The sequence below is a fragment of the Furipterus horrens genome, unplaced genomic scaffold, assembly GCF_987537825.1.
Source record: "Furipterus horrens unplaced genomic scaffold, mFurHor1.1.pri manual_scaffold_3, whole genome shotgun sequence".
Lineage (NCBI taxonomy): Eukaryota > Metazoa > Chordata > Mammalia > Chiroptera > Furipteridae > Furipterus > Furipterus horrens.
In genome coordinates this window covers 90094534-90238712 of record NW_028327173.1, presented here as the reverse complement: position 1 = coordinate 90238712, position 144179 = coordinate 90094534, and the positions used below count along the sequence as shown (strand labels likewise).

Sequence of the window (144179 nt, the reverse complement as noted above, 5' to 3'; positions counted from 1 at the left end):
TCTAAGTATTCTCAAAAATAGCCAACCATTAACATTCTTGGCTGATTTGGTGACTTTTATCAGCCAAATATATACTGCACTCTAGGTGGGAGAGTAGGCCTTGATTGAGATTTATTGAAAATCAGTTTTTAAAACAAATGATCCTTATTTTATCTGATGCTGGACCAGCAGGTGAGAAACTGAAGGACTGTCATTGGTAACCTAACAGCCCGTGGGTGCCCAGAAGTTCCCCGTGACCTGAGCTTCCCAAAGCCTGTTGTGTTCTGTGGCTATCCAGACTGCCAGGATGTCAAGGGATTAGAAGAAACAATTGCAATTAACTTAGCCTAAGCACATTGTTTTTAACAAATGCTTTCATCCGTATACATGGGAACCCTATTGTTCTGATAACCCCAGAATTTCTGAAAGAAGACTACCTTGGGCCAGGTAACAGCAACTGCCACTCCTGTGAGTTTCAGGTGTTCTTTGAAGACCTTTCCCTTCAAGTATCACTGCTTTCCCCATGCCGTGCCTGCTGCTTCTGAACCACCCAGATCCTTGCTTATTCTTAGCACAGCTGAGATAGACTGGTAAAAATTATTTTTAATTGTAATACCATGATTATATATGTATATATTTAAATATATGAGTATATTCAAATTATAATATAAATGTATCAATAATAATGTATAATAACTCATTAACATTATAATGTAATAATAATATAAATATATATTTATATAAAAAGAATGTACAATTAGTAGAGAAATCATTCGGCTTCACACAAAGAAAAAGAGAATAAAATGATGGTTATCAGTAGCTGGGGTGGGGGAGAAATGGAATATATTGGCCAAAAGGTACAAACTTCCGGTTACAAGACTAACAAGTTCTGGGGATCTAATGTACAGTATAGTACCACATAAATAAAACCACATTATCTGCTTTTTTTTTTCATGCTCTGTTAATTCTACAGTATTTCTAATCAGTAATAATGTAACAGGGCAGGGGCCTTCCACCAAAGTTCCCACAACCCATGGTTTTGGGGATGAGGGAAGAAGATAATACAGCTTTTATGGTACTTTACATATCTATGGCAGGCTGCTAGCTAACATAATAGCTGCACTACTACCCAAGTAAAAGGTCAATAAAAGGGTGGATGATATGGTATGGTTTGAGGTACTTTGCATATCAATAACAAGGTAAAAGACCCAGCTTTTCCTGAAAGGAAGCTGTGCTGGGTACAGCTAAGGATACTTTTCATAACAATGAGATATGGGGCTCTGGGTAAGCATTTAAAATAAGGGGGAGCCATAAGGAAGGGGGCCATGATGTTTGAAAGAATGAAGAAGGGCCCCGGCATCCACCATGAAGTCTGATGTAAAAGAAGGGAACATGGAGTTGGAAAGAATGAAAGAAGGGGGTCCGCCATTGAGCTCTGGTGTGGAAGAAGGGGCCATGCCATTTGAAAGGATGAAGAAGGGCCCTGCTGTCTGCCATGAGAAGAAGCATGATGAAAGGAGCATGATGGATCAGCAGGTTGTAGCAGCCATGTGAGAAGCAGCAGCTATGCAGTTTGTAGTCAGGATTCAACCGTGCAGCCTGGGCTAGTAAGAAAGCAGGCATGCCACTGTTTTGTTTGTGACAGTTCTAGGTGACTCTGAAGCCAGCAAGGATTCTGTCTTGTAGACCCAGACTCTATCTGGACCCTTGGAACTCAGGACATGAGGGAAGGACACTCTTTTAGGGCTTGTGCCTTTCCTAGACTTCACCATGATGCACTATAACATGGCACATGCTTTCCTGGACTATTATACAGAGACTGAGGACAATGCACCCCAGATCATGAAGGAGAGAGCTGACAGATAAGGGATGGGGAACTATTGGGCTTAGTTTTGGCTTAGAGCCTTTTGGGGAGCAAAGGAAGTGCTGGGTCTCATGGGAGAACAGGGCTCTGAGCAGGAGTGCTCACAGCACCCCCAAGGCTGGAATATTGTAAATAAAGACCTATTTTTCTCAACATTAATTGTTGGGTCTTACACCAATGTGCCACGTGAGTGGGCCCCACTTTGCTCGGTAATAATAATAAGGACCATTTTCTTAATAGAATTATGCACCCAAGATTTATATTATTGAGAAGGGTCTCAGACATTCCCAGTTTTTACATATAAAAAAAGACTCATAGAAGTTACAGTACTTGCCCAAAGCCCCAGCTAGTTAAAGAACTAGAATAACATCCTGAGTCTGCTGTTCGACCTGTACATTTTATAGTAAATGACAGTATCTCTTAATGCCATACAGCTAACACTTAGTTTTGGAGGGGCTTGACTCCCCCAGTTAAGAGTTCTCTACAACCCCACCTCCAGGACCCAAAGCTAAGCTTCTCTTGCTCACATCTGGTGCCACCCCCCATCCTACGTTCACCAGCCCCAACTGGCCTATAAATCAAAAAATGTCACAATCTCCACCCTCAGGCACAGGGTGAGGACAGGATCCAGGATCAGCTCCAGGGATGATAGGAGACTGGCATCACAGTGGGCTCTTAGAGCGTACAGGAACCGTGGAGGAAGGAGACCCTCCACGCTCAGATAAGGCAGACTTCAGGTCCCACTGCCTCTGAGAAGAGCTCTACTTTCTGATGCTCCAAAGGCCAAGTCAGCCCCGAAATTCCATCCTAGTGCTGTCACAGAAACAGACTGATGACTGAGAGAAGAAACTGCAGTCCCTCCTCCATTCCTAGATACTGCAGAATGACTAAAGCAGGCTTAAACCAGCCTGAGCAAGGGTGGTATGATTACTCCCCTTCAAAAATTACTCTCCATTATTGGCATTCTTAGATTTTCAGTTTCTTTAAGATAAGTAAATCTGCTTTTGATAAGAGATACATTTCAAAGTTTCAAAATCCAACAGAGGGAATACATTCATGCAAACTTTCACTGGAGTGTGACTGCCATCCAATTATGAGTTTTGGCTTGCATTTCATTTTAAAGTCAGAAAGAAGTAACAACAAGGGCACTGAGTACATTAAGTGCACCTCAAAATTATACCCTGAGCGGATCACAGCAACAGTGATGTGCTTGTATTTCATTTCTAATCTCTTGCCACTGCTTGTGATGGAGATGTTAATGAGAGTCAACTAGGCTGTGGGAGGAGAGGCAGGAAATGTATACCAACTCTAAATTGACTAGTAACATATTGAATTGCCTAATAATCAAGAATAACCACGAGTTCTCATGAATTACGGCCTTCTTTCCTGGAAGACCAAAGAATAAAGACATGAAAGTAAAACTTAATATTAAAATAATTTTTAAATTGACTTATCTAAATGTGCATTTTTTAAAAACACAAACATACCATCTAAGTCTTTCATCAAAAAATATCTCTGCTCAGTATATAACCCTTCCTCTCTAAGGAATAAAGAAAATAATTATTTTTCCAGAAAATTCTTTCTTCATCTTCCCCAACCCCTAGTCAAAGAATTGTCTCAAAACTCAGAATTTTTTAAGAATCCTGAGGAAGGATGAAATTATGTAAAAATCTGATCATTTTAAGCCAATGACTCAGGGCAGACATTCTGAAGAAATTGGACTAGACCAGTTCATCAGGATCACCTGGGACTTTGTGACAATAAGATTCTGGGGGCTTATTTACATAAATGTGCTATGTTCCTATTTGGAGCACTCAGTTTGATCTGTAATATATCTAAAACATTAAAAAACAAATGCCCTTAAAGTTATACATAGTTCATTTAATTAAAACTAAGTTTGTTTTTTCTTATCTCTGCATTATTTCTACAAAACAGTAAATTTGTCCTGGCTGGTGGCTAAGTTGGTTGGAGCGTCATCTCATACACCAAAAGGTTTCAGGTTCCGATTCCCAGTTAGTGCACATGTGTAGGTTCGATCCTCAGACCATGCATGTGTGGGAGGTAACAGATCAATGTTTCTCTCTCACATCTCTCTCTCTCTTGCAAATCAATGAAACATATCCACATTTCCTCAGATGAGGATTAAGAAAAAAATATAGCAAATTTATAACACTTGGTCATCCTTAAATGGAAAGACAATGAATAAAAACATGTACTAAGTATCTATAATTTTGCTAAACTCTGCATCAAAAGGAAAATTCATAGTATTGACTATGTTGGCCTTTATCTCCTGAAAGAATTGCTTGTTTCATTGCCAAAAAAAAATTTTAAGATTGTTAATACATGAAAAATGTGATTGTTTTACAATGCTAATATTGGAAGTGGAATTAAAAGAGCAAAGACAGGACAATTTGTCTCCCTTTTTATGTGTTCATATTCTCTAATGTAAACAAATAGCTTCTTGAATAAAACTATTAGGTTATGAGTCATAAGGACAGAGGGGCTACATGATTTGGAGGACCTTGTGCAAAATGGAAACATCAGATCCCTTGTTCAAAAAGCAGGAAAGCAAAAATGATTTTTCCTTTTTTCCACAATCTCTCTTTTGACCTGTCATGGAGATTGTTTTTAGTGTTACACTCCTTCATGCATGAGCGTGGTCACAGGTCAAGTGTCAACCCCCACAAGAGTCCCCAGTACAGGTTCCTTTGCTAATGTTTGGGAAGTGGTACCAAATCACACAGGCCCAGTTCTCAGGGACCAGGACCCAAAGATGATACTGGCTTTCCTGTGCAGTAACACAGGAGATCACAACACAATGACCAAAGGTCATTCATAAAGTATTTACTAACAACCCACGATAGTGTTACTGAACTAAAAGGGTCCATTTGCCTGTACTCATTAAAGCCCAATAAGATACTAACAGGAGCTTGCAGCAAAAAAGGTAAGAATTAGTTTTGGGGAAGTGATCCATGTGGAAGACAGGTATGCTAATACTCAAACACCTGACTTTCTGATGACTTCCTGGGGATGAGTTATATAGGGGAAAAAGGCTAGGGAGTTAGGGTCATGTCTCTGTTCATTGGTCTGGACTACCATAGGGACTGGGCAATTAGTGCGTCTGGTCCTTATGTCAGTCGTAGCATCCTTTTGTCTGGTTTCAAAGCTTTCCTGAACCTGGAGCTGAAACACAACTGAAACCTAGATGCCATCTCTAGTTGGAAACTGTCTGTGGTCAACAGACCTGAGGCTTTATTCCTAAGATTATTTTATGTGAATCAGGGCCTCATTGCTCTGAGGGCTTAATGATTAAGGGCGTGGATGTACAAGAAAGAAGGAAGCAGGTGAGTCATAGAGATGGATGAGGTAGGTCAGTTTGAATCAAAAGGAAAGAAAGGAGAAAAGATCATATTAAAGAAATGAAATTTCTGTGCAGTTACAATAGGATCAGAGCTATGCTTATGCCAGCCAGACCCCTCCAGGCCCTTGTAGGGAATTCTGGTTCTACCTGGAGATCTAGAACATGAAAATACATAAGTAGAAAGTCGGTAGTTCTACACCCCAATTTTCTTATCAATTAAGTGGAGATAATATATTGCTGTGCACCTCACTTTTGCATCTCCTATGAGGTATGCTTACCCCTGTGCAGGTGATGATGCATTTTAGAGGGAAGGATCATGACTCTCTTGTGGAGGCAAATGCTGGGGGCTGAGGCAAAGGGTGTATGATGGGACAGGTCACAACAGGCAGTGGAAGATGAGCATAGCCAGGTAGTGGGGTCAAGGTCCCAGAAGGAGATGGGCAGCTCCCACAGCCCCTCTCCTGGGGTTGTGGTATCTTATCCCTACAGGGAGACCAAGTCCAGGGGCAGAATTGTCTTGAAAATAGATAGTCCTGAGCAGTGGGTAGGTCCTGTCACATCATGCAGTCCTGGTGATAGTGTGGTAGGTATGCTTAGCACTTCCTCTGGGACCTTCAGCAACACCGTGCAGGGAAGACTGACAGATTCATGTACACACCTGTGTTTGCCTTTGTCCTTTGGAGAGTATTGTAGGTCTTCTCCCAAGTGGACCATAAATCTGAACTTCCCAGCTGTTCTAATCTCATTGTCCATGTTATATCCACAACACCCTGGTTGCCCATGCTCTTCTTGAACACATACTGTCCCAACTCAGTTTCAGCTGTTGTGGAACATTTTTAACCATGAGAAAGACCTTCTTTTGTTTGAGCCATACTCTGACTCGCTTCTAGGAATCTACTCAAAGAAAGACATCAGATTGTGTAAAATAGAAGCAGCCAAGGGTTTTCATAGGGAACTGTAATAATCATTTTCTGTTGTTCAAGCAGGACCTAAATGCCCCTTGAACAGATGCTGTGGAGGGATCCCTACATTAAACAGCTGTAGGGGAGAAAAAATAGTTTTCCTCTACCCTTCTAAGTTCTTCTGCCTGGTCTAATAGTCAAATTGACGTGAGATAGATTAACAAGAAAAAATTACCAAATTTAATATGTATGAACGTATTAATATGAGACCTGAGGACAAAATGAGCACTGAAGACTTACATGCCATAATGAGCTAAGGAGAAGGTAGAGAAGAATAGTGTGTTGGGACTTCAAAGAGCAGGAAGGCAATTCACATAGAGATGAAAAAGCAGATGTTTCCTGGGCCATCTTTAACAATGGGACACAGAGGTGGATTTGCTAGGTCCCTTCCTGTCCAGCACATTAGTTCATACTAAACTATAGGTATCTAGAATGATAACTCCCTTCCTGGAGCAGAGTCTCTATCTAAATTCTTTCAGGAAGTTAGATGAAGGTCAAAGCATTTTGTCTTGTTTTGTTAGTCTTTTGCTTCTTGAAAATAGCCAGCTTAAAATAATCAATACCCCAAAAATGCATGTTTGGCGGCAGCAAACTCTGCTTCTCCTCAAGGACAATGCACTGAACCTCAAAATATCTCCCTTATATGTTGTCAATATGGAGATGCTTCAGGCCTCACTTTCCATCTTCTCTACCTCATTTATTTCTCCTCCCCTGAGGAATAGCCAACAGCTCCATGGTGGGGCATAATGGTCACATGCTTCTGGAGGTGTCTAAGGCTACCCCTTCTGGCTACACTGGGGGAGACAATAGGGGGGGGGGAATGGACTCCATATGCCTGCACTCACGTAGTCCACTCATGAAATGCCCAGTCAAGCCACCCCTAGTTCATTCCTCCAACAGTCACCAAACTTGCAGTTGTGGCCAAAGGGTCCACTACATGAGTAGCAGCAGCGGTGGCAACAGTCTGTGCAGCTGGTCCTATGAGCACAGCCTCCCCCAAGCCTGCAAGGCCAGGAGGCAAAGGCAGTCAGGACAAAAGTGCATCCCCCTACCCCCCCCCCCTGCTAAAGAAGAGGCAAACAGCAGGCCAGGAGTGGCCAACAGGTCCTCAGGGTCTCACCATGGTGAAGGCAGGTGCTGCAGCATGGCTCTGGGGGCACACAGAATCCCCCACAGATGGCAGTGTGGGTGTGGCTCTTACAGAGGCAGAGACACCAGCCAGACTACTGTGGAAACAGCTGACGGTCCAGAAGCAGGAGCCTTGTCTCATCCTTGTAGAGAGTCAGCAACAGGAGAAAACCGGGTAGAAGTCGGGGCACAGGCCTCAAAAGGGAAGAACAGGGAGAAAACAGAGTCCCTCACCACAGAGCACGGGCCCTTCTTCCAGCTGCCTCCACCAGAGGGGACAGAAAGACAACGGTTGAGCAGCCAGGGGACAGACAGACAGCTGGGCTCCTGTCCTCACAGATACCTGGAAAGAGGCTGGCCCTTCCCTGTCAGGAGAGCAGACACCACCCATCCAGGTTCTGCCAGTGACAGACAGCAGGCCACTCTGCCTTGAGGACGGTCACAGACAGCCCGGCACAGTGCAGTGCAGTCATAGCCACCACAGGCTCAAGGGGCAGCCCTTTGCCCAAGGCCTTGGGGGAGCATGGGCAGCCAGAGGCTGAGGTTCCTGCTGCAGCTGCTGTGACATCCAGCCTGGAGATGGTAACCTTGGACCCTGCTGAACAGGAGCCAGAGCAGGAAGCTATAGGTGGGATTCCATGTACCACTGCCCAGTAGTGACCTCACAGTGAATTCTGTGATGTCACCATAGCACAAATTCCCACCCTCCAAAGGTGCTCCCACCTCCCACCCGCACCTGAGATCCAGTGTGGGGTCCCACCCTGGCCTCAGTTCTCCCAATGGCACCTCACCTTCTTCACATCTCCCTGCTTTCCCCCTATGGGCCCCTGAATGTGCTCAGTCCAGGTCATGGGCTATGCAGGGCAGGATTCCTGTCCTCTCTGGACATTCAGGGATTGAAGAGGGATGCTCTGATTGAGGGCAAATGGAATCAGAAAGTCTGTCTTGTGACTTTGTGATTCCAGAGGTGCAGCTCTGGAGAAATGCTCCCACATATTCCAGGCGACAGTGGGGAATATTCTAAGAGAGTTGTCTGTAGCTGCAAACACCAGGAGCACCCAAACGTCCCTGAATAGGAGGACAGAGAAGGTGTGGAGGAGCACACAGTGGGACAAAGAACCAGAGTGAAAGGAGGAGCAGAGACACGGGGGCAAGGCAGCACGTCCCATACTGTTGAGTGCACGAGCAAGTGACAAGAAACACAGAGGACAAAGACAAGACCAGGCATGTGTATGAGAGCACATGTTTGGTGCAACGATAGAGAAAGGCAGGCATGAAAAACCCAGGAGTCATGAGTGTGGATATCCACAGGGTGGGGAGGTGGGGGGCGTGATCCAACATAGTTGATGTTTGACAAAAACCTGTTTAAGTCTGAAAAAAGTCCCTTCCTATAAGATTAAAAAGTACAAGTGACAAAATTATGAGATAATACTGTGCAATGTTGTTATGAGAAATATAAATAATACACATGAGTGCTTGGTACAAATCAGTGCCTTATAATGATGCTAATACTATTATTGTTATCATTATTAATGTAATGGTTTGTTTACTCAAAGGGCTTACAATCTAGGAAAAAAACATAAAAATACCCATTAAGTGTTCAATGAGATAATAGAGGTGGTGTTTTAAGGTTTCAGTGAAAAGTGAGAGTTGGAGTTACCAGGGAAGTCTTTGGAATAGCACTTAAAGAATGAGCATGATTTAGTTAAAAGGAAAGACAAATTTAAGTCAAGAAGAAATGAATACAATGTATTTGCAGAAAAGTTAAGAGTCCAGATGCTTATAGCAGAAAACTAAGAAGAAATGACGTTCATAAGGTACTTTTCAAATGAAAATATAAAATGAACTAATTGAGACGATGAATTTATTGTTATTCCCCCTGACAAATAACGTTTACCAGAAACACGCAGGATAAGCAAATATTCAGGTGACCGTGTAACCCACACAAATTTTCCAGATAGTAAGACAGAGTACACAGGAAACATACCTAGGTTTACAGCCTACATCCCCACGGACAACCTGGTGACCTTCCCTAACTCAAGACACCAATACAAAATGCCTCCATTAATAAGAAGCACTTAAGAAAGAGTAGCTACCATGCTTCAAGTCTAAGATGCATCATCATAAGATGCATGCTATAGTCTGAATATTTGTGCTCCTCCCTGCCCCCCCCCAATTCATATGTTGAAATTAACCCCAATGTGATGGAATTAGAAACTGGACCTTTGGAGGGTGATTAGGTCATGAGAGTGGAGCCTCATAATAGGATTAGTGCCCTTAGAGACCCCAGAGAGCTCCCCCACGCTTTCCACCATGTGAGGGCACTGCAAGAAGACCGCTGTCTGTCCATGGACCAGGAAGTAGGCTCTCACTAGATGAATCTGCTAGTGCTTTGATACTGAACTTGTCAGCATGCAGAAGTATGAAAAATAAATATTTCTTGTTTAAACCACCCAGTATATGATACTCTGTTACCGCAGCCTGAATGGGCTAAGACAGTGTATGTTAATTGAAGGATTAGGGACTTACAAAATTATTTCAAGGGCTGGAGGGGTGGGCCCTAGCTGGGTTTTCAAAAATAACTCTCAGAGCAGCACCCCAGAACTGGCCCACCAAGAGAACTGCCACCTCTGCCCTAAACAGGAGCTGAGGAATCAAGTCACTGCTGAGTGACAAAGACCCAGAGACACATGGCTTAGCAAAGATCCAATGATAAGTCACTAACTCTGGGGCTACAGGGACAAATGCCCTCGGCTCAAAGAGGACCAGAAAATCTCCCCAAGAACCCCGCCCACGAACTGCATACCCTGCTTCCTGCCTGGGGTGCCTGCTCAAGCTGCTGCAGAAAAACCCTTTCAACCTGCTTACCAGCAGCAGCAGCAAAGGCAGAAGCAAGGTTCCCCATCTCACTTCTGCCTCCCAGACCGCCCACCAGTTCGTCTGACTGGCTCTCCCACCACCTTGCCACAAACCCATGTTGTGATGGAACCCAGAAATGCGGCTATTGGCCTCCAACGTCTAAGTCTAGAAAAGCAAATGAGCAGGAGGGTAGGATGAGTGCCTATCCACCACACTCAGCCCAGGGAGCTAAGCATAAAAACCTAGACCTGTGCTTGTCACCTATGAAGTGCTCAATACAGTTCCAGCTGGAAGATCAACATGAAAAATGGTACACATTTTCCGGCTTAACTTAGGAGAGTATCAAAGAAAAGGGGAAGGCTAACCGTTTCCTTTTTCCTGGGTGACTTTTGTCCCCAAACAGGAACATCTCCTGCCATTACATATACAACAGTACAGATGATTTCTTTTGAAGTAGCTGATTTGCAAAGCAGCTGAGACAGTGAAATTCCTCAATGAAGCAGGCAAAAGAAAGTCCTCTTCAACAAAGACAGCTGCCTTTTATGGATCTTGTAGCAGATTCCTTGCAAAACTAATTTTTTCCTGAAAGTACAAAGTTCCTTCTTAATGATTAATGAAGCCAACAAAACCCTAGACATTTCAGGAATTTTCTGAAGTGTTTTACACCTTGCTTTTCATGAACAATTTTAAGACTCATATTTGTTTCTTCAAGAGAATGATTCATCTAACCAATAGCTGCCCTGCTCACCTCCATATTCAAGGTGGACAGCCACCCGCCCTCCTGTTACATGTCATCTGGGATATGTGTGGGAAGCACAGGGATGATGCGGCACATCTGTGCTCTGGTCCTCAAGTCACCCCTTTGCATGATGCTGAGCCAATTATTCTCTCCTCAGGCCTCAATTTCCTGGCCTCTAAAATGGGGACTGAGAGGGGAAGATGGTGGAGGAGTGAGGAGAGGCTGCGTTTTCAGGCTCCCGAGACCCATCTGCAGTTTGGGCTAATTGCAGACAGAACATCTCAGTGAGCAGCTGGACACTGGCAGGAGTCGAGCCTTGGCACTGCTGGATTAGAGAAAATCCATCTGGGAACAACCTGTTTAGTGAGGATAGCAGAGGAAAAGGGGACGAAATGGGATTCCTGACTGGGGCGGCTGCCCGAGCTGCGGCTGGAAGCACACAAAGGATTTTTGGCGACCACAGGCTACCCCGGAGAGGAGTCGGGAGAAGAGCGGATCTCTGCCCGCTGGCAGAGACGGGACTCGACCAAGTAGCATTGGCGCTGAAGGACAGGAGACAGCGTGCTCCCAGGCAAGTGAGAACATAATTCTCCTTTATATTTTTCTCTAGTGGACGGTGGAGAGGGAAGAAAAGTTTGGGGGTGGTAGGCTGTTCTTGAGGAGCACAGGCGGAGAGGCGCGCTCATCCACTCCCCAACCCTACCCTTGGGTCCCGGGGGCACGCATAGGGAAGTGCCCTCATTCACTGGCCCAGGTGCGCGGGGCGTGAGTCCAGGTGTCCCTCGGACACTCCCCAACGGACATAAGATCAGTGCCCCAACGGGCACAGGGAGGGCCCACTGAACACGCAGAGGACCGTGCGCAGATACCCCTAGCCAGCTGCTGTGGGCGCCGGGCCCGGCCCCAGGCCGGAAAGCAGACCACTAGCTCAGGCTCTGTTCGTGCCCACCCAGACGGGTGAGGGAAGGCGGGCGGCTGCGGCGCCGGAACAGCAGGCGGCAGCGACTCACAGACGCTCACTTCCACTGAGCACAAGTGTCCGGGGCCCCGCCCTAAGAGGCGAGAGACCAACTCTCGGAGCTCGGCTCAGCAGGACTAAGGGCACGGGCATGCGAGCGCAAAAACACCTCAGCCCGGGGACAATAGGCGCCAACCGTGGGGCAAACTCTCGGGCCGCCACGCCCGTGCAGGGGCTCACGCGCAAGGACACCTCAGCTGGCTCCAGCGGGCAGCAAGGGAGTGCGCCATGCCGGCAACCGCGGGCGCGCACCATTGCAGCAACCTCGGGCGCACACCAGTGCTGCAAGAAACAAGAACCTCTGACCTGCCACACTAGACCAGCTGTGGACGCAGAAGAAGAAGGCAACACACCAAGGCTAAAACGGAGTAAAAACGTCGCTTTTTTTTTTTTCAATTTTTTTCTCTCTTTCTTCTTTCTTTCTTTCTTCTTTATTCTTTCTCTTCTTTATTCTTTTCTTTCTTCTCTTTTCTTGGGTTTTTTTTGGGGGGGGTTGTGGTTTTTTTTTTCAATTTTTTCTCTCTCTTCTTTCTTCTTTCTTCTTTTCTTTCTTTCTTTCTTCTCTTTTCTTGGGTTTTTTTTGGGGGGGTTTCCTCCCCTTCCATAAAGAACAACAAACTTTATCTCTAACGTGTTGCCCATAACCTCTCCTTCTCACCCTTTCTCTTTAATCATTGTTTATTTGTTTGTGTGTCTAGTTTAGCCCCCCTATCACTCTAAATAATAGAATATAACTACTATATAAACCCAATACAATACAATCCCACTTTCTTACTATATTATGCATTTTTCCATCCTTTTCTTCTATTTTTATTAACATACAATGTAAATATTACCTACTGGCTTGCACAGTCTCAACTATTATTAATCTATCACCCCCTCTATCAAAAATTATATTTTTCCTCTCCAAAAACATCTCTTATCTATTCTTCTTATAGTATAAATGCTCTAATCTCTTTACATTTATATTAATACGGGCTCGTTGGCTGACGATAGCGGGATAGAGAGTGGGGGATACTTTTTGAGGGTGTGGGTCTCCTGCCTGGGCTGTGTGTTTATGTTTTTAACAGCATATCCACAAAATAACTCAAGACAAAGTGGATAGAGTGACTCTCAACCAACTAGCCAGAAGGAAGATCCTACCAAAGAACATCTGAAATATAACCAAACAGCATAAACAAAGGACATAAAGGGTAACTCAAGAACATCAGGCTCAGGATATCAAAGAGACTGCACCACTGAAACCCCCAGATCTCCGATAAAGAATCTCACACCACAAAGAAGGGAAGTCAAAGCAGACCACCCCCCCCCAAAAAAACAAACAAATAAATAAATAAATAAATAAAAACAAAAAGAATCCAACATGGTAAGATGCAAAAATAACCCCTCAATGAAGAGAAAAGAGGAATCCTCAGAAAGATAGATGAAATATACATAGCCCAAATGTCAGACATGGAATTCAAAACAATGGTGGTAAAGAAGCTCAATATACTCGACATCCTTAAAATCAACTATGACAACCTCCAAGGAAGTTACCAGCAGCTCCAAGAAAATTACAGGGAACTTGCAGAGATCTACACCAGCATAAAAAAAGACATAGAAACTGTTAACAAGAACCAGGAAGAACTTAAGAATGCAATCTCTGAACTGAAAAACACAGTAGAATCAGTCAAAAGCAGACTAAACGAAGCAGAGGATTGGATTAGTGAGTTAGAAGATAATGTAGAGAAAAACTCCCAGACAATACAGCAAAATGAAAAAAGATTGAAAAAATATGAACAAGATATAATGGAATTACAGGATAGCATGATAAGCAATAATATCAGGATCATAGGAATTAGAGAGGGAGAAGAAAAGGAGCATGGAATTGAAAAACTGATAGGAGAAATAGTGACAGAAAATTTTCCGAACCTGATGAGAGAATAAGTTATACAAGTTCAGGAAGCACAGAGAGTTCCAATGAAGAGGAACCCCAAGGCACATCATAATTAAAATGGCAACATTTCAAGACAAAGAGAATCCTAAAAGCAGCAAGAGAAAAACAGCAAATAACATACAAGGGAGCTCTGATAAGGCTATCAACTGATTTCTCAACAGAAACATTACAAGCCAGAAGGGAATGGTCAAAAATATTTCAAGCAATGAAAAACAAAGGCCTACAACCAAGAATACTCTACCCAGCAAGGCTCTCGTTCATAATAGAAGGTGAAATAAGGAGTTTCTCAGACAAAGGAAGACTGAAAGAATACATCTCCACCAAACCAGCATTGCAAGAGATGCTAAAGGGAGTGTTCTAAGAAAAAAGAAGAAAAGAACAAGAGAGGAGAGGAACAGAGGTACAAAGGGCAATGAATAAATACACGTCAATAATAACCTTAAATGTAAATGGATTAAATGCTCCAATTAAAAGACATAGGGTAACAGAATGGATAGGAAAACAGGACCCACATATTTGCTGTCTATGAGAAACACACCTGAAAACAAAAGATTTACACAGACTGAAAGTAAAGGGATATGAAAAATATTCCAAGCAAATAGACCGGAAAAAAAAGCCGGGGTAGCAGTCCTCATATCAGACAAAACAGATTTCAAAGCAAGGGCAATAAAAAGAGACAAAGAAGGACATTTCATAATACTTAAAGGAACAATCCATCAAGAAGATATGACTTTGATAAACATATATGCACCCAACATAGGAGCACCCAAATACATAAAGCAAATACTAGAAGACCACAAAAAGGATATCAACAACAACACACTCATAGTAGGGGACTTCAACACTCCATTATCAACAACAGACAGATCATCAAAGCAAAGAAACACCAAGGATATACAGGCATTGAACAACACACTAAACCACATGGATCTAACTGATATATATAGAACTTTCCACCCCAAAGAAGCAAAATATACATTCTTTTCAAATGCACATGGGACATTTTCAAAGATAGACCACATGATAGGACACAAAACAAGCCTCAGCAAAATCAAGAAAATTGAAATCATATCAAGCATCTTTTCAGATCACAATGCCTTGAAACTAGAAATCAACCTCACAGAAAAAAATCAAAGACACCCAAAATCATGGAGATTGAATAACATGCTATTAAATAATGAATGGGTTAACAATGACATCAAAGAAGAAATCAAGAAATTTCTAGAAACTAATGATAATGAGCACACAACAGCCCAAAACCTGTGGGACACAGCAAAAGCAGTCCTGAGAGGGAAGTTCATAGCAATACAGGCATATCTGAAAAGGATAGAAGAATCTCAAATAAAAAACCTAACCATAAAGCTATAAGAACGAGAACAACAACAACAAACAAAGCCTAGGGCAAGAAGAAGGGACAAAGTCATCAAGATCAGAGCAGAACTAAATGACATAGAGACTAAACAAACAATCCAAAAGATCAACAAAACTAGGAACTGGTTCTTCGAAAAAATAAAATCGACAAGCCTCTAGCCAGTCTGATCAAGAAAAAAAAGAGAGAAGACTCAAATAAACAAAATCAGAAATGAAAGAGGAGAAATCACGACTGATACCTCAGAAATACAAATGATAGTTAGAAATTACTACAGACAACTGTATGACAAAAAATTTGACAATCTAGAAGAAATGGACAAATTTCTAGAAACATACAACCTTCCAAAACTGAATCAAGAAGAAGTAGAAAGTCTCAACAGACCAATAACAAAGAAGGAAATTGAAACAGTAATCCAAAATCTCCCGGAACACAAAAGCCCTGGACCAGATGACTTCACAGGTGAATTCTACAAAACATTCAGGGAAGAACTAACTCCTATCCTCCTCAAACTGTTCCAAAAAATCCAAAAAGAGGGGAAACTCCCAAACTCTTTCTATGAAGCCGGTATTATTCTAATCCCCAAACCAGGTCAAGACACAACAAAGAAAGAAAACTACAGGCCAATATCACTGATGAACATAGATGCTAAAATCCTCAATAAAATATTGGCAAACAGGATCCAGCAATACATCAAAAAGATCATACATCATGATCAAGTGGGCTTCATTCCAGGGATGCAAGGATGGTTTAATATTCACAAATCAATAAATATAATACATCACCTAAACAAAATAAAAGACAAAAATCACATGCTCATATCTATAGATGCAGAAAAAGCATTTGATAAAGTACAACACCCATTTATTATGAAAACACACAGCAAAATGGGAATAGAGGGAGCATAACTTAACATAATTAAGGCTGTATATGAGAAGCCTGAAGCCAACATCATACTCAATGGACAAAAACTGAAAGCATTCCCCCTGAACTCAGGAACTAGACAAGGTTGTCCACTCTCTCCACTCCTTTTCAACATAGTGTTGGAATTTCTAGCCACAGCAATCAGACAAGAAAAAGAAATAAAAGGCATCCAAATTGGGAAAGAGGAAGTAAAACTTTCATTATATGCAGATGACATGATAGTATACCTAGAAAATCCTATAAACTCCACTAAAAGACTACTCGATATAATAAGTGAATTTGGCAAAATCGCAGGGTACAAAATAAATATACAGAAACCTAAGGCATATCTGTACACCAACAATAAAATAACAGAGACAGAGACAAAAAAGAAAATATCATTTACTATAGCAACAAGAAAAATAAACTACCTAGGAGTAAACTTAACCAAAGAGATAAAAGACCTGTACTCTGAAAATTACATAACATTGAAGAAAGAAATTAAGGAAGATACAAATAAATGGAAGCAAATACCATGTTCTTGGATGGGAAGAATCAACATCATCAAAATGGCCATACTATCCAAAGCAATTTACAGATTCAATGCAATCCCTATTAAAATCATCGGCAGCCGTCCGTCTCGAGAGACGATGGTGTAGCTTCTTAAGAGTCTATCTGCACCGCCGAGAATGGCTGTGCAGTCCGACTCGGGAGTGACACGGTATCTGTCTCCTCCCGTGTTGAATCGACATCTTGCGATGACGCTGGAGTGTCCTCTCCAGTGGAGCTGAAGCTACAGAGCCTGGGCAGGGTGATATGGAGGGTCTGCTGTTGCCCATGCAGCAACCCCCCCCTCTCTTCGCAGCTGAAGGATCCAAGGGAAAGACGGAGTCAATACAGCTTGGCTTCAGGTGCGCCGCAGGAGTTGCCGGTGTTGACTACAACGTCAAACCGCCTTAGGGACTCCGGCTCCGGATTTTCTGTTGGGGTTTACTCCCTTAGCCTTTCCCCTGAAGAGGTATGCCGCAAGGCAGCGGAGGTTTTTTGGAATCAGAGTTTTCCTTCTCTGATGTGCCCTGACTGGAAGATCGAACCAGCGACACTTAGCTCGCAGGCCGACGCTCAATCCACTGAGCCAAACCAGCCAGGGTAACCCTATTAAAATACCAATGGCATATTTCACAGACCTAGAACAAATACTCCATAAATTCATATGGAACCAAAAAAGATCCCAAATAGCAAAAGCAATCTTGAGACAGAAGAACACAGCAGGAGGAATCACAACACCAGACATCAAACAATACTACAAAGCCACTGTGATCAAAACAGTCTGGTACTGGCATAAGAACAGACATATAGATCAGTGGAACAGAATAGAGAGTCCAGAAATAAACCCAGGCCTCTATGGTCATCTAATATTTGATAAAGGAGGAAGGAACATAAAATGGAGTAAGAAGAGCCTCTTCAACAAATGGTGCTGGGAGAACTGGATAGGGACCTGCAAAAAAATGAAACTAGACCACCAACTTATACCACACACTAGAATAAACTGAAGGTGGATCAAAGACTTAAATGTAAGCCATGACACCATAAAAGTCCTAGAGGAAAACATGGGCAAGAAAATATCAGATATCTCACGTAACAATTTCTTCACAGATACATCTCCTAAAGCAAGAGAAATAAAGGAAAAAATAAATAAATGGGATTACATCAAACTAAAGAGTTTCTGCTCAGCAAAAGAAAACATCAGCAAGATGAAAAGGAAACCAACCATATGGGAAAACATATTTGCCAATGACATCACAGACAGGGGACTGATTTCCAAAATATATAAAGAGCTGATACGACTCAACATCAAGAAAACAAACAACCCAATTAAAAAATGGGCAAAGGACCTGAACAAACACTTCTCCGAAGAGGACATACAGAAGATCCATAGACACATGAAAAAATGCTCAACATCATTAGCCATCAATAAAAACCACAATGAGATACCATTTTACACCAGTCAGAATGGCCATCATCAACAAATCGACAAACAGCAAGTGCTGGCGAGGATGTGGAGAAACGGGAACCCTACTGCACTGTTGGTGGGAATGCAGACTGATGCAGCCACTATGGAGAACAGTATGGAATTACCTCAAAAGATTAAAAATGGAACTGCCTTTTGAACCAGCAACTCCACTACTAGGATTATACCCGAAGAATCTTGAAACACCAATTCAAAAGAACTTATGCACCCCTATGTTCATTGCAGCACTGTTTACAATAGCTAAGTGCTGGAAACAACCTAATTGCCCATCTGTAGATGAGTGGATCAAAAAACTGTGGTACATTTACACAATGGAATACTATGTAGCATATGTAGAAAGAAGGAACTCCTGCCATTTGCAACAACATGGATGGAACTAGAGAGAATTATGCTTAGTGAAATAAGCCAGGCAAAGAAAGAAAAATACCATATGATATCACCTAATACAGGAAACTAAAGAGCAACACAAACAAACGAACTAAATAGAACAAAGAGCAGAATAGCAGTCAATAGGGGGGAGGGGAGGAGAGAAGGGGGATAAGTAAGGGAAGGGTTTAGTCTAAGAACCCGTATAAATGACTCATGGACATGGACAATGGGGAGGGATATGATTGCGGGAGAGGGGGTGGGTTGGGTGGGGGAGAGAAATTGGGGGGAAAGGGGACAACTGTAATTGAAAAACCAAAAATAAAAAAAATAAATAAATAAAAACAAAAATAAATAAAATGGGGACTAAGCCTATTTTTCTACCAACCGTTCATGGATCATAAAACACAGATGTAGGCTGTGCACATTTTAAAGCACTAAGCTGGTTTGCCTTGTCCTCCCCACCCCCAACTGCAACACAGTAGTCTAAATCCTTGCTATCGCTTAAGTATATTTTTTTGTAAAATACTATTGCTACTGCTTTTTTTTCACCCCAATACAAAAATTGCCTATTACAGATGGAAACACCACATTGCCCACTTTATTTCTTACCTAAAAACATAATATAACTACTGGGTTCAGCACCTATGCCCCAGGCCCTGGCAACAAGGTTCTGTAATTAAGAGCTGGGTCTTGGTGTCAGGATTGGATTTGAAATCCCTGCAACTAGTTGTGAGATCTCCTATGATCTGCCCAATCTCTCCAAGCCTCAATTTGTTCATCTTCATAATGAGCGTTCACAAGGATGGAACCTCCCATAGAGTGAAGAGAGGGTAGTAGTAACACTTGCCGTGGTGTGCCACCCAGATCTCCCCTTAAGGAAGGAGGTGCTTTACCCCAGCAATGACAGCTTCCATCTGAGATGATCCCCCAAATTGCCCTATGTCAAAGGGAGGCCCCCCCAAGGTTACAGCCCATTCAGTAACAGTCCATTAGGTAGAGAGTGAAGCTTGTATTCAAGGCCGGTTGATGTAGGAGTATAAAGGCCTGCCCCACACTTGCCTCAACTGGGGACATCTCTGAAGGATCATCTCAGTGCCAGAATTTGTACCCACTCTGGGATCAGATAAGGCCTCTGTTCTGACTGCATTGTACATAGTTTAATTCTCTCTCTGGTCTGTTGTGCTGCCTTTCCCATCCCACAGGTGCAGATCTTGAGAGCATTTCCCAATGAACTTCCTGCATCAAATCTCAGCTCAGAGACTGTTCACAGGCAACCTGACTTAAGATGTGTATGCAAAGTTCCTCGTGAATAAAGGGAAGCTACCAGATGTCATCATGTCTTAGCGGCATCAATCACAAGAGTCCATTATTTAATGTAGCACTAAGAAAGAGACAGCACTAAGAAGTCTAAAGAGAGGCGCTCAAATAGAGCTGGAACACCAACCAAAGGGCTCCTCCTCACAGGCCAAGACACTCACACCTAGGGGAGTGGCAGAAGCAAGCACAAATTCTTCTGGAAAAACTCAACTTCTATACTTACCAGTACTGATCGTAATCTGTTCAGATTTTAGAGATCTTAAAATAAGAAAGAAAGGTATGTATGTTAGAATCAGTGAAGTAGGGCATTATTCTGTTCACAACAACATGAGTCTGGCCAGCTGTCACTCTGCAGTGGTGGTAAATTTCATTGTCACCTGTGTAGTTCACCATAGTCAAAATCGACCACAGAAAATGGCCAGGTTTCCTATGAACCCCAAAGCTAGTATCTCCAAAGTAGATATCACTGTGATAAAAACATAACCCACTCTGGCTATAAATAACATATTCTTGTATGACCAGCAACGGTAAGGAAGAACCTGGAGAAGAAATTGGGAGAGCTGATCTCCAGTCTATTTCTACTTGTAACTAGCTATTTGAGCTAAGATAACCCACTTAACGTCCCTGAGCTCATTTTTCTCATACCCTCTCAGTGATGAGAGGATAGAAAAAAGCTTTCCTTCTTGCTCAAGTATTATATTAGATGAGTTAAATACATATTATCTATCATCCTCATCCTCATTATTAAACACATTTATTCAACACATAGTACATGTTTTAGTTTCTGTCCTTACATAGACAAGTAAAACAAAATCCCTGACCTCACAGAGCTTACATTCTAGTGGGTTCTAGTGTCATTACTGTAAGCCAGTTCTTTGTGTAGCAGGATTTGCCATACTGCTCACAGCTATGATGCCCAGAGAGGGCTCATTTCCAAATAAGAAAGGCTTTGAACACAGGAGTACAAAAAGTGGAGTATGATAATCGCCTGTTTACACACATATTATTTTAAAATGTGTGTGAATCAACTGCACACACGAAAACCATTTATTTTCTTGAAGACCATGTGAGGAAGGTAGGAATATGGAAGAGGTGGAGGCATCTGGGTATATGGCTTTGAGCGTGGAACTTCTCTAATCAGCTGCATCCAGCCCACCTTCATTAACAGGGGCACCTCATCCCAAGGTCCTTCCCGACCCCTGAGCCCCTTTCCCTGGGCAAGTCCCCTTAGATCATAACCTACTTTGACTCTGGACTGAAGCAAAGCAAGGGATGACTTTCAGATGATTGCAACAGGAAAGCAGTAAGTGCAGTGGTTAGGAGCAGAGGTTCCATAGGCAGATCCTTTTTGGTTTCAGATCCCTTTCCTGAGACTTAGCAGCTGTACAGTCCTGGGAAAATTACTGGAACTCTGCTTTCTCATCTGTAAAATGAAACAGTAGCTCCTACCACACAGGTCTGGTGGGAATAAGTGAAATATTGCATGTTAGGTGCATTGTACTCAGAACAAGTGCCCAATGAGTGACAGTCATTACTACTTGTAGCTATTGGTATTGTTACCACCACCACCACCAGTCTAGCTGGGCCACAGTCCCTACAGGAAGGGAAGGGTGGGCGTGGCCAGGTGAGTGCCCTGGAAGCAGTCATTCCCTTCATCAGAGAGTCCAGCTCACCAATCACTCCCAATGCAAAAGGCCCAGTGCTCTGAAATTTAGACTTGCTTCTCCATTTTGATGTTTAAATGGTAATTTTGTTTAAAAAATAGTTTGGAGACAGAAAAGCATGGAAAGTTATCCCATTCATGTTTATACATTACCCAGAAGCCTCTCATCTCCCATAATCTTTTTAAAATCCCAAATCTTAATTCTTCCCATTGAACAAAGCCACTTTTACTAATAATCTTTTTTTTTAAAATAGACTTCATTTTTTTAGAACAGTTTTAGGTTGACAGCTAAACTAAGCAAAGGTATGGAGAGTTTCCACATAGCCCCTGCCCACACACACACAGCCTCCTCACTGCCAACATCCTCCTTAATAATCTTTTATATTTAGCACCTCCAATAAAAGGAACTATCTAAAAGCACAGACTCTTTTTTTCATAAACCTCACAGAATAACTTGCCTTCTGTATACAGTCACATTTCAACTTGGCAAAAAATTATGGGAAATGTATCTCTTCTTGATAAAAAACCATTATTCCACAAAGGTATAATATTGCCTCCTGGGCTTCAAATTTAACTTTTCCTCCAAAGAAATTAAATAAATTATCCACACCTACAAAAATGCTCTTTGGGAGGTAGGGTTGTTGCTGTTTGTTTTTCACATGGGCTGTCTACAATCCTCTCTTTTTACTGGGAGAAAACTCTGTTCTTTCCTTCTGCCTCAACAGGACTCAGCATCTGTCTCAGCTGCTGACCCTTCTTTTTTGCTGCCTTCAGTGTTCTTTTCTTTCTGCTTTTTGGGGGTTATTATCAGAACTACTAGGTTTGAGACTTCATCTCCAATAGACTCAAAACCCATGACCCTCTGGGCTATGCCCACAAATGTTCTTTATATGGAATACCCAAACTTTCTATATTTAGTCTCTCTATTTATCCTTACTCTCAACTTTCCAGTAGAATATCACTGAACCACACCTGGTTCCTAATCACACACTGCCATACATTTTTTTCAGAAACTTATATGGACTTGTTAGGTAGACTGGGAATCTCCTGGAGGGGAGAGGCTATCATATTCTTTTTTTTTTCACTGCTGAGGTATAATTTACATACAACAAAATTCACCAATTTAAGTATATGATTTGATGTTTTAATAAATGTATTCAGTCATGTAATCAACACCCCCCAAATGATACAGAACATTTTCATCATTCCAAAAAGCTTCTTCATGCTACTTTGCAGGCCTCTTCCCCTACCCCCAACCCCTAGCTACCATTGGTCTTCTTTTCATCACTATAGTTTTACCTTTTCTAGAATTTTATATAAGTGTAATCATATAGTATATAATCTTTTATGTGTGACTTCTTTCACTTACCATGCTTTTGAGATTCACCCACATTGTTGCATGCTTCAGTAGCTCATTTCTTTTATGGCTGAGTAGTAGTCTGTTGCATGAATAGATTATTTGTCTATCTTTTAACCAACTGATGAACATTTGAGTTGTTTCCAGTTTGCGGTTACTATGAATAAAGCTGCTCAGAATATTTGTGGACAAATCTTAGTGTAAACATGTTTTCTTTAATCTTTAGTAATATAGGAACAATCTAGGAGTAATTAGGAGAAAAATTGTTGGATTGTACAAGTGTATGTTTAACTTAAAAAAAAAGAAAATTCTGGGACTTCCGGCCAAGATGGAGGCATAGACAGACATGCTGTGTCTCTCCCCACAACTAAGAAGGAATACAACTACCTCAAAACTAGAAACAACTAGAAGTTCCAGAAAATCAAACTGCATGGTAGTCCAGCAAACAAAGAAATACAGAAGAAATACTCATCCAGACAGGTAGGAGGGGCACAGCTGAGGCAGAGAGGACGCAGTGTGGTGGTGGCAGAGTGGCGGCAGCAGCAGTGGCAGCGGCAGGCCAGCAGAAAGCGCAGTCACATGTTTATAAAAGTCGGGACAGACACCTGGGGAGCGTTCCCAGCCTCTCAACAAACCTTGCAGCTCACAGTCCGAGCACTAGGGAGGGTCAAGCCTCATTGCTTCTAACTGTGCAGAACAGTGGGGGTTGGAGCGGAGGCAGAAACTGCCGATATCCCAGCAGAGTCTGCTTGTTTAAAGGGCTCCCACGGTCTTAGAACATTCGCAGAGCCACCTACTCTGGGAACAATGGCCAGGGCAGCAGCTAGAGGGGCGCCAGTCCGGTGCAGAAGTGGGAGAGGTGCCTGGAAAAGGGGCGAGTGCTGAGCAAGTGGCACTTTTCCCTCTCAGACCCCTTCCCCACACACAGCATCACACGTGGTGAAATGGGTGGCCCTGTACTGATGAATCCCCAAGGCTCCGCCCCTTACAACGGAACAGAAGCGACAGCTCTACCTGGAATGTGGAGGCAAAAAAACACAGGAGCCTGTTAGAATGAGGAGACAGAGAAGTATGGCCCAAAAGGGGGAACGGATCAAGGTTCCAGTGGGAGAACTAAGCGAGGAGGAGATAGCCAACCTAACAGATGCAGAATTCAAAACACTGGTGATAAAGATGCTCACAGGCTTGACAGATATGCTTGAGTAAGGCAGACACATAAGAGAAGACGTGAAGGCTATGCTAAGTGAAACAAAGGAAAATCCACACAAAACCAATGGTGAAAGGAAGGAAACCGGGATTCAAATCAATGATTTGGAACATAAAGAAGAAAAAAACAGTCAACCAGTGCAGAATGAGGAAGCAAGAATTGAAAAAAATGAGAAAAACTTCTCAGATTTTGTGAAGGAGATAGACATAAAGGTCTGGGAAGCATGGAGGGTCCTGTGCAAGCTGGACCCAGCGGGGACCACACCAGGACACATCGTGATTGAGATACCAAAGATAAAAGATAAAGAGAGAGTCCTGGGGGCAGCAAGAGAGAGGCGGAGAGTTGCCTACAAGGGGGTGCCTATAGGACTATCAGCTGATTTCTCAGAGGACACTTTGCAGGCAGGAAGGGAATGGCAAGCAGCATTCGATGTGATGAAAGGCAACCTACAACCAGGATTACTCTATCCAGCGACGCTATCATTTGGAATGGAAGGGCAGATGAAGTGCTTCCCAGACAAGGTAAAGCTAAAGAAGTTCATCATCACCAAACCATTATTAGATGAAATGTCAAAGGGACTTACTTAAGAAAAAGAAGATCAAAACTATGAACATTAAAATGACAACAAACTCACAACTATCAACAACTGAATCCAAAATACAAAAACAAAATCTAACTAAGCAAACCAGAATAGGAACAGAATCATAGGTATGGGGATCATTTGGGGTTTATCAGCTGGGAAGAAGAAGGGGGAGAAATGGGGAAATGGTGCAGGGATTAAGAAGCATAATCGATTGGTACAAAATAGACAGGGGGAAGTTATGAATAATATAGGAAAGGGTGAATCCAAAGAACTGATATACACGACCCATGGACATGAACTAAGGGGGTTGGGATTGCTGGAGGGAAGGAGGTTACTGGGCAGAGGGGAGCAAAGGGGAAAAAAATTGGAACTGTTGTAACAACATAATCAATAAAATATATTTTTAAAAAAGAAAACTGGGGAACATTTTTCTAAAATGGTTATACAATTAAACAGCCCTGTCATAAATAAATGAGACTTTGGTATTATACCTTTTAATTTCAACCATCTTAAGTTGTGTGGTGTTCTTTCATTGTGGTTTAATTTGATGTTGAGCATCTTTTCATGTGCTAATTTACCACTCATATATCTTCTTTTGTGAAGTGTCTACCCAAACCTTTTGTCCATTTGGGGGAGGTATTTGTTTCAAGCATTCTTTACATATTCAGGATACAAGTCCTTTGTGTGTAATATGCTTTGTGAATACTCACTCCAACTTTCTGGCTTGCCCTTTAATTTTCTTAACAGTGTTTTTTGACAAGAAAAATTTTAATTTGAATGAAATTCAACTTAGTGATCCAATTCTTTTGCAGTTTATGTTTTATGTGTCATATTCAAGAAATGTTTTCTTTTAAGATTTTATTTATTTTTAGAGAGAGGGAAAGGAAGGAAGAAGAAGAGAAACATCCATCAGTAGATTTCAACCCAGAAATCAGACCGGTGAACTTTTGCTTTGTGGAATGACACCCAACCAACTGAGCCACATCAGTCAGGGCCCTAGTTAAGAAATTTTTGTGACTTCCAGCCAAGATGGAGGCCTAGAAAGACACGCTGCGTCACCCTCCACAACTACGAAAGACTACAACTACTTCAAAACTAGAGACAACCAGAAGTTCCAGAAAATCAAGCTGCATTGAGGTCCAACAAACAAAGATATAAAGAAGAAATACTCATCCAGACAGGTAAGAGGGGCAGAGCCAGGGCGGAAAGGACACGGTTTGGTGGCAGCAGCAGTGGCAGTGGCAGCAGCAAGCTGGCAGAAAGCGCAGTTACATGTTTTAAAAGGTCAAGAGGGACACATGGGGAGCATTCCCAGCTCATGACCAGACCGCACAGCTCTCAGTCCCAGCGCCAAGGAAAATCAAGCCTCATTGCTTTTGACTGTGCAAACCATTGAGGGTTGGGTTGAAGGAAGAAACTGTCAGTCTCTCAGCAGAGTCTGCTTGTTTAAAGGGCCCTCATGACCCTGGAACATCCTCAGACCCACCCACTCTGGAAACAACGGCCAGAGCAACAGCTAGAGAGACCAATAGTCCCATAGGAAGTGGGAGAAGTGCCTGGAAAAGGGACAAGTGTTGAGCAAGTGGCATTGTTCTCTCTCGGACCCCTCCCCCACATGCAGTGCCACAACCTGGTGAAATGGGTCGCTGTACTGATGAACACCTAAGTCTCCACCCCTTACAATGTAACAGGTGTGACAGCTCTACCTAAGACACAGAGGCAAACAAATACAGGAGCCTGTCAAGATAAAGAGACAGGAAAGTATGGCCAAAGAGAGGGAATTGATCAAGTTTTCAGTGGGAGAACTAAGTGATGAGGAGATAGCCAACCTAACAAATGCAGAATTCAAAACACTGGTGATAAAAATGCTCACAGGCTAGTCAGATATGCTTAAGTATGGCAAACACATAAGGGAAGACGTGAAGACTATGCTAAATGAAATGAAGGAAAATCTACACAAAACCATTGGTGAAGGGAAGGAAACAGGTTCAAATCAATGATTTGGAACATAAGGAAGAAATAAACAGTCAACCAGTACAGAATGAGAAAACAATAATTGAAAAAAAATGAGAGGCTTAGGGACCTCTGGTACAACTTTAAACATGTCAACATCCGAACCATAGGGGTGCCAGAAGAAGAGGAAGAGCAAGAAATTGATAGCTTATGTGAAAAAATAATGAAGAAAAACTTCCCAAGTTTGGGGAAGGAAATAGACATATAAGTCAAGGAAGCACAGGGAGTCCCAAACAAGCTAGACCCAAGGAGGACCACACCAAGATACATCATCATCAAAATGCCAAAGGTTCAAGATAAAGAGAGAATCTTAAAAGCAGCAAGAGAAAAGCAGAGAGTTGCCTACAAAGAAGTGCATATAAGACTGTCAGCTGATTTCTCAAAAGAAACTGCAGGCAAGAAGGGACTGGCAAAAAGTATTCAAAGTGATGAAAAGAAAAGACCCACAACCAAGATTATTCTATCCTGAGAAGCTATCATTTAGAATGGAAAGGCAGATAAAGTGCTTCTCAGACAAAGTAAAGCTAAAGGAGTTCATCATCACCAAGCCATTATTATATAAAATGTTAAAGAGACTTATTTAAGAAAAAGAAGATAAAAACTATGAACATTAAAATGACAACAAACTCACAACTACCAACAACTGAATCCAAAATATAAAAACAAAATCCAACTAAGCAAACCAGAATAGGAACAGAATCATAGGTATGGGGATCATTTGAAGCATTATCAGCTGGGAGGGGGAAGGGGGAGAAATGGGAAAATGGTGCAGGGACTAAGAAGCATAAATTGTTTGGTACAAAATAGACAGGGGGAAGTTAAGAATAATATAGGAAAGGGTGAATCCAAAGAACTGATATACACGACCCATGGACATGAAATAAGGGGGCTGAAATTGCTGAAGGGAAGGGGGTACTAGGTGAAGGGAAGCAAAGGGAAAAAAAATTGGAACTACTGTAACAACATAATTAGTAAAGTATACTTAAGAAGAAGAAAAAGAAAAAGAAATCTTTGCCTAACCCAAGGTCTCAAAGAATTTATGCTATGTTTTTTTCTAGAAAACTTACATGTTAGCTCTTAGATTTTTTTTTTTTTTTTTTTTTTTTTTTTTTAGCTCTTAGATTTAAAGTAATGTTTCAGTTCGGTCTGATGTTTGTGTATTGTGTGAGGTAAAACTTAAGATTCATTTTATTCCATACATCCTGTTTTTACAGCCCTTTTTATTGAAAGTATTATTCTTTTCTCATTAAATTACCTTGGCAGTTTATCAAAAATCAATTGATACTATATCTGTGTACATCTTTCTGGATTTGTTCTTTCATTCTACTTATGTCTATCTTCATGCCAGCCCCGCTCTGTCTTGGCGAGTGTAACTTCATAATAAATCTTGAAATCAGATAGTATAAGTCTTTCAACTTTGTCATTTTTTCCTCTATAAAATGTTCTCTTTTAGATCCACGGCATTTCCGTATAAAATTTTTAATCAGTCTGTCAAGTTCTATGAGAGAGAGAAAGAAAGCAAGAAAGACTGCTGTCATGCTACAAAATGGATGAACTTTGAGGACGTTATGCTGAGTGAAAGAAGCCAAACACAGAAGGGCTCACCCTTATGTGGGGTACCTACAGCAGTCAAATTTATAGAGACAGAATACTTGGTGATTTCTTGGGGCTGGGGAAGTGGGAATAGATAGTTATTGTTTAATGGATAAAGTTTCATTTTCATAAAATAAAAAGTTCTGGAAGTGCATGGTGGTGATAGTTTCACAGCAATGTGAATGTACTTAATGCTACTGAACTGTACACTTAAAATTATTAAAATGGAAAATTTTGTTATGTATATTTTTCACAATAAAAAATGTATTTGTATTTTTACAAATGTATTTTTTTAAGCCAGTTGATTTTTTCTTTTTTTAATTTTTAAAGATTTTTAGAGAGAGCAGAAGGGGGGAAGAAAGAGAGGGAGAGAAACATCAATGTGTGAGAGTAATATCAATTCAATTCAATTGCCTCTTGCATGCCCAAATCTGGGGACCTGACCTGCAACCCAGGCATATGCCCTGACTGGGAATCAAACTGGTCACCTTTTGGTTTGTAGGTCAGTGCTCAATCTGCTAAGACATTCCAGCCAAGACTCTGCTGGGTCTTTATTGCAACTATATTGAATCTGTTGTTTAATCTAGAGAGAATGGTACCTTTAAAATATTGTATTCTGGTCCTGGCTGGTGTGGCTCAGTGGACTGAACACCAGTCTGTGAACCAAAAGGTCATCAGTTCAATTCCTAGTAAGGGTACATGCCTGGGTTGCAGGCTGGGTTTTCAGTGAGGGCATGCAAGAGTCAATCAATCAATATTTCTCTCTCTTTCTTTGTCCCTCCCTTCCCCTCTCTAAAAATAAATAAATAACAATCTTTAAAAATATTGTCTTCTGATTGTAAGTATAGTATATTTCTTCATTTATTTAAGTCTCCTTTATTTTCTCTCAACAAGATTTAGATTTAAGTGCACAGGTCTTACACATACTTTGTTTACTTGATCACTATGTATTTTATGCTTTTTGATGCTATTTCCAATTTATACTTCTAGCATATAAAAATTATAATAGATTTTTTTGTATTAACTATGTCTCCTGTGATCTTGCTAAACTTTAATTTGGTCTAAAAGCTTTTTTTATTTCTTTACATTTCTCAGGACTTTCTACATAGATGATTATGTCACTTGTAAATAGAGACAGTATTACTTAATCCTTTCCAGTCTGTATGTCTTTTATTTCTTTTTACTGAATTAATACACCACCTAGGACCTCAGTACAATGCTGGGTAGAAGTGACAAGAGCAGACATTGTTGCCTTGCTCCCAATCATGGGAAGAAGTTTAATCTTTCACCAGCCTTAGCTCTAGGATTTTTGTACATATTCCTTATGAAGTTGAGATTTCCTTCCATTTCCAGTTTGCTAAGAATGGTTTTGTTTGTTTGTTTTAACCATGAATAGGTATTAAATTTTATCACAAGCCTTTCTACATCTGTGCAGAATCATGTGATTTTTCTTTAGTCTGTCAAAATGGTGAGTTACATTGATTGAGTTTCAATGTTATACAAACCTTATGTTCCTGCAATAAGACTCACTTGGTCATAAGATTTTATTTTATTTTTTTCAAATGTATTCCTAGAACCATTTGTTTGCAAAAAGTTGCCATGTTTTTGTTTATAAGATATGTTGGCCTGTAGTTTTCTTGTAATGTCTGCCTCGTTTTTGTATCAAGGTAATGACAGCTAGGAAACTTTATTTCATTACCTAGGTTTGTAAAGAATTGATATATTTGTTCCTTAAAAGTTTGGTCGAATTTTCCAGTAAAGTCGTTTGGAACTAAAGTTTTCTTCATGGGAAAGTTATAAACTATCAATTCAATACACTGAATAGGTATACCATTATTTCAAGTCATCTCTTTCTTTCTTAGGTAATTTGGGCATTTCAAGGAATTTTGAAATTTTGTCTAAGTTCTTGAATTTATTGACATAATATTATTTATAACATTCCATTTTTATCATTTTAAAATCTGTGGAATCTATACTAACATCTCCATGTTTATTCTTTTTTTTAATTGATACAGAAAACTATTTTTATTAAAGAAGTGAGTTTTACAGTTAATTTCAAATATTGAGAGTATTTTAAGTCTTTGCTTAATATTAGGAATAATTTCAATATTGTTTTTATTTATTTATTTATTTTGTATATTTTCTTGATTATGTTGTTACAATAGTTCCAATTTTTTTCCCCCTTTGCTTCCCTCCTCCCAATACCCGCCTTCCTCCAGAAATCCCACACCCCTTAGTTCATGTCCATGGGTTGTGCATACAAGTTCTTTGGCTTCACCATCTCCTATATTCTTCTTTTTTTTAATTAATTAATTTTTTATAACAGTAGAAAATAACAATCACCCCCTCTCAGACTTAAGAATCTTTATAATCTTATAAAGGACAATGGGTGAAGGTCTAGTGCTCCTCTAGCTGCTTCAAGCTGGACATGGTCATTGTCCTACCTTCCATTGGGTCCACAAATCCCTAATAAGAGTTGGGGTGTAGAGGGGAGGGTGGCCTTCCCACATGGGGAAGGATCTTGCAGACTCCAGGTCAGTTGTCTGTTCCCGGGCAATGACATGCTCGGTTCAACAAGCTGACATCCTTGTTGTATTCTGGGGGCAACAGATTTGGCAACAGTGCTTGCTAAAAGGCATCATTCAATCCATAACCACTAGATGACAAAAGGCAGGGATTAATTTTTCAATGTCCCATATTAGGAGAAAAAGAAAAGGCTCTTTGGAGGAAAGTGTACAAGGCACGTCACATCTGTCCAAAACCCTTTTGTCCACTATATTTAGTTTGTGCTGAGGGGAATATCTTAGGTATCCCTCTTCTCAGACATCTGGGCCCTTTCTGTCCAAGCCTTTAGAATAAAAAAGAGAAACCAGTTTTAAAGTGAAGCCCACAAACCACCCCATGCTTCACCAACCCAGCCACTTAGTTCAGCCAAACTGTTGAGTCTCAGGAGGCAGCAATGCAGACAGTATTGAGTGAGGCCTATACATATGGACAATCACCTAGGTAATTAGATCATAGGCTTATGCCTTATGAAAACAGAATACAAATGTTAATTTACACAACATAACCCGCAAACCAGTCTCTAGATCTGCAAGACTCTCTTATTGGAAAGACATCCAGTTGCAAGGCATTTGACATTCTTCTTGCCTGTAAATTAAGCATCTTTGATGATCTCACAGACCTAGTTTAACTTTCAAGTGAAATCAAACTTTAAATGCAAATAAACTTTAAAGACAATTAGCTGTACTACTTTATAGTCTACCACTGAGCATTGTGGTTTTCCTTGAATCACAATTTTTCTTCTTAAGATTACCCTCCATGTCATTAAAGGGACTGCATTAAGTCCAGTTTTAATTTATCCTGTTCGTTTGCATAAACACAACAAGAACAGGAAATGATCACATATGATCTTAGGTCTGCTTTGCTGGAACTTACATAAGGAACTTTTAGGGTGACCTTCAGTCCACCCTTCAGGGCACAGAAGCTGAGCCATGTACCTGCCATTCAGCTTTGCCTGTAAACACCTGTCTTTTCCAAGTCCTTCAGGTTTTCCATTGTGCCTTAAGGTCTCTTCCCCTTTTTACCCCCTTCTCTCCCTCCCGCCTTCCCCCTTGTCACTGTTAGTCTACTCCTTCTTTACATACCTGATAGCATATGCCAAATTCTGGAGGGATCAGATAGGGAGAAAAGTATACAGTGTAAAGAAAAATCTTTGTCCTAATATTCACTAAAACTGCATTCCCATACTTTACACTTTCTTTTGTTCACTGTCCTACACGTAACATTTTTTGTTTTTGATTTTCTTTGGGGGGTGGGGGGGTTTGCAGTCTCATTTATTTATTTATTTTGCTTTCAATTATTTTCCCAGTAAAAATTTTTGTTTCTTTGTTTTGCTATTATAACTGTCCCACTTTTCCCCCATTGCTCCCCCCTCTGTCCTCCCCTTCCCCCACAATCACCACTCATTGTTTATGTCCATGGGTCATTTATATGTGTTCTTTGACTAGACCATTCCCCTTCTTAACCCCTTCTCTACCTCCCCCCTCGTCACTGTTAGTCTACTCTTTGTTTACATACTTGATAGCATATGTTATTTTTCTTTCGCTGCCTGGCTTATTTCGCTAAACATAATTCTCTCTAGTTCTATCCATGTTATTGCAAATGGTAGGAGTTCCTTCTTTCTTTCTGCTACATAGTACTCCATTGTGTAAATGGACCACAGTTTTTTGATCCACTCATCTACAGATGGGCACTTAGGTTGTTTCCAGCCCTTGGCTACTGTAAATAGTGCTGCTATGAACATAGGGGTGCATAGGTTCTTTGGCATTGGCGTTTCAGGATTCTTCAGATATAATCCTAGCAATGGAATTGCTGGTTCAAAAGGCAGTTCCATTTTTAGTTTTTTGAGGAAATTCCATATTGTTTTCCATAATGGCTTCACCAGTCTGCATTCCCACCAGCAGTGCACCAGGGTCCCCTTTTCTCCACATCCTCACCATAACATGTTGTTTGTTGATTTGTTGATAAGGGCCATTCTGACTGGTGTGAAGTGGTATCTAACTGTGGTTTTTATTTGCATCCCTCTGATGGCTAGTGATGTTAAGCATTCTTTCATATGTCTATGGACCCTCTGTATGTCCTCTTTGGAGAAGTGTCTGTTCAGGTCCTTTATCCATTTTTTAATTGGGTTGTCTGTCTTCTTGGTGTTGAGTTATATAAGTTCTTTATATATTTTGGAAATCAATCCCTTGTCTGAGGTATCATTGGCAAATATATTTTCCCATATGGTTGGTTTCCTTTTCATCTTGCTGATGTTTTCTTTTGCTGAGTAGAAACTCCTTAGTTTGATGTAGTCCTGTTTGTTTATGCATTCCTTTATTTCCCTTGCCTTAGGATATCTCCTAAGGATACCAGTGAAAATATTGCTACATGGGATATCCAAAATTTTCCTGCCTATATTTTCCTCTAGGATTTTTATGGTACCATGGCTTACATTTTAAGTCTTTGATCCACCTTGAGTTTATTCTGGTGTATGGTGTAAGTTGGTGATCTAGTTTCATTGTTTTGCATGTCCCTGTCCAGTTCTCCCAGCACCATTTGTTGAAGAGGCTCTTTTCACTCCATTTGATGTTCCTTCCCCCTTTGTCAAATATTAGTTGACCATATAGACCTGGGTTTATTTCTGGGCTCTCTATTCTGTTCCATTGATCTATGTCTGTTCTTATGCCAGTACCAGACTGTTTTGATTACCATGGACTTGTCGTATAGTTTCATGTCTGATATTGTGATTCCTCCTATTGTGTTCTTCCTCAAGATTGCTCTGGCTATTCGGGCTCTTTTTTGGTTCCTATATAAATTTTTGAAGTATTTGTTCTAGGTCTGTAAAATATGTCATTGGTATTTTAATAAGGATTGCATTGAATCTATAAATTGCTTTGGGTAGTATGAACAATTTAATGATGTTGATTCTTCCCATCCATGAATATGGTATATGCTTCCATTTATTTGTATCTTCCTTAATTTCTTTCTTCAATGTTATATAGTTTTCTGAGTACAGGTCTTTTACCTCCTTGGTTAATTAATCCCTATGTACTTTATTTTTCTTGTTGCTATGGTAAATGGGATTTTTCTTTCAGTTTCTATCTGTGAGATTTTATTGTTGGTGTACAGAAATGTCTTCAATTTCTGAATATTGACTTTGTACCCTGCTAGTTTGCCAAATTCACTTAATAGGTCGAGTAGTTTTTTCGTGGGGTCTACAAGGTTTTCTGTGTACACTATCATGTCATCTGCAAATAACGACAGTTTTACTTCCTCTTTTCCAATTTGGATGCCTTTTATTTCTCTTTCTTTTCTGATTGCTGTGGCTAGAAATTCCAAGACTATGTTGAATAGGAGTGGAGAGAGTGGGCCACCTTGTGTTGTTCTTGACCTCAGGGGGAATGCTTTCAGTTTTTTCCCATTGAGTATGATGTTGGCTTCAGGTTTCTCATATATGGCCTTCATTGTGTTGAGGTATGCTCCCTCTGTTCTCATTTTGCTGTGAGTTTTAATCATAAATGGGTGTTGTACTTTATCAAATGCTTTTTCTGCATCTATCAATATGATCTTGTGGTTTTTGTCTTTTATTTTGTTTATGTGGTGTATTAAGTTTATTGATTCACAAATATTAAACCATCCTTGCATCCCTGGGATGAATCGTGGTGTATTATCTTTCTAATGTGTTGCTGGATCCGGTTTGTCAATATTTTGTTGAGGATTTAACATCTATGTTCATCAGCGATATTGGCCTGTAGTTTTTTTCTTTGTTGTGTCTTGAACTGGTTTTGGAATTAGGGTAATACGGGCTTCATAGAATGAGTTTGGGAGCCTTCCGTCTTCTTGGATTTTTTGGAATAGTCTGAGAAAGATAGTAGTTCTTTCCTAAATATTTTGTAAAATTCAGCTGTGAAGCCATCTGGTCCAGGGATTTTGTGTGCCGGGAGTTTTTTGATTACTGCTTAAATTTCACTCTTTGTTATCATTCTGTTCAGTCTTTCTGCTTCTTCTTGATTCAGTTTTGGAAGACTATATGTTTCTAGAAATTTGTCCATTTCATTTAGGTTGTCAAGTTTCTTGCCATACAGTTGTTTGTAGTAATTTCTTACAATCCTTTGTATTTCTGTGATATCGGTTGTGATTTCTCCTTTTCAATTTCTGATTTTATTTATTTGGGTCCTCTCTCTTTTTACTTGATGAGCCTGGTTAAATGCTTGTCAATTTTGTTTATTTTTTCAAAGAACCAGCTCCTACTCTTGTTGATCTTTTGAATTGTTTGGTTTCTATGTCATTTAATTCTATTCTGATTTGATGAGTTCCTTCCTCTACTTGCTCTGGGCTTGGTTTGTTGTTGTTCCTCTAGTTCTTGTAGCTGTAGTGTTAGATTTTTTTATTAGAGATTCTTCTGTCTTTTTTAGGTAGGCCTGTATTGCTATGAACTTTCCTTTCAGGACTGCTTTCGCTGTATCCCATAGGTTTTCTGTTGTTTTGTGTTCATTATCATTTGTTTCCAGAATCTTCTTGATTTCTTCCTTGATGTCATTGTTAACCCATTCATTATTTAAATAGCATGTTATTCAGTCTCCATGAGTTTGAATGTCTTTGAGCTTTTTTCCTTGAGGTTGATTTCCAGTTTTAAGCCATTGTGATCTGAGAAGATGCTAGACATAATTTCAATTTTCTTGAATTTGTTGAGGCTTGTTTTGTGTCCTACTATGTGGTCTATCTTTCAAAATGTTCCATGTGCACTTGAAAAGAATGTATATTTTGCTTCTTTGGGGTGAAAACTTCTATATATATCAACTAAGTCCATTTGATCTAGAGTATTGTTCAATGCTTAATATCTTTGGTGTTTCTTTGCTTTGAAGATCTGTCCATTGTTGAAAATGGGGTGTTAAAGTCCCCTACTATGATTGTATTGCTGTCTATATCCTTCCTGAAGTCTCTCAAAATTTTCCTTACATATTTGGGTGCTCCTATGTTGGGTGCATATATGTTTTCAAGGGTTATATCTTCTTGATGTATTTTTCCCTTAAGTATTATGAAATGCCCTTCTTTGTCTCTTTTTATGGCCTTTGCTGTGAAATCTGTTTTGTCTGATATAAGTATTGCTACCCCAGCTTTTTTTTTTCATGTCCATTTGCTTGAAATACTTTTTTCCATCCCTTCACTTTCAGTCTGTGTAGATCTTTTGTTCTAAGGTGGATCTCTTGTAGACAGCATATATGTGGGTCATGCTTTCTAATCTATTCAGCTACCCTATGTCTTTTGATTGTAGTATTTAATCCATTTAAATTTAAGTTTATTATTGATAGATATTCATTGTCATTTTCCCCCTTTGTACTTGTGTTCCTCTCTGTGTCTCTCTGTTTCTTCATTTTCTTAAAGCAGACACTTTGGCATCTTTTGCAATGCTGGTTTGGTGGAGATGTATTCTTTTAGCCTTCTTTTGTCTTGGAAACTCCTTATTTTACCTTTCATTTTGAATGAGAACCTTGCTGGGTAGAGTATTTTTTGCTGTAGGCCTTTGTTTTTCATTGCTTGGAATATTTTGCCATTCCCTTCTGGCTTGTAGTGTTTCTACTGAGAAATCTGATGATAGTCTTAATGGAGCTCCCTTGTATGTTATTAGCTCTTTCTTTCTTGCTGCTTTTATGATTCTATCTTTGTCAATGTTGCCATTTTAATTATGATGTGTCTTGAAGTGGGCCTGTTGGGATACATCTTATTTGGGACCCTCTGTGCTTCCTGGACTTGCATGACTATTTCTCTCATCAAGTGAGGGAAGTTTTCTGTCATTGGTTTTTCAAACAGGTTTTCTATCCCTTGCTCTTCTTCTTCTCCTTCTGGTATTCCTATGATACAGATATTATTATATTTTATGTTATCCTGCAGCTCTCTTAAAACCTCTTCATTCTTTTTTCATTTTGTTGCACTGTCTGGGAATTTTCTTCTACGTTGTCCTCCAGCTCACTGATCCGATCTTCTGCTTCCTCTAGCCTGCTTTTAATTTCTCCTACTGTGTTCTTCAATTCAGAAATTGTATTCTTTATTTCCTCCTGGCTCTTATTGATAACTTCTATGTTCTTTTTCATGCTGGTGTAATTCTCAGTACTTTTCTTGTAGTTTCCCTGGAGTTCTTTGCAGTTTTCTTTGAGCTAGTTTATCTCATTGAGCTTCCCTATAATCCATCTTTTGAATTCCATGTCTGATAGTTTGCTTACCTCTATTTCATTTAGCACTCTTTCTGGGAGTTCTTCCTTTCCTTTCGATGGGGGATTGTTTCTCTGTCTCCCCATTTTTGTGACTCTTCTTGTTTGTTGCTGCTTCTTAGATTGACCTGCACTTCCTGGATTTGCCCTTGGTGGCGTCAGATCGTGTTTCATGTTTATTCTTAATATTAGTAATTTGTGTCTCTTCTTTTTCTCCCACCTCCTGGCTAGAGTTCAGATAGATCCATCTATCTATGGGCTCATCAATTTTATTCCAAGTTCTGAAGAAAAAACTTTGGTTTCATTTCTTTTTCTCCATTGCTTTGTAGTTTTCTATTTCATTGATTTCTGTTCCTTATTGTTTCCTTCCTTCTGCTTAATTTGGACTTAATCCAATCTTTTTCTGGTATTCTAGGGTGAAAGTTTTGTCATTAACATGAGACCTTTCTTCTTTTCATAAGCATTTAATGCTATACGTTTCCTTCTAAGTAGTCATACCTCGGTACTGATTGGCTTCAGAACTCATCAAACCCTGTTCTTGTTGCATTTTGATGAGAAAAATATGTTTCAGCACTCAGCGCTTGCTCAGTACCCGTCAGTTTTCCCTTTCTTCTCTTTGTAAATATTTTTAATGATTCCCTTTCCTCTTTACTATGGCTTGTGTCATGAGTTCAGGAACAAATTAATGATGAGTACCAAGGTACCAGTCTACTGCTTTAGCTGGATCCCACAAAATTTAATATGTTGTTTTTAAATTTTGATTTCATTTAATATATTTCTTGATTTGCCTTATGATTTACTTTTCACCCATGAGTTGTTTAGAAGTATACTGCTTAAGTTCTAAATGTTTAAGAATTTTCCTAATACATATCTGTTATTGCTTTCTAATTTAATTCTGTTGTGGTCAGAGTACATTGAATGAGTTCAGTCCTCTCGAACATACTGAGTTGTTTTATGGCCCAGAGCATGGGCTATCTTGGTGACTATTACAAGTACATTTGAAAGCATGTATTCTGCTCATTGTTGGTGAAGTGTTCTATAAATGGCAGTTAAGTCAAGTTGGTTGATAATGTTCTTCAAGTCTTCTTTTTACTGATTTTTTGTTTACTTGTGCTATGATTTACTAAGGGCCAATTGTTGAAATCTCCACCTATAAACTGCAAATTGCCTATTTCTCCTTTCACGTGAAACAGTCTTTGTTTCATGTATTTGAACCTCTCTTACTAGGTGCATACAAATTTAGGATTGTTGTACCCTGTTGATGAATTGAACTCTTTGACATTTTGAAATAGTCCTCTTTATCCCTGTTAATATTCATTGTTCTGAAGTCTACTTTATGTGATAGTAAAATAGCTTTTTGATTAGTGTCAATACATTTTTTGCCATCTTTTTATTTTCAACCTATTTGTATCTTTATATTTAAAGTGGGTTTCTTATAGACAACATATAGCTAGATATTGCTTTTTTATCCAATTTGACAATCTCTGCTTTTACTTCAAGTGTTTAGAACATTTACATTTAATGTTTAATATGATGTGTTTAAATCTACCTTCTTGCTGTTTTTTGTCCTATCCCTTCTTTTGTTCCCTTTTCCTTCCTTTCTTGTCTCTTTAGAAATTTTTAATGATTCCATTTCCTCTCTACTATGCCCTACTATGGCTTATTACCTATACTTCTACTCAGTGGCTTCTCCAGGATTTAAAATATATGCTCTTAATTACCATAGTATATCTTCAAATAATACACCACTCTATGTATAGTGTGAGAACCTTACCGCAGTATACTTCTAATTCCCTTTCCACCTTTGTGCTACTGTCATCTATATACAGCTTGGGTTGATTCAAGTGTGTGTAACCATGCCCATGATCAGTATTCCACATACAGTACACAGGACCACCATATAGGGCAAAGAGAGAAATGGAATAGGATGTCCCATGTTAATATTAGTTAGGGAAAGACTGACTGCATAGTAAGCAATTAATCAAAACAGCCACCAATCAGCTTTAGCCCTACAGCAAGGTGCTCCAAGGCCCCAAGTCACACCAAGCATTGTCCTTTTATTTGCTGAATCATGATAGTACCTAGGAGAGGGTGAGGCATTCCCAGGGCAAAGACCGGGGAGAAGGGAGGAGAGGCTCAGAACAGTAATTATTTACTCAGTTTATAATTATTTCAGCATTTTAACACTGGTTGGCCATTCAGGTGCATACATATAGGCTGTGTATATTCCCTAGAGGTAGATAATGTGAAGTATCCCCTATACAAGACTTCCTATAAAGTTTTTGATAATGTATGGCATGTCTGCTAATATAATGTGAGAGAATTATCTGGGGGCACAAGAATAGGTACCTAGGTTGATCCATCAGCAAAGGCAAACATAGGAGGCAGAGCAGAAAGAAGTTTACAAGTGTGTTACAAGTCATAATAATGGCAGGTTTTAGTACTTGCCTTCTTATCAGACACCATGTGTAGCAATTCACATTCATTCTCTCTCAACCTCACCTCAACCCTTTGAGGGTGCACTGTTACTCTCAAGCTACAGATGAGGATTAGGAGGTATGGAGAAATCAAGAATTTGCTCAGGGTCATACAGCTAAGAGGCATACTTGTATCTATGACTCATCCCACTGCCCCCTTTGAGCTATTCTTTCCAGTATGTAAAAAATTTATTACTTAAAAGTGTTTAAACAGTGTAATACCAAATAAAGCCCAGGCTCATACCTCATCTCTATATATATTCCTAAAAGGTCCATTAAGTACCTTTCTCAGTCTAGAAGAGGAATCATGGCTTGAAGTCCGATTTTGGGAAATTAGCTTAATAAATATGTAGCACCCAAGCCACCCATTTCCAAAACCCTTGATGCGATCCTCATAAGGCAAGACTCTCAGAGCCTGCAGTCTTTACTAATTCAATTTTGTCCAGATGGTACGTGTAGCAACTTTTTTAAAAAATAATTTATTTGTTTATTTATTTATTTTTAGAGAGAGGGGAAAGGAGAAAGAGAGGGAGAGAAACATCACTATGTGGTTGCCTCTTACTTGTGCCCCCGACTAAGGACCTGACATGCAACCTAGTCATGTGCCGACTGGGAATTGAACCAGCGACACTTGGTTCGCAGGTCGATGCTCAATCCACTGAGACACAGCAGCCAGGGCTTCGTGTAGCAACTCTTTAAACTGGAAGTGGCTCCTGCCTTGTATTATCAAACCAAAGGATTAAAATAAATTGAGTTTACATTCCCTTTTCAGGCATCATCCTTTCTCTTAGGTGGCCTTGTCTTCTGAATGGGAAAGTGACTCAGCTTACTCAGTAAAGATGAATCCAGTTTACAGCTTTTTAAGTTGGACGAAATATATTTATTTTCTGAAAAGGAGCACTAAAAATTATTGGTCCCTATCAAAATATTCAGTAGCTGTGAGGACTTTCTGTAAAACCAAACTCCCAAATCTGTTACCAGAGTAGGAAATATAATCACTAATGTAATAAAACTAGTGTGGTTTAAAAGAGCTTTTGTTTAATAAATAACACTCCTGCTGGCTTAAATATAGTGACTCAAAAGAAAGATACACAAAAAGAAACTGGCCTCAAAAACATATTCAACTATGAACATACTTTATTTTTCCACTCTTGGCATTTAACAAAGCTTTACACCAGAACTCTTTGAACTTTTATAAACTCATTAAATATTAAAAAAGAAAAAAAATCCTTAGTAGACCCTATGCAGTTTTACAGTATTAAATTAATATTTCTGTACTATAGAATACATAGGTGATTACATTGTTTAGCTTTAAAAAATATTTTTCAATGCCAGTTTAAAATATTTTATCTCAAATTTAACATTTGATAACTAATTTTCACTAAAAACTTTGAGATTAGCCAATCAGCCTTAATCAAAAGTGGCAAATACTTGGGGAGATCATTGATCTAATGTAAGACTAAACAGTGACTTCAATGTCTTATAAATGTAATCACTGCCCTGGGCTCTGCACAGCAGCTGCCTTAGTGTATCAATGTAAGTACCACTATCAGTCTAAATATCTGAGAAGCTCCTTTAATTTCTTTTGCTCACAAATGCCTCCTCTCTTCAACTCAATAAGCAGTTTCCCAATGGTAGATTGAAACCACTCAAATCCTCTTCCTCAGTTTGGGCAGGAGTTGGGGCGCAGCGGACAGGAAGATAAACCAGGTCTGAGTTGTTCCTCAGCTGATTTGAACTTCTTTGTGCTGAGATTCATCGAGGAATCTGGCAGCTAACTGTCCAGCAGTCTTAATTTTAAGAGGTGCTATGACATATTTTCATGTCTTCATAAGAAATCAATATGTAAAGTTGATCAATGCAATGAACTTCGGTGCATAACTAAGTGGTATCAAGATACAATGCAGGTTTATTGGGGATCAGTTTGAGTTTAACAAAATAGGAGGTTATAAGTTGTTCAATATTTTTGGATTTTATAAAGGAGTTCAGAACTCTGGTGGGTATGAAGAAACTGCTATGAAATGACAGATACTACCATGTCAGAATCCACTAAAAGGGGTTCACGGTTAATTAAGTGGTATATACAGTGGTTAAGAGCAGGGACTCTAATTCCAATCTTTGTTGAATTGTTTGTATGTTAGGGAAATAACTAAGCATCCCTTTGCCTAAATTTCCTCACCCATAAACATTTATACCACCTCCATCATTTAAGAAATACACTAAGTACTTTGGGAATTCAAAGATAATCATCATGTATTTTACTTTCAAAAACTTTAAAGCCCGGTTGGAGATAAAAGTTGTACATTAAAAAACAGCACATAATTATAATATAGGGGGAAAACTGAAAGTGTAAACCCTGGAGCAAGACTGCCTGGATTGGACTTCTAGCTCTACCACTTTCTTTAAGAAATATAGCAAGTTACTTAACTCATGAGCCTTAGTTTCCTCATTTCTAAAATGGTGATAATAGTATTTACTCCTCAGAGTGGTGTTTTATGAGAATTAAGTAAGTTTGATATAAAGAGCTCATCAAAATTACAATGAGATACCACTTCACACCCATGAGGACTGCTATTATCAAAAAACAAAATAACACCAGAAAATAATAAGTGTTGCAAAGGATGTAAAGAAACTGGATCCCCGGCGCATTGCTGATGGAAATGTAAAAATATACAAACACTGTGGAAAACACTACAGTGGTTTCTCAAAAAATTAAACAAGACTTATCTTATGACCCAGCAATGACACTTCTAGGCATACACTCACAAGAACTGAAAGCAGGGAGTCAAACAGATTTTTTACACCCATGTTCACAGCAGCGTTCTTCACAATACCAAAAAGTGGGAGCAAACCAGTGTTCATCTTCAGATTAATATACACAAAGTGTGATATATATATATATATATATATATATATATATGTATATACAACATAATATTATTTAGCTTTAAAAAAAATTCTGACACATTCTACAACATGGATGCACCTTGGAAACACTATGCAAAGGGATGTAAGTCAGGCACAAAACAATATTCTGTAATTTCACTTATATGAGGTACCTAGAATAGTCAGCTTCATAGATAAAAAGCAGAATGGTGGTTACAATGGGAGCTGGGAGAATGAGTAAATGGAGAGTTGTTTGACAGCTACAGAGTTTCAGCTGCGGAAGATAAAAACATTCTGAAGATGGATAGTGGTGGTCGTTGTACAATAATGTAAAGGTACTTAATGCCTCTGAACTATACACTTAAAAATGGCAAAAATGTTAAGTTTTATGCATATTTTACAAGTAAAAAAGCTCAGAACAGAGTCTGCCACATTGTAAGTGCTCAATAAACGGTAACTATCCTTAGTGCTTTTAAAGAGTTCAAGAAAGAAAAGAGATCAGAAACGTAGGTCAGAAGATACCATCTGAGCTAGAACTTAGTAGATGGGTAAGATAGATAGCAGTTATATAGTAATTATTAATATCAGCACTTTATAAATAAATACTTAGATACTAGGTGGCAAGGGTCTGCAAAAGCTCTTGTCAAAATTTAAAGTAACAAATTAACAACTATTAGTTGCTAGGCATGGGGGTTATAGTGATGAAGGAGTCCGAAACATAAATAGCTAAGCATGGAAAATTAATACGTTCTAGGATCAAACAAATACCTCTTTTCATCTAATTCCACATTTTATTGGTTAGTTTGCAGTACTTGCTTACTTAAAATTTTGGACTTTAACGAACTCTGGTTACATTTTAGTTTTAGCTCTTCTTCCCATACTATCCTATTTTTCCCCAATCCTACCATTCCACACCCCACTTCCACCTATTTCTCTTCTATTAAAAACCCAAGTATGCCTTTTAATTTTACTCTAGTTTCTTCCAGTTAGTAAAATCATTAAAATTATAATGAAAAACAAAGTTATAAAGTAAGTTATACTACAAGAGACTACTGACAGTTCAAATCATTTTGACCTACAAAAGCTGCAATTTCATATACCTTGACACTGTGGTAACTCCAAAGTCCTTGTTTTTCAGATCTTTAAATCTGAATTTTAGATATTTAGAAATTAAATACAATGGCAGTAGTAGGATTTCATATTGGCAAGCGACCTGTTTCCAGCTTATAAACCTGAGAGCTGTTTTCTATACTGGAAGCCTAATAGCCAATCTGATCTAAATCAAGTCAACCTTTCTGTCTTTGTCAGTTACATACTGAAATAATTAAGGTTTCATTTCTATCTGAAACCTAGTTTGAAATCTTTAAGCTAGGTTTCCAATATTCAAGATATTGCTGCTCAGATATGAGATGCTTAACATTTAATGCCCAAGTTTCACTGAACGGTCTACCATATGACAGAGTACACGACTAGCAACAAAAGGAACAGACTACTGACACAACAAGCATCAATCTCAAAATATGTGGAGTGCAAGAAGGCTGAGTATATATTGTAGTATTCCATTTATATGAATTCTAGAAAAGATATATCTCATCAACAGTAACAAAAAGCAGACCTGTGGTTGCCTGCAGCTGGAGGTAGAGAAATATATTGTGGAAAGGGGTTTAAGAGAACTTTCTGGGGTGATGGAAATGTTCTCTATCTTGATTGAGGTGATAGTTACATAAGGAGTAAAAGTGGTCAAAACAACTCAGTGAAATGTACACTTAAAACTGATGCATTTTATGTAAACAGTACCTCAATACATTTAATTTACAAAAAAACAATGACAGTATTTTTAAGAGTTTATTTTTAAAAAGAAAACAATTTTTAATTAACAAGTAAAACATGAATATCTTACTTTTCAAAAATTAATGTATTATGGATAAAACTGAAGTTTCCTTGACCACCCTCCCAATCCTCACTGCCACCCCTTATCTATCCCAGTTACACTGTCTCCCCCCCTCCCCCAAATCACTGTTGTGCATTTGGTATGGGTTCTTTTGAACCTTTAAAAATGTATTTACATTCATATACAGCCACTGAAACATATAGTATCGTTTTGTACAAAGATAAAACTTATACATATCTTTCTGCAACTTGCTATTTTCACTTAACATTATGTTTCTGAGAAGTCCATGTTAATATAAACTTTATTTCTTTTAAAATCAACATAGTAATCTATGACTAAAGTGTATTTTATTTAGCCAGGCCTTTCCCCTCCCTGACAGATATTTAAGTTGTTTTTCCCTATTGCAGTTCATCAGTGTAGTGGTAAATAGTAGTTACCACTGGTGTGGCCCTAAAGATTGCATATGGTGTTCCAAAGGGCCTTTACACTTCCCTGTAAGGTTTAGTAATTTTTTAAGATTTTATTTATTCATTTTTAGAGACAGGGGAATGAAGGGAGAAAGAGAGGAAGAGAAACATCGATTGGCTGTCTCTCGCATGTGCCCCAAACAGGGACCAGCCCACAATCCAGGCATGTGCCCCGACCAGGAATCGGACCAGCGACCTTTCACTTTGCGGGACAATGCTCAACCAACTGAGCCACACCAGTCAGGGCTGTAGGTTAAATTTTTTACAATGAGAATGTAGTCATGTATTATTTATATAATTTAAGTGTTGACATTAATTATTTTTTGCTACATAAATTATCAAGAAAAAATCAAAATGAGTAACAGGAAGCAATAATCTATTCAAATATAAGGAAAACAAAGTTACAGGGCATAATAGTGTACTCATGGTTTGACACATAAGCACTTACTGAAAAATAATGACCTGAGCACTAAACAGTTCATATAAGCACATTCTCCTACTCAAAGCAATTACAATGAAAATATCAGCATACTGGTTATCATGGCATCAGCATAATTAATACTTGCACAAATACTTCATTTATACTTTTTGCTTTCTTCTTTTATGACTATGATGTCTTTCCCCATCCCTGAAATGAAAGGGGTGAAAAAACTATCATAAATGATGGACATTTTAATAGAAGAGCTTTAAAATAATAATTCATCACTAGTATACCCACACCAGATATAAACCAGAACAAATTAAAACATGCATTTAGAACTAAACAGTGATCTTTTTAAAAAAAAAATAATTTGTTTGTTTATTTATTTATTTTTAGAGACAGGGGAAAGGAGAAAGAGATAGAGAGAAACAGCACTGTGTGGTTGCCTCTCACTTGCGCTCACAACTGGGGACCTGACGTGCAACCTAGTAATGTGCCCTAACTGGGAATCAAACCAGTGACACTTGGCTCACAGGCCAATGCTCAATCCACAGAGTCACAGCAGCCAGGCTTAAACAGTGATCCTTTTAAGAGTAAACATGGAAAATGCATCATTAAATCTAAGGGGCAAAATTGAGATGGTGATAAACAAAATGGATTTTTAAAAAAACTATACTTTGGCATTCCACTTTAAAATTAACTTAAAAAAAAGATTTTATTCACTTATGTTTAGAGATAAGGGAAGGGAAGGTGAAAGAGAGGGAAACGTCATTGTTGTGCAGGAGAAACATTGATCAGCTGCTTCATGCACACCTGCAACCCAGGCATGTGCCCTGACTGGGAATCAAACCCATGACCTTTCGGTTGGCAGGATAATGCCCAACCTACTCAGCTACACTAGTCAGGGCTAAAATTAACTTTGAATGTATGTAAATTGTTGATGACCAGAGAACTCATTTCAAATAGGATACTAAAGTCACAGAAGAAATCCAGGAACTGTGTGACATCCTTATCCTGGCTCCCATCTCAACTCCCCACAATTCATTCTATCTCAGGGGGAATACCAAAGATTAGTCTATTGAGAAATACTTCCTGCTAATACTCAGTTCATCTTCTCTAAAAGAAAATTATTCATATTTATATTTTGAAGCTGTCTAATGTAGTTAAGTCACAGGGACTGATCAGACATGTCAAAATTTATTTAATTGGAAGAAGCACAAACAAACCAGAAAGAAGAGTATGATTTCTGATAGCTAACGTAACATTTTCTTATAAAATGTCATCCATTATATAAATCAAAAGGGATTACTAAGCAAATATTTTATTTTTATAAGAGGACTAAATCATAACTAGCTTTAAACCTATGAAGTAAATATAGTAAGATGAGCAAAATTATTAAACCAATAAGCCTTACTAATTCCTGATCACTAGTGGCCTGGGAGAGACAAGATATCATTTGAGAGCCCATTATTAGACAAGCACTGTGCACATAATACTAAATGAGCCTTGGCTGGTGTGGCTGGCCTACAAATCAAAGGGTTGTTGGTTCGATTCCCAGTCAGGGCACATGCCTGGGTTGTGGGCCAGGTCCCCAGTTGGGGGCGTGCAAGAGGCAACCACACATTGATGTTTCTTTCCCTCTCTTTCTCCGTTCCATCCCCTCTCTCGAAAAATAAATAAAACCTGTAAAAAAAAAAAAAGAAAAACTAAATGAGACATGAGCCTGCCCTCAAAGAAGTCCCAGTCTAGTAGGAAGAGTAATAATTAAGTTCAATAAACGGTATGTGCCAGATAGACAGGTAACTAAAGGGAAAAGATTGGCTCTATTTGAGTGTACTGAAAAAAGGCTTCTTGGGAATGACAAAGCTGGGTCTCAAAAGATGAGTTTACCAAGCAGGTTTAAAAAAAAAAATTAGGCAGTACAACATGACATGGAAGGCACAGATGTAGCACAGTGTAGATGAGGAACTGCAGGTAATTCAGGCTGGTGAAAGCATATACTCTGCATTTCATGGGTAGCGGCAAAATACAAGGATAGGCAGGCAGATCCCCTGATCCTAGAGGTCTTGAGAGTTGTGCTAAGGAAAGTGAATTTTGCCACTGAAACGTTTTAAGAGGTGAAAATTCACTCTGGCAACAGGGCAGGGACAAGCTTCAAGACAGGTAGAACAATTAGGAAAGTTACCATCCTTTTTCAGATGGACACCAATAAAGACAGAGGAGGAGAAGGTGTATGTGAGGCATCTTCAGGCAGAACTGACACAATTAAGGTTAGATTGTAAGGAATAAAAGAGGAGTATCTGACATGACTCCTTGATTTCGGGCTTACATGAACAAATGATGATCATCCATTAACCAGGAAAAAAAATGCTGGGGACAAAGAAACAGACTGAGAAAAAGTTCAGTTCAGTTATAGCCCTGCTGAACCTGAGACCTCGGCAGATGTCCAGTAAGGGGCCGAAATATAGGAATAGACCTCAGTTGCTTTAAATGTATTATTTTAGTGTTAGTTCATATCTCTCAGCTATCACTATTTTATCAGGTATACTAACAAGGGCAAAACTGACTGACTAAAGTTTGGATCTTCTCTCTGCCACTATATACCTTTTACCTGAGGAATTAGCAAAAGAAAGAAAGGATAAAAAAGAGAGAGGAAGGTGGAAAGGAAGAAGGAAGGAAGGAAGGAAGGAAGGAGCAGAGAAAAAGCAAACACTTTTTAACACAGGTAACTTTCTACTTAGATATTACTTTCATATGCCCTTATTAGAAAATAAGTCAGAAAAGAGGGAAGCCCACACCCAATCAGGCATACAGGGAACTATGTCACCACCTGTGTTTATGTGAACTGAAACGGGACTCTTTACTTTCCTTATCATGTTTTACTCTTAGTTTATTTTTTCAACACAGTCTATAACAGAAGAAACTGTCTGCTCCTCAAAGATAAATAAGTCAAATCTGGATGATTCAGTGATAAGATTACCTCTCTTTTCTTCTTCTTGAGTCCCAGTTTTTATCTTTAGTTCTTTTGCGTTTATGTGGGCTCCTACTCCGATCCCTTCTATGTCGTGAACACTCAGCATCCAAATAACTTCCGCCAGACTGCCGTGAATCTACTGAAGCTGATCGCCTTTCTCCGTTCCTGAAACATACAAAGGAACATTAATCAGTTAGTTTTATCCACTGGTCTTCAGTATGGACCAGACTAAAGTCCAATATTCTGTATCAGACCAATGATAGACAGTGTCTAAATAAATATATATAATCTTACATTCCACATAAGAGGGAAATCAAAGACATGTAGTTTTTAGAACAGGTTTTACAGCTCTGGTATAATCCTGAGCAATGACAAGAAACAATAAGCATTCTGATGAATTATAGTGTGCTACTTATGGCCTTGGAAATGCTAAAATTCAATTAAACAATTATAGGTAACAGTTTAAAAAGAGTATTTTTACCAATACACACAATGACATACTTTTCAGCATCATCCTCTGCTTTTTCCTGCTCTTCCTGCCAGTGATTACTGAGTTCTTCCATGTGCACATTTATCACATCCCGAATCACCTTAAGAGAGTTAAGGATAGAATTTCAGATAAGAAAGCTGTTCAAAAAATTAAGACTATAATGTTAGAAAAAAATCACTGCTGACAACCCAGTGTTTATTAAAAGCTATGATACAATGGACTGTGGAAACTGTACAGTTTAGAAAACATAAAAAAGGCAATAGTCAAATTGGAATATGAATGGTAGATGAAACTATATCAATGTAAAATTTGCTGAAGTTGACAACTATACTATGATTACATAAAAAATATCCCTATTCTTAGGAAATACATACTAAGTATTTAGGGATAAAGGATCATGATGTACGGAACCTTTAAACAGTTAAGAAAAAAATTAATGTACAGAGAGAGACAGAGAGAGCAAAAAAATGTAATGATAAAGAGTACAAATGACAAGCAAATGGAGCAAAATGCTAATAATAGGTGATCTGTATAAAAGACACAGGAGTTCTTGGCACTATTTTTAGTTTTTCAATTTATTTGCACATTTGAGATTACTTACAAATAAAACTCTTTTTAAAGTAACCTTATAATTAAGTCAAGATGACAGACAAAACATGAGACGTTATAGTCATTCACAGATACTTTCCCAATAAGACTATAAATCACTTACATGAGAACCATTCAAAACTTTTTTCCCCCTATTTATCCTATAGCATCAAGCACAGAGGTGGTCACTATATAGATGAAACTTAAATAGAAAGTTATAGTTGTCCCTCATGTCTAATTAGGAAAGTCTTAAGAAGAAAGGTATGGGAAACAAGAGGCATCTCAGAGACACACACTATACTTCAGGTCTGATTGTATTTCTCCCCACCTCTAAGAAATTTTCAACAGCTCCTGAAATAAAATATAACAATGTCCAAACTCCTTAACATAGCCCTAGAAGCCTTCCATGATTTTACTATACCACATAGTAGCAGCCAGCCTTATCTCCTACTGGATACTTCTTCAAAATCCCTAAGTGCTAGCCATCCTGCATTACTAATGGGTCTCTGGAACTCTCCTATACTTTTATTTACTTTTAGGAACTCTAGTCCTTCTACCTGGAAAATCCTTATCCACCATTTCCCCTCCTCCACTATCATCTCTTGTGGAAAATCTAAGACAGGTCAAGGTCTAATTCAGGGAGTAACATGAGTCATGCACACCTGAATTCCAATTCCAGCTCTAGCACTTCCCTATCTGACTCCCTGACTAGTAGCTCTATGAAGCCCAAATGTTATTGGATGTGGTTTCCACAGAGCCACCACATGGAAAAAGCCAATAAACAGACATTCCTTTACCCCGTTTTCTGCTTCTCCCCTTCTCTCAAATACTGTCTTCTCTATGAAGTCGATACCAACCTCCCCTTAAAAAAAAATTGATCCCTCCTCCCACACACTTTGATCTCACCTCAATTTAGCACTTAACCACAATCTGTACTTTGAAAGGTCTTTTTTACCTGTTAAACTGTAATGAGCTTCATAAGGGTGGGGTCTGTGTGCATTTATCTTTACAAACCCCAGAGCAGTATAGTAACTACACTATGCGATAAATTTTTACTGAAATGTGTCAAAGTTCAGATTCTACTTTAGAGCAAACAAAAACTATATGATATAAATAAAATGAGGAATGGATAAAATGTTTTTTTAAAAAGCCCTGATCAGAGGTAAACCAATACAGAATGATAAACACTGAAGTATTTAAAAGATATTTAGGATCTGTTTCCAAAATTACCAAGCAACAGGGCAGGGGAGAAAGGTAGTAAATGGGCACATAAATAAAACAAGGAGATCACACGTTGATAACTGCTGAAGCTAGGTGATAGTACATAAAGGTTCACTAGACTATTTCATCCACTTTAGTATATATTTGAATATTTCCATAATAAAAAGACAAACCATAAGGCTGTAAAGAATACTAGGAGCAACAAAAACTTGATCACAACGTTATGAGACTAGGGAAGAAAAAAGTGATGTACAACCAAGTATTTAAGGGACTGAACGAATCACTATGGTAGCATAATAAGTTCTAGACCTCTATTGGGAGAGAGAAGTCTAAAACAGGTAACTTAATTGCAAAAAGAACAGCATAAAATTAAGTGCTAAGTTGTGTGGTATAATAAGCTAGAGGATGGCTCAGAGTCAACTAGCACTTCATGGAGACAGTGGATATCAAGATTTAAAACAGTGAAGATTCTGGTTCAGGACAGAGGCAGAGGAAGACCCTGAACTCACCTCCTCCCATGGATACAACAAACTTACAGCTACATGTAGAATAATTTTCCCCTGAAAAGGACCTGAGAGCCAGAGGAACAGCAGCTCCACAGCAAAAGATAAAAGACATGCACTGAGATGGGCCGGACAGAGGCAGAGACGTGGTCCCACCTGAGCCCCTCCCCCGGGCATAGTGACCTACCTACAACCAGAAAGAATCCAAAAAAATGTGGAATTCTCCCTTGAAGTGTAAAGGGATTATAGCCCACATTAAGCAGCCCAACCCTTGGATCTGGAACCAGAAAAACAAGCCCCCACAATGTCTGGTTTTGAAAATCAATGGCAATTAAGTCCAGGAGAAACACAGAACAGTAAGGAATGAAGAACCTGCTCTTAAAGGGATCATACGCAGACTCACTCACCCTGAGATTCAGCACAAAAGCAACAGTTTGAAGAGGCTTAGAACATAATGAGGGAAACCCACTTATAAAACTTATATTGGATGCAGAGAGATAAGAACCTGCTAAGACTTTCCCCAGGGACAGAAGCACTGGCTAGCACCATTTTTGCAATCTCATTCCAAATTGTTGGTGACAGCATTGGCAGGTGCCATTTTTGGTGCTGCTCATCTGGCCTACCAGCACAGGTAGGGTGATCTTCCCACCCCATGCTACTACCAGGCCAGGCAAGCACCCATGCCTTGCCCACCCAAAGCAGTAGCCACACTATAACCAGTCAGACAAGCACACCACGCCCCACCCTCCCCATGCAGCAGCTGTACCACAGCCAAGCCAAGAGAGTACCCTGACACCTGCCCATCTCATACCGCAGCTGGCCCTGCCACAGACCATGGGTAAGCTAAGCACAGCCCATACAAAGGATGCGCCTTGAGTGCCTGGCTCTGGTGGGAATAGGAGACTGTGCTTCTGGGCCCCACAGATCATCTCCTACACAAGGCCACTCCTTCAGGACTAGGAGATGTTTGTCTAATACACACAAACACAGAGTCAGGCAAAATGAGGAAACCAATATGTTTCAAAGAACAAAACAAACCTAGAAAATTTTAATTAAACGGAGATAAGCAACCTACCTGATAAAGTTCAAAGTAATAATCATAAAACTGCTCACAGAACTGTGAATGAACATAGTGAGAACTTTAAGGGATAGAAAATATAAGAAAGTACCAAACAGAAGTTATAACTGACCTGGAAAATAACTGGAGGGGTTCAACAGCAAACTGGATGAAAAGGAACTAAAACTCGGTGAACAGGAAGAGAAGACAATGAATGAAACGTACCCAGAGAGAGCAGAAAAATGAAAAAAGAATATTAAAAAGTAAAGATAGGGACTTCCAGCCAAGATGGAAACCTAGACTGACACAGTCCATCTCCCCTCACAACTAAGAAGGAATACAACTACCGCAAAACCAAAATAACCAGAAGTTCCAGAACATAAAGCTACATGGAAGTCCAACATATGAAGTTATAAAGAAGTGGTGCTCGTCTGGACGGGTAGGAGGGGTGAAGCCGGGGTGGAGAGGTCAAGCTGTGCTGGTGGCTGCAGCTGCTGTGATGGCAGCGGGATGGCGGTAAGCACAGACACCTGTATTTAAAGGGAGGCGAAAAGCGTCTGGGGAGCACCCCTGGCTGCAGACCAAACCTGTCAGCTTGCAATTCCAATGCCCGGGAAGGCAGACCCCCATTGCCTCGGCCTGTGGGGGCCAGAGGGTGTGGGGATGGAGGAGGAGGCTCCTGGTCTCTCAGCGGAGACTGAACGGCAGGAATCCATCTTGGACCCCCGCCCCCACACAAAGCGCTACAGTGTGGTGAGAAGAGACAGCCCCGCCCAGGAAGCAACGGTAAACACAAAACTGTCAGGATGGCAGAGAGCATAATAGACATCCCAATCACCCAGCTGACCAGATAGCAAATATATGATCTGTCAGACCAGCAGATAGATAATCTTTCTGAGGCACAGTTCAGAGCTTTGGTTATACAAATGTGTACAGACCAAACAGAGGATCTTAAGCAAGACGGGGAAGGAATGAGGGCTAGTCCTGCTGAAATGAACGAAAACACATATGAAACAAGTGATGAGGGAAAAAAAACCAGGGATCAAATCAACAAATCCGAACTTAGGGAAGGAACAAACAGTCAACCAGTGCAGAAAGAGGAAACAAAAAGTGAGGAAAATGAGGAGAGGCTCAGAAACCTATGGAACAGCTATAAGCGGGCCAACATCTGAATCATATAGGGTTGCCAGACAGTGAAGAAGAACAACTAAAAATTGAAAAATTATGTGAAAAAATAATGAAGCAGAACTTCCCTAACTTGGGGAAAGAAATGAAATTACAGGTCCAGGAAGCACAGAGAGTTCCAAAAAATCTGAACCCAGGGAGAAGCACACCAAGACACATTATAATCAAAATGTCAAAAATTAAAGATAAAGAATCTTTTTATTTATTTTTAATATACCTTATTGATTATGCTGTTACAGTTGTCCCAATTTCTCTTCCCTTTGTTCTCCTCCACCCAGTGACACCCCTTCCTCCAGTTGTCCCCCGCCCTTAGTCCATGCAGGTTGGTTGTGCATATAGTTCTCAACATCTTCCTATCTATTCCACTCTCCTACTATGCTTAATTCCTGTACCATCTCCCTCCCTTTCCCCCCTTCCCCCTCCCTGCTGACCTCCCCCCAATATGTTCCCCATACCTGTAATTCTTTTTCCACTCTTGTTGCCTACTTAGTCTGCCTTTGTTTCAATTCCCTAGCTTCTGTTATTGGTTGTTGTGATACAGTTTTCATTTTAATGTTCATAGCTTTGATCCTCTTTCTCCTAAAAAAGTCCCTTTAACATTTCATGTAACATTGATTTGGATCTGATGAACTCCTTCAGTTTTACTTTGTCTTGGAAGCACTTTCTCTCTCCGTCTATTCTCAATGACAGCTTCGCTGGATAGAGTAATCGTGGTTGAAGGTTCTTGCTTTTCATTACTTTGAATATTTCTTGCCAGTCCCTTCTTGCCTGCAGAGTTTCTTTTGAGAAATCAGCTGAGAGTCTTATTGGGTACCCTTTGTATATATTTCTCTTCTTCTCTCTTGTTGTTTTTAAGATTCTCTCTTTATCCTTAATTTTTCTGGGTCCAGATTTTTTGGAACTCTCTGTGCTTCCTGGACCTGTAATTTTATTTCTTTCCCCAAGTTCGGGAAGTTCTGCTTCATTATTTTTTTCACACAATTTTTTAATTTTTAGTTGTTCTTCTTCACCTTCTGACAACCCTATGATTTGGATGTTGGCCCGCTTATAGCTGTCCCATAGGTTTCTGAGCCTCTCCTCATTTTTCCTCACTTTTCGTTTCCTCTTTCTGCACTGGTTGACTGTTTGTTCTTTCCCTAAGTTCCGATTTGTTGATTTGATCCCTGGTTTTCTTTCCCTCATCACTTGTTTCATATGTGTTTTCGTTTATTTCAGTAGGACTAGCCTTCATTCCTTCCCCGTCTTATTTAAGATCTGCTTTTAGGTCTGTAAGCATTTTTATAACCAAAGCTCTGAAGTGTTCCTCAGAAAGATTTCCTATCTGGTGCTTCTTTAGATTAGATTTGCTGTCTGGTCAGCTGGGTGATTGGGATCTCTATTATGCTCTCTGCCATCCTGACAATTTTGTGTTTACCGTTGCTTCCTGCACGAGGCTGTCACACCTCCTATGTTATAGGGGGTGGAGCCCTGTGCACTCATGACAACTGGGTGACCCTTCTCACCACACTTTGGTGTTTTGCGTGGGGGTGTGGGTCAAAGATGGATTCCTGCTGTTCACTCTCTACTGAGAGACCGAGAGACTCCTCCTCCGTCCCCACGCCCTCCAGCCCTCACAGTCTGAGGCAAGGGGGGTCTGCCTTCCCCAGTGTTTAAATTGCGAGCTGAAAAGTTTGGTCTATAGCCAGTGCTGCTCCCCAGGCGCTTCTCGCCTCCCCTTAAATACAGGTGTCTATGCTTATAGCCATCACACCACCATCACCACAGCTGCCACTGCCAGCACAGCTTGACCTCTCTGCCCCAGCTTCGCCCCTTCTACCTGTCTGTAAGAGCACCACTTCTTTATAACTTCATATGTTGGACTTCCATGTAGCTTTATTTTCTGGAACTTCTGGTTATTTTGGTTTTGCAATAGTTGTATGCCTTCTTAGTTGTGGAGGGAGATGGAGCGTGTCAACCTAGGCCTCCATCTTGGCAGGAAGTTCTAAAGAGAGAATCTTAAAAGCAGCAAGAGAGAAGAAAAGAATTATGTTCAAAGGGTACCCAATAAGACTATCAGCTGATTTCTCAAAAGAAACTCTGCAGGCAAGAAGGGACTGGCAAGAAATATTCAAAGTAATGAAAAGCAGAAACCTACAGCCACGATTACTCTATCCAGCGAAGCTGTCATTGAGAATAGAAGGGCAGAGAAAGTGCTTCCAGGACAAAGTAAAACTGAAGGAGTTCATCAGATCCAAATCAATGTTACATGAAATGTTAAAGGGACTTTTTTAGGAGAAAGAGGATCAAAACTATGAACGTTAAAATAAAAACTGTATAACAACCAATAACAGAAGCTAGGGAATTGAAACAAAGGCAGACTAAGTAGGCAACAAGAGTGGAAAAAGAATTACAGGTATGGGGAACATTTTGGGGGGAGGTCAGTGGGGAGGGGGGCAAGGGTAAAGGGAGGGAGATGGTACAGGAATTAAGAAGCATAGTAGGAGGGAGTGGAGTAGACAGGAAGATGTTGAGAAGGACTATATGCACAACCAACCTGCATGGACTAAGGGCGGGGGACAACTGGAGGAAGGGGTGTCACTGGGTGGTGGGGAACAAAGGGAAAAGATATTGGGACAATGTAACAGCATAATCAATAAAGAATTTTTTTTTTAAAGTGAAGATTATCTTAAATGATCTTCTGGATATCAAACGAAATAATATTCATATTATAGAGGTCCCAAAATGAGAAGAGAGAAAGGGCCATAAAAGCTATTTAAAGGGCCCTGACCAGGTGGCTCAGGTCAGGTCGTCCCATGCATCAAAACGTTACATGTCCAATCCCTGCTCAGGGCACATAGTGGGTTGCAGGTTCAGTCCCCAGTCGGGGCACATACAGGAGGCAAGTGATCCATGTTTCTCTGTGGGGAACTAAAAAGTTCCTCAGCTGAAGTCTTACTAACTGGCATCCTAAAGTTCTGCTTGGCATGGCCTCACCATCCCATAATAGTTGTTTACTCCTTACTAGGGCAACGGCCCTCTTTCTGTTCCTGGGATTGTTGTCCTGCGGTTTAACTCATATCTACCAGATAACGCCCAAGCTGCAGCTGCGTTCCCACCGAATGAAAAATTCCTCCTCTCCTGAGCTATAAGAATACTGTTTTGACTAAGAATAAATGAGACTTGATCAGAGCACTGTCTTGTCTCCATTCTTTGTGCCTCTTGTCCCTTTCTCATCCTCACTCCCCCTCTAGGGTCCTCGTTGCTCGACCTGCGGGACGGGTCAAGTGGCGCCCAACGTGGGGCCCGAGAACGGGGGACTCAGTGAAGGACGCCGTTCGAGGAGCCGGCCAAGTAGAGAAGAGGAAAAGGCTACGCGGGAACCTGCCGCGTTGACCTCACCTCGGTAAGTGAACGGCGATCATGGGTCAAGAAATGAGCCGACATGAGCTTTTTGTTGAACAGCTCGGACAGGCATTAAAGGCACAAGGAGTAAAGGTTAAAGTAAAACAGTTGTTGAAATATTTTGATTATATCAAACACTTATGTCCCTGGTTTCCCACTGAAGGGAACATTGATCCACGACGGTGGAAAAGAGTAGGAGATGCTTTAAAAGACTTTTATGATACGTTTCGTCCAGAGAAGGTTCCTGTAACTGCCTTCTGTTATTGGAATCTAATAGATGAACTCCTATCTCAAAGGCATAGTGATCCTGTAGTAGCTAATGTAGTAGAAAAAGGTCAAAATATCTTAAAGACAAAGCATAAGGAGGAAAGTATAAAAAATAAGGGAAATGACAGCTGAGAGAAGGATGATTTAATATCTCTTGAGAGTGACGGTGAGGACAAGGTAGTCAAACCGAAAGGAGAACAGAACAGTCCAAAGAGTAAGCTGTCAAAGGGTCAGACTACTGAAGGGGGAGCTGCGGCACCTAAAGAAGTTTCGGTAAAATCAAAAAAGAAGTTATATCCAGACCTATCAGAATATACTGCAAATAATTCTGATGAGGAAGAGGTTGATTGGGATAGCTTGGCGGAAGAGGCAGCCAGATACAATAACCTTGGCTGTCCGCCTCTGAAAACAAGGCCACTGCCCTATACCTCACCCTCTGCTCCCCTCTCTGCGTACCCTGTCCTTGATCCTCGAAAAGAACTGAGGGATAAAATTGAACATTTAAAAGAACAAATAAAATTAGAGAAGGAACATCAGGAATTAATAAGACAATTAGAGGGGCTAAAAATAGGAAAGCAGAAAAAAGAAATTGAGCCTTCTCTGGAGGGCCCTCCGAGCCAGAGGCCCCCAGTCAGAGGAGCAGCCCCCAAAATACCCCAAAATACCCCAATACCAGGCTTGGAGGAAATGGAAGCATTTCCGGTATCAGAAACAGTAGATGCCCAGGGACAGGCCTGGCGACACCACACTGGATTTGATTTCAAAGTCATAAAAGAATTGAAAACAGCAGTAACTCAATACGGAGCCACGGCTCCTTACACTATGGCCATCTTAGAATCGGTCACAGATCAGTGGCTCACTCCAAGTGATTGGCAAACTTTGGCTCGAGCGACCCTAGCTGGAGGAGACTATCTCCTATGGAAATCAGAATATGTAGAAATCTGTAAGGATACTGCTAGACGCAATATGCAGGCAAATAATGGGTGGAATTTTGATATGTTAATTGGAGAAGGCAACTATGCAATTAGTGACACTCAAATGCAATATGATCCAGGACTTTTTGCTCAAATTCAGTCAGCAGGTACAAGAGCATGGAGGAAGCTCCCCACTAAGGGTGATATGAGCTCCTCTCTCACTAACATTAAACAAGGACCAGATGAGCCTTTTGCAGATTTTGTCCATAGACTCATTACTGCAGCTAGTAGAATTTTTGGCAGCGCCGATGCAGGCACAGATTTTGTCAAGCAATTGGCCTTCGAAAATGCAAATGCTGCCTGCCAGGCAGCTATTAGGCCATACAAAAAGAAAACTGATTTAAGCGGCTATATACGCTTGTGCTCTGACATCGGAGCGGCCTACCAACAAGGCCTCGCCATGGCTGCAGCAATGCAGGGTTTTACTGTAAAACAATTTCTAGCTCAACAAGGGAAGAACAAATGTTTTAATTGTGAAGAAACTAGTCATTTTGCAAGAAATTGCAAAGGGAAAAAAGAATCAAATAGTAAAGCTCCAGCTCCGGGGTTGTGTCCTAAATGCAAAAAGGGAAATCATTGGGCAAAGGAATGTAAATCTAAAACAGATGCCCAAGGCAACAGCCTGCCACCTATGCAGGGAAACGGGAAGAGGGGCCAGCCCCAGGCCCCCAAACCCAAACAAATCTATGGGGCAGTAAGCTTTGTTCCACCAACCAGCAATCCGTTTCGGGCCTCCTCAGAGCCACAGCAGGAAGCGCAGGATTGGACCTCAGTTCCTCCACCCATACAGTATTAACCCCAGAAATGGGGGTTCAGGCTCTTCCCACGGGAATATTTGGCCCTCTTCCCGATAATACCTTTGGTTTAATAATAGGCCACAGTAGTTCGACCATAAACGGTCTGCAGGTCCTCCCAGGAGTCATAAATAATAATTTTGCCGGAGAAATCAAGGTCATGGTTTCCTCCCCTAAACATATTAACACCATTGCTTCAGGCCAAAGATTTGCACAATTACTGCTCCTGCCTTTACTCTCTACTGCTAATACTGCCGTCTCGCAGTACAGAGGCAATCGAGGATTTGGATCCTCTGACGTTTTCTGGGCTAAAATTGTTTCAGCACAAAAACCCACTATGCCACTATGGCTAGACGGCAAGGAGTTCTCTGGCCTAATAGACACTGGGGCAGATGTTACAATTATAAAAAAAGAAGACTGGCCTAAAGCCTGGCCCTTAGACACAACCATGACTCACTTAAAGGGAATAGGACAAAGTCAGAACCCTGAGAGAAGCTCTAAATTATTAACTTGGAAAAATCAGGAGGGAAATCAAGGTACCATCCAACCATATGTTATAGCCGGTCTACCTATAAATCTTTGGGGAAGGGACCTCCTATCTCAAATGGGGCTAATAATAGGGAGTCCCAACAACACTATCACTGCCCAAATGTTAAAAGCAGAATACATACCAGGTCAGGGACTAGGAAAGAATAACACAGGTATAACGGCACCTATAAACACTCCTCCAAAAAATGACAAAGCAGGTTTAGGCCATTTTTCTTAGGGGCCATTGACACTCCTGTGGCCCATGCTGAAAAAATTACTTGGCTCTCCAATGAGCCGGTATGGGTCGATCAATGGCCTCTTACTAGTAAAAAATTGCTAGCCGCACAACAGTTGGTACAGAAGCAACTCAAGGCTGGCCATATTGTCCCCAGTAACTCTCCATGAAACACCCCTATTTTTGTTATCAAAAAGAAATCAGGCAAGTGGCGATTACTACAAAATCTGAGAGCAGTGAATCGGACTATGGTGCTCATGGGAGCCCTACAACCAGGGCTCCCTTCACCCGTTGCCATACCATTGGGCTATTTCAAAGTAGTCATAGACTTAAAAGACTGTTTTTTCACCATTCCCTTACATCCAGAAGATCAAAAGCGCTTTGCATTTAGCCTGCCAGAAACAAATTTTAGGGCGCCCATGAAAAGATTTCAGTGGCGTGTCCTGCCCCAAGGAATGGCAAATAGTCCTACTTTGTGTCAATCTTTTGTAGCCACAGCTCTACAATCTATAAGAAACCGCTGGCCTGACATGTACATAATACATTATATAAATGATATATTAATTGCAGGCAAGACAGGAACTGAAGTTTTAAAATGCTATAATGAAATGCGCATTGCTCTACAAAACAATGGTTTAGAAATAGCTCCTGACAAGGTACAACTCACGGACCCGTATAATTATCTAGGCTTTCAACTGAGAGGGTCCCTAGTATCTTCACAGAAATTAGAATTAAAATTAGACAAACTTAAGACACTGAATGACTTCCAAAAACTTCTAGGTGACATCAATTGGCTAATGCCCTATTTGAAAATCAGTAAAGGGGAACTTAAGCCGCTATATGATATCCTTCACGGGGATGCTAATCCCACATCCCCCCGTGAACTCTCCCCTGAAGGGAGACAGGCTATACACAAGGTTGAACATGCTATTCATTCCCAGGCTACTACTTTTATAAATTATGACAAACCTCTAAAATTTATCATATGTAAAACAACACTCTCCCCTACTGCCGTATTTTGGCAAACAGCACCTCTTATGTGAATCCATCTACCGGCCACTCCTAAAAAGGTCATTGAACCATATTATCAATCTGTAGCTGAGCTCATTATAAAAGGCCGTAATCAGGGTAAATGCTATTTTGGCAAGGAGCCAGACATAATAATCCAACCCTATACCCTTGATCAAATTAATTGGCTCATGCAAACTACTGATTCTTGGCCCATTTCTCTGGCTTCCTTTAAGGGGACGTTAGATAATCACTATCCTCCAGACAAACTCATTGAGTTCGCTAACAGGCATGAGTTTGTTTTTCCCCTACGCACGGCATCACAGCCGATAGTAAATGCCTTATTAGTATTCACTAAGGGGTCGTCCACTGGCATAGCAGCTTATACATATCTAGATAAAGAGGTATCATTTATGACAAAAAGCACCTCTGCTCAAATAACAGAGCTGCAAGCAATACTGGCGGTTTTTTCTGCTTTCCCCGACCGTCCACTTAACATATACACTAATAGTGCTTACATTGCACATTCTGTACCCTTACTAAAGACGGCTGGCCAAATAAAAAACACCTCCAATGCTGGAGAACTGTTTAGACAATTACAAAAATTAATCATTCAAAGGTTACATTCATTTTACATTGGACACTTACGTGCTCATTCCGGATTACCGGGTCCTCTAGCTGAAGGAAACCAAAAAGCTGATTTAGCCACCCGAACTCCCCAGGTCTCTCAATTATTTGTGGCCAATAACAGCATTCAGGACAAACTCACTGCTGCACAAAATAGCCATCAACTACATCACCTTAATGCAAAAACATTACGTCTTATGCATCACATCACAAAAGAACAAGCTAGGCAAATAGTAAAGAATTGCCCATCATGTGCTATCCATTTACCAACCCCTCATCTAGGAGTAAATCCTAGAGGGCTAATTCCTAACACTCTATGGCAAATGAATATTACCCATTTTTCTAACTTTGGCAATCTTAAATACATACATGTTACTATAAATACCTATAGTGAATTCATTTTTGCTTCCCTTCAAACGGGCGAAGCCACCAAACATGTCATTAGCCATATGCTGGCCACATTTGCAGTATTAGAATGTCCCCAACAACTAAAAACAAATAATGGGCCGGGATACACTAGCTCTAATTTCTCTCAGTTTTGCAAACGTCTCAACATCCAACACATTACAGGTATCCCTTATAATCCACAAGGGCAAAGAATAGTAAAAAGGGCAAATCAGACTCTTAAAATTACTTTAAATAAAATAAAAAAAGGGAAATGGTATCCCACGAGGGGGTCACCAAGAAACATCCTTTCCCATGCCCTCTTTATACTCAATTTTTTAAATTTAGATGCCAGTGGCCAGTCTGCAGCCACTCGCTTTTGGCAAACTGAAACTGAAAAGCAATTCGCTTCGGTTTTGTGGAAAGATCCACTAACTAATTCCTGGCATGGCCCAGACCCAGTACTTATCTGGGGCCGGGAATCAGTGTGCATTTACTCTAAAGAAATGAAGTCCGCCAGATGGCTACCGGAACGTCTGGTTAAACAAATAAATAGCAAGTCTGACACAATAAATAACCACCACTAAACCCAGGGATAAGGATTTACCCTGAGGAAAATTTCCTTATCTTCTATTTCAGGACATGTTCAAGAAGAATGTAATCCTGCTGCTCGGGATACTACTGCATTTTTGCCCAGACATAGAAGGTGGCCTTGGGGGGCCGCAAAATGGAGATCCCTACCTTGCATTATTCGGGCCCCCCTGCAGCTGTGGGGGAGGTATTGCCACCAATTACGCCACACCCAGTCACTATACCAAAATTGTAAATTGTGGCACAAAAAAGGCCTATCTCATATATGACATGACCTTTGCAGGGGTCTCTGAACAAAGGTGGTATTGTGTAAATAAGCCTCCTGTCATACCCGCTACTAATGGCAAACCAGGAGCATGTCCCAAGGAATGCACCACCATCTATAATCAGATGCATTCTACCTGTTATGAGTCAGTACAGGAATGTACCTCCTCTAATGTCATTTATTTTACTGCCATACTACAGAAAGTGCAAAATGCTATTGACCAAGGAGACTGGGGGTCTAACCCTTCACCAATTGGGTCTACTAAGTATCTACAGGCCTCTTGCCAAGGCACTGTTGGAAAGCCAGTATGCTGGCATAAGAAGGCCCCTGTACATGTTTCTGATGGTGGTGGTCCTCAAGATAGAATTAGAGAAATCTCAGTACAAAAACAAATAGAACACCTCATAACAAACCTGCATCCAAAAATCAATTACCACCCTCTGGCGTTACCTAAACCACGGGGTATAGATCTAAATACCCAGACCACTGACATCTTGACGGCCACCCACAGAGCCCTTATCATCTCCAACCCCCAACTAGCTGCAGACTGCTGGCTATGTATGACTTTAGGCACACCTATGCCCTTAGCCATTCCTGCTAATATCGCCTCCTTTAATAAGTCTCATCAAAATTGTAGCCCCAGCTTGCCCTTTAGAGTACAGCCCATGTATTTTCCTGCTTCCCTCTGCCTCCAAGGTAAGTCTCAAAATAATAGCTTTGATATTCATGTTGGATTTGTTGAATTTGCTAACTGTAGTAGCATAGTGAACCATGGCAGCTCCCTCTGCCCAGGCAAAGGACAGGTGTTTGTTTGTGGAGGAAATTTAGCATTTTCATCCTTGCCCAACAATTGGACAGGAATATGCGTCCTAGCTACCTTATTGCCAGACATAGATATAATTTCCGGAGATGACCCTGTTCCCATTCCCAGTTTTGACTACATTACAGGACGCCACAAAAGAGCAGTATCATTCATCCCCCTACTAGTAGGGTTAGGCGTTTCAGGAGCGTTAGCTACAGGGACAACAGGGTTAGGAATTGCAGTTCACTCCTACACAAAGCTCTCTAATCAGCTAATCGATAATGTTCAAGCTTTGTCCAGCACTATTAATGACATCCAAGATCAGTTAGACTCCCTAGCTGAAGTAGTTCTCCAAAATAGGAGGGGACTAGACCTGCTAACAGCAGAACAGGGAGGAATATGCTTGGCTTTGCAGGAACGTTGCTGCTTCTATGCCAACAAATCGGGCATCGTCCGAGACAAAATAAAGAAGCTGCAGGAAGACCTAGTGAAAAGAAGAAGAGAACTCTTCGAAAATCCCCTGTGGAGCGGTCTTAATGGGGCCCTTCCCTATCTCCTCCCACTTTTAGGACCTCTCTTAGGGCTACTCCTGCTGCTATCCTTAGGACCTTTCATTTTCAATAAGGTGATGGCCTTTATCAAGCAACAAATAGATGCCATAAAAATGCAGCCAATACAGGTCCATTATCATAAATTAGAACAAGCTGAGACTACAACTTACCATAATGCTCATACACATAACTAATGCCTCGGTGAGCTGGACTGGACAGTCAATGACGGGCAACTGGAGACCACATGCCTTGCCAGCCGCCGCCTAAAACAGGTATCTGGCCAAAAAAAAGCTGCCTTAGATAACCAATGACGGGTAAGGTAAGGCTGGCTCCGTGTAGTGATCTCCTAACCTAAGACAGGCGCAGTCCCCGCGAGGCTCTCAGCTTACATAAAATAAAAAAGGGGGACCTGTGGGGAACTAAAAAGTTCCTCAGCTGAAGTCTTACTAACTGGCATCCTAAAGTTCTGCTTGGCATGGCCTCACCATCCCATAATAGTTGTTTACTCCTTACTAGGGCAACGGCCCTCTTTCTGTTCCTGGGATTGTTGTCCTGCGGTTTAACTCATATCTACCAGATAACGCCCAAGCTGCAGCTGCGTTCCCACCGAATGAAAAATTCCTCCTCTCCTGAGCTATAAGAATACTGTTTTGACTAAGAATAAATGAGACTTGATCAGAGCACTGTCTTGTCTCCATTCTTTGTGCCTCTTGTCCCTTTCTCATCCTCACTCCCCCTCTAGGGTCCTCGTTGCTCGACCTGCGGGACGGGTCATTTCTCACATTTATATTTCTTTCTCTCCCTCTCTCTCTTTCACTCTCTTTCTAAAATCAATAAATATATCCTCAGGTGAGCTTTAAAAATATATAATAATAATAATAATAGAAGGATTTTTAAAGAAAAACTGGCAAGAAATTTCTCTGATCTGGGAAAGGAAACAGATCCCAGGTCCAGAAGGCCCAGAGAGCTCCAAATAAGATGAACCCAAAGAGAGCCACTTCAAAACACATGACAATTCAAATGGTAAAGGATAAAGAGAATCTTAAGGGCATCAAGAGAAAAACAGCTTATTACATATAAGGCAAACCCCATAAGGCTACTGCAAATTTTTTCAGCAGAAATTTTATAGGCCAAAGGGTATGGCATGACATATTCAAAGTGCTGACAGAAAAAAAACTTCCAACAAAGAATTCTCTATCAAGCAAGGTTAAAATTAACATTTGAAGGAGAAATTAAGGAGTTCTACAGATAAGCAAAAGCTTGAAGAGTTCATCACCACTAAACCAGCCTTACAAGAAATGTAAAGGAATTTTTCTAAGTGAAAAAGGCACTAATTAAAAAGAAAACATACATAAGTAGAACTATCACTTGAAAAGGTAAATATACAGCACAAGTAGCATCAATCATGTATAAAGTAAATATCAAGGTTAAAAGACAAAAGAAGTAAAATTAACTAAAATTATAATAATTAATTCAGGAAAGCATAAAATGATATAAAATGTGTCATTAAAAATATAAAACGTGAGAAGAGGGAGAAAAAGGTAGTTTTGGAATGTATTCAAATTCAAGTTGCTATCAACTTAAAGGAGACTATTGTATAAATAGGATATTCAATGTGATCCTCATGGTAACCGCAAAGAAAAAACATAACAATAAACACACAAAAGAAAATAAGAAAGGACTTTAAACAAAACACAAAAGAAAGCCAGAAAGGAATAGAGAAGAAATATAGAAACAGCCAGGAAACAGTTAACAAAATGGCAATAGTACATACTTATCAATAATTACTTTAAATGCAAATGCTGAATGGGTAAAACACAACCCACCTATATACTGCCTGCAAGAGATTCACTTCAGAAGTGAGGACACACAGAGAACCTGAATGTGAAAGAATGGAAAAAAATATTTCATGCAAACAGAAACAAACATAAAACTGGTGTTGCTATACACAGACAAAATAGACTTTAAAACAAAGATTATAATAAGACAAAGAAGAGCATTATTTAATGATACAGAAGTCAATCTAGCAAGAGAATATAACATTGATGAATACATATGCACCCAATACAGAAGCACAAAAACATAAAAGAAACATTAATGGACCTAAAGGGAGAAATTGAAAGCAATACACTAGCAGTAGGAGACTGGAAACATCCCACTTAAAGCAATGGATAGATCATCTATCTAGACAAAAAAATCAACATAGTATATAGGAAGTCCTAGTCCCAGCAATTAGACAAGAAAAGGAAATAAGAGGCATACAAATCAGAAAGGAAAAAGGAAAAGTGTATTTGTAGATGACATAATACTATATAAAGACTTCACCAAAAAACTGTTATAACTAGTAACTGAACTCAGTAAAGTTGCAGGACACAAAATCAACATACAGAATCTGTGGCATTTCTATATACTGATATCAAACTACCAGAAAGATAAATTAGGAAAACAATCCCACTTACAACCGCATCAAAAAGAAATGAAATACCTAGGAATAAGTTTAACCAAGGAGGTAAAAAACCTGTATAACGAAAACAATAAAAACACTGATGAAAGAAAGAAGTCATAAATAAATGAATTTGAAAAATTAACATCATTAAAATGTCAATACTACCCAAAGCAATCTGCAGATTCAATGGAATCCCTATCAAACTTTCAATGGCCTATTTCACAGAACTAGTCCAAATAATTCTAAAATGTGTATGAAACCACAAAATACTCTGAATAGCCAAAGCAAAATTAGAGCAAATTAGAACAAATTCAGGGGTATCATGCTCCCTAATTTTAAACTATACTACAAAACCATAGTAATCAAAACAGTATATGGTACTGGCACATTGACACACAGACCAATAGAGAATTGAGAGCCTAGAAATAAACTTATAAGTGAAATATTTTAAAAAAACAAGAAGTAAACAAAAGAACAAACAAACTCATTGTTGCAGAAAACAGATTGGTGGTTGCTAAAGGGAAGATGGTTGGGCAGTGAGTGAAAGGCAGAAAGGAGTCAATTGTATGGAGATGATAGTAACTAGACTTTTGGTGGTGATCACTTGTAGTGCCTACAGATGTCAAAGTATAATGTTGTACACCTGGAACTTCCATAATAGAAAAAAAGATTTAAATAGCAAAACCATGACCATTACAGATGAGAAAACAACATGTATTAGAACTTGTAGATGAGAATAAAGCTTTGTAATCAGATAAAGTTTAAGAGACATGCTTGACTAAAGCAAAAGAAAATGCTTAGTAGAATGAGGCCAGATTGCGGAAAATCTTTGAAATCATAGAGAGAAGCAAGAAACAATGTGGGCGCCCTGGCTGCTGTGGCTCAGTGGCTTGAGTGCCAGCCTGACAAATCAAAAAGTTTCTAGTTCAATTCCCAGTCAGGGCACATGCCTGGGTTGCAGGCCAGGTCCGCAGCTGGGGACGCACAAGAGGCAACCACACATTGATGTTTCTCTCCCTCTCTCTCTCCCTCCTTTCCCCTCTTTCTAAAAATAAGTAAATAAAATCTTTAAAAAGAAAATAATGCGAGAACAATTAGGAATTCAATGATGAAATTATTTAGCGTGTAGACAAGGTAATTCACGTACCAAAAAATTCAACAACTCTAACTATCCACTAAATGACATCTAAAAATAAATCTAGGTATACACCAAGAGATTAATGTAATTAATTATATAATTTTATAATAATATAAATTATAAATAATATAAACCAAGACATTCATTTCTTAAGTTCAAACATTTAGTAGAATACATAAAAGCACATTCAAATTTCTGCCAAAAATATAGCTATTTATTGAGCAATTTGTATCCTCATATATAACCTCCGTCAATTCTTATATTGTGATAAAATGAAAAAAAAAAATTTTTTTTTATTCCTCACCTGATGACATAGCTATTGATTTTAGAGAGAGGAAGGGAGGGAGAGAAAAATCAACATGAGAGAGAAACATCAATCATTTGCCTCCTGTATGCGCCTCGACTGGGGACAGGCCCCCAACCTAGGCATATGCCCTGACTGGGAATCAAACCCACAACTTTTTGGTTCACAGGACAATGCTCCACCCAAGCGAGCCACACCAGCTAGGCCTAAAAAATAATTCTGAAAAAGCTCAAATAACTTGCCCAAGCCAAATAGCCAATGATAAACAGCAGAATCAAAACTTAAGCCTAGGTCTGTTGACAGCCAAAATCCCCTTACCCCTTTCTCAAAAGTAGTTATTTATATAAAGTTTTTGTACCCTAAAAAGCTTTTGGTAGAGGGTGGGTCTGAAAGCGATGCAATGAATGCAAATCAGGTGTGGCCAGCTTAAAGACACTTTTTTTCATAAGATGTCTAAGGAACTGTGGAAATCCATAGAACAGACTTAAAAAACTACCTAAGGGAAATGTCTGTTCTCAACAATGCTCTGCAAGATTATGTAAAGCTTACCTCAGTATATGACTTCTTGGTTATGTGCACATTCTTGGCTCTGTAGGATTGGCGTCTTCTTTTATAATCCCTCACTTCTGCCAGGATTTCAAGGTAAGATTTTGGACTTTTTCGACTATTATCTAATAAAAAAATAAAATAAAATTATTACATCCTTAGAAACTTTTATTTTCTTATAAGTTATCAAGAAGGAACATCACAATCACAGTTCAACATGTTTTAATGTAGCACACAAAAATATTCTAAAAATTCTACATTATATAAGTGAACTAAGTTTTATACCATTCCTTTAGCCATTAAACATAAGTGCTTAGGTACATAGATTAAAGAAAGCAACATCACAGCTGTAAGTAACAGTCTTACAGAAGGACTCTATGCTTAATATAAAAACCAGAGAGCAAAATTTCATGTACTGAATAAACATTTTTTTATGTGAGTATCAAATGATACAAAACCATCCTATTCCCACTTAGAGTGGCCTGAAAAATCATCTTAATAATACTCAAAGAATGGAATGACAGTTAAAAAATATAAATTCATGATATAGTATTCATCTCAAACCTTGATTGACTTTTGCAGCCAAGTCTACAAAGAGATCACTGTCATTTTCGATAATTTGAGTATCAGAGCGTTGTTTCTTTGTCTCCTCGATTACAAAATCATAGAGGGCAAGACGATCGGCTTGGGTCAGATCACAAACAAACCGTTTGTGATTCAGAGGAACTTCAACAGGCAATGAAGAATAAATTCCTAAAGTAAAAATAAAACCACAAGAATAAATAATACATGAAGCAATGTAGACTTCAAATCTACTACTAATCTTTAAACATGCGCTATAACAATGCAGTGTTAACACAAATTTTTTCATAATAATCCCTAAATTACAGAATACCAATGTGTGATAAATGATAAACAATGACTCTATCCTGAATGGTATATCCACATAAAGGATATATTGTGGATATGTGCTATTCTATCCAACAATGTTAAGAAAGACCTCAGGAAGGAAGGCGGTAATTACCATAAGACAATTTGCTCATAGGAAAACCTACTGGATAATAATTTTTAAAGGCTAGACATATTATAAAAGTAGAAATTAACTTCATTTCTGTTTATATGCTTTTTCCCATAAAAGCTGAGGGGGAAAACATTTTATAGGTAATATACATTTAAGTTTCTTTGAAAATAAATTATGGAAATATGAACAATGTGTAAAAAAAAATATTTTTTACATGAGACATCAAGCTAGCTGTTCCATATTCAAAATATATATCCCATTTGAGCAATTACTCAGAGCTAAGAACCAAAAAACAATTAAGTAGCAGAAATCCCACACTTCCTCAGACCAGAGAAACACAGATTAAATTTCAATTAAACTTGTTTTGAATTTCTGAAGAGGAAGCATATTGGCTTAACCAAGTTAACTGGAAAAGGTTAACAGCAGTGCCCCCACAATAGTTACAGAACTTTCTAAAATTTGCTCATTAATGAAAAAAAATAAATACAATACCTTGATATGATGTATTAAACATTGAAGAAATTTTTTGAGATTCAAATTTTCTCAAAGAAATAAAAATATTATTGTAACTGTAAATAAAGCAATTTAAAATGATAGTCCCAAAACTTGGTATTCACTAATGCAAAGAACATGAGCTACTAAATATATCCTTTTAATATTTGCTAAGTTAACTCTACAGTAATAACTCTGGCTCATAGAATAATGTAAAATCAGTAGCTCTTGCCAGATACTAACAGTTGATAAAGTTTAACATCATTGGCTTCCTAAGATGAAAAAAAAAAAATCAAATAAGAGCATACTAGGAACTAAGCATTACAACACACACACACACACACACAAACTACATTTGTCTACAAATTAGGAGAGCTACACTGAATCTGAGTCTGTGGTTTAACTGCTGTGGATAATAATACATGGCTTTTTGTACTAGACTAAGGATTTTGAATTAAAAGGGAAGAAGGGTTCCCTTTCAAGTAAGTCAATTTCACTCTACTTTAGATAGACACTAGGAGAAGCCCTTTGGTGCAGCCAGATGTTAAAACACTCTCATTTTATTATATAAAACTGAGTTAGCTTTGAAAAACCTAATCCCTTTGAATATAGGTTATAAAAGTTTGGGAGAAAAATGAGAGATTAGAAAACACTGGTGTACAGTCATGCACCACTTAATGGTGGGGATATGTTCCAAGAAGTGGCTCATTAGGTGATTTCATCATGTACAAACCTAGATGGTATAGGCTACTACATTATGTAGGCTACAAGATATATCCTACTGCTCCTAGGCTATAGGCCCGTACAGCATGTTATTATTGTACTGAATACCGCAGGCAATTTAACTCAATGGTAAGTATTTGTGTATCTAAACATAGCTTAAAAAGGTAGAGTAAAAATGCTATATAAAAGATAAAGTGTATGTGTGGGTGTGTGGCTTGGAGAAGAAGGGGGAAGGCTGTGGAAGCAGGTATCATGGGAGAGAAAGTAGACTTCAGAAGGAGGGAGGAAAGAAGGAAGGAATAGAAGAAAGAGAAGCAGAGAGAAAGGGACAGCAGAAGCAGAGACCTAAAGAGACACAGATAAACCTTGAGATGAGAATAAAAGAGGGAGGAGAGAGGCAGGAAGAGAGAAGGAAACAGATTAAGAGGTGAATTTTTGAAATGGGACTCTGAGGAAAGAGAGATAGAAGACTGAATGAAGGGAAGTGAGTTTATGTGCTGAAGTGTGTATGCAGGGATGGGTGTGAGGGGGACCAGAAAGCTCCTGGGGTCCCTTCCTTCCCAACTGGCTCCCATCACTCCAGCAATAATTGCAGACCCCAGCCAGGGGCAGGGTGCAGGGCAGGCAGACAATATACTGAGCCTCCCTGTCTATTTAAACCATCCAGGACTAGCAGTAAATTCAACATCCTAGTCGGGTCCAGCCTTGTCTTTCAACATCGCAAACAAAATTTCACTTATAATCCATTATAATCTTATGGACCACCATTGTATATGCAATTTGTTGTATACCAAAAAGTCATTATGCAATGCCTGACTGTATTATAAACAAGCTCCACATAAACCTTTGTTATTTTCAAACAAAGAAATATAACTTCCTCCTTGAAATACACTGTAGTTTTCATTATTCATCTTAAATTTCTGTATGAAGATTGATTGATACTTATAAAATTCAACTAAAATTCCAAATCAAGACTGTAGTATTGTGACAGTGACTAAGATAAAGTTTAGAAATTTGAATGATACTTTTAAAAGGATATCATTTGCAAAAGGATACTGCATATCTTTAAATAAGGAGTACATTCAGGTTCCTAATTCCTCTTTATACTCACCCCAATTACTGAAAAAGAAAAAGTACAGGAAAAGTTAAACAACAAACTGCATTTCAGTAATTCAGAACATAGATATTTCTGACAAAAAAATGGGTAAACACAAATAAGCTTACATTTCTTAAAATGTAAATTTTCAAACACAAGTTTCTATGACTGAGGGGTACATCTCAATGTGCTATAATCATACAAATTCTGTGGCCTTCTATCTACTTGTTTGAATAGCACTTTTCAAAAAATTGTGGTAAAATATACATAACATAAAATTTACCATTTTAACCATTTTTAAGTATATAGGTCGTTTACACTGGCATATTCATGCTGTTGTGCAACCATCATTTCTATCCATCTCCAGAACTTTTCATCACCCCAGACTGAAACTTTTTAATAAGTCTAATTCTCAATTCTTCCTTGTTAGTCACTTTTGCCAACAGAGGGCATCTTAAACAAGTGAGATACAATATTAAATATTAACAAGACGTACTGTTTCCAAAACACAAATTTAGAATTTTAGGGAGAATTCATACAGAGTCCATTTCCTAACATTAGAGATAAAGAATATATGGCCCACAAAAGCAAAATGGCTTGCCAGAGTCTCACAAATGGTAGGAACAGATTGGCTCTAGAACCACTATAATCCTGTCTCTTTAGGTTTTTAGCCATAGTATACTGATCCTCAAATCATGGCCATGACTCAAATACAAGCGACCCTTGAACAAAGTGGTAGTTTGGGGCACCAACCACCTTTTCCTCATGCCGTCGAAAATCCTTATATAACTTGACTCCCTAAACACTTAACTACAGTTGGCCCTCACTATCCGAGGGCGTTTGTTGCCAGAGCTCCACAGATACCAAAATCTGTGGACGCGGAAGTCACTTATATAAACTGCTGTAGAACAATGCAGACAGTCGGCCCTCCACACCCCTGGATTCCCAACCATGGATCAAAAATACTGGTTTGGCATCCTCCTTGGATACCAAACCTGTGGATGCAAAACCTGCAGATACAGAGGGCCAATCGTATTTATTGAAAAAAATCCAGTATTAATGGACCGGTGCAGTTCAAACCCATTTAGTTCAAGGGTCAATTGTATATGTCATGAAACTGAAGTAGAGCAACTTAGATCTTTAATACTGAAGGAAAAAGATAAACCACTAAATATAAAATAATTGTTTATGATTGAAATTAATATTTTGGTTATAAAATTAACCAAAGTAACTATATCCAAAAATAAGTAGATCTAATGGTTATTTAAGCTTTCACAAAAATTAACTGAGACTTAATAAAACTGATGAAATGAAGACAAATATAACCTCATTAGAAATCTTATAATTTAGTAAATAACTAACAAAATATTATATGTGAAAATGTAAAATTGTTCATGTTAGTCATCTTCCTTCAGAATAAATACATCACTTCTGTATTAGAGTAAAATGTCTAAGACATAAGTAAGCCACACAAAAAAATCTCTGTTGAGAAACTGGAGAACTCTACACAAGATGAAAAAAGGTTTTAAAAACAGGTTTACAAATCATATAAAAATAGTTATTCTTAACAATGAAATCTTAACTTAACCCTTTGAGTGCCAACATCGCTGTAAGCGACGCTGACAAATTTTCCCAACTGCCAGCGTTGCTCCCAGCGACTCTTTTTTCGATGCCTATAAATGTAAATAACAATGGGATAATTTGTATTTTACGTTTTGTTCTCTTTTTTTGTACCTCAAGTTATATATTGATATCTTTTTCTCATGTTGATCCAAATTTTGAATTTTTACGCTTGTTCAAATACTGACATATTAATTCTAATTTTTACTTACATTTTAAATGGTCCTTTTAATTTCATTTATCTTTGCAACAATCGTTGAAACTCTATGCAGTGTGCATGATAAGGAAGCTTTTGCTAATGGACATTTTCGTTGCTTCACGGTATAGCGTTAGCATTTTGTTTATAAACTGTTTTTCACTGTTGATATCTATTGATATATGTCTCTAGTGTGAATGCCGTTTGTGTTCATTTTTTTTGTACGTTATGAAGTTTTCTTTTTTATTCAAAAATTTATGCAATATTTGGCATACTTCTTGCTTGTTATTCATGTTGCTATGTGTTTTTTCAAATTATAATCATAGGTTTTATCTTATGCCATATATTATACTTCAAAAGCCATACTGAAGGAAAGAATTTATTTTTTCTAAAATAATTGTTATAATAAAATAATTTTAATGCAATAAATTTTTTTGCTAAATTGCGTCAAAGAACACTGCTTACAAAATTGTATTTACTATATGTCCTGAAATTTTCAGCAAATTATTATGAATAATAATGTTTTTATTGACATTTTTCATAAACTCTGCACTTCTCAGAAAAATACCCTGGCATTTCTCACATAAATTTTAGCAATTACACATGGCACTCAAAAAGGTTAAGCTAGCACAAAACTTCAAAATCCAATCAAAGTTCCTCTTAATTATGTATGGAAAGAAATATTCATTCAAAGTAATTCTTTTCTTTTATAAAGAACTAAACTGAATGTCCAAATCTGCCTTATTACTCTGTCATAGAAATAAAAAACTCAGAACATTAGAAAATGTTCTAGAAAATTACATGTATATATATATTAAAAAATTCTCACCCATTTCACTATCTTAATATTGCTTTCTATACATTAATTTGCTTAGAAATTAAATTGCTTAGACAATAACAGCTACCAATTATTAGTAAAGGCTAGTTTACCATTCATTATCTCTATTGTTCTAAATAACACCAGACAGTTTTGTATTACAGATAAGGAAACAAAAACTCAGAAAAGTTGTCATTTGTACAAGGCTAAGCAGCTAGTTTATTTCTGTAAAATAGGCTTACCCAAAGGAGAATAAACAATAAAGAGTGCTAATAGTAATATTATGTACAGATTTGAAGTTTGTGATATTCTTCTACTTAATAATGACAGACATAATAAATAACAAATACATTTTAGCAAATCTAGAATCCACAAATATCACTAAATGTAGAGTTTCTAACAGAATGTACAATTATTCAGTGCAAGGTTTGTGCCAAAATTGAGAACTTGGCTCTCGATCCAGCTTTGCTATTATCTAGCAAATGAGTGTTAATTCATGTATGTATCCCTCTACTTCTTCACTTATTTATTATGCAGGGGAAAAGATTCATCCAACCTATCACAAGTGTGTTGTGAAGGAGTAATAAAACACATAAAAGAGCTTTGAAAAAAAAAAAATTTAAATATAAAGGTGTTAGAACACACCAGAACTTTTATCATCTCTACGAGGTTTATTTCCTTATCTGTAAAAAGCAGACACTGGATTAGATGTCTCCAAGTTCTTTTTAAACTCTCATATAAATTCAGTATATCTATCTAACTAGGTAAGGTCAAAAAAAGCCCTTTAACCATTAATCCATTCAAAAACACCAAAAATCCTCTATTTTTTAATTGGTTGATTAACTAAACAGTGGCAATGAGCAGAACCAATAAGCAGGGCCCAAAAAAGGCTTCACTGATGACAACACATTAATCTTTTCAAATAAGACAAAAGTCAAATGCCTCCCTCAAAGAGAAAAACCTGGAATTTAGCACAAAAGTACATAGAAATGGGAACTTCAAAACAGGAAATGTGTATCTATCTGGCTTTGTAAGAAATCAATGTAAAGTACACTAAGGCTAAGGGACTTCCTCCTTTCAAAGCCCCAGTGCAACTTAGGGAGGAATCAAGCCCAGATATTGGCTTAGGAAAATGGGTTACGATCCCAACCGTCAACAAGGGAGAAACGGGCTGGTGAATATAATTCAGCTAGAAAGAAGAATGAGGAGAAAACAAACAAACAGTAAGATGTCCAGGGAAAGCTACCTCAGAAGGTTCAAATACTCAAATCCTTACAAAAGGAACCAGTTGTGCTTAGGTTAGATGTTATATCTAGGTTCAAAAATCTATTAACCCTATTTACTTGTTTATTTCTATGTTTCTGATGAACTAAGTTTTCTTTCAGTTTCCTAAAACCTCACACTAAAAAATTCTAATCTAGTCTTTGCTAAAGTCCCAGGCAGAAACTCTTAACCCAGCTCCAAAGCTGGGCATGAAGGGATCAACAAACCCTCTGAAATTTCATGTAACACTTTGTGTTTGTGTTTTATTCTTAGGGGCAGCTGTGGAGACTAATCCCTTTTAGCCTAAATCTTCCTTGTATACTGCATTTCAATATTCTTACATTTAACAATGGGCTAATTCTCAAGAGAGAGAGGAAATCTCAGAGTGAAACAGTCTCACTACATGGGATTACTAAATAACCATAATTTTAAAAATTACTTAAAGGCAATCTCACCTATTAGGTAATTCCAAAGCATGAAGCCCTAGCTAAAGATAGTGACCTAGTGAGACGCGTGTATTTGAGTGGAAAGTATCTAACAAATGAAGATGACACCAAGCACAGTAGTCTAATGTTAAATGTAAAACTTAACCTTTCCCGTGTAATTGATTTCACAAGATTTTTCTTAAAAATTACTAACATGTGCTCGTGGGAGAAAAATAGTTTGACTCACTAATTAGCTAAAACTATGAAGCAACTTACTTTGATTATAAGAATCACCATCTTTTCCAGCTGCAGTTCTAGCTTGTTTAATTATCTGGAATTGTGAGTCCTTATCTGTCAAAAAATCCATAAACACAATATGAATCATCAGTATCCACAATTAGATTATTAACTGGTTTCCAACCCAATTCAGACACATAAACAAACCTTTAAGAATCTTAAGAGAGAAAACACCCAATTCACTGCCAAAGTAATGTGAATGCAGGATTCTTTCAAATCTATCTAGATCCCAAAACAAGAGTTCAGGTGCTTCAGAAAACATTATAATCAGGCAAGCAGCAACAGCTGCTACAAATTTTAGCAACCAATAACATTTCTTGAATCCCAGGAATTAGGCACTATTCTAAGAATATTACATGTATCATATTATTTAATCCTCACGGAAGTGCTATTACCATTAACCCCATTTTATAAAGAAATTTAGGCAACGAACAGGTTAATTAACTTGCTGAAAGTCCCACATCTATTAGTGATGAAACCAAGAGTTGAATCAGGGCCTTCTGATTTTAGGGCCCAAGATTTCAACCTATTGGAACAAATTTCTATCTTCAGTCCTATCTTCAAAATGTGTTGTGTGGCCAGATTTTTGTTATAACCAAGAAGAAATGCATCCGTCCTATTGTACAAAGCTTTGCAGGTTTTTCACTGACTATTAATATAAGTCTGGACTCTAAATTTCAGATTACAAAAACTAGTTTCACCATATATTAATCAATCCTACATTCTCTTAAGATACAAAATGTCCTTAATCATAAGCATACTTATAAAGTCCATTCTTTTGATAATTCAAAAATGAATTATCAATACATATATATAGAGTAAGATATTTTAAAATTATAATCTATTAATACTTACTCAAAGTGATTGAAGGTATCTTTACATTCTCATAGAAAAATTCAGAATTATACATTTCATCCTAAACAGTAAAAAGAAAAACAAAACTCAGTGTTCTTGAGGATCAGATGATTAACTTATTTTAAAATTTGACATAAATAAGCAGAGTAGCATCATTTAACTATCTCTGCCCTGGCTGGTATCGCTCAGTTGGTTGAGCGCCGGCCTGTTAATCAAAGGGTCTCCAGTTTAATTCCCAGTCAGAGCACATGTCTGGGTTGCAGGCCAGGTCCCTGGTTGGGGGCGTGGGAAAGGCAACCAATCAATGTTTCTCTCCCTCCCTTCCCCTTGCTCTAGAAATGAATAAATAAAATCTTTAAAAATAAATAAATATCTCTTGCAATAGTTTTCAAAACTAAGCTAGTACCATTCTACCCCACAAATGACAATTATGTCAGAAAACCTCACCCTACACCTTCTATATATTGTGAATTTATTAATGCAAGAATTACATGACATACACATAATAAATATATGGTACCTCGTCTTCTCTGGTGTAGCCTAGTTTCCTCAACCTACACGATACCATGTGCTTTGCTAAAGATGACTTAGGCATGTGATGATTCGAATCATAAGGGCATATCACAACTTCATCCTTTAAAATTCAAACAGAATCAAACAAAAAAGATATGTAATATTTAAAGATTTAAATAATTATACCATTAAATGTTTTCTACTTAATTAATTGGTATTTATCCAGTTATGTCCTCTTCTTTGGCCCTCTCCCAATACCCTGTTTAAGTGTATGTACATATTAAAAAAATTTAAAAGACCTCCCCATTATAACCTCTGCCCCCTCTCCACCCCATCAAAGCCCAACTCTGAAAGATTTGTTCACATTCACTGCCTCAACAACTTCACCTACCAGTCAATACTTCACTAACAACCTTCTTTAACTAATATAGCCAAAGCCCATGTCGTAGTCCTTACAATATTTGAAAGCTCAAAGGTCACAATTCAATTGTCTATTTATGTTATCCTGATACTTTTCATGTTCCTTCTACCCCTTTGGTTCCTTCTACCTGGTCTCCTCTAAAGATGTCTTCCTATTCCCCTTTATTTTTTTTTCCAGAGGGACCACATACACCTGGGTACACTATTTCCTCTTTTTAAATTTTCTGGCAACCATCAGCTTGTTCTCTATATCTATGAGTCTGTTTCTGTTTTGTTTTACACATTTGCCTTGTTTTGTTTGTTTTTAAGATTCCACATGTAAGTGAAGTCACATGGTAGTTGTCTCCGACTTACTTCGCTCAGCGTAATTCTCTCAAGGTCCATCCATGTTGTTGCAAATGGCAGGATTTCCTTCTCCTTTATTGCTGAATAATATTCTATTGTGTACATATACCACTACCGATTCCTCTTTAAATGCTAGTGTTTCATGCAGGTCTAACCAGTAGCCTTCTGCCATTTGATATATACTTACTAGAAGAACTCATGGCTTCAATTTTTACTATATAGTGATAACTGCCAAAATCTACTGGGTAGGCCAAAAAGCCCATTACGTTTTTTCCATACCGTGGCTCTAGTAGTGCTTAGTTGTCTTTAACTTCATTAGAAACAATTTTGTTAAACTGTATTGTGACAGCTGTCATATCAGCGTGCATTTTTAAAAAAGCTTATCAAAATTGGTGAATTTTTGAGCAGCCATTTTAATACTGAAGATGGAAGAATACACTTTTGGCACAGTATGCTTTATTATTTCAAGAAAGGTAAAAACACAACTAAATACAAAAAAAGGATTTGTGCAGTGTGTGGAAAAGGTGCTGTGACTGATCAACCGTGTCAAAGGTGGTTTGTGAAGTTTCCTGCAGGAGATTTCTCACTTCTGGGGTAGACCAATTGACGTTGATAGTGATCACACAGAAAACAATCAGCGTTATACCACGTGGGAAACAGTGGCATACCAAATCAATGTTACTGATGAAAATGAAATATGTCTTTTATTTTACAGAAACTAAACAGACTTTTTGGCCAACCCAATATATATATATTAAATATACGTAAAATGCCTCTGGGCAATCAGTACTGTAATTTAAGCCTGAGAGAAATTATTACAGCATGGTAAACCCAGAAAGAATTTAAAGATCATGAATTGTCCCACACTGGAATACTTTCCTTTCTCCCGCCCCTTTAAAAATAAAATCAGAATCGGTCACTCTTAATACACTTGCCTACATTTTTTTTTTCAAAACAGTTCTAATGTTCAAGAGTTGCTAGTCACCATCTCTTAGCAATATCCTTTAATCATTCCAGAGTCGGCGCTCAGTCAGACGTGCACAATTTTAAGGAGAGGAGGGTGAACTGAACTCCCAAGCTCTCCAGACACGGAATCTGGTGCCACTGCGGAATCCAAGTGACAGATGACAAAGCAAACTGCCAACACCTCTGCTAGCAGCACTTTGAGACCCATTCACGTATTTTCTAAATAAACACGGCCTGCCATTCCCTCCTCACCTACAGCATTTTTTACGTTTTCTTTAAAACCGAAGTTCCCCGCGAGGTGCGTTGCACAGAAGGTGGGTGCAGAGCGCTCCGGGGGGGGGGCCCTCGCGCGCCCGGGCCGGGGCCGCGGAATCAGGGGCACCTCCCAGCCTGTCCCGGAAGCCCGCTGCGGCTCTGCACACGGGCCGCGGCTCCCGCGCCCCTCCCTCCGAGGTCCCAGCGTGGATTCCTCCACCGCCAGATATGATCACAGGCTCCGCACCGCTTTACCTCTGTCGCCTCCTCCTTCCCGGGTTCCAGCCGATCCAGGCTCCAGCCCAGGGACGCCGTCACCTCCTCCAGTCTCCGACAGCAGCTCTCCACGAACTCGGACATCTCCTCCTGCAGCCGCCGCCGTTCCTCCACCGGCGGAGGGTCACCCTCCATGGCCGCACCCAAGCCGCCGGGGAGAAGCCGCGGAACTGCAGGCGGCCCGCGCGGGCTTCTGGGAGCTGTGGGCGGGGTCATCCCGCCACGTAACGAGAACCGCCCATAGGGACCTCCCCTGAGCTGTCATTCTGTCGTTTTCCTGTCTCTTTCAAATATTGCTGCATTTGGTCTCATTGCTCCTGGCATTCCCTGACCCACATTCCACCCCCACATACTTTTTTTTTAAAGTTTATATCTAAAGAATAGTTTAAAGAATAGTACAGTGAGCATTTGTGTAGCTGTCTTCCAGCTCATACCGTTAACATTTGGCCGCGTTTGCTTTCTCCCGCTCTATACACCTACACAGGCCCACACAATATTTTTGCTAAATTACTTTAAAGTATTGAATAGGTTGCATATACTTCTCCCTCAAATATCCTTATAAATATTTTAAGAATGAGGACATTTGCCTACATAACCACAATAAATGATCAAACCTAAGAAAATCATTTCAAAATATCTAATACAAAGTTCATATTCAAGTTTCCCCAGTTGTCCCCAAAATTCCTTATTTTTTTTCAACTCATGAGCTATAATTGGTTATTGTCTCTTTTAATCTAGAAGAGTCTCCCCTACTCTCCTTCTTAAATTAAGTCATTGAATCTTGTCAGGAGCCTCAGCCGCTTGTCCCTCAGCCGTATGTCCCTCTTCCTAGGTTTGTCAGTTTTTCCTTTACGGTTAGATTCAGTTGAAGGGTTTTTGCAAGATGTGTGTACCCCTTTATTACACCTCATAGATGACATCTATTTTAGTCTCTTGTTAGTAATACGAAATTTGATCACTTGGTAAAGGTGGTGGCTGTATCGCTCCATTTTAATAGCACATTGCCTCTTGGTAATTGGTAATCTGTGGGATATTTTGAGGTCATATGAATGTCCTGTTCCCCAGCAAACTCACATAATCCTTCACAGAATCTGTCATTATGTTAGGAATTGTAAATGATGATTCTTTAATATTATCATGGCTTCTACATTTATTATCTAGCATTCTTACCATACTTCCATTTTATTATTTTCCCTATGGAACCAAGGTTTTCAAGAATTACTGACTTAATAAATTATTCTTAAATTAATTATCTGTGGGGAACTAGAAAGTTCCTCAGCTGAAGTCTTACTAACCGACATCCTAAAGTTCTGCTTGGCATGGCCTCACCATCCCATAATAGTTGTTTACTCCTTACTAGGGCAACGTCCCTCTTTCTGTTCCTGGGATTGCTGTCCTGCAGTTTAACTCATATCTACCAGATAACGCCCAAGCTGCAGCTGCGTTCCCCCCGAATGAAAAATTCCTCTTCTCCTGAGCTATAAGAATGCTGTTTTGACTAAGAATAAATGAGACTCAATCAGAACACTGTCTTGTCTCCTCTCTTTGTGTCTCTTGCCCCTTCTTCATCCTCACTCCCTCTCTAGGGTCCTCGTTGCTCAACCTGCAGGACGGGTCAATTATCACTACACCATTACCATCATTATTCTTATTGATGCTCAAATTGACCCAAATTTGACCTGTGGCACTTTAAACCAACCCATATCTCTGACATGTTCACAGTACTCCTTGAGTACTTCCTTACACTGATTACAAGCTTACTTTGTCCATTTCCTATCTGAGACCTGGAATCTGCCCTTTTAGTTTCCCCAGATGATTTTAACTTCGAAAATTTAATCCCTTTTATATTTTTTTATTTTATTTCAGCCTGATGCCAAATCTTTCCTTCCCTTTGCACTTGTCCACCAGAGGAACATGAAGAACTTTTGTGAACAGCTGTTTCCAAAGGCAAATAAGCACAATTTTCTCATCTACCAAAAAAAAAAAAAAAAAAAAAAAGTGATGAGTATAAAAAGCAGTACCAGAAAATACAGAAACAAGCCAATAACTGCAAGCAGATGTGGGGTGAGGGATGAGTTCTAGAAGCAGCTTATTTGCTCTGTCCACAGTATCTTTACTTTTTATTCACATTTACAGTTTAGCCTAGCAGCCTGGAAACTGTGAGACTATTTGGATGTAAGATGATTTTTCACTGAAAAATTATATATTTCTTTTTGGTAAATGCACTGTATATGTGAACCAAATCAAAACTAGTGCAAGTCAAGAATGCCCTCTCTCCCAGGACACAGCCTTATCTCACCTCAGAGCTTAATGACAACTTCGGCAGCAGCTTGAAATGGTTGCACTTTCAACCTTAGGAACTACTTTACACACTGCTGCTTGCTAATCTACTTGATCATTTTCCTAGAGTGATCTCCTACCCCATTCTAGGTTAGGCCTCTGTGAATGGGCTGAATTGCGTCATCCCCCATAAAATGCATGTCTAATCACTAACCCCTGATGTGACAGTATTTGGAGATGGGGCCTTTAAAAGAGGTAATTAAGGTTAAATGACGTTATTAGAATGGGGTCCTAATGTGATAGGACTAGTATCCTGATGAGGAAGAGACACCAGAGCTCCCTCCATACCCATCACTGCCTACAAGCCTGGAAGAGTTGTCACCAGAAACCAACCCTGGACTGCAACTTTATCTTGGAATTCTAACCTCCAGAACTATGAAAAAATAAATTTGTTTAAGCCACCTTGTCTGAGGTATCTTAGCATGGCAGACCAAGCCAAAAGCCTTCCAGCTCTAGCATAAGGAATCTCTATTTGCCCCAACACAGCATTTATCACATATTATGTTTTTCTTCCTTCCATATTACAAGGACTATTTTTGTGCCATGTATTCCTACCATAGAACCTACAGTTTCTGGCAAAATGTGTAGCACAAAGAACTCAACATTTAGTGAAAGAAACTATAAGCAAGTCTTCCGGACTGGGGTTGGGAGTGTGGGTAAGGGCAAGAAGAGGTAAGACACGAATGTTGTTTACACCCTAAGTACCAAAATCCTCAATATGACCTTTTTTGTTCTACAAATTAGTATTTCATTTGCTTTCCTTTTTTTTCTATCTGCACTATAAAATTTGTTTGATTATATTAAATTATACTGATATATGCAAGTCGTCCCACTGACTGATTTGTGTATCTCCTGTCCCCATCCAGATTGTAAAGGCCTGAAGTCAGGGGCCTTCTAAACTCTGTTGAATCCTCATAGTACCTAGCCCAATACTAGACAAAAAATAGGTACTCAGTAAAGTCATGTTAATTTAATGACAGAGGTCTGAATTCCAAGTTTCTCTTTCATTGGAAGAATAGGCTTCTATCTCATTGATCAAGGATAATTCTTTTAGGGGGCAAAATGAAATACCATGTATTTTGAGTATACCCAAAATAGAATCTCGGCCACCTCATGTTTTTTAAATGTTATGATGATGACTTTTGCCCATGCTACTTGGTACTCATTGTCCAGAATAAACTAGAAGTGGGTATTGACCTCTGGCCTTGCCTTTACACAGGCTTAATTCCAAAAACTCTACCTAGTACACAACAGGCACTCAAGAAGTGTTGAAAAAACTATCTTCAAAGACCAAATTCTAAGAATTCAGAACAAAATGGTTTATAAATGGTCTTTCTTAATATGTATTTTGCAAAAAGATGCTACTAAATGGCCTTGTGTGTATAAACATGTTATTAACTCGAAACACAAAAAATTCAAAAGTCCAAAAGTTTATTGTCAGAATAGCAAACTTCATAGACACCTTTTTAAAGTACATTGAAAATGACAAGCAAAATAAACAGAAAACTTTGACCAAAGAAAAGCAAAGATTGCTGCTATCATGCACATACAGTCAAATTAACACCAAACCAGATACATAAGAGTATATGGGTCATACAATCCACATTCTAAAACTGAAGGAGACTCATTCCAAAATGCTTAGGTTTGGGTGGGGTTCTTTTTTTGGCAGGGGGTTGGGGGTGAGATCATCTTCTCCTAATACATAAAATAGAAATATTTAGATGAGAAACAAAATGACTAAAATATTGATGATTCATTCAATTTTCATCTCCAAGAATAGAAATTTGTATTATAGGCCAAAAGTTCAAGAAGAATGGATCAAAAGTCTAAACATAGAAGAGAACAAATTCTAAATCCAATTCATGTTATCCTTACAACTGATTCACTTCATATACACTACATCCAGTGTATTACATTAGTTGAGGTGAGCTAAGAAGATAAAAAGCCTGAATAGCCTTTACTATTTGATTTCAACCTAGGCTATGCTTCCTTAAGCACAGAAAATCCTATCACTATACTGCAAGCACCAGTTTTCTTTCTTATTTAATAAAGTGAAAATTCATATGAATGAAATCAAGGTATAGCAACCATTTCCAACTGACTACTAGTGCCCAATAGAGCTACTGCTAAAGGAGTAGGAGTAAGAGTAGGAAGAATTCCCAGTTGCATCAAAGCTTCCTCTCCTGGACCCACTGCGGGAACCAGAGCGGGACCCAGAGCGAGACCCAGAGCGGGAGCCAGAGCGGGAGCCTGGGGCAGAGGACACATTATAAGGGCTGGGCAAGCCCTTGGATGAAACAGAGGCAGCCTCCAGAAGGCGTAGACCCGTGACATCTTCCACCATGGAGCGATTCATAGCATCCTTATAAGATATTTTTAATTTGGTTTTGGGGCAGGTCAGGATTTTGGCATAGCTGCTAATGTCTTGCAGCCTCTGAGCTGCTCGGCCGTCGATGAACCCCTTTCTGATGGCTTCTTCCATGCTTATCCTCCCATGCACTTCCGGGTCAACTAGGCCTCCAGTGAGGTACTGGAACTCCATGAAGCGCTGACCAGCCTCATAGGGAAGCCATTTTTCTTTCACTGCCTCTGCTGCCGACATCTTCTTTCCCTTCACACCTTCAAAGCCAATGAAGGCTTTCTGAGCAGGCTTTAGCCTGGTGGCCATATCTTGGTCAATCAGACCCTGGGAGAGAGCATCTTGCAGTGACAGCTTCTGACCGGTGGTTGGGTGGATGATGCCACCTGTGCATGCCTGAGCCTCCAGAAGCCTCTGGCCAGTGATGCTATCCACAATGCCCCGCTCAATACCTTCTGCAACGGAGATCTTCTCCAGGTTTTCTGTGTCAAAGATGGCTGCAATAGGACTTGATTCTTCCAGGGGGTCAGACAGAGAGCTGCTTTTGATGGTTAAATTCCTGACACTGGATATGGTAGAAATCTTAGTTACTGACTCATGTCGGGAGCTGCTAAAAACATCATCACTGACACTACTACCCATGCCACTGCTGTTGCCAACACCATTTTTCAAGGCAATCATGTCAGCGAACTGAGTGAGGCTGAGGCTGCCAGATCGGTACTGATCAAAGAACTTCCTGTCAATGAGGCCCTTGTCAATAGCATCTTGAATATCATACTGACTGCCTGTCTTTCTATCTACCAGGACCACCCTGGTGGAGCCATCAGATCCAGTGATGGTTATTTCTTCCCACTCACACTCCTGCTCACACAGTTCTTTAAAGGTTTCATAATCAATAAGTCCCTTCTTGTACGCCTCCTGAACAGACATCTCCTTGTTGGTTTCTGGGTCCACAATGACCACTCTACGCTTCCTCAGAGTATTCTTCTGTGATGTCTGCACTTGTTTTTTCTTTTCTCTCAGAGGCAGCAGACAGAGCCCCGTTTCCTCATCCTTGATGCATCTTTCTTTCAACTGTAGATAGGTAAGATTTTCTTCAGTGTTTGGGTCAAAAAATCCTTTGGTATCATCAGTTGGATCTGAGAGAATCTCACTGAGCTCCTCATTAAAGTAGCCCCTCTTATATGCCATGTCAACTGGTAATCGATGGCTCTCCTTTGGGTCGATGATCCCACCAGTTGCAATCTGTGCTTCTAACAATCGAATGCCATGGCCCTTCTCGATGAGTTCCTTGTTCATAGCTTGGAACAAGGAGATGATATTTCCTGTTTCAGGATCATTATACCCAGTGACGGCTCGTTCAGCTGACAGGAGCTTCTCTTTGAACTCAATACCCACCAGACCTCTTTTATAGGCTTCCTCCACTGTTAACCTCAAGTTGCTAACAGGATCCACTATAAAGCCAGTTGCTGCTTGGGCTTCCAGCAACTCCAGAGCAGTACCAGGTCGAACCAAGCCAATTTTCATGGCCTCATAAATGCCAAGCTTCTGTTTTGTGGTCTCATTGTAAATGCCTGCTATGCAGCTTGAACCCTGAAGGAAGTCCTTAATTCTCTCGCCAACCTCATCGTAAGAAATTCGACCTGATTCCAGCTCATTTACAGTGTTTAGTCCTAATATACCAGAATCTACGAGCTCGGAAACAGTCACAGGTTGCCTGATGCCTTGGAAGGACATACTTCTCTTCTGTACTGACAGCAAGAGCAGACCAGTGTGAGGTTCGATTCTGCACCGTTCCCTCAGCTGCACGTAACTGACCTTCTTCTGGGTGACTGGATCCACAAAATTTTTCTGACTATCTCGGGGATCATTCAGGGACCGATACAAATCTCTGTCAATCAGCCCACGAGCCAAGGCTATATCTTTTGGCAAAAAGACACTGTTCACGGGGTCCACTATACCCCCTGAAGCAATCTGGGCTTCCAGCAGACGCATTCCAGTTTCTCTATCAATCAAATTTTTCTTGATGGCTTCTGAAAGAGAAACTGTCTTGCCAGAAAATGGATCATCAAAACCAGTGATAGCTTTTTCTGCTGTATATATCTGTTGACGGTCATCGAAGTCAACAAGGTCCCGAGCTATTGCATTGTCAACAGTCAGCTTCTCATTCCTATGGGGATCAATTATACCACCTGTAGCTGCCTGAGCCTCGAGAAGCATGACTGTGGATTCTGGTGTGATTAGTTTCTTTCTTTTGGCCTCTACCAAAGAGTACTTTTCCTTAGGGGAAACAGAAGCTCCAGCAATAGCTCCTGCACCCCGAAGGAAAGGCTGAATTTCAGAAGCAACTTCTTCCACTGACTTTTTTCCCTTCAGCATTTTGTCCAAGGTTGTTTTGTCAATCAGCTGGCACTCGTAGAGCTGCATTGCCGTCACCTTCTTCCTCAGTCCATCAAACACCAGCTTGGAAGAGTCAACAGTCCATTCATACTCAGTCTGGGTCTCCCGATGGGACCCATACGGACGCTGTTTGAGTTTGTCGATTTCCCTCTGAAGTCGGGAGCGTTCTGTTTCCAACTGTGACTGTGTCTCCCTGGTAGAATCCTCCAACTTTCGCCTGCACCTCTCTTCAATCCTCTTAATCTCTGCTTGGAGTCTTTCAATCTCACTCTTAAGGCTGGTCTTCTCTCTCTCACTCTTTTCTCTTTCTGACTCAATCTTTCGAATAGCCTCTTCTTTGCGGGAATATTGAGTTTTCCACTGATTCAGGTCATTCTGGATTTGTTGTTTCTCACACTCAAGACGCTGTTTCACCCTACTTTCTGTCTCTACAGTTGCTTTCATGCGGTTCAGCTCATCCTCCAACCTCTGAAGCCTGATCTTGTCTTGCTCCAGAACTTTGATTTTCACCAGAAGGCTTTCTCTTTCCTGCACCACCTGAGTGCACTGACTCTTTGATTCCTGAATCCTATTAGATGCCTAGAATTTAAAAAGAAAGAAATGGAAAACAATGTTTGGATCATATCACAATATAACCTCTTTTCCTACATTAAAAAAAAACAAACAAAAAAATACTTGTTTACTTATTTTCCCTTTCTTCGTCTTCCCTGGCTGTAATGTTATTTTATCTGACCCATTCATGAAAAAATTCTGTAGCTATATGTTGCCATTTTGAGAAATGGCTTCATACTTACTATTGTTTCCCATAAAAGGAACTAGAAGTTGTAGTCCTGACTTATTCTTAAGAGTAATTACGCTTTGAAAAAATACAGAGAGTTGTGTTCTGGGTAATTGGACTCACTATACCTACATCTCATCTTCTGTAGCTATATGTTGCCACTTTAAGAAATGGCTTCATACCTACTATTTTTTCCATAAAAGAAACTAGGAGAAGCTATAGAGTCCTGTCTTATTCTTAAGAGTAATTATGTTTTGAAAAAATACAAGGAGTTCTGTTCCAAGTAATTACACCTGTTACACCTACATCTACCTCACCTGTTACAACTTTACTGTTTTAAAAAGCAATAAAAATCTTTGGATATATACCTACCCCACACCCAGCCCCACACAAATATTGTCTATAGAAATCAAATGTATTAGAAGTTAAAGAAATTATCTTTAAATTAGAGGTTAAAAAAAATAAAAGCCAAACAAATGGGGCCATGATCAAGAGAGTAGAATAATGCATGCAGAAAATTTAATGTAAGCAAGAGAAAAAAAGTGACTTTAATATTGCATGAAAAATGCCTAAGACACGAATTTCATTTAAAAAATTTTAAATTAAAAATGTAGGTCATAGCTCATTAAGTAGGAGCTATCTTCTATAAAATAGAGTATGCAACACTCAGAGAAAGTGATCTCAAATGTTATACCCATGCTCGAGTTCTAAAAGCAGGGCCAAACACAGGTTACACACAAATTGGCACTGATGCAGTGACAGAAGAGAAGGGCAAAGAGCACTTAAGTTACTTTAAAGCAGTTTTCTGCATAATGACAGACAGTAGTTCAGTATTAAAAAGAAAAATAAGACTCTCTACAAGCATCCATCTCAGTAGCAAGAGCACAGTTCAGGTAAGATGATAATGGAGTGAATTATTTGAGAGACAGTGGAGCTGTGATCAAATATTTGTGAATACCTCTAAAGCCTGCTTTTGGAATTTCTCAATTTCCTGTCTCAAATTTTCCCTCTCTCTCTGTAAATCATTAATCAGCCCCTGCAGTTCCAGGGTCCGGTTGTTGCTGATCTGCAGTTGGCTCCTTAGTTCAGAGATGGTTGCACTTTTATCAATATCTGCTTCACTTCGGCCCCTTCTGAGTTCATCATATTCCAGCTTCAGGTTCCGCAGTTCTTCCTCCAACATCAAGTGTTCCTTGGTCAAGTTCTCTGTGAGAGACTGGAGCCTCTCAATTTCTATTTTGCTTTCATTTAAGCTTCTGCTCTTATCTTCTATCACCTTCTGGAAATGCTCATTCCTCAAGTGAGCCTGTTTGACATTCTCTTGTTCCTGGAGCAACTGCCGCTTCAGGGCCTCTACCTCCGAGGACAGTCTCCTCAGCTCTTCCTGGGTCCTCTGCTTCTCCCTCACGTGGCCATCCAGCACGTCCCTCTGCTGCCGGAGGTCATCCTCGCTCCTTTTCTTAACGATGGATACTTGCTCCAGCTGCTGGGTCAGGCTGGTGATTTTTATCGCTTGCTCCTTCAAAGACCTCCTCATGCCTTCCAGCTCCTCCTCCAGCTGCTTCCTCTTGGAGGAGTCTTCTGAGGCTGCCCTCTTCAGCCGATTCAGCTCATCTTCCACTATCTGCTTCTGCAGCTGCAAGTCTTTCAGAGAATTCTGGAATCTTGTGATGTCCTGGTCCTTCACGGTCCTCTCCTGGGAAATTCTTTCATAGTCAATTCTCAGGCGTGTTAGTTCTTTCTCCTGAACCTTCAATTTGCTTATTGTCTCTGTTGCACTGTTATTTGCTTTCTGCAGATCATACTGGGCCCTTTGTAATTTAGCCTTTTCATCTTCCAGGCATTTGCGTTCATTTGTTTCTGTTTCTATAAGTTGTTTTAACCTTTCTAACTCCTTGTTTTTATCCTGGATCGTCTTGGCAGCATCATCAAGAGACTGCTTATATCTCAGGCTCTCCTCTGTTCGCATCTGAGTGACCTGTCTTAACTCAATCTCCAGCTGCTGCTTTCTCTGAGATGCCTCCAAGCCAGTGGCCTTCTGCTGCTGGACGTTCTCTTCGACCCTCCGGAGATTATCCGTGGTCTGGGCTAAAGTGTTCTTCAGCCTCTTTATTTCTTCACAGAGGTTCCTGTTTTCTCTGGTGAGGTTGTCTATCTGCGCTCGGTAGCCACCGGTGTCTTCTTCCCTCTGCATGGTGAGCTGGTGGATGGTCATCTTGGTGATGTTGATCTCTGTCTCAAACTGGTTTTTTAAGCTAATGATTTCCTCATCGTAATTGTTTCTTACCTTAGCCAGTTCATTTTCGTATTCCCAGCGGCACTTGGCCTCCTCTTGAAAGTCAGCTTTGAGTCTTTCAATCTCCTTATTTTTGTCTTGAATGGTCTTTGCAGCCTCCTCCAGGGACTGCTTGTGTCTTGCGTTGTCCTCAGCGCGCTGCTGGATTACCTGCTTAAGCTCCATCTCCAGGTGCTGCTTCTTTTGCATCACCTCAGAGCCACAGGCTTTTTGCTGAAGGGCATCTTCCTCAGCCCGCCTTCGCTGCTCAGTGGTCTGTAGGATGCTGTCATTCAGCCTGACGATTTCATCCTTTAGATCTCGATTTTCCCTTGAGAGTCTTTCAAGCTGGTTTCTAAGATTCTTGGAATCATCCTCTTTTTGCATGGATATCTCCTTGATGGTGGTCTTCGTAATGTTAATCTCTGTTTCAAACTTGTTCCTTAAATTACTGATCTCCTCATTATAGTGATTTCTTACCTTTGCCAGCTCATTTTCATATTCTCTCTTCCGGGCACTCTCGTCCTGAAGAAGAATCCTCAACCTCTCTATCTCGCACTCCTTCTCTTTGATGGCTTTTTCAGACTCTATTTTTTGCCAGCCAAGACTCTCCTTTTCACATTGCCTGGCTTTCTGCAGTTGGTCATAGTCACTCTTCTGTTGATCTAATCTGTCTTCCACGCCCTTTCTTCTTCTCTTTTCATCTTCAATCTCATAAGTAAGCCTGGTGATCTTCTCATTGAGTTCTTTTATTTGGCTATAGCACCTGTCTAGATTTTGCTTCGCTGCCTTTCCATCCAGCTCAGCTTGTCTCTTTAGTTCCTCCAGGCTCACAAGCTTTGCTTTGACCTGGGAACACTCTGTCTGGTATTTCTGAAGGTTCTGATCCAGGAATTTGTTCTTATTGCAGTTTTCAGAGTTGGCATCTCGGGCCAGTTTGAGCTCCTCTTCCAAAACTTCAATCTTGGTATTTTTCAGCTATAAAAGTAAAATCAGAAGCATGTTGAAACAAAAACACCTCATATCACAAGAAAGAAACAGTACTTTCCCCCTCCCAGACCAATGTACATTCTTCTTTCTCTTTACACACCAGCAAACATGCACACATACAGACACACAGATAAAGCACACCCATGTGCACACACACAGCACACACACAAAAACTACTGGGCAAAAATTCAACAAATCTGTATTTTCCTCATAATTCTATCAACTGTTTGTATGATCTTATCATATGATACACCTTTGAGTTTCAGCCTCCTCATCTGTAATGAGGTCATTTTTTCCATGATCAAAACCTTATGGTTTTATAAATTATGTTTACTTTATTTCAAGGTATAAAGTAAGTTTTCATATATACTCAATTCAAGTATTAGAAATGAGGAGTAAACTAAACAATCACTCAACATGAAAAAATTTAAATACAGCTCACCTAGGATGCTTTTAGGCTTATTTAACACAAGAAATAAAACAAATTCCTTGAACAAACTATAAATAAAATGACTGGTTTGGGTCAAGGTAAAATAGCTATAATTTTGCAAATATTACCTAAGGCATTTTAAGCAGTATATTAGAGCATGGGATTAACTCCACGCTTATGAGCAAACTGTATTATACTAATTGTGTAGAGAAAAAATACTTTTACCAGTAAGTATGCCCAAAATCCATGTTATAATGAAGCACTAAAAATAAGTTCTACTCTATTTTATTTCTTGATGCATCAAGGAAAATAAGTAAATTACCTTCAGATCCTCCAAACTCTTCAGCATCTCACTTAAGAATCTGTAATAGTCTCCAGACTTTGTAAGTAGTTCTATGTACCGAGAATGTATATCCACAGCCTTGGAGAAAAGGAGTGAAAGAACCAAAAAAAGGTGTTACATTCTAAAAAAAGTCATATGCAAGTTGATTAATTTTTTAAAAACAATGAAATAGTAAAATTATAATTTAAAGAGTGAATTCCCTTCTTTCATGCATGCCAATGCTAAATTCTAATAGTACACCAAAATAAAGGGCTAAAAACATTGTAGTCCATCCTTATCACTTCAGGGTGTCTCCACTAACCCCCCTGGTGGGTGATGTTCCCTGACATCTTCAGGAAAAAGTTGTCTTTTGAAAATCCACAAGATATTTTTTACTTTGTAAAAGCCTCCCTCATTAAGTCCAGACTTTAAGCCTAATTTCTGCGAAGATTCTAATATATAGACAACAGATTCAGACTTCTACTGATCATTTCCTAAAGTGCATTACATATTGATGATTCGCACTAGAAGGAACATAATCTCCTATTCCATCTTTTTGAGTGGATACTCTATACAAGGGATGAGTTTAGGGACTATAGGTAAGATGAAGAGGACAGGAAAAAGGGAAAAGGCAGAAGGAAGGGCAAGCCCTGAGAGATTTGTAATGACATGCATACCTCTTGCAGAATCACCCCAGAGGGAGACTGAACCATGGTCCTCTTAATAGGTATGTTCAGTAGAGTTTCTAGTCCTGAGGTGTATGATGCCAACTGGAGTTCATAATCCTGCAGAATAACAGAGTTTAAGAAAAACATACTTAGTGACTTAAAAGGAGTTACTGGCAGCTACAATTCCACAGTTTAAATCATCAAACTATATTCCTAATGACCAACCCCCAAAGCTATCATGTGCATCTAGTGCCCAAGCAGCTAATATTGCATTATTAAACTAAGAAGTACATCTTTGTATGCTAAGTGGAGAATTCTGCACATGCCACCAATCTAAAGAATGGACCAGTTCATTCCCACAGATAGTGCCGATGTGTAATGAATTCAAGTTAATGGATAACGAATTTTTATGGTTTGCAGGAGAGAATATATGAAACCCATAATTGCTATCTTCAAGGAGTTTATAATCTTGAAAGTGAATCAGAAAATAATGTAACATTCTTGATGAAATACCAACATTCTTTATCAAATCAGCATACCTTAATTGAATTTGCACAAAGTTCAGCAATTTTTTGTACTTCTTCTGCTTTGTCTCGTTTGCCAGAAATTTCATTATGCAAGTTCTATATAAAAAGTAAAATATTATTTACAAGTGTTAAAGTGTATAAATACTTTTAAATAAATGTTATTTCACTCGTTATCCACTGTTACTTGTTTGTTTTTTCTCTCTCTGTTGATTACCACATTTACTGACCTCACATTCTCACAGTTCAACCTTAAGACACGAGCATATGTTGTATTCAGAAAAAAGAACAAATCTCTTCAACTTCTTATTATTTACCTAAAAGGTTACTTTCTAGTCAGAATTTTTTTCTGGTCTTTTCACTTCAATTTATAAAAACAGTTTAGTACAACATTATGTTATTTATATATTCATAATTGCATTTCTTTATAAACATCTCAATTGTTTTACTCCGGGCAGCCTTTAAGCATTCACAAAACAGACTTGTAATATTAATCATTTCACACCTAGGCACTGATATGAAAAGCAGAGGAAAACACAGCTTACACCCAAATAATTTCAAAACAGGTATGGAATGACAAGTTTATTTTTACCTTCTGCTCATTCAAAAATCGCATGACTGTGTTGGAATCTCCAAACTTCATGGATTCTAAGGAATCCTGGCGGCGTTTGGCCTCATAGAGCCACTTGCAGAAAGCCTGATAGTTATCACGATAATTCCTTAATTGCTTGATTTGTTTCTCCAGGTCCCATAATCTAGGGAAAGCAGAGATAAAATTATTAAAATTATTGAAGCACTGCTATTGTCCCTCAAAATATTTAACATACAGTATCATATGACCACGCAATTCCACTCGGTATATACCCAAGAAAAATGAAAACATGCATCCAGACAAAATGTTATACATGAATGTTCATAGCAGCATTTTTTACAACAGCCAAAAACTGGAAACAATCCAAATAACCATCAACTGATGAAAGGACAAGCCAAATGTAGTATATGTCATACCTAAAATATTACTCAGCCATAGAAAGAAATGGAGTACTGACACATGCTACACCATGTATGAACCTTGAAAACACTATGCTAAGTGAAAAAAGCCAGTTACAAATGACCATATATTGTATGACTGTATTTATATGAAATGTCCAGAACAGGCAAATCTATACAGACAGAAAGTTGAGAGGCAGTGACAGCTAGTGGGTCCAGGGTTTCTTTTGGGGGGTGATGAAAATGTTCTGAACTTAAGATTGTGGTGATGGTTATACAATTCTGAATATACTAAAAAAGCACTGAATTGTACACATTAAATGGGTGACTTGTGTGACTTGAATTACATATCAATAAAGATGTTTTTAAAAAGTACTACTAGTAAAATGAACTACAAGCAAGATTCAGGAGATATTTTTAAACCCTCATGTGTAGTAAGGCATTGCTTTGTTAAGATATAATTTTCATAAACTTTTAATGAAAAAGCATCTACTTCCCCCAACAGTCATGACAAGAGCTTGTTTATAGAGCACAAAAGATCATGCTCAGTCTTCTATGGCACCTAGCACGAGCAGCTCAAGTTTGGCCATTGTGATGTACTGTCTTTCCATTTCCAACAGAGCTGTCCACAGGCAGTCCCTAAATAGAACACCTGTACTAATTTACATACAAAACAGAACCATTATTTTTTATAGTGATTATTTCAAAGGACATTATCTTAGGAACAAACAAATGGGAAGGAAGTGCAGAAGGAGGTTGGCATACCTGTAGTCTATCTGTTTATCTATTCTCTGCCAGCGATCTGTCAGCTGTGTGACTTTTTCACTGAACTTGCCCAGATCCAGGTCATAAAGTGGATACTGCTGTGAAGTCTGAGAGTAGATCTGCTGGGCTTTCTGCAGTTCTGTCTTCATGGTGGCCAACAATGACTTCTTCAAGTTCAAGTCATTTTTAATTTTCTGTCATCAGAGAAAAAAAAGAGTACAAATCCATCTCATATCCTACTTCATGCCTCAATGCAAATCACCATATTAAAAAAAGTTTATAAAACTCTTTAGAATATTCATATTTTTAAGTCATAATCAATTCAGGAAAATACTGATTGCATTGCCCAATATCTATGTCAGTGATTTAGTTCCTTGTGCTATCTCATTTAAAAAAGAATTAAATGTGTAAATTAGTTTGAGAAATGCTAAATATTACACTCCATTCCATTCCTGAATAATTATAACATATATGAATGTATTAATGTTCTAGGAAGTCCTATATAGTAAAGAAACCAGTTTAACTTCATTTAACTAAGCATTCCCCAGACTGTTCACACCACAAATTACATTCTCACATAGTTCCTTATTAATACACTCTGGAAAACAATGCACTAGAGATAACAATTAATATCAACCTGTGTGGCCAATGAAATTTGGTAATCCTCAAAACTCATGAAAACTTAGTGAAGCTTCATCATTGGAGATTAAGTCCTGAATTACTTCCTATAAACTGGGCCACTGTTACATCCCTTCACATTACCTTCAGTCCGCAGCGGTAAGCTTCCACTTTGTCCAGATCCAGGTAGACAGTTTCCTCTTCAGTGAGTCTGGCTTCATAAACCTTTAACATGTCTTCTGTTTGGAGAATGGCCTGGAGCAGTGCTCGCACTGCACATAAGCTGTAAAGAGTAAAAGAGGCAAACAGTGTTGCTGGTGACTTCATTAAACTCTGAACATCTGGCTCCTGCCACAATTAATGAAAGAGAACAATATTAAAGCAGATAACTTATTTTGCCTAGTTTGTAAGAGGCAGGAGGAATACACTCTTCCCACCCCTATACTTCAGACAACCATTTTGCACTCACTGAAGAATTCCAAGTTCTGGCCTGAAGAGTTTACCTTAAATGTAACATACACTAGATCTCAGAACAGTGGAATTAACACTCTTAGCTAAAGGACCCTCCCTCAAAAGCACAGAAGATTGTTAAGTAGGCCTCTAGTGAAAACAGAAACTGTAAGGCAAAGGATTCAGCAAGCCAGGTGCATAAAGCGAATGAAGTCTGACACAATAAAGCTTGAGCAAAGCAAAAGGTCTGAGATAAGCGTTAGTTGTGATTACCTATTTAAGTAGCCATCTGAAACGCCATTGATATTTTCCAGTTTCTGAAACAGCCCAAATACCTCATTCTGTAAATAGCAATATTTTTCCGAACCTCTGAAGTTAGCCAGCATATCTTTAAGCTGGTTGAGAACTTCAGCAATTGCTTGAGAATCGTTCTGCACACTCTGTCAAAAAAGAAGGCAAGCTCTTTTGATTTAGCTATGTGATTCTTGTGATATTTCTGTCTTTAAAAAATTCACTAAATATAAAGGATTCAGGAAAGAGACTCACATGACCTTTCGCTTCCTTCCTCAGGGAGGCCCTATCAGCACTGTATAACTGTGACCCCATAGAATTTAGACCTAGGACATTTAGAAGTAGTGCCCAGAGATCACTCAGCTTGGAGCTAAAACACCTGGGCTGTGATCCCAGCTTCCTCAGTGTCTTTGAGCTTTTCCTCCACCAACCAGCTAGCTTTCTCAGTGCCTGTTTCCTGTCTATAAATAAAAATAATTCCACCTGTCTAGCACCTGTCATAGGTTGTTTTAGGCAGAAGTCAAATAATGTTTGTGAAAACTTTTGAAATGAACAAAGTACTATATGGGACAAAGGAAAAAACTATTGCCAGATTCTGCAACCCACAAACTCACAGCAAAGGTGGAAGCATGGGCAAGAGGAAAAAAATCATGCTAAAAACCTGTTTTATCAAAACTTAATGTTTCTTGCCTATGAATATTTAAATCAGGAGGGGTTTTTTTGGTTGTTTTGTTTTTTGTTGTAAGGTTGCAGATAAATACAAACACACCTGGAATCAGGCGAGATACTAATGGATACCTACCTTCAGCTCATTTATTTTCAATGTGATATGGTGAGAAGACCCTTGGTCTGCCAGAAGGATGTTTTTGAGAGCCATCCTGCCCTCACAAAGCTCCATCTGCCTACGAATCTTCTGGAGCTCCATCAACATCCATGTTTCCTGCTTGTCATTTTCTCTGTTGGTTTCAATTACTTTATTATGGTTGACATCTTGGCAGGAACCAACATGAGTGATTTCAGTTGTGGTTACTGTAAAAATAAGTATGGACCACAAAAAATCAGAGAATTCCAAGTTAAAAGGGTGCTGGGCCTCAAAAAAAAAAAAAAAAAAGAAAAGAAACAAAAGCCATACTGCATAAAAACGTAGCTACTTCATTTGTTTTGATTCTGAAAATTTAGCACATAAATGAATTATATTATTTCTCAATGAACTCATTCTGAAACTAGTTTTACGCCTACTACTTTCTTTTTAAAACTGCATGTGTAGTTGATACAGAGAGAAAGATGCTCCCAACCGACCTGTCGGGTGCTGGGGGTGGCTGGGGAGCTGAATGACCAGTGTCTGGTAGTGTTTCTGCGCATCTGTGAACTGCGTCTGTATCTTCCGCTTGTCGTCATCTCCAAACATTTCTGAGCCTTGGCTGTTTCTGATGAACTCTTGGTAATGGAGCTCAAGGTCAGATATTGTCTTCTGGTAATCTTCCTGCCGCATTGTTTTCAGCTGGAAGTAAACCAAGGAGAAATGATACATGGTTGCCCCCACAGTGCGACCAAGAAGAAGCTGCTGAAAAGTACCCTGTGTGAGATGGGGCTGGCGGCATTGCTCATCATAGGCCCATTAGGATAGAAAGGTGTTTGAGGGTGTAGAGATGGCTTCTAAGAAACATAGCAATGGGTCATTGATATTTTTTTTCCTAAAGAATTTTATTCCTCAAATGAAATATTATTCAGAAGCCCCAAATGTAAAGCAAGTCAAAGAAAAGCTGTTCTGACTAAAAAGAGAAAAGGTTAAGTAAGGAGAGCCAAAAATTACCCATTTCATACCCTTCTCCTCACTGCCATCCCAGTCATCCTGACAGGACCCCATCGCCTGAATTCTTAGACCCCAGTTTGAAAACCACTGATCTTGAGTAACTACTGCTTTGACGTACTTCCAAGAATTCTATTGCAAATTTTAATTCTGTGATATCCATTTAATAACTGATGACCTAACTTCCCATTACATCTAAGAAGACTAGGATCCAGAATATTAAAGGACCATGTGTCTCTTCCACATGTACTACTGGTCTGTCAGGTTACTTTAATGAGTACTGTAACCAGCCACATGTGAATTCCTCCCATTGTATATTGGACAGACCAGAACCTCTATGGCAGACTGAACTGATTCTCTCAATGAGATTCAACAACATTAGCTACATCACTAGAAGATGTGACTGGTAGAGACACGCATTATAGGGAGTAGCCTGGTGCCTCTTCCAGGCAGCCTCGGTGGTCCTGGAGACATACCTTGGCAATAGTCATGGCCCTGATTTTCTCGATGTCAATCATGCAATAGTGCCAGGACACCAGGCTCTTCATGTTGATGTAGAGTTGGTTCCACAGAGCCAAGATGGCTTCATAGTATTGCTCGATCCTAGGAAGCACAAGGAGAAAACATACTGATCCTGGCTTTCAAACTTTGTCCCACATGGGAAACCTGGCTATGCTTATATGACTGCACGAAAAACTAAAGAACTAAAAGAGTAATGGGTGACTGTATTATTTTGAAAACATTCAACATTGCAATGTATTTGGATTAATTTACTCTCTAAAAGTGCATTCTCAGTGATTTATGTTAGTATAGACAGTCTGAATCATTTTGATCAAAACACACAGTATGACTTTTTGTTGTACGTTGTTTGCAGAACACACTATTTAATTGACAGAGGTCTAACACTGGGTGAGACTACAGGGAGAGTGCGGTCATAGAACGCTGACAGCTGCCCGAGCTTGGAGAAGAGCACACAGGGCTCATTACACTGCCCTCAGAATCCACAACTGGTGGTTTAGAAGAATCTGCCATGGACAACTTATAAAATGAACATTACACCTACTGATGAGCAAATATTGATTTCAAAGGCATTTTATACTTGTGGCTACATACAAAATTAGTGATTGTCTAAGAAGGGAAGACCTTTGAAACAATGCCTTTTGAGTATATGACAATTACATACTCTTGCCCTCTCATAGTCAGACATTATTTTTCATCCTCCTATAAACAACTATAGTATCTTCAACACCAACTGTAAGACAATGTAAGGGGGCCTTCATGAGGTTCCTTTTGGGAGGGGAGAGTTATGGTAATAAACAGTGTGTCCAAGTTTCTTGTATAAGCAGTTGCCCTATTTCCCCCCACTCCCATTCATGTCATGGCCCTGAGGAGCTCCAACAACTTACTTGCCAGCGAGGTCCACAGCCAGAGGATTTGGAGGAGGAATAATCAGACTGACAGAGGGTACGAGCATGTCCACGCCTCCCGGACCCGTCACGTACCACTTGCTGCGCTCATTGTTGTCCTTCAGGATGCACTCATCACCTTTGTGCACAATTTTCTGTAAGGCAAGCAACCCCGGATTTTGGCTTTATTCATGAATACACATTTTTATCTTTCTTCTCCAAGACAGAAACAGAGATGAAAACCTGCAAACTACCTGAGCCTTTTACCTTATCAGTTTTTCCTCAAAGATAATCTTTACACAACCCAACCATACTGATGCCTTACATAACAAATGTGAGCCTGAAACGTGTGCATAAAGTGGATTAGGTGAAATAATTTTCCAAAGACAGCCAAAAAATCCTTTTGTAGAAGCAAAAACTCGTCACATGGGTTTTCTTTGTGACTTCATGTTTTATATATTAGATTTTAGTGTGTGGGATTCACTTGTCTCGTTCATTTGCTAATAAAATTTTTAAATAAAAAAATTCTGGTATCGGGTCTTCAGAAAAATAACTTTGTGAATTAACTCCAGCATCTATATTGCTTCTTTTCTAAGTTAACTCTATATAGCTTCTTAAAATGGATACTTAAGAATGACAACTATCTTAACTAGCGAAATGTAACAAGACTGATATTTATGTGCTTCAATCTCCCTTTCAACTTACTTTTTACTTCTCCTCTCCATCTAAGTTCTAAAACATTTCTGCATGGTAAAATAACGTCACTGTTTTTATAACACTTATCTAACCAATAAACACGTTTTATATTTCTTAACTCCTCCATAACTTTCAAAAGAAAACAGAGCTGTGGGAATTACATAATTACTAAAACACATCCTCTTTCCTTATAAATATTTGTATTTACCACAGAGCCTGGAGAAGCGATATGCTCAATACTGCATAAAATCTGCACTAACATTCACTTCATATGCAGCAAAAAGGTTATGTCTCATTTCTTTTATGTTAGCAGTTTAAAGATAAGAGTGATCACAGATAAATAACTTTTGCACATTAGGAGAAAAAAAAGTATGAAGACTTAGAATAGTTTAAAAATAAGCCCTGTTTTCACCACTGACAACTCTCATGGGATTCAGAACAAGCTTCTGCTTGTTCAGCGCTTGCTGCTTTGTATACAAAAGCAAAAAGCATTTTATTGTGGCACTTGTTGAAACCTACATTAAATTCTGCTCTTTTGATTGACAAAAATCTACATGTAGAGGAAGGGAAAGCTTTACTATCACTCTGCATATATGAGTACACACCTGGTCTTGTTTGTAGTCACACAGAGCCCTAAGAATAATGGGTTTACTGCTTCTGTAGTCTGGGTTACGTGGCTTCAGCTGCACAATCTTCTTGGACTTGTTCACCAAGTTCTGAACCTGGCGCTTGTATTCAAGGATTTTCTCTCGTTCTTTCTGCAATTGCAAATAAAATCATACCTTAACATAGATCCTCTGAATTTTTTACTAAAGATCCTCAAATGACATTAATGTAGCTACTATGACATTACAAATGAAATAGTGCTATAGTTGCATTTGCTATAAAAAGCCACAAAATCATTTATCTTCAGAGAATATAGGAACCTTTCATAATGAGCGACTCCAGAAGCTACATAGCTGTGACTGAAGTGGGCAGGAAAGAATATCACTGTGTAAAAGGACATTGATAAAACTTAAAGTACGTTTTCCCAAAGGAATTTTCATGTTATTCTCTCCATTTTCATTTTGAGCAATAGTAATTACTTTACCTAAAGTAATTTTCAACAGTAGCTGAGCCTATAAAGAAATTTATTTTGAGAAAAGCCAATGAAAGATGAAGAAAAAGCTTGTGTGAGCTTTGGGCACACACTCTTCTATACAACAATGCACATCAGCAGTCTGTACTGCATCAGGTAGGGCGTGCTATCTCCTGTGTAAGGCTGCCCAGGACCTGGGTCTGAAGATAATACCTCCAGCTCCTTGATCTGGTCCAGAAGGCGCTGCAGGGGCATGTTCTTGTCACAGGGGTACTTCTTTCTGATGGAGTCTTGAAGACCCTTCAGGTAGGCTTCAGTTGACTGGGCCTCTTCAAAAAACTATTAAGAATGAGAGTGATCCAGTGTCAATGAAAAGCAACTCAATAAGCAATATCATCTACTATTTCTATTTCAAGGACTACCTTCCCTAGAAGTCTGTTTGATAGGTGTCTAATGAAAAGCTTAGAGCAGATAGTATTATATATTAACCTACCAATCTATGTTCCTCTAAATTAAAAACCAAAAATAGGATTTAGGCAATACTTTGAAGATTGTTTTCAGTACTTTTTAAAACAGTCAAAAGATAAGGAATTAAGACCTAAAAGACAATTAAATTATTACTAAGCATAAAAACCTGAAAGTAGGCAGCATTTTCTTTGAGGTGAACATCAATGCATTTGGTGATCTGAAGAATCCAGCTCCACTGTGTCTGAAGAGTATCCATGTATGCCTGGAACAAGAAGACATCAGCTGTCCACCACCACTCAGCCATATGGAGGCGTCTATTCTCCCATAGATATGTGAGCCTGAATGAAGCTATGAAGTATTTTTTATCTAATTCCAAATCAAGCAAACTTTTTTCCAAACATTAAAAACAGAATTTTCCAACAGCAAACCCTTGGTACGGTAGAAATTAAATTTTAAAGCCAGTTTTAATAGATACCATTAGGAATATTAGTCAAAACATTCACCAAAATGGCACAGCTACTGACCAATCAGAACGGACACTGGGGATGGTCCTGGAACAAGGTTCCTCCCCTGCACTAAGGCCTGTTCCTAGATCACAGGGAGGTCCAAGACACCTCTATGGAGGGCAATGACATTTCCCAACTGATACAGAAATATTTAAAAATTTTTAATAACCAATGTGACTATACTAGTGCCAACAGCTAATGCACAGCCCACAGATGGCAGTCTAGGACAGAGGTCAGCAAACTACAGCCCCCAAGAGCCACATCTGGCCCACTTGCCTGCATTTAAACACACAGTTTTATTGGAACACGGTCACGCTCATTCATTTACATATTGCTATGGTTGTTTTCACACTGCAATGGCAGGGTTAAATAATTTCAACACACACCAATGGCCAGCAAACCTAAAATATTATTTGGTCCTTTCCAGAAAGACTGTCAAGCTCTGGTCTAGGGTATTGACCCCAAAATATAAAATAAACTTGTCATGGCTTTATGATGCATAAAAATTGTTCATTTGCACAGTCTTACTTTATGAAAAGTTTCTGCTTTTTTCCTAATAGAAATGTAAATCTCATGAAGTCTACCTCAATTTTGTCTGAAGCTGGATGCTGATTGAGAACAAGTTGGTCACTTTCTTGTTTAAGCTTATTGAGCTCCTTTTCCTTAACTTCCAGTTGACTCATGCGTATCTGTGAATGAAAGAAGAACAAATCCTTCAGAGTAAGTCACCATCGGCCTTCCAGCATTTCCACCATAGGATGGTAAATACAAAACTGTATTTGGGAAATGGACAATGCCAAAGAATCCGAGCTTTTTCCTCAAGAACCCTAGGTTTTTTTTTGTTTTGTTTTGTTTTTTGCCCTGGCCAAGTAGCTCAGTTAGAGCATCATCCCAATACGCCAAGGTTGTGAGTTTGATCCTCGGTCGAGGAATACACAAGAAGCAACCAATGAATGCATAAATAAGTGGAACAAAAATTCAATGTTTCTCTCTCTCTCTCCCCCCACCACCTCCCAAGATTAATAAAAAATAAAAATAGAAAAAAAAACAAAGAAACTCTATTAAAAAAAAAGAATCCTTGAATTTTTCAGACCTAAATGGATGTTTGAGCTTATCAAGTATGTGGCTGATGCCAGACATGTCTTGTCCAAATAGAGTGACAGAGATACAATGAACACTGAGATTTTCTAATTTCAGGTTTTAATCCACCATGCTGCTATGCTACATACACTCCAGGATATGTGAAAAGAACGAATTCTTAACACTATAATTTTCTGGGATGTTAATGCATTGTCCCTCTTAAGTCACTGAAAGGAAGGTTTTCATGACCACTTGAACACAGGCTGAATTACAACTGGCTGATAAATTATTACAAATCCATTCACCCCCACCTCCTAGGCCTCTAAGGGAACAGCCTTGAGGCAAGCATCCAGGAACACTTGGGGTGGGGCAAGCTTACAGAGAAGGCCTCTTGTTTCTGAGCAATGTTGGTGTTCTTGTCACTCCAATCATAGAGCAGCTCCTCCTCCTCACAGTCATTGATCCACATGATCTCTCGGGAGGCGGCCTGGATGATGTTCTGCAACTGTCGCAGGTGATCCATTCTCTCAAAGGACGCTTTCTGCACAGGATGTTCAAAATCAGCATTAGGATAACAATATGCAGATTAATGGTATTCTCTGCAGATTTCACAGATACATCCATGTGGTCCCTTTTACCAAAAAAAAAAAGCACAAGAATCAGTAAAATGTTAACCTCTTCCATTCACTGACCACCTGGTACGGGACTCATCCAAACTTACTACGAATAAGGGAGCAATTTTAGATTCAGTGGAACAGCCGAATTCAGAAGGCTCTTGATTCAGATACTGGTGTTTGAGTTCAATAATTAGTTTTAGACTATAAAGGGGAAAATGGGATTCTTAAAAAGATAAAGCAAGCTTTTCCTGCCCTCTCCTATACCCCAAAAACTCAAGATGCCATCCATCATACCCCAGAACTAATAGGAAACAATTGTGTCAATAGTAACCACATTATTTAAAAACTAGCACTGCCAATAAGAAAACATTGAAAAAGTAACAATGGCGTAATACAAATAGGCAGAAGAATGAAAAAAAAATATCTCTTCTTGTAAGTCAAGTAATTGATTCAGAGTTTATCATAAAATGGCCCGGTAAACCTCCTATCTCATAAAAAGATTGTAATTCACAAGTGGAAAAGCTTTATTGCTTTAACTGCAAGTATTTAACAAGTGCTATTGAGGTGACACTTAACTTGCAAATAAGAACAGCACTTAGTACAGTCTTCAGAAAAAAATCTTTTAAAATTCAGCCCTAAAGAAAATGTCAGCAGCAGAAATGAAATTAGTATCTCTAAGTGCCTGAGGTACTTCCAGGTACTTCCAGTCATCAGGCATAACACCTAGCAGGTGCCTTACTCCAAAGCAGCGCTCGCTCCATAGTTATGGAGCAGAACTGAACCAAGGCAGAGGCATCAGAAATAAGTCGGCTTACCAGCAGGTTTTCATACTCCTCCTCCAACTGGTAGATGGCAGACTTCTCGCGCTAGAAGGCAACAAACAGCAGGTAATGATTTCATTCCCCTTGTGGGTGTGCAGAGAAACAGCAGCCCCTCTAAACTCCCTTTTTGTCAGATACTGAGTTTACACCCTTAGAGAGAAAGACTGTTTTCTTTAGGAAATCTTTCACCTACAGGGACCTTTCCCCCTAGTCTGAAGGCAAACCCGCGCTAGCCTGGCGGTGCCATCTCCACAGATGGACGCCTGATCATGGCCACCCACAGACTCACTTGTTACAAAATTGTGAGAGTGTGAAAATACGATTTAGAACTCCCTAGATCTTTGGGAAAATTGGCCAGATAGTCAAGTGGACAAAAGTAAGGCAAAAAAGAAAGCCAGAAGAAGTAGCTCTGTTATAAGTTTTTTTAAAAAAAAGGGGGGTATAGAAATCTGGGGAGAAACTGAGTGCTTAAAATCAGAGGAATATTTTATGTTGTAATTCTCCACCCAGCTTCAAGTCAGTCTTTTCAACAAAGGAAAGGTATCAGGACGAGACCTAATTTCCCCCAGTAGATACATTTTAACTACCACATAGAAAAGAATTCACCAAGGACATAAAACACTATGATTGTCAGATTTTCTCTATTTGAAGGGATACTCTGTGTTCTGCAGAAAAGAACTACCACCCTCAAAATACTCATTTACAAACTATACACAAATGAGTGTCTGTATGCCCTTAGCTTTTTGTTTAACTACTCACCTCCCCACCCCCAACCCCAGTGTTAACACAATCTCCAGTAGATCTATTGAATTCTACTTCCCCATTTATGAAATGGGATTTTTAAAAATTTCCATCTGGGAAAGAAGTCACAGACTAATGTCTCAGACAAAACTGCCTGGAACCCAAGTAATCACACAACCCTTCACTATGCTCTTTGGAGACTCTGAAGTGCAACACTTCAAAGTACCAGGTCGGCTTTAATTTTGTCCAGCTGCCAGCGGTAGTCTCCAATGGCATTGTGGATGCTTCTGTGGCTGTTGATGTTCTGCTCCACCGAGGCCGGGTCCACACCCCAGGACATCACATCCATCTCCACCTGCGAGGGAGAGAGTGGCCTTCATTTCCAATCCTGTGCATCTGGCACATCTTATCTACAATCAGGGGTCAGCGTACCAGGGACATACACAGCTTCCTTTACATCAACCTGAAGATATAAATACTCAATACTGAAACCAAAAAGTGTGTGTGTGTGTGTGTGTGTGTGTGTGTGTGTGTGTGTTTAAAGGCTTGGGATTTCCGAACAGCTAATGGGCGTTGCAAAAACTCGCCTTAACTTGTCTGATCTCAGCTCAAGATGGGCTGAGAGGGAATTCAGAAATGAGATTCTTGAAGCCTAGATCATGTCCTCTGAAGACAAAAGATTTACATGTGTACATGCAAGTGGCATGTGTATGTGTATATATAGTTTAGACACACCTACTTATTATACCTAACATATGTTATAAAATACCAGTAAGTTTCTATAGTCAGGCATTTTTAAATGGGCATCAGAAAAATCATATAGTACTTCCCAAGTGAAATAGCTAACCTAAAAGTATTTTTGTTGTTTTTCTTTAAATTGTTTTGATTAATATAATTGTTGACTCTTTAAATCCAGCATTTACCATTACCTTTTAGGATGCAAAACTCCCTATGGCCAATTTCAAAGAGAAGTCACAAGATACATGTAATGCCTGAACTTCAGTTAATGTTGGCAACATTGAAATTGTGGATTTAGATTAACTTTTTAAAAATTAAATATAACTTCTTTTGTCTCTACTACTTCAAAGTTAAGAATGCCACATAATAAGAATCATACATGTTATTCCATAAATTTCACGCTGTGGCAAGTCTATTATCTCATCTTCTGCACGAGCTCATGTAAATTTCCAAATCACCTGTGTCATCTCCAAGACACGCCAAGGGCAAGCAGTCCAGTCTCGTATTACAGCAAGAACATAACACATATTGTTCTAAGCCACATCCATGTTCTAATATACTTGGCAAGCTTTCAGCAAGGGGAGCCATTTCAGAGTCAGACAACTGAAATTTACCCAGGACTTTGACCCTTCTCTCCCACAGCTCATTTTGGCTTTAACAGAAACAGGTGAGTGCACTGGGACGTTAATACGATGGTCAGGCTCCCGTTCAAGCCCCTCATTACCATCCAGGTGTATAGTATCTGACTGGTCCATCAGCAGAAACACAAGTCAGGGAAACAAAACAAAAACCTGGCACAGGAGATGCGTGACTGCCTACTGACTGTACTGCTGGGAACACTGCTCTCTTATCAGCTGGGCCCTGCAGCCCTGTCTCCTGGGAATGAGAGGAAGAATGCAAGCTATGCTTTGCAGAAGAAGGGATAAGAAGAAAGGGGCCCAAGAGAAGCCCAGAACAAACCAGCAATACGTGATAAAACTGCATAGTTCTTTTGAAACCATAGGGGCCACCTGATCTGAAAAGCATCACTCATCAACTGTTACAAAATGCTGTCAACACCACAACAGAAAACTGAGTCCAAGTGATAATGCCATTTTCCAAAATTTTAAAATGTTGAGCCTTTGCTACAAAGAAATCCTTACAGAGCTATACTCAACATGAATACAGAAAATGATAAAATCTAAGTGGTCATTTTACATAACTGTCATACTAAAAAAGAATTAGGAAAGAAAAAGAAAAAAAAAAGAAATTAGGGAATTTGACATTTCCTAATTTGGTTCAAAGGTTGTTTAACCTAACATCCCCGATCTTTAAGATGTAGTTCAAGCCCCATCAAGCCTTCCTTTAACCAGGTACTTCCATTCCACAGGTACTGATGCGCCATCCCTACCCCTAGTCCCATCTGAGCAGGATTTTAATACAGCTCAAATACAGTATTTAACCCCACTCTGCTCTTCATAGAAACTTGACATTTGGATGTATGTATCTTGTTTTCTTCAATAATATTCATTTTTAGGGCCATAGAACATAATTTTTGAACCCTCAGTTTCTGGCATGATGCCAATACCTATAAACTGCTCAAAAGAATGTGTTTGGAGATTAGAAGGGAATTTTACAATGTATACAATGCTGAATCACTATGTTGTACATCTGAAACTCATATAATATTATATGTCAATTATACCTCAACTAAAAAAAAAAAAGATTAGAAGGGAATTTGAAAACATGCAAAAATGTTTGTAGTTAGGTATCTGGGATTACTAACTTACTTTTAGCCTACCTTCTGTAATAGTGTTATATGGTTCTTATAATAAGTGGGAGAAAAACTTAATGAATGAATGTTTACTCCCATAAGCCAGCATCACTTAGGAAAGTACATATAGAAAAATTTTTAAGTTGTCAAGAAACTTTAGAACCACTGCTAAATTGTTTCAAGAACAAGTAATAAAAGCAGTATTTCTGCCTGGGCTGGTGTGGCTCAGTGGATGAAGTGCCGGCCTTCTAACCTAAAGGTCACCAGTTTGATTCCCAGTCAGGGCACATGCCTGGGTGATGTGCCAGGTCCCCAGTTAGGGGCATGCGAGAGGCAACCAAAACATTTCTTGTACATTAATGTTTCCCTCCCTCTTTCTCCCTCCCTTCTCCTCTCTCTGAAAATAAATAAATAACCAGTATTTCTTACAACCACAACCACATTGCAAAACAAATGGTCTCTCCATAACTTATCATTCTGACATAGGCATCTTCTCAGGAGAAGGAAGGTTCATTAGTGCCAGGTTTTCATGATTAAATTCCCATCTACATGATTATGGCATATTTCTACTGCCACCTGTTCATTACAGCGTATAATTACTACATAAAACAACAAAACAGTAATTAACATTGAAAAATATTTGTAGAAACTACGGTTCCAGGGAAAGGCTCAGCACACACACTTCTTGTGATTACTTAACTTCACTCCCACACCAGTGACGTAAGTAATGATTGCACAAGAGAGCTGACACTTCAAAAATATAAGGTAAGCAACCAGTGAGCCCAAACCAGAATATCCAGTTTTAGTGTTTCCAGCTCCTCCAAATTTGTTAACATTTTAAATGAACTTCCACAACATTCTTTTTTAAGTACCTATCAATAACAGATAAAATCAGTTATCACTGAAGTAGAACAGTGAAATTTTTTAGCACATAAAGTCCCACAACAGATTTTCCAGTTGTGCACAGAGAGCTAAATAGTCAACATCTATTAATGAAATTATACCTGTTAAATATTACCTGTGTGATAAAGTATGATTGTAAAACAATGAGGATGATTTTCTATGTCATACGGGGGGGGGGGCTGACAAGTTTCATTCATTGCAAAAATAAAAGCCCATTTTCAAATTGTATATGAGGACAATTCTAAAAAGAGCAAGTCATTGCTGTTAGCTGAGGTCCAGAACATGCTTTGTGGTCCTGACCACTGGGTGGACCCTGCCTGTTCCATTCTCCTGGCCTACACAGACCTGGGATGTTAGTGAACCAGCCCCTGACCCCCTGGAAGCTGATTACTTACCCTCTGCTGCCTCATCCACCCCAGACCTTCACTGGTGACACGCTTGGTGAATTCATCCCACCCGGAGCCACTCTGACAGGTGTACCCTCCACCACCCTTGGAGCTGGCCCTTCGGACTCGGGGGACACTGATGGCTTTATATAGGGCACGCATTTGCTCCTGGAGCTGAAGCAGTCTGAAAGGAAAGGAAAACAATTATACCAGCATAGGAAAACTGCCCATGAAAACACGTGCTGGGCAAATTTCCCCTTTGCTGAGTCTCTTTTGTGTCAGTACAGAGGTCACAAATGTTTTTATTTGAAGAATATTTTTCTTTACCACATGATGTGAATCTGAGTCACATACAAAAACTTAAATATTCTGATGCTAAAAGCATGAAACATTATAGAACGTGCCACTGGCTTTGCCTAAACTGGCCACACCTTTCACTTTCTCTTGAGTTTTACCCTGCGGGTTTTGAGAGTAAAATTCCAGGTACCATGAGAGCAAAATCAGACTGTACATCTCTGCTTTAAATTGCATTTCCAGCTCTAAGACTCTCAATTTTGTTTTCATTAAACTGAGCTTGACTTGATATTAGACTCTTAAAAGACGAATGCTGGGCACCAAAGACCTTTGCTGTCCCCTGAATGGAGGTAAGGTTTGCATAACAGACTCAGCCCTTTAAAATAAGCACACTCTTTTGGGCAGGTCTGTTCAATTCTCGTGGCAGCTTTGATTCCACAAAAGATGAAGGTGGTGGTTTTAGTCAATTTGTATTAGACAGACATAAAGCTGCAAAATACCAACTAAGCGAGCCTGACCTTGTGAGTATCTGTGCTTCCTTCAAGGGAAGACCTGAGTCAGGGGATTGAATGTAACTGGGTGTATGACATTCTTCTGCATTCATGCTCTCTGGGAATACCTTTTCTGATAAGCATCGCAAGGCTGACCCATCTGCCGCATCTCTCTGATCAAGCTATCAGTAATTTCCATCTGATCATTGGCCTGAGCGAAACACTCATCCAGCTCTCTGCTCCGAGCCAGTTGTATTCCATCTCCATATCTCAGTTCCTAAAAGGAAGAATAAAGGTAGGTTCATTAGCCAAAATTTGTGAACTGTATTTTAAATTTTTGCCAGGCCTTTAAAAGTATGCTTACAGAATGCAAATCTTTCCCTTTCTTCTTTATCTTAAATGCCTATCTTTCATATTTACACAGAACTCTCATCTAATGGGAATATTACTATGGTAAGAACACTGTGCCATTATACTGGCTAAGGCGTTGTACATACAAACTGAGCTTTTCCTGCATCTTACGAGAAAGTAATTTTTCAATTATTAAAAAGAACTTAAGAGTCTAATTTACTATATTGGGACAATTAATTTCCTTGTTTTGATGATGCATTACTTATGTGAGATGTCACCTTTGGAGGAAGCTGGGTGATGGGTATCCGAGACTGCTCTGCACTACTTTTACAACTTCTTGTGAATCTATAGTTATTTCAGGGCCATACAGGGGCTTTCGCTAGAATTTTAGAATTGCTGCTTTCGTTTGGCTTCAGCCAAATGCCAACCCCTATTTCTCTAAACAGAAATGTTAGTGAATATGGTCCATTTCCCCAACATCATTGCACCTCAGTGCATATAAATACAAATAAACTTAAAATATAATGCCACGTAAATTTGTGGAACTACATGTAAAACATACGCCAGCCACCGCAAATGTTCAAGACTGGGTGTGTATGTGTAAATCGTGAAGTCGCAGGTGCCTCCTGTTCATCTTTTAGAGGACTGTGTTTCAAATCAAGAAGCTTTAAATAACCAGAACTAGAACAAAGTTGGTTTGCTGAGCCCCAAATATCTTTTTACATGGACTAAAGTTAGTAAACCAGAACAAAAACCTACACAATATCTAAGACTAAGAAATCAGAACATTAAGATAGTCTCCAAATAGAACAAATAAATTCATTTGATTAAAATCCCTCTTTTTATTTAACAGGGGTACTTTGTGATGAGTCAGATTCCAGATTTAACCTGTACATTAATGTCAACATCGAGGAGACTAAAGAGATACAGTAAATCGGGGTAGGGACAAAACAGGTGGCCATGGCCCCACCATTCTCTAGTCTGTTTTTAGGAAACTCGGAGCAAATGTGAATGCTACAGTCTTTTGAAATAAAACCTTTAAACAGAAAAAACATCATGGAATCTGTGATTTCTAATCCGGCATCAATGTGATGCTTAACTCTCTCAGTAATATCAAGGAATATCATGAGGCTTTCATAAATGTTACCATTTTCCCTCCATTTTCAATTGCTTTTTATCCCTTTTTGTTTCTCAAATAGAATTGTTCTTACAATATGATAATTTTTTCCTGAAAAATCCAGTGACATAAAACATTTCTAAGAAAAGAAAGTTATTACAAAATAAAAGACAACAGGGTGTTGCAATTCCAACAGGTTGTTACAATCTGCAATGTAAACATCTGTTGAAAAAAAAAGTTGTGAAAACTGGTTCCCTTTGTTCAACAAACTTTACAAGTAGGTTAAGAAGATGTACATCCCTATCTAGTCTGTTTTGAAAAGATAATCTCCAAACACTGAGTGGAGGAAGGCAGTGAATGAGGACACACAGGTGAGGGTGGTGAGCATATAAGCGAAACGGGAACGAAATCAGGCGTGGGTGATACTTGAGAACAAGAAAGCCTACCGGCTGCACAATTAGCTCAGCCCGCATCAGGCAATCGGCACAGTTCTGTAGAAGCTCCTGGATGGTGTTCTGGTTCTGCTGCCTGGACATCGTTCCTGTTTGACTAATGAGACAAACACAAAAAGAAGGTGTGAATTTTTTCCCAATTCTGAAATAATTTCAAACTTTCAGAGAAGTTGCAAAAATGAGAAAAAAACATGCCTATAAATCCCCCCTTAGCCCGGATTCCCCAAATTGTTAACATCTTCCGAGTCGCCTTTATCCACCTCTCTGTATGCAAGTGTATTTACACATTTTTCTTAACTATTTGAGAATAATCATGGCCCTTTAACCCAAAATATTTCAGTATGTATTTCCTAAGAATAAAGACATTCAATTATATAACCACAGATTAATCCTCAAATCAGAACATTTAAAATGGATTGAATACTGGTTTCTACCCTACAGAACTTTTTCAAATTTCACTTGTTAGTCCAATAATGACTTTCACACCACTTTTTTTTTTTCCAGGTCCAATATCCAATCCAGAAGTACTCTTCTGAGTTGTAAAAACACATTTCTAGCAGCTTACCTATCACACCTCTTGCTTCACCCAACCACAGTGCCCAGTCCCCAAGTCCCTGGAGGAAGACCTCACAGCATAAGCATGTTACTGGCCAGTCTGGCTAAGGAAAATAGTAGGAGAAAGAATAAAGCTTATTTGACAGAAATATTTTCTGCAATCACAGTGAAAAAAAATAATGATAAAGAAATAATGGTGTAAAGAAAGTGATGAGAATTTAAACATCTTTAATGCAAAGACACGCCACTTTTCCTTTCAAGATGATCCTAGAACATTGTTCTCTACAATGTTGCTCATCCACACGTACATTTCAAATGAAGCCCTTCTCTGGAAGGCATATGACAGAAACCTTAAAACAACAGAGGTGTTTAAGAAGCATATTGTAGATGTCCCATATTTTAAAGAAAACAATTACAAGAATTTAATTTGCTCCAGATACAAGTAAAAAGAGAAAGGTATAATAACACAGACATACTTTTTAATTTGACAGGACACATTATGCCACAGCAGCAGAGCCTACTATGTTAGTTTAAGAGAGATTTAAAGCATATTAAATTATCGTCTCATGATTGGGAAAAGGGCTCCTGAATGGGCTACAAGAAGCCTGAGTCCTTCAGGGGACCTCAGAGCCACCTAGGCCTTGGACCAGCACCCCTGCTGATAAAAACTGATTGATGCCTGTTTGATGTACTAGACATTACCTGTGTCAGGGGTGGGTGGGGCGGGTGTGTTTGTAAATGTTTCAAAGAAAGAATTGAATGTAAAAAAAAGGTTTGAAAAACACAGGCTGTACTATGCATAGATGGTGTAAAATCACAAGCGAGCAGGGAATTTCTCCCACCAGGCCTGATCTCTCTCTCTCTCTCTCTCTCTCTCTCTCTCTCTACCTCCCCCCATTTATGGTCCCTCCATGAAGTAAGGCTCCCCAACAAGCCAGCACTAGCTGAATCTATGTGGGTGAGGAGCCAAGCTTTCCCTGGGAACCACTCCCAGGTGATGACATGGCTCCTCCAGGCAGGCCCAGGCAAGGAACCGCCTGCACTGCCCACCTATCAAAACCAGGTCTCCACACCCCTCCGCACCCCACACCCCCTCAGCCAGTCTTTCTTTTGATCAGAATTCCACAGGAAACCTGGCACCCTGCTCATCCTGCTGAAATACAAACAGGGCTGCATCAGTCGTCTAAACTTACACAAATTCCCACTAACTTAGAATCAGAACATTTTCCAAAACGTACTTATTGTAGAGGAAAGAAATTCAAGAAACAATAAAAAATTCAGAAATACAGAAACCTCATTTAGAATTCTAAGATGGAAAAGGAATTAGGAAGGTCCTGTGTAATTAAATTTATTTTCTTTTACTGAAGGGAGATGAGAGTACCTTTCTTCTGAAGTATTTAGTAATTCTGTTCAGCTATTGGTTCAGAGAGTAATCCCCACAAAAAATACCAGTCCCTAGGATACAAGTGAAAGGGCTATCTCTTAACAATGGCAGGTCCGAGTTTCTTAAATGATTTAATAATGTGTGCTACTGTAAAAACTATCACACACCAAGCTATTAGGCAAGGGGGGGGGGCTGAGTGAGCAGTTTATGAGAACTCTCCAGCATCTTTGCAACTTTTATATCAATATAAAACTGTTGCAAAATAAAAATGTATTTAAAAGAGTCCAAACTCAGCTGTTAATGAATATACCAAGGTGTATATATGTCTTTTTAAAGTCAGTTTATGACTAAATTCATTTGACAACAAAATATAAAACTCACCAGCTTCTTTTTACCCAGCTTCTAGAGGAGTTAGTTATAGAGCACTCAGAAATTAACTGTATCCAGGAAGAAGAGAAATGAGGCAATTAAATGTTGGCTTAAAATAGTGGACTTCCCATGTTTTTTTTTTTTTCGGGGGAGAGGGTTCCCTCCTACTTTTAGAAGACATTCCTACTTCTAGAGAGAGCAGTTGACATCTCTATTAAGATAAGTAACCTTATCTGCTTCCCCTTACCTTCATACATGTGAACTTAAAAAAATAATAAAAACAGGGAACTTCATATGCTGTTAATAATCCTAAAAATAATTCTTCATACTTTACTAAAGGACTTGCATACATTTATAACACACACCCTTGATATCCACTAAAACCCAGTGGGTTTTGGTTGACATTTTAGTAAATAGATTAACACCTTCATAGGAAGAGGAATTTATAAAATTGAATCCCTTCAAGGATCAAAAAATGAGAAGTTAAAGTGTTAAAACAATGTAATGAGGAATCTTTGGTACTGTTATTCACCTATAAGAATCTTTGGTACTGACTAATCAAATTTCGTCTTATACATAACTTTTCAATCTGTGTCTGGTCCTTAAAGCAAGATCTACCACTCCTGTCTCTCATCTGTAAGAATCTCACTTCTGTCTGAGTATGGCTAAGAGCCCCTTTGGAAGCAGACCTAGGGGGAATGGGAACCTGCTGAAGAACTCAGTCCTCAAAGTGAGATGGAGGAAGGGAGACTCAGGCCCTGAGGTTTAATGACTGGGGAAAAGAAAATCCACCTTCACACTTCAGGTTGCTGTCTCAGCCCAGAACTGGCTGAACTAAAATCAAGGAGGAAGTGCAGATAGAAGGGATTTTGACCCATTGGGTCAGTCCTGCGACAGACACTCAACACTGTGCAGATCTGGATTCTTCAGCATGACAGCCAGGAGAGCTTGCTTCAGCGAACACATCCATTTTTTTAAAAGTTGTGTGTCACTGAAAAAAATTTAAGTCAAATCCTATTTTTTACTGACCACATAACAATTTTAGATCTTTTTTTTTTTAATCTTAGAAATGCTCTAGACCTCGTTTTTCCATCTATTGGGCTAGATGGTACCTAAGATTTCTCTAGCTCATGCTTCCTGTAATTCTATTTTTATAAAAACACCAAACTCATTTCTCCTTTGAAAGTAATACAAAAGTCTATGTTCTGACTAATGGTAATAAGTTTCCACTTCAATTCATATAGTGAATGCACTTTGGGGAAATGCAAAATCCTAGCATGTGTGAAAAAAATGATTTTAAAAAGTTTACTTACTAAATAAGTATATAAGGACTTAAAAAAACCCTAAGCCTCAAAGAAATTTTCAATACTGGTACATGTAGGTGTTAGGGGTGCAGAGTTTTTAAATTACATTAAAATTCAACTAACAAGGTCCAGGTTCACTTTTTAAATCCCATTCCAGTGTCATGGAAGATGAAAGATGTGATGTTAAAAAGAGAAAGAAAAACTAATTTGGGCCAAATCAGTAAAAAACTATTGACCCAAATTAAAATTAATAAGTTGTCCTTGAAAAAAGAATGTTCTTAAAAGTTTTTAAGTTTTCTGAAATTCTGTTTTATCTTCAAACTCACAAAGACAAATGATTCATACTACAAAAAATCTGCCTGCACAAACTTTTTTAAAGTTCCTTCTAAAACTTGTTTAAACAAGTAATGTTTCCAACAGCTTGCTCAAAGATCCCTTCATCAGTGGCTAAAAGAAAAACACGTTCTGGATTTAAATCCCAGGATGGAACCCATGAATGTGTGAACAATATTATAGAGCTTTGCATGTTTCATTTACCACTCTAAGTAACACTCTTTTCTTTAAAAGTAACTCTGAAATTGGCTGTCTTAAGGCTTTAGTTTTGACACTTGTTGTTCGGAATATTATAAATGAAAAAGAAAAGAATTATTTTGAAGAGAGGCAAGTAGTATTACAAGGCAAAAATATTTTTAAATAACAATAGTTACTCTCCTTGTTTTATAAAAATAATTTTACAAAATCTATTCTGTTCATTAGACCCTTGGCCCATACCACCTAACTCTGTGTTTCTTTTGTATATATACTTTCTGTCCCATTGGATTTCTTCTTCCTTCTTTCCCTTCCTCCGACTCTATCTCTTTCTGTCCCCCTCTCCCCTCCATATCTATCCCTGTCTCTATCTCTAGTCTTTCTTTTGTTCATTCATAGACAGAAGGTCCCACACATGTGCCAGAAATGGTGTCTTACGTCTTCTTTATAATTTTCAAAGCATTTTCACATATACTGAGTTTCTTTAAAGAATCTTAAGAAGAAAAAAAAATGTGATGTCTGTAAAAAGAATATTTTTTCTTCTTTATTTAAGGACAATACTCTAGTTCCAAGGAGCACCCAACACTACCATCCTCCAGAAGTTGCAGAGCAAATGCTGCCTCTTCTACTGAGCTTACCCACACACACCTCTGCCCTCCTTCTTCCAGTTATTTACACACCTATCTTCCTCACTCCTGGAGACTGAAGTCCCACATCTTAGTCCCACACCTTCAACTTCTGAATGCACCTAACAACACAATTTGCATACAGAAGGTACTTAATGCACGTTTGGTTGGTTTAGTAAAGCAGAAAAAAAAACAAAGTCAAATAAAAGACTGCTATGAGGATGTTACCACCCACCTCATTACCCTAATATCCAAAGCTTGACCAGGTAGCACACATCTATTCCTACAACTCAACAATGAGCAAAAAAGGGTGCTTTTTTCCCTATAAATTTTAAAAAGAGGGCTTCCTCTGAGCCTTCATTTTGTCCTCACCCAGGAGCTTTGAAACAAATACAGTAATAAAAGGTCCATTTTCTTTCCACATTTATTATTTTTACACTGTTTTTGATGGAGGGGATGGGGAGGTGGGAAGGAGACTGATCACATATCTTTAACTTCAAAAAGACTTTGAAGTAGGGCACACTTGAGAGTCCACTCCCTGCTCAGTCACTTCCGGTCATATGGTCTGTGACACTGAGCAAGATAGACTCACTGTGCTTGGAGTTTCTGCATCTGCAACGTGGAGGCAGACTCACCTCCGGCCGCTGCCCCGATGCTTGAGCCATTACTGTTTGCCCAGCAAAAATGAAATCCTCACTGCAAGCTAGCTCTTGTGTGGTAGCTGCTGCTGCTGCTATGACATGATTCTCAGATTTCATTTTGCTTTTTCACTTTGTAATTTTCACCCCAGTTCATAACTTTAAGGATATGCAGCAGCAAACTGGGGGTGGAATGAGAAGCAGAGAAAGAGAGAAATGGATTAAGTATTAAGCATGAGACATTACAGAGGTTCTTAAAATTACCTACAAGACCTGAAAATATTAGTTTAAGACAATTCAAAAAGAGTAATATGTTTTAACAACATGAAAGAACATACAGAGGGATAAGAAAATTCAGAAAAAGATGTGCTCCTTTCCTTTATTAAGCAGGAATGACAGACATATGAATATTTGGTCCTTACAAATTCAATGTCAAAATAGGGATTTCTATTTTGAATTAGTTCTCTGTACGAAAACTTACATTCATTCTGGTCTAAAAAAAATTATTTACAAGTTATCTGATTATCCATTAATAAGTCAACTCCTTTTTAAAAATTTTTTTCAAGTGCCAGATGAAGCAAGGAACATTACATTTGCATGTCAAAAATTTTAATTCCAAAAACTTAGACCTCTTACTAACCTGTGATCATTTTCATGAAATGTAGATTTCACATTCATGGAGCCTTTGAAGGTCCTGGACCCTTCTGGCCCAAGGTGTCAATTATTGGGCTGCACTAGCATTTTACAGGACATTGCTTCCAATGAGTAGCTCACTGAGTCGTGGGGTCTGTGAGCCGATTACATCAACATCAGAACCACACCTGACCATTTTCCCACGAGTGTAAGGGGGAGAAAGAGAAAGACAAAGGGTGGGGCAGTGCTCTAAGCACTGATGCCTGCAGACTGCGGAAGCACTCCTCTAGAACCTCCTCTTCTGGAAAGACTGGTTAGCAGAGAACTGAGTTAGACTCTTCAGGTCACACCCAAGCCCTCCTTCGCTCCACCCTAAGAAGTCAGCATTGAGGCATCAGGGCATCAGCAGTTTTTCTTCTTTCCCAAGACATTTCAATCACCTGAGTGACAATGAATTATGCCCATATTTAGAGAAAATATTAACCACTGTTGAAAACACTGTTGTGTTTTGTAGATAGGACCAACAAATTCATTTGGCTTAGTGTAGCATCATACTGTGTTTTCCTAAGCAGATGGAAACTCCACAGGAATATTAATGAAAGAACACAATAATTATGAGATAGAGTTCACAGGAATACAACAAATTAAAAAGAAGTAAAAACTGAGAAAAGCTTACAAGTAGAAAAGATGAATGCTATTCACTACAGATTGATAGTTTGATTTTTTTCTTGCGTCACTGTGGTATACTGAATTCAAATGTAGTTCAATCTCTGTGTGACCAAGGTCAAGTTCATTTAACCACTTTAACTTCCATTTTCCATCTGCAAAATGGGAAGTTTGTCGTGAGGCCTGAGATGAGTATATAATATACTTGGTCCACAGAGAAGTGTTTGACAGGTGATGGTAACTATTATTAACCATTGATCTGATATTTTTATAAAATATGTAACTTATTCAAACTTAATAACCATGTAAATGTTATCTGCCACATACTAAGCTGAAATGAATCTTACTTTGCAATCATTGCCCAAAAAAATATTTAGAAAGTAGATTCTATGTCACCCAACTCTCAGCATGTTTTCTCAGACTCTCCCATGCCTCTCACATCCAGTCTTGGCTGAAACTGCCACTCTACCTAGCAATATTTACTTTCCTGACCCACTGCCACCAAACTCAGTCGGATTTTTATCACCTCCTTCCTTCTCTGGTGTAACTGGTTCCTTAAGCCAACTCCCTCCTGCAGGCTCTACCCACTTCATGCCACCCTACACACTGCAACCAGAGAAACGGTCCAAAAGCTCACCTATGACCATCTTGTTTCTTTCAATGCAGGAGACCTTCACTGGCTTCAATGAAAATCTGCAATGGCTCCCCTCTGCCTATATAAATTTCCCACCGTGAAATCAAAGTATCTCAGGCTCTGGCCCCAACCAACCCTTCCTCAGAAAAGACATCACTCTGTAGGCCTTGACTTTGCTACTGGTTTTCCACCTCTCAACTGTTCTCAAGCTCTCTGGAATGCTCTCTGCCCACTCACCTTTACCAGCTGAAATAAATACTCCCAAGTCTAATTCAACACCACTTTCTTTATAAAATCTTACTAAAGTCATACTACAGATGTTATCTTATCTCCTTATGAAAGCTCTGAGTCATTTATACCCTTCCTGTCCATTATCCTTTTGTATTATATACTATGTATCTACTTTTCCTTTAAAGAGCATGGCTCCTTTCAAAAAGCCTTTGTATTTTCACCTTTGAAATTACCCAACACTCAACACAAAGCAGATGCTTAATAAATATTTGCTGAATGAATTAAGAAATGAAATTGAGATACTTGCACTGTATAAGCACTGGACTGTCAAGTGGAATAAACAAGGAACACTCTCTAAAGGCACAAGACAATAGGAGGACACAGAGGAGGGGCCTTGGGTTCTCTCATCAACTCAGCCACAAGAGGACTGGGATTTGGGGCAAGTCTTAATCTCCTTGTCTCTAAAGGGGAAAAGTAAGCATTCTGTACCCCTTCGCATTCCCTGAGATGCTAATTTAGTGCAAATAGACCTGTTTATTTCATGAAAAAAATAACAGGCTTATTTTAAAAGGCAGTTTAAAACAAACTTAAAATGTATATCAAATAGTGATCACATGCATTTTGATTTTGAAATCATGAGTTCTAGAGAAAAATAACAGCAATTATAACCACGTATTTCTTAAGTTTAATGACTCGGCTTTTAATCCTATAAAATCACACTTTGATCAGCGGGGACTTTGTCACTTGGCCACCAAACTTCCCTACATATTTGTCACTTCTTTGAGCTACAGGAATAAAACTAGAGTAATTCTGCCTTAATTGAAAACAATATTAAAAAAAAAGAAAACAATATTAATATAATATCCTATACCAAAAAAATACGAAGTTTATATTTTCAAAAATATACCTATTGTGTTATCAATCATATAATATTTATCAAACTTTAAAATATTAAGTAGAGCAGAGAAGAAGTTAATAAAGTAATGCAAATTCCATCCAGCCTAAAATAAAGACACAAAAGACAGGTCAGGGGAGAAGGGAGAATTAGAAGTTAGATATAATACCATCCTAAAAATTGACAAATGTTATTAATGTAAAGGATAAAGCGAAGATGTTTTAAAATCACTTTAAAAGGAAAAATAAGAATTGAGCTCTCTACACACTCAAATTAGTTTATTAGGAAGGGCTAAATACAAACATTGACTGTTTCAAAAATCACCAATCTAATTCAGACATTAAAGGAGCAACTTTTTTAACTAAATGAGTTTAAATTCAACCAGTAGTTTTCATGCTGGTTTTGTGTTTTAAAAACAAAACACCTTTATTTGAGAAAATGTTTGGTCAGAAAAGCACTAATTAAAATTTTGATCATTTATTTAGCAGAGGGCAGTGGGGTCACAGGTGGCATCCTACTTCCACAGAGTGCATGCACGGACAAACAAATCCCTCTGCACAAAACCACCAAGCCTTCAGGAAAACAGGTGCGGGTGCATGGCCTGTCTCTTCCGTCAGTCGTCACTATTTTAAAATGCAGAAATCAGCATTTGTGGGCAATTTTGTATTATGCTAATTCTTCAGTTCCACCAGGATCCATAGCAGGTAGCAGCGGGACAGACCCGATGGGGGGCGGAAACCCACGACCTGATAGCGAAAGAAATGACCCACTGCGTGCTGAGTCCAGTTCCTCAGTCTTACGCCTGGCCGACCAACATCAGTAAGCAGAAAAATACCCTTCTCCAAGTTAGGTCTGTTAGGTTTATAAACAGCCTTTAGGTTGGAAAAACCAAACACAAGAAATGACGCTTTACTACTATGAGAAAACGTCGAGACTTCCCTAAATTTAATGTTTCGGTGAGGAATCCTTCATATAGTTCATTAGCCAATATATTAACTACCAATTTCTTTTACAAGAAGCCAAAGGAATTTAATTTCTATTAACAGTAATGTTTATTGTCAATTTTAAAAACAGGGACTCAAGGATAGGATAACAGAGGCATATTTTTTAAAAAAGAAAGAAAACTTGTTTCCCTTAAATGCCGCAGGAAAAAAAAAAACAAAAACAAAAATTTTGAGTTAGATTTAAATCTGTGGATATTAAAAATGTGCTTTCCAAATTCTGGAAGACTGGAAGGGAAAAGTAAAGTTTCAGATTTAAATGGCTGGCCGAATTTTAAAACACTTAAAAAACCAAAGTAAAAAACTGGAAAAAGTTTCTCTCCATTCTCTCTATTGCTTGGTACTTTTTCCCTGGGAATCCCCAGGTGCATTTTGTTCAGAAAAAAAGAGGTCAAGATTCAGACAATTGTTTACTAACTCACAGTTCGCAAAATAAATTACCAAGATGCTCCGGGAAAAATAAGTAAATCAATCAATCTAAGCAGAAAACAGGCTGCAACTCGAATAGTCCCTGCCTTCAAAACTGCGGGCCAAACAAAAAACCCCTGGAGTGCATTCAGGTTGCTCCTCCCCAGGCTGAGGCTACAAAGCACGGTAAAATTTGTTCTGGAAACCAGGCGTCTTTTCCGAAAGTCCTACATAGGGAAGGCTTTCGGGGTAAGGGTCTGCAGTAGTCGGGAGGGTGCGGAATGCGAATTCTCCCGGCTCACGTGGGCATCCAGAGCCCAGTAGCCGGGACCCGGTAAAGGCAGGTTAGGTTCCTCCACCCACTCAAGGGACTCCCTCAGTTGGTTTCCTGGATGACTCGGAGAAACAGACCCTGTCTTCCCAGTGGACCTCTCTCTCTAAGGTAGCCTGGACTAGGCCGGCACCCAACATCGTCGGCGAGCAAAGGAGGGGCGCGGCGCCCTCCCTGGGCTGCTAAAGGTGCAGGACCCTGCGCCGCGCTACAATAAGATCGTTCTTTGGGTGCTTTATAAAAAGTGGGAAACACAGGACGCAAACGCGGGGCCATAGGTCCGCTCACCGGCAGGGGCTACCGCGCGGCTGGCCGTGGGCGACCGGCGCCTCCCCGCAGAGCTGCGACCCAAGGGCCAGGTGGCCGCCCCTGTCAGGCCGCTTCGTTTGAGTAGCAGGGGAGGGCGAGGACAGGACCCTGAGCCTCCCGGACGCGCAATTTCTACACAAAAGCCGTGGGACTGCTGACATGGTCCCGGGGTGATCAGGAATTTAGGGTGAGCCAGTAGGCACAACTGAGCTCCGAGTCCAACCCTGGCCACTAAAGGGGCCTGAGCCCTCCTCGTTCCTTTGCTGTTTTACTTTGGTTACAGTGAGAGGTTGGGTTTTGTTGTCTCAACCCGCCGGCCGCACCTCCCCACCTGCCGACCAGGACAAAGGGGATGCCAGCCCGCGCTGGCTGTGCAAGGGACCATCCTGGAAACAGCCGAGACCTCCCAAGGCCCTCCCCGCCCGCCGTGCCCTGCCCGGACCACTAGCTGGCCGGTCTCCGGGCCCCGTAAGGGACAAAGGCTGGATCGAGTCTCCGCTCGCACACAGCTACACCGGTCTCCGCAGCGCAATGGGCGTCAGGCCACCTGGGTCCTGCCCCAGCACGAACAGGAAATGCTCTCATGACCTCGGGCAAACCGACTTTCCTCTTTCTAGACCTGGGTGTCTTCTTCCGTCAGGGGAAATCTGTCCCTCCTTTTTCCCAAAGGGCTGAGATTGACTCTGATAAAGAGTGTGGAGACCCCGCAGCCCAACCCCGGCGCCCCGCGCACGCCGCGCGCTCCGGTACCGGGCGGTACCCACCAGTAGCCGTCCGAGTTCTGGTCGTTGACCGTGTAGCGCCGGGAGTAGTACATCCTGCTGGTGCCGCCGCCGCCTCCCCCGCCGCCGCCGCCGCCGCCGCCGCCGCCGTAGGTCACCTCGTAGCGCAAGTCAGGGCCGGACTCCGCGCGGGTCATACGGCCCAGAGTGTTGATCCGCGGGTGGGACCCTCCGTTGCAGCTCATGTTGGCGGTCACTCAGAGAGCCACTCAGCGCCAAGGCATAAGCGAGGGTGGCCGGCTCGGAGGGGGCGCAGGGCTTCAAAGGAAAGGCCAAACACTGGAGACTAGCGTGGAGAGGCCGAAGTTTTGCGAGCACGCCCCTCTCCAGCGGGGCCGTTCCGGCCGCTGCGAGCGCGGCGCGGCTGGCGGAGAACCGACGCTAGCGACGGCCACTGGCGGGGAGCCGGAGCGGGAGGAAGAGCTGTGGCTCGGAGGGCGGCGAGGGCGCACAGGAGCTGCGTCGCACCTGGGTGTTGGTGTTGGTCGGTGTGGTGCGAGTCTCCTCCCCGCTGGCACCCGGCGCCGAGCCACACCTGGCCCGTTTCTTTCCAGGGCGGGGTGCGGACGCCACCCCTCCCCCTTCCCCCCGCAGGTGTCCTAGACGCGCTGAGGCCGCCCCCTCTCCACCCGCCAGCCGGCGGCTCCGCCCTGCGCCGCGGAGGTCTGAGTAACACCAGGAGGGGCGGGGTCCCCCGGACCCGAACGCCCCGGGCGCGGCTGTCCAGGGAAGGACGTGCGATTACAGGGGCCGCCCCACTCAGCGCTCCGGCTTCAGTGGCCAGAAAGCCCAGGCCTTGTTTTGGATGATTCTAAGGTCCCCAAGACGGAAATAAGCTGAAAAGTAAGAACCGTTCTACTGGACACTTTCTTATTAAACATTTATTTTTGTTCATCCCTGGAAACGGTGCCAACTAAGTTTTGACTAGAAACATAATTGAGGAGAGAATGCTTTAGATGAGGAGGTTTTGCTTGGGGGCTTTTTGAATTTTCTTTTATTCCAGTAATCGAGAAAATTGCTGACATGTAAAACGATTTTTACACAGAACCACCACTTTCCGGAGCAGACTTCACAATAAATACATACTTTTTTTCGGCATGGAGATAAAAGCACTATACCCCATTTCCATGGGATAACAAAAAAATAAATTACAGTTCCTTTTCTTTTGCCTGTTCGTGGCCATTTAAAACTAGAAATTGCAAAGACTTCCACCCTGATATCCAGTTTCGAAATTTTGTGAGATACCGTGGGAAAGCTTGTCTCTGACTTCCCTGAGCACCTTCACCCTAGACCCAGCCCTTTCGAAACTCAGAAACTCAGCCTTCTGGGATGTCAGTCTCAAAGACCAGCAAAGAACCCGGGACAGGGATCATCCACTAGGTACAGATGAGTAACTCTGAGCCAGAACATTACAGCGACCTGCTCCAGGGCCCCTCCCTGTTAGTGGCTGAGGGTGAACTACAACATAGTCTCTATGACCCGGGTGTAGATACAGCCCCAGTCAAACCATCCATAAGAAGCTGTTATAATTTGGAAAACTGTTAAATTACTCATTAATAAACATGTAAAGAGTGAATATTTGTCATCTTCCCAAACAATGCCAATTAACTTACCTTCTTAAACAGTACATTTCTGAAGTGTTTATAACTAAAAAGAACAAAAATGGAACTACATTTGCATATTGTAAAGGGTGTAGGGGGAGTTTTCTAACCATTCCCATATTATGGCCCCACTAATTACACCTCATTTTTAAGGCACAAATCTTTGGAAAGGTGTCCTATTCTTTTTCTTCACAATTGAGCACAGAGTTGACCAGCTTAAATCCAAGGAGTCAAACGTACAATAAAAGTTGACCACTGTTAGCACGCCCAGTAATTCCCTTTGTTGTCTCAATTTCCTGTCATTTTTAATAAAGGCAAATACAATCAAGTGTTCAAATGACTGCACCAATACTGTGTAGATGTGACAGTGTTTCTTCTGAAATTGAATCAATGGCTGTAAGTCAACCCCAGCACCAATGGCCCAGGGTATCTATTGGTTGGAAGGGAGAAAAGCCATTTGAGGGTGTCAGTGCATAATGTACAAAATTTGATTTAAAATGTTTTCCCACTACGCACCTCATTCGTTCAGCGAATAATTAGTATTTACAATATAGAAGGGCCAGTGCTAGACTTAGGAAACTACAAGGATGAATAAGGCACAGGTATTGCCCTTAAAAATGCTATACTAGAACTTAAATTTTTAAAAATTCAGGATTCTTTTATTCTGATAATATGTAATAAGAAGATCGTGCAATTCTCCTTAAAAACAACACATATCTAGGAACCTCCTGCCAGGGATGACAAAAGCTCCTCTCAACCCAGGCGTTCCCTCTGAGAGCACCCAGGTAAGTCACAGACCCAAACACCACCCAGTCTCACAGAGCTGTTCAATCCGTTTACAGAACAGGGGGAGAGATGAAAACCACAGCTCACCAATGACACACCTCCGCTGCCATTGCTTCCAAGCCTACCTCACTGCTCTCTGCACTCCTTTATGTATTCCCAGCTAACCAAACATGCCAGATCTATGGAGACAATGGCTTTCATTTACTCTTTGTCTAAGGATAATAAAGGAAGGTAAGATGATGAAATAAATAGATTGACATGATAGATGGAATTCAGACATACACACATTGGTCTAAGCTGGCTCCTCTCATGAAAGGCACACAGTGAAGGCCAAGGATCAGAAAGCCATAGTTCTGACTTAGTGCTACAGTTTACTTGGACAGGAGCTCAATTTCTTCATGTACAAAGTAGAAATGATAATACTTGCCCTGCCAACTTTCCAGATCTACAGGGACGATTAAATGAAATAAAATATGTGAACATTCTTGAAAACTGTGAAACATTATACATAGACAAGGTACTACCCATTAAACCAAAAGCTCTTTGCTGTATGTGAAATTTTAACCTTTAGTGTTTCCGTCTTATCCAACATGTGAATCAGTAAGACTTCCTTTTGTAGACATTTAACATTCATTTAAAAAGCAGATATTAAACATCTACTATGTGACATACATTAGGCTCAGAGCTTGTCACACAAAAATTAATAAGGCATGGCTCTTGGTCTGTAGGATATAAGGTCTGCAACTGGAAGACAAATCATTACAATGTTATGTATGCTATCATAAAGTATATTTATAGAATTGCAGGAGCACAATAGAAGGGTTTAAAAGTTCATTTCTTATAACTAGATTTTAAAAGTTCAGGATCTAAGTCTGGCAATGTCCTCATAGCTGACCTGACTAAGGTCAGCTATTTTTTCCCTGCCACTTGTAGATACCTCCCCTTGTACTGTCAGAGACAGATCACTGACATGTAACTTTGTCTGACCTTAGAAATGACCTTGCATTTAGGAAAGAGACATCAATCATATCCTGAGCATATTTTTTAAACTAAACAGAGCACCTTAACTTCAATGAGCTGAAAAAGAATCATGTACTTGCTCAAAGTCCCATGGGAACTGTTTTAGATCTCTTTGTTGGTAAATTATATCCCTTTGCAACAGGAAAGATTCACAGCCTGTCACTTAAAAGAGCTGTTCTGCCTGCCAGGGGAGTAGAATTTTAACAGACCGGAACTACAGAAGCTGGGATTGGAACTATAATGAGATAAAGAAAATGCCTAATAGTTGAAATGGTCAATGCTTAAAATGGCAGGCAATCTAATTTTTAGTAATTATGTATCTTTACTCTTACTTACTTACTCTGTCTTTTGTATGAATAAATTTGAATCCTCCAGAATTAATGAGCTCTGGGTTCTCACTGTCATAGAAATCAGACTGATCTCTCCTAAACTTGCAACTATTCAAAGCTTTCATTGAAGAAAGCAGTCTGATAAACCACATAAATTCCATTTCAGAAAAAGAAAAATGTTAGTGAAATATATACATTAGACCAGAACTACCTTTATTTTCCTCGGTTCAGGTATCCTCCATGAACAGAAGAGTTTTTCTGTTTGTAGTTGTTTTTCATGTTTGCCAGGGCAAGGTGGTTAATTTTTAAGAAATTAAATAGATGGAAACATTTCATATAATTTTCCTGTCACTGTCATGATGAGATTTTTATGTAGTTGCCAATTGTTTTAGTTTTTGTTTGTAATTTAAGAGTTTGCTTTTTGGCTACCTTTAATTGGATAGCATGGATATGGGGGATTTATCCATACGTTTCTGCCTGATCACCTTTTTCATTAAGAGCCCAAGTGTGTAAGATGGGAGGGGTTGGAGGTTGAGGTTACAGATGATGGTGAGCACAGCTACAGACCGCACAGAAGCCATACTAGGCCAAGTGACTTCTAACCCACAAAGGTAAACAATTAATCACATTAACTTTGATCAATAAAAATAATACAGAAGACAAGTTAGCCTTTTTTAACATAGTCTCCACATAATTTTTTAAGCTTATTATGGTTGTGAGGGACTGTTAATGCTGGGACTGGAACACTCAGACTTCTATAAAATCAAGATGCAGTTTATTGCTGGTAAACCCAGTTATCAGCACACACCGTATGGATATATAATGTGCTAATCTATGTGAAGGACTTCAAAATTAATATTCGAGAGAGAATTTCAGAAATGAAAGGTGCTTTAAAGAACTTTTATACCAGCCGCTTTCAAAACTTTAATAGCCTCAGAACTCTTTCTACAAATGCAACCTTATGAGGATAGACAGTAGAAGAAACTAATGATGATGGTGTCAAACCGGTTGTAACCTGGTGGAAGCCCAATCCCCACCCTCTGTACCTGGACCACACCTTCTCATGCTCTGCCCCACTCCTGTCCCAGCATTACCCCAACCAAAGCACATTATAAACCCGAACTCACATTGTAATAAACAAAAACAGTGAATTCCACAGAGGTTAAGAAATTTCCCTGAGCTATGTAATATCTGAACTATCAGAATTCTGTCTGTTTCTAGCTTCATGCCCACCCTACTATGTCAAAATTTCTATTCAGACATGAAAGAACACCCTTCTGAGCAATGATTTGGTATCAGGCTGAAACCAAGAAACTATCCAATTAATCGTTATATTCCTACACTGGACACATACAATGCCTGGAAATGCAGTAAGTATAAGGTAATCAGCCTGCTTGGCAAAATTCATATCAAAAAAGTTACTCATTAACTTCAATCATATTTCTATAGATGAAGTGATTGTCTTTTTTTGGCATCTTCAAATCACACTACATGTTTTTGTTTGGTTGGTTTTTTTTTAAATATAGATTTGATCACTTAGAAAACGTAAAATTAGAGATTCATATACAAACAACATAAAACCAGAATGGAAACAAAGCCATAAATGATCTGATATCTAACTTTGGGTAGAGTGTAAGGCAAACGAAGTGTAACCTAGTCTCTGTAGTGAACATCTTCCAAAATTTAGACATTCCCATAGCCATTATCATTTTATCATTATGAAGGATTTATTGCCCTGCTGTGGAGAGAAGTGTCAGCATAAAGTTCAAATAAGTTCCTATCTTCAATTCTCTTAACATTTAAAGCAGAAGACAAAATATGAAACATAAGCCAACAAAAAACACAAAAAGTGAGCATCTAAATACAGCAGAAGCTGGGGGGTGGGGGGTGGGGCAGTGGTCAAAACCATCCCCAGCTTTAACTGACTCTCCTAACCTAGGATTGCTGCAATAGTTTAATTTTGCCAGAGACATGGTAAGATCACAGATCATATGAAAGAAATTCTATTCAAACTCTTCATTGTATACAGAAAAAACTGAGGTCAGGAGCATTTGAATTACTTGCCAAGGTCTCAGCCTGTGAGGGGTAAAACCCAGGTTAGAGCTGAGAGTTTGTTAGCAAATTAAGTAATGGGCTTACTTAAAAGGATGAATCTAAAATTAGTGTTTTTCTTCTTGATTATAAAAATATGTATGTTTGCTGTAGAATACTCAGAAAGGTAGAAGGGCATATAGAGAAGCTAAGAAAATCTTATCTATAATTACAATATAGTGCCCAAACAAGGCAATCGCACTGAGCACCTTTGGTAGATTTCCTTCTAGTTTGTTTTTTTAATTGAATATTTTACTTAACTGATCAACATTAGTGATATGCAAATCTATGTCCTGCTTTTTAATTTAGCATTATATCATGAGCACTTCCCAACCTTATTGGTTAGCACTGCTTTAAAAAGTTGCATGCTATTTTTTTTTTTTTTTTTTTTTTAGGCTCTTTTCAAAGTTTCAAAGTGCCGATCCTGGAGGTTTGTGTGCAAGTGACCCGGCACTATTCCAGAACTTGTCACAACAATGACAAATAGCCTACACTGTGGGTGGGAAACGAGAGAGGGTAAGGCAGAGCTGAAGCAGTGAGCAATCACTTCATGGAAGGCAGTTACAACAACCAGCAGTCCTTGTTTAGGTAAACAATCGTACCCTGGGGATGCAGGCATGTCTTTGTAGGGTCTTGCCAGAAACCTTATGTATACATGCCTTCAATATAGGGCTACAAACATCAGAAACCAGAGAGTTTCCTCCTGAAAGCTCTAAAAGACTGGAATGCTTTTGGTTTCTTTAACAGCTCCTCTGGATTTATGGATCTGACTGCTTACCTCCAAGTGAGAAAGCTTCCCTTTAACAACAGTTGGATTTAAGAAAAAATCATGCGAATCAGGAGAGCCAAAAGGATTGTTTCTTCTGTCAAAAATTAATGCCCGTGACAGCAAATTTAACTTAATTAGATTTGCCCCTTTTTTTACTGATTCGTAGAATTTTAACCTGGAACATTTAAATGATATTGAACATCAGACAGAACATTTCAAATTTAGGAAAAAGTTACAGCACAGTTCCACTGCAGCTTCAACAAACCCATGAAGCAGTTCTTTCTTGCAAAGGTGGGTGTGGAGAGCTACCTACTATTTTCATTAGACCTGCCTGACTGCTCACTGCTTACTTAAGTCTTAACTGCTTAGCAGTTTGGCTTAGTGTGGAATCAAGCAAAGCATCTGGAGTCTCTTCTCATCAAGTTACTTAAAATAAATTTTATCTGTCCTCTCTAAACAATCTTTTATTTGCTTTACTGGATAAAGAAAAAATAATCTTATAATTTAAAATTGGAATTACTGTGTTCTTATAACCAAAATCAATATTCCTATTTAATGTGTCCCTGAGAAAATATGTAATATACAAAGGGAAGATTTTTAAAGCCTCTTTTGCGACTACAGAAGGACTTGTAAGAGGTCTCTATATTAATATGAAATTCATCTTGATCCCAGAATTATTAAAAATAAAGCTTTAAAAATGAGTGTGTTTATGTAGACATGGGTGTATAAAGAAGGCAAAAAATATTATAAAGTTACTTTAAAAAGCAATTATTAAGCCATATATATAATGTGGTCAGAGTTTTACATTAAAAATTATGTATTAAAAGAAACATAAATGATCTTAAGGCACAGAAGTTATCACTGAAAGATGAGTGTATAAAAGATTTATTTGTTAGAGTATACATTTCTAATAATAGATCTGTCGTGTAAGGTTAGGAAATTTTTCAAGAAAAAGGCGGCTTTCATACCTGATTTTGAAAATGATAGGAAGATTCTTAACACTTTAGTCCTAAAAATATGGTATTTACCAATATGAGAAAATTAGTAATATTTCATTTATTTGTAGAGCACCTTACAGGATTCTTTTTTTTTTTTAATTTTAAAAATGGTAACAAAATATATATAACATAAAATTTACTGATTCAACTGTTTTTGGGTGGCATTAAGAATGTTCACAAGCCCTGGCTGAGTTGCTCTGTTGGTTGGAGTGTCATTCCATAACAGAAAGGTTTCAGGTTTCATTCCCAGTCCAGGCGCATACAATTCCCAGTCCAGGTGCATAGGGTCCCCATCCCCAACCCAACCCCCCAACCCCATTCAGGGACATACGGGAAGCAACAAATCAATGTTTCTCTCCCTCTCTTCCTCTCTCTCTCTCTCTCTCTCTCTCTCTCTCTCTCTCTAAAAGTAACAAAAAAGCCCTGGCTGCTGTGGCCCAGTGGATTGACCATCATGCTGCGAACCAAAAGGTCGCTGGTTTGATTTCCAATCAGGGCACATGCCTGGGTTGCAGACAAGGTCCCCAGTTGGGGATGAGGCAACCGATTGATATTTCTCTCATCTTTCTCCCTCCCTTCCATGCTCTCTGAAAATAAATGAATAAAATCTTTAAAAATCAAAGTAACAAAAATGTCCTAGAGCAAGACTAAAAAAAAAGGAAATTGAAAAATGTATTTATTCACAAAATGTTGTGCAGTCATCACCACTATGCATCTTCAGAACTTTTTCATCATCTCAAACTGAAACTCTGTGCCCATTAAAGCAATAACACCCTCTCCCCTTTCCCAGCCCCTGGGAACCTCTATTCTACTTTCTGTCACTATAAATTTGACTATTTAGGTACTTCATCTAAATGGAATTATTTAATTTTTGTTATTTTGTGTCTTGTTTATTTCACTTAACATAATGTTTTCAAATGGTCACCCATGCTATAGCATGTAACAGAATTTTCTTCTTTTTTTAAGGCTGAGAAATATTCCATAGTATATCTAACCACATTTTGTTTATCCACTTATCAGTTGATGGACATTTGGGTTGCTTCCACCTTTTTGTCAGGGCAGCCTTGCTCTGAGAAATCACCTGAAGACCACTGTGGGATCAGGCAATGCGTTTATTGAGGGAAGAAGGGGGGGAGGGGAGAGACAGCTCCCGGACCAACTCAAGGGCCGGTAGGAGCAAGGGGTATGGGGAATGGGAACTAGGGAGTGGGCACTCCCAGTCCTCCTAGTGGGCCCATAGGAGTCCCACCTGCACTTCTGCAGACACCTTTTTTATACTTATCAACCACACATTTAGGTGAAGGTGAGTTTGCTTATCAACATATTCAGTAGGTCATTTACATCTCATTGCTACACACACACACACACACACACACACACACACACACACACACACCAGATTAGTTAACATATCATTTCCGTCAGCATATCTTTTGGGAACTGCTAAATACATCAGCATATCTTTTTGGGATGGCAAAGTCCAGGGCCAGGTTGATTAGCATATACCAAAGTCCAGGTGTGCATTCTAGCTGCCTCCATGTTCTGACACTTTTGGTTATTGTGAACAATGATGCTATATTGTTTTTTAAGTAGTAAATTTTTTCTTTTTCTTTACAACTTCCCCTCTTACCAGAGTTAATAACTGTCTTGTTTTTCTTTTGTTTAGTTGTCCTTTGTTAACACTAATTGATCCCCAAACTCCCCTAGTTGACTACATAGTTTCTCAACACAAACATTCACATCAGGTATTCTACTTTATCTGCTTAAAGAAATTCTTCCTGGTGAGGGTTGGGGGTGGGCAAAATGGGAGAAAGTGGTCAAAAGGGACAAATTTCAAGTTGTAAAATAAGTCACAGGGATGTAATGCACAGCACACTAACTATAGTTAAAAATACTGTATCACATAATTGAAAGTTGCTAAGAGAGTAGATCTTAGTTTTTCTCACAGGATGTTAACTAGACCTGTTGTGATTATGTTACAGAAACAGGGGTGTTCCCAAAAACCCCAGAGTTTGCAGCTGGGGGATGGGGAAAAGGAAGCAGCTTTTAGAATGCCTCCACATGCCTGAGGCTGGTGGCTAGTGTCTTTTTTTATGCAAAATGGCTTTAATGCATCCAAAGCCTCAGGTAGATGGGAGGGGTCTTGGACCAGGGGACGGTATGGAGAAATCACACAGAGCCTGCGTGAGGTTCTGTGAATGGTCAGAACTGGTTACCGCACCCACTGCATCAGAGGACGTAGTCAGGGATTTAAAAATAAGCGGCAGACATTTTAGCCAAACTAACTGTGTGGATTTGACTAAGGCTGAGGCTGACCGTGCGGATTTGACTGGGAACAGACTGACCATGTGGATTACAAAAGGACTAACTACAAGGAGGCTGAGAATCCACGAGGTTCTGGATTAAAAGCTGGTGGACACCATAACACAGACGAGGTCTCCCCAATCAGAAGAGTGATTGGCAGCTGCTGGTAAAGCTGAACTGTGTTTGGAATGTAGGGAAATGGTTTCTCTAACTTTTCTAAAACTAGCCTGGTCTGGTAGTGGGGAGGCAAGGATATGTGTTTATGGGTGTTTTAAAGAACATAAGACTTAACAACAGAAATCCGCAAATAACTAAATCTATATAACTGTTAAATAAACAATTATTTTTCTTTTCACTAAACTCTGGTATTGAGAGTTATAATTTTGGTGGCGGGCAATTGGGCCCCTGACTAAAGAGCCCGCGGGTTTCTTTTCAATTGGAGCAGCCCAGGGGTTCTGTAACAGTTATCATTTCACATTATATACAAATATTAATTCATTATGTTGTACACCTGAAACTAATATTATCTTATATGTCAATTGTATCTTAATAAAAATAGAAAATTTAAAAAGTATTGCAGCCTCACAAACAAAGGAAGGAAGGAAAGAAAGAGGGAGGGAGGGAAGGAGGGACGAAGGGGAGAGAAAGAAAGAAAGCCTTCCTGGAATATTCTGACTTGCTCTAATTCGAGCTAATTGCTCTCCACACCTGCTTCTTCACTATTTATGTATGACTTCCCTTCACCTTCACCCTGTTAAACAAAAAATCTTCAAGGTCAAAAATTAACTCAAAAGAAAGGGTTTATTTGGCCATGTGCTAGCCAGGTCCTGGGGCTTACAGTCTAAACCACCAGCAGCAGGGCTAAATGGAGAAGACAGCACCCTGGGGTTGAAGGAATTCCTTTATGCAATGAGTCTGGAGAAGAAAGATGTAAGTTGTTTTAAAAGAATTTACACTGTCTATAGATAAGGGAGGGTGGGGAAGGATGAAGCAGGGTAAGTTCTGGGATAGGTGAATAGTCTGTAAGGAAGAAATACTTGATGCTTCTGGATTGGTTGTGGGCAACAGTCTGGAATGTTCATGCATAAGCAGGATGCTGTGGCGCCTGGTGGTTGGCTATTCTTTTTAGATAATTGCTGAAATAGCTGCCTGGAAGATGATCCCAAGTTTAAACATACATAATCAGGAATGTGAGCAGCCTCCTGTTGGTTTTGGCTCAGATAGCTGCTTAACTCACCCTAGTCTCTTCCTTCAGGCACTGTAACACCCTCCAGCCTGCTGTAATTAAATGTAGGACATCTCAGAATTTTTTCTCTTGTTACCCGTAGGGGTTCCCTTTGCCTGCTGTGTACTGGTGGACCCTCTGTTTTCTGGATCCCATGCCTTTCTCTCTCTTGGTTGACTCCCTCATTCTGGGGGCACACATCTTCCATCCACTTTACGGAGAAAAGTACATGGGAGATCACTTTTTGAGAACTTGTGTTTCTGAGAGTATCCTTATTGCATCACATACTTAATTGATAATTTGGCTGAATATAGAATGGTAGATTGGACATAATTTTCCCTCAGGTTGTTGGAAGTATCGCTCTATTATCTCCTCTTTGCAGAGGTGCTATTGAGAGGTCCAAAACTATTCTGTTTCTTCATACATTTTTGTGAAAGCTTCAGTAATCAGGATGTTCTATCATTTTTAGAACATAAAAAAAGGGGGGGGGGGGTCAATCTAAATGCCCATCTTACTTGGTCCCCAATGCAGGAAAGAAAGAGTATATTATGGATCGCAGAGAGTTGCTGCAGCAAAATGTCAACATTCAGTAAACATTGCAGTTAACAGAAAAAGATGATAGATATTTTTTAATTTAATAAATATGGTAAATTAATGAATGAATTTCCCTTAATAGTAGGGGAAAAAATAGCTCTTTCCTACCTCCCTCCCTTCCTCCCTCCCTTCCTTCCTCCCTCCCTTCCTTCCTTCCTTCCTTCCTTCCTTCCTTCCTTCCTTCCTTCCTTCCTTTCATCTATACTTCTTTCTAAAGATGGTTCCTTTATCTGAGAAGAATAACTTCCTCCCCAGAGGGACAAGACCTCTTTCTTACAAATGCAACAATAGCAGGCAGCTTCTTTCAGCTCCATTTCCCAGGCATCACCTGCTTCCTCCTAGTCGAGAGAGAGTGGAGTGGCAGGGGACAGTACACAAAGCCAGCTCAGGTGACAGGAAAAGGCAGTGTGGCCAAGCCTGGCTCTCATCCCCTGGACTCTTCACCAGTTGGGGGGGGGGGGGGCAGGGGTATCATCCAGCAACTTCTCTTCAGCTCCTCCCAGTCAGGTAGCTCTGTCTCCCCACTCCCATGGGACTCCCATTCTACCTCATCCAATTCTCCTTTCTCCATGCAACTGAGTCTCTTGTTGGCATGTTAGCTGACCAAGGTCAGTTTCAAATTTCATAGATTAATCCATTTCCATTGCCCACCCTAACTCTAACCACTGTTTATCTTCCCAAGTCTCCGGAGGTGGGGGGAGCCCTCGTTCCCAAAACCCCTTTACTTCTTGACTCAGTGTATGCCACATGCTCCACACTCCTCATTAATTCAACCTTCCAACTTAAACCTGTCTCCTCTCTGCTAAACATGCACCTGCAATGATTTTCAAAAATGTCATGTTGTACTATATATTTCAAAATCATCTGCATGCATGTTGGTAAATGGTTTAAATGGCCATATTAAGAATTCATAGCAAATAGAGAAGACCACTGCCCTTTCCTTAATCTTTTCTTTGTCTCTCTTTATTTCCCTAGTTGTAGTGCTGGTCAGGGACTTGACAGTGACCTGCTTAGAATGGCTTGCCCATGCCTTTTTCCACTCCAGCACTAGACTCAGAGGTGGATTAAAGTTGGCTGAGGCTCTGGACGCAGAAGAAAATATTGGGCCCCTTAAAGAAAAGAGCGAGACAAGAAAAATAAAAATGCAGGTTAACCATATTTTTAAATAAATAAAAAATATTATGTACTATTAATTTATTTATTAATTATTCATAAACTATGAAAATCCAGGCGCTGATGTAACTATGGGAATTAATTTTATCTTAATATAATTTCAACTTACCTGAATATTTATTTATATGCACAGAAAACTATTTTTAAAACCATAAATGAAACAAGTACATATCCACAAACTAATTTACATCCCTGCGTATTTGCATATATCATAAGTTTGCACCGCGGGAGAACCTTTGCAAGTACAAAGTAGCAAATATGATTCGCTATTACTCCGATGAGCGGTAGCACAGCCACGCGGGCCCTATGCAGCATAGTATGTGTATAGTATGCAGAGTAATAATGAAATAATAAAAATCAGCGAATATAAATATATTATCAAGTTTTACCTTCGATTGTAAACCTGTACATAATTAAAATTGCACATATGAAACCAAACTTGGTGTCATTAGAAAAAAGTGTAAAGTTGGGGTTTTGCGGGGCCCTTCAGAAGTCGGGGCCCTTCAGAAGTCGGGGCCCAGGGTGCACACTCGGTGCACCTGCCGTTAAACCCGCCTCTGACCAGACTAACCTTCTGAGAAGTTCCCTCCTCCTGTCATTCTCCTACTCAAAATCTGCACTGATTCCTCACTGTCAGCTGATAAGATAACGCTCTCAGCCTGGATTTCAGAGCCCTCCGCAGCTGTACCCCAATCTACCCGCTGTGCACATCGTGCCTTCTCGCCCCTGTACTTGGATTCATGCCCACCCGCACTGCAGTGCTCTCCCGCCTACTCCATGCATCCTGCTAGACCCACCTTAGTCTTAGCTTCTCCATGAGACTGTCCCAAGTCACCAAAGCCCATGGCTCATTTTTTTAATTCATCCTACTATTAATCCATTATACCTTTCATCTTTTCATTTAGCAAAAATTTTTTGAGAGCCTTCTAGGGGCCAGGCATTGTGCTAGATTCTGAGGAAACAAAGATAAGTCATTTTTACAAAGCTGGCAGGATTGACAATCTAATAGAACAAATAATCGCTGCCATTTAGTTTGCACATAGCTTATATCAAGTGTAGTACAAATGGTTCAAAACACTTTGTTATAAACAATCTTAACAATAACGCTATGAGGGAAGTACTCTAATCCCGATTTTATTGACAATAAAACAGAGGCTCAACAGGGTCAGGTTATCTGTCTATAGTCACTCAGATAACAATCAGCAGAGCCTGGAATAAGAGGCTATAAAACCTGCCTGACATCCAGACTCCAGGTGACACACGCCCTCTCACCACACCGCCCACCTCTCTCTCCCTCACTCTACCTTCCCCGCTCTTTCCTCTCAGCTCAAAGCATTTGGCAATGGGTCGTATACTGTATGTTTTCTACTTTCTTCTTCTTAATTTATTTAATTTTTATGTGATTGTATCATACTTCCCCAATAAGATTTGTAAAAGCCAAGAGACAGGAAATTTGAAAAGGAAGCACTGAAGAATATTGTTACTTTTACCAAGTAGGAGTCATATATTTGCTCCAGTTATAACCGTTTTGTAATGTTCATCACCCCAATATATTATGGCACTAGGAGGAGGGCATCCATGAGTTAAACATAGCTCACTAAAACAAACAACGATTCTCCAAGCCCTTAAATTTTCTAATTAAAAACTGTAAATCTGCACATGAGCAAAGTTATGCTTCTGACAGCAACTAATGGAGGAAATACACAATAACAAACTTTTGTGAATTTAACAATGCTTTTAAACAAATTTGTGTTTTATTCATTACAATTGCAAATCATACTTCTGAACAATAATACATGTAGCCCTGGCCAGGTGGCTCAGTTGTTTGGAGCATCAGCCAAACACCAAAAGTTTACAGGTTCCATCCCCAGTCAGGACAAATACCTGGTTTGTGGGTTCGATCCCTGCTTAGGGTTCATATGGCAGGCAACTGGTAGATGTTTTTCTCACAGTCTTTCTCTTCCTTCCTCTTGCTCTAAAATCAGTGAACTTATGCTCTGGTGAAAATTTTTAAAAATTTTTTCAAAGAGAAAATAATACACGTAGATGTAAAACATTCTTTATACTGTCATAGATAATGCTTGAAAGTCCATGACAAAAACTCATCTTCTCAGGCATCAACATCCCTAGAAACAGCTAATCTATGAGTTTGCTGACCCTGAGCCAAGCGTGGACAGAATGTCACCTTGTAAAGGGACATTCTTTCCTTCTGAGTGCAGAATTCTTTTATGGAGAGGAATCTTAATTTAGGGCAGAGCTCTGACATTTATCTCTCTTCCATGTTCAACAAGAATACAAAAGCAGGAGTGGTTCTCAGCTCACTGCAATATAATTACAACTGGTGTCAATAGAATTTACAGCAGTGGATTCAGTGGGACAAATTTAAAAACAATTTAGCAAGTTCATTTTACCTGCCTCTTATGTCTCCATCACCTAGATCTCAGAGAAATCTGAGTTAACAGATTTGAGTGTAGTCAAAGCTGGAAATGTGCAAACTGATAACAGTTTGCCATGGAAAAAGAGAATTGCCTCTCCACTCCACTCCACTCCCGCCCCCACCCTGGTGCCCTCTGTTGGACCTTTTATAACAAGTCTTCTTTGTGTTTTATCTAAGGCAAGGCTATATTAGCTGGTTAGAGTGTCTCCAAATGAACCTACAAGAAATCATCTGAGTCACAAACTATATGACTTAGACTTATTGCATAACATGAAAAAATCATTCAATGTTCCTACATCTGCTTAATGCTTCCTTAAAGAGGCTTAAAGACCCTTCTGACATGAGACTTTAAACCATGAGCAATACACAAATGCAGGCTATGATTCTCACTCTTGTAGCAGAGCTGAAATGGAAAGGGCAGCCTAACAGTCAGTGAGCTATTACCCCCAGGAAGAAACACTGTTGTTACTTAACTGGCAAAGAGGTTTAATTTACAAAGTAATGATCTAGAGAGAAAACCCTAGCTGGAGAATGTGCCTCATCTTTGACCCTAGGGAAGAGAGCGTGGCAAAGGACCACTAAAGCACACAGCTGATGTGATCTGTGCAGCTAATACATTATCAGAATCAGGATCAAGGATAGATGTTCTTCAGCAGATTGTCAACCAGTGTCCAGATCCACGATGCGAACAGGACTTATTGGCCTACTAGAATAGATTATATTCCACTCTCACCAACTGAAAATCTGCAGTCAAGTTAAAGCTGAGATCTAGAGACTGGGGGAGAGCCCAACCTGTCAGCTATGGACAGCATCACGTCCCTGATCTGAGCAGCCAAAATTTTAATGAATGTGGTAGTGCAAACAGTAAAAATGTCTTCTATTGCCTCAACCAAGATCATCCGCATTCAGAGTCCTACTGGGTCCCTGTACCCAGCTGTAGTGTGGAGAAAGAGTTCTGGAAAAAATGAGAAAAACTGATTAAAAGAAAGAAGCCAGAAGAAATTTGTTCAGGTGTCAGATGAGGCTCAGCAAAGAAAAAAATCCACCCAGTGCAGGTCATGAGTGAATTTAGATGAGGACATTTCTGCTGAAACCACTATTGTACTCCAGCGTCTATAATACAAAGTCCTAGCTAAACACACTGCTTTAATTTCACACCTGAGTAGTACTCTCAGTTCACTAGCTCTTAGAGTCTAACCCATAAGTAATGTAAAACATTGGAAGCTGAACGAACATGAGCAACGTATATCTAGGATTATGTCACTGTCATCTTTGTATGCCAACACCTAATAAATAATCAATATATGCTTGTTAAATGAATGAAAACTTCAGGTGCCATTCAGCCTTTCCCATCACAGAGAACACCATATATTCATTATGAAATGAATATAGGAGAATCAGCAAGTCTTTTTCATTGGTAATAATTTGAGTACATTTACCCTTTTAGTTTTGAATTAAAACATTAACATGAGCCCTTGACTTGATTTTCAATGAAAACAAAAGACCTCATAAACTATTTTTCTGTTTAATCTCCATACTTTCTTTACGTGATCTGACAGATGTGTCATTCCTGCTGTAGGGGAAAAAAAAAAAAATTCAATCTTTAGGTATCTGTACCAGTTGTCAACTGACTAGGCTAACAACCATCAGAAACTAACCAAACCTGAATAATTAAGATACTTCCTAGATTTTTAAGGTCCGCCTCAATTATTAATGAAGCAATTTATTAACATTATTTATAGATGTTATGAGTTTTGAAGCCACAAATGTGCTTTTCAGAGTCCCATTTTGTTTAGTAGTTTTGCATGTTGAGTGTTAGGTTTAAATGAGTCCATCAGAATTCATACATGGAGGAAGAGTTATCACCCTCTTGAGGAAATGAGACATCAACTATATTTCTGAGTGAGTTACACCAACAAAAGTGTAAGCAGGTCTGCATGACTCTAAAAATCCATTTGTATCTGCTTACAGTTGTAATCAAAAGGAAAAGGCCAGCTTGAAAAACCTTTGGCATTGAGTAAAATATAACTGTGAATTGTACCATTGAATTATAAAGTAGAGTTGATGGCAGTGAAGCAGCAGTGATTTTAATCACATTCTTTTAAATAAAAGTCATTGAGGTCATTCTTTTTTTAAAGTAAAGATCTGAATTCATTTAAACCTAACCAATTCGGAGTTTGTACTGCTTTATAATAGAGAAACATGTACAAAACTATTATCTTCATCCCAAAATGCATTTAGAGCTCTTATTATGTGCATTGCATAATTAAAAGCAACAATATTCTATTTTAAGAAATTAGGTGTTTCTTTGTACTCTATCTATAAATACTCTATTTGGGCTTCCAAGTCTTTCTCCCTACCCCCTCTGTGGAAAGTCCAGCCTCTCCTCTATTACAATGCCTACCACAGAATAGGTCTCAGGAAATAAACTAATGAATGAGTTAGTGAATGGGATGTCTGTGGCTTCTGCAAACAACTGTATAAATGCAGACACCTGGGGTGTCTGAGATCTTTCCAGTATATGTTGTTAGCTTGGCTCAAATAAACTCATAAAAATTTTAAAAACAAATTCGCAAACCTGAAAAAACAAAAACAAAAACAGACACCCTCATTCAACAAAAACTCAAGCTTGAACCTCAGGCTAATAATCAAAAAGCCACATTTGGATTTTAACAGTTGGATTACTACTCATTTTTCCCTTCCAGGTCTACATTTCTTATAGTCTTTTTTTACATCAAAAGCAGAAGTAAAAAAGGATTCTCCAAGGTTGTACATGCCTTTTGTATAATAAATAGTAAAAGTGATTCAAGACAGTATATGCAGAGGCAATGAATTCTGGAGAGCAGGATTGTTGAAGGTTTGTATGCTAGGGTAACATAGGGTAGAGAAACCTGACTCCTGAAAATAGAAAAAGAAAACAGATAAGTCAAGGCAGGAAAGAACAGGAAGCTGTGTATGTGTGTGTGCAAGTACATTAATGTATAAAATAAAACTATTCAAACATATATGGCTTGAGATTGAGCCACAAATGAATTGAAATGCATCAGCTGCTAAAGAGATGTTCACAGCACATCTTCCTTCTTCAGCAGCCAAATGATGAAACAAAAAGACTGACACCCTCTATGACTATATCAAGCTGGTCCAGGTCACAAGGCACAAGGGAAAAGGCAAAATAAATAGTATCTTCATAATTATGATTGCTGAAGTAAAAATATTAACAAGGAAGCTCTCTGTCCATTGGAACAGTTTTAAACTGGTCAACTGTTCAAATGGAAATGTTTAAAACCAGACAATAATAGTATATTTGGTGTTAGAATTAAGGTAGTGGTTGGTTACCTTTGGTGGGGACTGACTGGGAGGGGCCAAAGAGAGGGCTTTCTGGTGTGGTAATAAGATTCTACTCCTTGACCTAGAGACATGATGCATACACACGGGAGAAAATTCATCCAACTGTACTCTTATTAGTACATATATTGTATATATTTATGTATGTATATTATGCTTCAACAAAGGTTTACTGTAAATGCCTATATAGAAATTTCAAAGCTATTTCACTGGCAATTAAATGTATATAAAAGAATAAGCAATTTCGAAACTATATGTATTTTTTTTTTTGAAAAGGTGGCTGATGGATAGAATACTAACAATTTAGATACTACTAACAGTTAAGAGAAAGAGTGCCTATACACGAGTCAAGTTTTGAGCTTCCCCAGGAGATGAGAAACTAATGCCATATAATTAAAGGAAATATGGGGCTACACTCACTATAGAGCCCAAACCAACTGGCCAGATAAGAGTCTAGGCCTCTTCAGGTCATGCGGTCATCCAGTCTGTACTTCTCTGGTATCATTAAAGCCCTTACTAACCTGCTAGTAAACAATGAATACAGATTAGTGGCCATTAACTGAGGTCATGGGTCACCTAATAGGAATGACTCAGTGGAAAGTTTATATTTGTCTTACTTCACACTTGATTGATCATCAGGGATGACCAGGTAGGTCTATTATTACAGCTGCATCACAACCACATTCTCACACAGATGAAAATGCTCCTCTCACTCTCCACCCCGAACTTACCAATGAAAATGACAAACACAATCTAGGAGTGCAGACAGTGCATATTTGAACCGCCTGGGCCCCAAACTTGACAGCTGCCCTGGTCGGTGAGTATTTCAGCTAGGGCCCCTGCCCCCTCACTTTAGAGGCAGGTCTCCAAGAGCTGTCAGCTTCTCAAGTGCTCGCTGTCGGTGTCCACTGCTCTAGCTTCTTTCCAGTCTCCAGCATTAGCAGAAGTGACAAGTAATTCCTATTTATGGGGAAAAACAACAACAATAAGGGCTTTTATCATTTTTCCTGCTCAAAGATAAAAATCTTCACAGCAGTAAATGATGAAGTGATGAGATTTTCAAGTCAAGTTTATCAACATTCCACAAATGTGCACCCCTGTTTCAATAGGGACAGTTCCTCTCTTTTTCTATTAAATGTTGGATTCTGTATGAGGATTCATGAGTGAAAAGGAGCTCTGGTGCTTTTACAAATCTTGAAAATAGAAGCTGAGCAGCTCAGGGACGGGCCAGTGAAGCAATGTCCAGCCAGCTCAGCTCTGCAAAGGCTCTCACCGCCTGTCCCCACAAGTGCTCCCCCAACAACATCTGCCAAGATGCCCAGGAGAGAGAGGGTAGTTCAGCTCAAGAAGCAGTAAGGGGAGAGAGAGCTCAAGGAGAGACTGGTCAGACATCATCATCCAAACTGCTCCTGCAAATGCTGAAATTGGTGTTTAAAAAAAATCATCAGTCCTTCCCCATGTGGAAGGCCACCCTCCTGTCCACACCCCCACTCTTATTAGGGTTTTCTGGACCCAAGGGTAGGTAGAACGACGACCATGTCCAGCTTGAAGCAGCTAGAGGAGCTCAAGACCTTTGCCCATTGTCCTTTATAAGATTATAAAGGGTCTTAAGTCTGAGGAGGAGAATTGTTATTTTTTAATGTTATAAAAAAATTAATTAATTTTTTAAAAAGACTAATATAGGAAAGGGTGAAGCTGGGGAACTTACATGCACGACCCATGGACATGAACTAAGGGGGATGGGATTGCTGGGGAAGGGGGGTGCTGGACAGAGGGGAACAAAGGGAAAAAATATTGGAACAATTGTAACAATATAATCAATAAAATATACTTTAAAAAAAAAATCAGGCAAAAAAAAGTGCAGACAAATGGGGAAAGGAGAACAAAAGGGAAAAAGCCAAAATGACTAACCAGGAAATTAATGACTTACCTGTCCAAAAGACACTGCAGGCAGAAAAGGCCAGCCTCTGAAAAAGCCAGGTCTGATCATCATCAAAAACCAAGTTTCATCAACTATCTCAATATTGTCCTTCTTGAATAATCCAGAGGAATTATTTATCAACTATTTTGTTAATGCAAGTTTTCAATAGTTCTAGAAATACACTTTTAAAAAGTTAGAAATCCACTCTATGCCTTGAAAAAATTTTTATATGTAAATACTTTTTGAGAAGTGAGTTCATAGGCTTGTTGTTTTTTTTCAGCATAACTAGAAATTAATGAAATGTCAAATTGAGGGAAGTTTTGATCATAGGCTAAGGGGTAGGTAGAGGAGAGTGTGTTGGCAGTTCTTAAAATCAGTAACAAGAAGCATAATCAAAAGACTTTGAAATCATAATCATGCATTTAGCTTGTAAACATATCCTATTACTTAAGTTTATTCTCCTACTGTTCTTTAGTAGAATTATTTATGGAGCCTCTTCCTGATCTTGGCTTCCTCTGACAGGATTAGGTGCTCTCTGTGACATCTTTGCGCACAGTAGCCCTGCTTTTCCTTCCTTTCTTCCTTTCTTTTTTTGTGGAGGTGGGGTAGGAATAAATGAACTCTTTATTTAAGAAAAAAAAGCCTTATTATTAAATACACAGCTGCTTAACTTCTACATCTTTGTCAATAGAAACCCCAGTTAATTACAAGGCACTAAAATAAAGTCTAAAATATAATTTTTAAAAACCTCTAAACATTTCTATTGATACATCTCTTGGTTTGTAGAATATTCTTCTA

The 144179-nt window shown here is 39.4% G+C and overlaps 2 protein-coding genes across 6 annotated transcripts; both read right to left on the bottom strand.

The window, feature by feature from the left end:
- Positions 1-44200: 44200 nt before the first annotated feature.
- On the bottom strand, positions 44201-79850 carry SNRNP48 (small nuclear ribonucleoprotein U11/U12 subunit 48). 3 transcript variants are annotated; one of them, XM_090269856.1, is made up of 9 exons: positions 79566-79793; positions 77332-77445; positions 76812-76872; positions 75936-76010; positions 68571-68759; positions 68010-68131; positions 48623-48711; positions 48128-48286; positions 44201-45354 (listed from the first exon to the last, which is right to left on the bottom strand). In XM_090269856.1, exons 1-9 carry the CDS (start codon positions 79719-79721, stop codon positions 45306-45308), a joined length of 1014 nt encoding a protein of 337 aa, XP_090125982.1. In that variant the 5' UTR covers positions 79722-79793; the 3' UTR covers positions 44201-45305. The 3 variants fall into 3 exon arrangements, with proteins under 3 accessions (XP_090125982.1, XP_090125983.1, XP_090125984.1); XM_090269857.1 differs by lacking the exon at positions 44201-45354 and having other exon boundaries at positions 48151-48286; positions 48613-48711; positions 79566-79799; XM_090269858.1 differs by lacking the exons at positions 44201-45354; positions 48128-48286 and adding an exon at positions 65399-65450 and having other exon boundaries at positions 48654-48711; positions 79566-79850.
- A 3494-nt stretch (positions 79851-83344) lies between these two features.
- Positions 83345-123249, bottom strand: DSP (desmoplakin). 3 transcript variants are annotated; one of them, XM_090269853.1, is made up of 24 exons: positions 122771-123249; positions 111489-111591; positions 109703-109851; positions 108799-108973; positions 105236-105364; positions 104263-104313; positions 103210-103371; positions 102335-102439; positions 101411-101506; positions 100990-101115; positions 100304-100456; positions 99003-99157; positions 98073-98199; positions 97086-97287; positions 96589-96815; positions 95769-95935; positions 95190-95328; positions 94428-94621; positions 93265-93427; positions 92688-92771; positions 92158-92265; positions 91481-91579; positions 88422-90716; positions 83345-87264 (listed from the first exon to the last, which is right to left on the bottom strand). In XM_090269853.1, the coding sequence occupies exons 1-24, from the start codon at positions 122971-122973 to the stop codon at positions 84031-84033; spliced, it is 8646 nt and encodes a 2881-aa protein (XP_090125979.1). In that variant the 5' UTR covers positions 122974-123249; the 3' UTR covers positions 83345-84030. The 3 variants fall into 3 exon arrangements, with proteins under 3 accessions (XP_090125979.1, XP_090125980.1, XP_090125981.1); XM_090269854.1 differs by having other exon boundaries at positions 89751-90716; positions 122771-123248; XM_090269855.1 differs by having other exon boundaries at positions 90219-90716; positions 122771-122988.
- Positions 123250-144179: the final 20930 nt, after the last annotated feature.

Bases quoted from the DNA above. Each gene is read 5' to 3' on its own strand.
- SNRNP48 (XM_090269856.1), bottom strand. From the start codon at position 79,721: ATGGAGGGTGACCCTCCGCCGGTGGAGGAACGGCGGCGGCTGCAGGAG. The intron at 68,132-68,570 runs GTTTGAGATGAA...TTTTTTTATTAG, and splicing joins GGCTGCAAAAGTCAATCAAG to ATAATAGTCGAAAAAGTCCA. The intron at 48,287-48,622 runs GTATGTCATTGT...TGTATGTTTCAG, and splicing joins GCAGAGGATGATGCTGAAAA to GAACGGAGAAAGGCGATCAG.
- DSP (XM_090269853.1), bottom strand. From the start codon at position 122,973: ATGAGCTGCAACGGAGGGTCCCACCCGCGGATCAACACTCTGGGCCGT. The intron at 100,457-100,989 runs GTATTATCTTCA...TTGCAATTGCAG, and splicing joins ACCAGATCAAGGAGCTGGAG to AAAGAACGAGAGAAAATCCT. The intron at 95,936-96,588 runs GTAGGTATCCAT...CTTTTTTGACAG, and splicing joins TGAAAATAAATGAGCTGAAG to AGTGTGCAGAACGATTCTCA.